The sequence below is a fragment of the Ursus maritimus genome, unplaced genomic scaffold, assembly GCF_017311325.1.
Source record: "Ursus maritimus isolate PB19 unplaced genomic scaffold, ASM1731132v1 scaffold_22, whole genome shotgun sequence".
Lineage (NCBI taxonomy): Eukaryota > Metazoa > Chordata > Mammalia > Carnivora > Ursidae > Ursus > Ursus maritimus.
In genome coordinates, this window is record NW_024424675.1 from 38,389,687 (window position 1) to 38,533,865 (window position 144,179).

Genomic DNA, 144,179 nt, shown 5'->3' on the forward strand with positions numbered 1-144,179 from the left:
GTTCATCAAGACCAATATCTAAGCAAACTGAAGAGTGATATGAATTGTTTAATATCGTGGAATGCTCCTTACCCAGTCCCGTGCCCTGGGTGAGCACATGGCACGACGTCTTGAGACAATGAGAAAGGGATGCCCTGGCGCTGCTGGGGAGAGCGGCTGCACCTGTCTCCGCGGTGTTTATGCTACAGGAGGCACCATAGTAGGTTCTGTGCCTTTTTTCTTTCCTGGCTGCTCTTAGTGCTCAGGTCCTCCCTGTACTGCAGGGAAAGGTCTGTCTTACGTTGGCAGTCACACAAGGATGCGTCTTCAAGCATTCGGAAGCAAGTGCTTTTTTTTTTTTTTTTTAAAGATTTTATTTATTTGATGGAGAGAGACAGCCAGCGAGAGAGAGAACACAGGCAGGGGGAGTGGGAGAGGAAGAAGCAGGCTCCCAGCGGAGAAGCCTGATGTGGGACTCGATCCCAGGACTCTGGGATCACGCCCTGAGCAGAAGGCAGATGCTTAACGGCTGAGCGACCCAGGCACCCCTGCAAGTGCCTTTTGTTTTGTAGACATGGGGCCAGAGATGTGCAGAAGTGCTTCCCTGAGGTCTGAATGGTGTTAGCCACAAGAGCGGATGTGTGGTGCCACAGATGGCACGGTGCCACCCTTGGGGAACCACGCTGAGAGGCAGATTGGCCCATGATGTTTAACAAATGTTTCGTGTGTGTATTTTATAGTCAGAGCCACCACGGTGAGGCACTCAGGGCAGGGGCCCCTCTTGCTCAAGTCTAATGGGAGACCGAAGGCTGGATTCAACAAACAACTCAAGTGGGAAGACACAGGGCTGCTGACACTTGGTGGTGGAATCCAGGAGATGACAGGAAGTGGACTGTGGGCATCTGGGAAGCCCACGCCCTGTCTCGAGAGAACTGCCGACATTCTGCCCTTACCAATTACTGACCTGGAGGAAAGGGGACCCGGGATTGCTGGGCTGTCCGATTTCTCAAGAGAATGCCAAATCTAGGGTTTTCATGTGAAAGAACTGATACTGATATGTAATCCAAAATGGGGAAAAAAAAACCCCACCAAAAAAGCATATTTGGGGGGGGATCATCTTTAAGCTAGGCTTGTTCCTGAAGCCGCTGTGACCAGCCCTCTAGTCTATTGTACTATGGTTTGTGCTTATTTTTGAAGCATTTATGACCATTAATTCCTCATTTTGGATAAATACTGAAGCAATGACAGAGTCAAAAGTGTGGAGGAGAAGGAGGTACAGGATGAGGTCAGGAAGGAAAGTGATGGACACATGGGGTCGTATGTATGCTGCCACTAGACTGGGCAGAATATGGACCCAGCAATACCTGCTTCTAAGCAGAGAAGCCACCACAGCCCAAAGAGTTCATCTGTTTTTGGCTCTGCCACTAAGTTCAGAGAACTTTTTAAAGAGAGCTTCATTGTACTTCCAACTTCTTTTCAGTAACGGGAGAGTGGTGCCAAATGTGAGCCTGGAGTGTGGAAGAATGAGGTCAGAGAGCTGAGAAGAGTATTTTCAGGAGGTGTGAAGATTCAGGATGTAGGGTTACATCCTGGGGCTCTGGAAGGGCAAACAGAAGACATCCGGCATGGGAGTTGGGGAGGGAGAGCAGAAAGGGGAAGGTAGCAAGTTATGTTTCAGGCATTTTGGAGCACAGGTGAGATGCCTAGCACAGTGATTAAGAGGTCAGACTGTCCTAAGTTCAAACCCAGGCTTTAGTATTTACAAGCTGGAAAAGTGGTTTTTCCCTCAGAGCTTCTGTTTCATTTTTGGTAAGAGGGTGATAATGATGGCCTACCTCAAAGGGCTGCTCTGGGCAATAAACGAGCGAATCAAAGTCAAGGTCTAGCACACGTTCCACGGCAGTACTCAGTACATGCTGGCTGTTGTTCGTAGGAGAGTGGGCAGGGTTAGCAATAAGAATTTGGGAGTCAGCTGCAGGAAGGTGGATGGTTGACATCTGGAGAGGACACCTTGGAAGAGACAGGGCATACATACTTGCGGAGCATATTTGGGGGAGTAGAGGAAGGATGTGGAGCCCTCAGAGGGGTCAAAGAAGGAATAGTCAGGTAGGACCAAGGCCAAGACAGGGTTAAGGGCAGGCCCCTGTGTGAAAATAAACTAGAGACCTTATTTCACATCAGTGCTGAGTGAGAATACAGTTGGGTTAGAAAACTTCATGAGCTTTGAGTTGCCTAAGAATCACCTGGGAGAGGGGAGAAGTTTTGAATGCGGATTCTCAGAAAGACTGGCTCAGTAGTTCTGGGCTGGGGCCCAGGGAGCTACAGGGATTCCAGATGCAGACAGGTGACTAGCCATACCTGGAAGGACACTGCATGAAGACTGAATGTGCAGCCAGGGAGAGGAGCAGAGTGGCCAACATCCTTTCGAGGCAGTTAGTTAGGGCATACGTGTGTCTCACCCTCCTCCACCCGTGCATTGAACAAAGTACAATCTCCAAGGAAAAATGGGTTGCTTGGTGAGTAAAGGAAGGGATGGTGGCTGGCAGTGTTTATTTCTTCCATATATGTATAATGGCCAAGGGGACTTGAACGTCTGTGGCCCTGGGTTGTCATGGGTGAATTAAATTGGTTGATCTTCACGTATTAAACCAGCCTTGCATTCCTGTAATGATCCAGCTTGGTCATAAGGGATAGTGGGAAAGAGACACATTGATGAGACCTCAGTCTCCGGTTCCACGCTCCCTTTCCTCTCTCCAGACTTCAGGCACACATGACCTTTTAGCCAACCAACCCAACAGCTCCCTAAAACTTGGAAATAAATACCAGGTCTTGTCTTCTGGAGCCGTGACCTTCAAACTGTTTTTCTCTTACCCCATCTAAAATAATTTTTTAAAAGTATACACTTCTGTAAATTTTGTAAAGTTGATATCTAAAATGTTTTCACATATTTAAATAGCTTAAAAGCATTCTGGGCCATTGTAATTATTTGTTACATGATTTACTTAAATACATTGCAAGTAGTCTGAATACCATGTATCCTGGATCTCCACAGTCTATCCATTTAAATAATATATGAATAAGCTGTTCTTTAAAAATTGAGATTTTATGTCATTACTGAAGGAGTTTTTCTCCTAAAACTTGTATTTCAATTCTACTTCCCCATGGAATTTTATAGTCATGCAATAATTATTTTTTGGCTTAGAAGTCTTGTATTGATCACCCCATCAAACTTCTTAGCAAGGAAATTTGTACATAAATTTAAAAAAGCTTTTTAACTTCCTTTGATCAGATCTGAGTTATGATTATAATGATTATCTTAACGTAATTGATAAACTGATTATTTTTATGCAATTGATAAAAACAAGGAAGGTGATGGTATTAGAAAATCAGAATGACAGAAGGTTGCTAATTGTGGAAGCTGGGTCATGGGTAAAGAGAGGAGCATTATGATCCCCACTGCTCAGTATGTGTTTGAAATTTTTCATAATAAAATGCTTAAAAACATGTTGGAGAATAAGTATGTCATAAATTCTTACATTTTATTGGCAATAATATTTTAACAGGATGGCTAGCGCTTGAATGGTCTTGCTGGTACCGGTCAAGTAGCCTCCACTATTACCAGGTTCTTGTTTGTCTTTGCAGTGACATTGGATGAACACATGAGTAAATACTCGTATACACTCCTTTGATATGTAAATGGGAGCATAGTGTAGGCACATTCTACACCCTATTTTTTTGCTTATGTATCTTTGCATGTGACCATGTCACATCAACATATATGTATATACACACATTCTTGCTCTATATTTTTAACTGTCTTCAGAGAATTCCACAGCACAGATGAACCATAGTTACTTAGCCAGACTCCCTACGTGGGGGCATTGAACTGGTTTCCGACCTCTTGCCTTTACAATCCGTGCTGCCATGAATAACCTCCACAAAATGTTGTTCTGCTCATCTCTGAGTTTATCTTAGGAAAAAAAAAAAACCAAATCACAAGTTTTTAAGACAGTCTTTTTTTTTGTTTTTTTTATTTTATTTATTTATTCGACAGAGATAGGGACAGCGAGCGAGAGAGGGAACACGAGCAGGGGGAGTGGGAGAGGAAGCAGCAGGCTCATAGCGGAGGAGCCTGACATGGGGCTCCATCCCATAACGCCGGGATCACGCCCTGAGCCGAAGGCAGACGCCCAACCGCTGTGCCACCCAGGCGCCCCATAAGACAGTCTTAATAGAAAAATGTCTCTTGGGGTGCCTGGGTGGCTCAGCTGTTAAGAGTCTGCCTTCGGCTCAGGTCATGATCCCAGAGTCCTGGGATCGAGTCCCACGTTGGGCTCCCTGCTCTGCTGGGAAGCCTGCTTCTTCCTCTCCCACTCCCCCTGCTTGTGTTCCCTCTCTTGCTGCCTCTCTCTGTCAAATAAATAAATAAAATCTTAAAAAAAAAGAAAAAAAAGGAAAAGTGCCTCCTTTCGATAGCTGCAAAATACCTTTCGTAGATTTAAAAACGGATCAAAAGTGATTCTCTTGGCTTTCAGGTGAGATCATTATTCCCCCTTCCTGCTTTTCTAATTCAAGTGAGCCAACTTCAATGACCTAATGCAAATCTCACGTCTCATTTATTGTTAAATACACAAGCACAGCTGACTGCTCGTTTTTCTGAAATGACAAAGGGAAGATAGCCTTTATTGAGACTTTATGATGTGCGGGTACCATGCTAGGAGCTGTGTTACATGAGATACAACAACCCCACTATGTAGACCCTGTTCAAATATAAGAAAACTGGGGTGCCTCGCAGCTCAGTCGGTTAAGCCTCTCACTCTTGGTTTCAGCTCAGGTCACAGTCTCAGGGTCATGTGATAGAGCTCCAAGTCCATCCAGGGCTCTGTGCTCAGCAGGGAGTCTGCTTAAGATTCACTCTCTCCCTCTGCCTCCTGCCCACCCCACCTCCCAGGGACGGGCTCTCTCTCTCACTCAAAAAAAAAAAAAAAAAAAAAAAAGAAAGAAAAGAAAAGAAAGAAAGAAAAAGAAAGGAAAGGAAAGGAAAAAGAAAATAAAACCGAGGCTCTGAGAGGTTAAGCCACTTACCCAAGGTCACACAGCTGGTAAACTGGTGGGGGGAGTGGGAGGGAGAAAGAGATTTGTCCCAGGTCTGTTTGATTTCAGGAATTCTTCCACTGCCTCTGGAGTCCTACAGTGTATACACATGCCATCCTAGCCAACACTTACACTTTTTTTTTGAAGTGTAGTTGGGATACAATATTATATTAGTTTCCGGGGTACAACACAGTGATTCAATGCTTATAGACATTACGAGGTGATCTCCATGATAAATCCAGCTACCATGTGTTGCCACACAAAGTTACCACATTATTATTTAGTTTTTAAAAATTTTTATTTATTTGAGAGAGAGAGAGAGAGAGAGAGAGAGAGAGAGATCTTGAGCAGTGGTAGGGGGGAGGGTCAGAGGGAGAGGGAGCAGCAGACTCCTGGCTGAGCAGGGAGCCCCACGTGGGGCTCCACCCCAGGACCCCGGGATCATAACCCCAAGCTGAAGGCAAATGCTTAACCAACTGAACCCCCCCAGACGCCCCTACAATATTATTAAGTATATTCCCTATGTTGTACGTTGCACCTCTGTGTCTTATAACTGGAAGTGTGTACTAATTTTAATTGTCTTACACACTTTTAAAACTGCCTTTGGATTTATGGGAAATTGCAAAGATAGTACAGAGCTGTATGTGTGCTTCACCCAGCTTCTCCTAATTAACAAGCCAAGAAATTAACATTGCTACAACACTACTAACTGAACTAGACATTTTATTTGTATCTTACCAGCGTGCCTACTAATATCCCCTTTTTTGTTTTGGGATCTAGAATACCGCATTACCTGTAGGATTTTCTGTTACTCATAGTTCTTTCTTTCTTGCATGTCTCAGCTCCCCCACTATTTCTTGAGAGGAGAAATACTGCTGGACATTTAAGTCCATCCCAGCGCCCTAGGGACAGTGCTCGACTCGCAACACGGAGTCAATCACGACGTGACATGATTTATCGGGTTTGGACTGATTTATGAAGGTTCTGGCTGTAGAAGAAAACAGAAGTTTCCAGGGCTCTGGGATATCAGGTGTGCTAATGAATGTCCTCTAAAGCCTGGGAGCACATCAGCACCTTGTCACCTTGTCTGCCAGGCGCTGGCGGAAGTGGGAGATTTGTTCATAACACCAGGTCATTTCCTCCCTTCCCTTCTGACCTCCTGGCACTTTCAGCACCAGCCCCCACGTGCCCAGTCACTTAGTGACATCTTAAGGTGAGGTCAAGAACTGACAGCGTGTGCTGTCCTTAAACTCAGAGGGGACCCTCCAAATCCAGAGATCTCCTCCATGGATAGTTTGCCACGTGGAAATATGAGGAATCGAGACATTAAATGGATTTTTGAATATACTTAATAAAGAAAAAAAATCGCTATGTAATTTTACCTGATTCCCAGGATTATCTAGTACTTAACTATCCATAATAAGGTTTTTTAAATGTGTGGGGGTTCATTCATTTGTTTAATAAATGTTTCCTGAATACCCACTATGTTCTAGGCACTATTTTAGGGGTTAGGTATAAGCAATAAATGATGGAGTCCTAACCCCTTCCCTGAAAGCACATATGTGGATATAGGAAGCAGATCAATAATGAAACAACAGTCAATAGGCAAGTGAAATGTTAGCCAACTGTGCTAAGTGCTACACTCATTTCGTAGGTATTTGAACATCTTTGTGTGATAGGCAGAGTTCTAAATCCTGAAGACGTGACAGGGAGCAAAATAGCCCTATAGCTTTGAAAAGACAGATTCTAACAAAAGGGGAGGGGACTTTAAATAAAGGGGTTGGGGAAGGTGTCTCCGAGAGAGTGCCCTTTACTCTGAGATCTAATAGATAGCAAGAGCTAGACTCGGGCAAAGGGAAGAAAGGGCATTCCATGCAAATGGGGCAGCATGTGCAAACATCCCAAAGTAGAAAAGAGGTCGGCAGATTTGAAGAACTGAGAGGAACAAGGTAGAGTGTATAGTGAGCAAGGAGAGGAGAAGGCAGCCATGGTATGGAGTGAATTTTAGCCCATAGGATATCGGAAGCCACTAGGCTAAATTGTCTGTTGCCCTTTGGACACTTTCCAGAATCCTCTTCCCTGTGGGTTCCAGGTTGGAGACGGCCAATGGGAGGCATTGTAAGTAATCTGGCCTTCAAGGAAGACAGGCTAGCTGGAGGCAGCTGCAGTCATGGGGTTGGGGTGAGGGTGGGGTGGGGAGGTTGACGCAGCTTCCTGGTGAACTTTGTATTAACTGTGGAGCTCCCTACGGAGAGCTTTCTAAGAGTTCATAGTGCCTTTGGACAAGGTTTTGAAACTACCTGCTGAGGCAGGCCAAGTCATCCTCATTGCCCATTTTGTTAATAAAGTTTTATGGGAACACAGCCACATTCATTTTTTTTTTTTGTATTGTGTTTATGTCTGCTTTTGTGCTATAATGGTAGGATTGAATGGTCTACAAAATCAAAAATATTGACTGTCTGGTCCTTTACAAAAAAAGTTTGTCAACCCTGCACCAAGATGTGGCAGGTCAATATTGTTGGTGGCTGGCCATGAGCAAGGCTTCAGTTCCCCATGCTCAAATATGTAGTGATTTCTGTTATCTCAACCTGACCTTGACACCCATCAAGGTTTTATGCAAAGGAATAATATGGTCCAAATAATATTCTAAGATTATTCTTGTTGCCTATGGAGGGTGAATGGGAGAAAAGCAAGGCTGGAAATAGGAGACCCAGAAAGAGGGGATTATCCAGATGAAATGTGATGGCTTACCAGGGAGATGGCCATAGGGTGGGGGGAGCGGGGAGGGGAGGGATGGAGGGAAGATGCAGGATACAGTTTGGAGACACCCAACAGCAATAGGTACACCTAGGGCCCAGACTGATTTCAAATACTCTTCTCCAATAAAAGAAACCTGCGTTCCTTTGAGAAATGGCTGATTCCATGGCTGGGGCAGGAAAGGTACAAGATGAGCCTGGAACATCTTGTGAGGCCAGGAAGAAAGCGCTTAAAAAATGATGGGGCGTTTTGAAAGTACACAGGAGCCAACATGAAGATCTCCCAATGGCCAAATCTAGACCAAATGAGCAACCAAATAAGTAATGAAAGTCATAAATGATTCAAGTCAACAACTGAATAAATAAATGGGGGGAAAAAGGACAGTGCTTCCTTACAGAAATTCCATATGATAAATGTGAAAGTAATGACAGAATTTGAAAAACTGTCATTTGGCAAATAACATAGGAATAATCATGGCGGCCATGGAGCATCAACTGGATGGTATCAAAGAATCTCCCCACAAGGTACTTATTAAGGACAAAGGGGAAGGAGGTAACCTTAGAGTGGACAAACCCTACGGTCATAGCCTTGAGACTGCAATGTAGCAAGTTTGTAGATTATGAAGACTGGATCCTCAAATCTCATATATTTTAGCCCTTGTCAACACGTGGTATCACCAACTGTGAAAGGTTTGCCAGTCTGATGGTTGGAAATGGTCTCACCATCCCATTTTCCTGAGTCAGGCTCAGTTCAGCCTCTTGCCTACAGTACTGACCACGTGTCTGTTCCTGTTGGTCATCTGTCCGCAGCCTTTGTCACCTTTTTCCCTATTGCCTTTTTCTTACGGATTTGAAAGAGTTCTTTGTGAATTCTGGCTCTGTCATTTGCCTAATACAGTTGGAAAATATTTCACCTGGTATCCTGCTTGTCTTTTAACTTTGCTATGTGCCTTATTACTACTACTACTTGGTATTTCAAATCTGGAGATGTCCAATGGCTTCGAAGGCTTTTGTCTTTTAAATATAAATATATTTTTTAGGCTTTGTAAGGTAATTTTTTTTTAGGAGAGGGGAGGGGCAGAGGAAGAGGGAGAGCAAGAATCTTAAGCAGGCTCCATGCTCAGCACGGAGCCCAACGGGGGAAGAGGGACTCGATCTCACAACCCTGAGATCATGACCTGAGCTGAAACCAAGAGTCAGACGTTAACTGACTGAGCCACTCAGGCGCCCCCAGGCTTTGTTATTTAATCAGTGGGGATTTATTTTTGTCACTAAAGTAGAGAATCCAACTTTACTTTTTTCCTCACTCAACAGTCAATTTTCCCAGCCTCATTTATTGAACGGTCCCCCATCTTTTTCAATTTATATGTAAGATTTAGATCTTCTACAAATTATATAGTAATTTGTATATAGTATATAGTAATAGTATATAGCATATAGTAATAAAATACAATTACTTGAAAGGAATAAAATCCTATATTGAGGTCTCTATTTCTCTCTCTCTCTCTCTCTCTCTCTCTCGTGTGTCTGCCTCACAAAGTGCTGGGCACACAGTAGGTGCTTAATAAATACTGCTGNNNACCGAAGGCATCAACTTCTGTTTTATACTTACCATTGCTACGAGTGGTACAATCTTCATGTTAGCTATGGCACCGTCATAGGCATTCTGGGGTACGACCAGAGTCTTGAAGGTTTTGTTTTCTTAGTTTTTCCGTGAGGTTATACAGAACCCCATTCTACGGATATAAAACCAGTACTGTTGGGTGCCAGGAGTCTCTATTTTAAAAATGACATCAACAAACCATATATAATCTTCATGTCCTCTCACGTCCTTTTTCGTTGATGGATTATTCATATCACACGTTTTCAGCTCTCCTGAAACTAAGCTACTTCGTAGTGGTCTTGACTCTCTACCCAAATAATTCAATGAAGTTATAGAAATGACTGCATGAGTAGCCCCTAAGAGCTACTAGAGAAGTGTTTCTCCTTCCTTCTTTTTAAAGATGTCAACTTCGAGGACTCGCTTGGAGGGAGAGTCCCCCCCCAAGGTTCCCATTCATTTTCTGACGTAAGGAGCTTTGTCAACTGCTGCACATTTCCGATTTTTAGGTTGCCCTCAGAGTTACTGAAAATCCGGCAAAGCTGTACATTTATTTTATTGTGGCCCCCACCCCCATACTCTTTCCTTGGTCAGTGCTTTGTTCAGCTATCAAGAGTCACATTTAAATACAGCAGCAGAAACCGTCTTTGGGGCTATGAGCAATGAGATAATCAATTGGAGATGACTCCCTGCTGGACAATTTTCAAGCGGAGTCATCACCAAAAACCCACTGTGCTTGCAGCTTGTGGCCATCATGAACATCACTGTCCAATTAGAGGTTATAGTCCTATGACTTAGATACATGCAATATTTCATATTGATTAAGCAAATCAAGACACATGGGATAAATTCCCAACATGGAGGCAAAAAGTCTATATTCTTAGTAATTTCCCCTTTTTGCTGGTGGCTAGAATCATTACGTGCTAAATAAGGTGGTGAAATTGCAAATGATTTTATGTCTCTACGGTGCTTATTCTGCTGTTGGATTAAGGGATTGGAAAATTTTCTATTTGTGTATTGATACCCGGTCATCAGGATACTCACGATCCTTGATTTTTTTTTTTTTGGGGGGCCATTCTTTTATTTACTATACTATATATCACTTAAACTACGCAAAAATATGACCATGTATGGATTTTTAAAAACTCCTCTACTAATGCCATTAAAAGTTACTAATGCAATAATGATAATCGGCTTATCTAAATTAGTATGTTACTTAGCAAATACCCAACTTTGGAGCAGGGGAAGTAAACTTGGCCTCTCAGTATTGTTGATGAGTATAAACCAGACCAACCTTTGTGGAAAGCAATTTGGCAACATTTAGCAAGTGCTTTAAAATGCTAATAACCTTTGACCCAGTAATTCAATTTCTGGGAATCTATCTGAAGAAAATAATCCTATATCGGAAAGAGCTTTATGCGTTAAGATGATAAATATGGCATTATTTTCAATTATAAAAAACTGGAAGAAGCCTGAATGTTCACTAAGGAAGTAATGGAAAGTAACTTATATTTATAAGCAGTATATGATAACATGGGAAAATTTCTTGTTACGTTTTAAAGAAGGGAAAAGAAACATTTCAAATTGTGCATATGGTAATATGTTAGACAAGGATGTAAAAACACACCAAGCACAGCGAAAGACTACGAAAATAGAGCAAAAATGTTAGAACTGTTGCCTGTGTGCTGTGATGAGCACTGGGTGTTATATGTAACTAATGAATCACTGAACGCTACGTCAAAAACTAGTGATGTACTATTAGTGGCTAACCGAACATTAAAAAAAAAAAAAAAAAAAGGAACTGTTGCCTGTGAATTTAGGACTAGAGTAAAGGTAATTCTACTTTTCTGTATTATTCTGCATTTTCTGAATTTTCTACGAGCATGAAATTAACTTAATGAAAAATGAACATTTTAAAATTTAAATATTTAAAATTTAACATTTAAATAATTAAATTTTAGCATTTCCTTCTGGTGTGAAATATCGATAATAAATCATGTTGTCCCCTAGCACAATACTCCCTGTTCTTAAGAGATAGGTAACATTCTTGAGATATATTTAATTAGAGGAAAGCACAAGAGTGGGAGGGAAGTTATAGACAGAATTAGTGAATAGATCCACTGTGCGACCGAAAATCTTCCTTTTCTTTCTTTTTTCTTTTTGGACAGAATCAAGGCCAGCAGCTGCTGAAATGACCACTGTACCGAGTTAACTCCTATTTTATCCTGAAACTGGAATCTCAGAGAATAACAAAGAAATCCACAAAGCTGATTGATTCTTCCAGGCTCATATTTGGAAAGAGGAAATTCTGTGCAATTCACAAACTGCCTTATAAAGAACTTTTTCCCTTTGTTGTCCAAGATTTTTCCTGAGACTGGCAGGAAAGGAGGTTAAAAATGTCTGCAAGTGGGTGGCGAGGGGTGGGGAACACAGGTGCAGAGGCAGAGCACAGAAGCAAAATACGAGAAGGGAGATGTTCATAGAACTTTTAAATTCCAAAGGATTTTACGTGTTTAAATTAATGTATCGTATATATTTACAATGTGGACATCAAAGTGAATAAGTGAGAATGTGAGAGATAAACTTAAAAGCTATTTTTATTATTTATGTAGTCCTTGCTTGTTGTAAAAAGCCCAACAGAAGGCTATTAAAGCAATAAAAGCTCCCCTCTCCTCACACCTGCTTCACTTACGGGACAACCACCATTAAAGTTATTTCGTATCCTTCAAGACAATAGGCACACACATAACTTCTTTTTTGAATGCCGGTGGGACTATACTGCACAGAGAGCTCTCCAACTTGCTTTTTGTTCACTTAGTAATTGACCTTCAACCATTATCCACATCAACACGCATGGGGTAACCACACCTTTTAAAAAGGGAAAAAACCCACAAAGGTTTGTGTGGTCATCCACTGTATGGCTGTATTATAATTCTGCCTGCGTTTCTGGAAATTTTGGCTGTATCCTGCTAACGGGGCCCATGGAGAACGCTGCTCTGAACACCTTTATACACATTCTCTTGCCTACGTAATCAAATTCGTTCCATGGGAGAACTCCTACAAGGAGCCTTGCTGGGTCAAGGATAGTCGATATTTTATATTTTGGTAAATATGGCTAAATTCCTCTTCTGGTGAGTCTCTCTCTCACAAGGCAAAAGAATCTCTCTCCCCCATCTTTGGCTGCAGAATTAAGTTTTGTTTGCAATAAATAGATGATTTCTATTCTATTGTGTCCACATATTTGCAAGGTACAGGCATTTTTTTATTTGGCCAAAGAGAAGATGATAAAGGGCAAGTAGTTTTGTTCAAGTATGAGCATTGGAAATTACTATTAACAAAATAAATCCAATACAAATGTTATAGAATTAATTTCAAAGGCACACATAAATGACTTAAGGAAATTCGTGCACAGCCTAGTAGGCTGGATAAAGAGCAATCTGCAGTTATTAACGACTCATTTACAAATACAAATTATAATTAGCTAGCTCTTGATCTGGGGCTTATTATATGCCAGACACTATTCTAGCTCTTTACACAGATTTATTTAATCTTTGTGACAATTCCGTGAGGTCGGCACTATGATTACCTTCATTTCATAGATTAAAAAAAGGAGGCACAGAGGTCTCAAGTGATATGACCAAGGTCATGCAGCTAATACAATGACAGAGCCAGAATTCAAAGCAGGCATCCTGACTGCTGCCTCTGGGCTCTTAACCACCATGCTGTATTTGAAGTTCACGTTTAAGAAACAAGGACGCACTTTACAGTTCTCTACAAAACTTTTCATCATAACACTTCCAACAGGGAAAGTTCCTTACCTGCCTTTGGGTTGCAGGTGCCCCAATATCAAGATATAGCAATGGCTGGATTATAGGCTTTTAATTTTTATTTTGCTTTTCAATATTTTCTCTGATGACCACATATTACTTTGGTCAGAAGAAAACAAAGTTGCTTAAGAATATCGACAGTTCTTGAGGACAGAACACTTTCTGTATCAGAAAGTGGCTCATCTTTCTAATGCCTCACCCACCCGTCCTACCAACAGCCATGCGGCATCAGGAGGGTTTCAAGACCCCAAACCACAAAACCTCATAGACACCAGAGGCAGAGTTTTAAAATTCCTGACAATAACAGGTCATATTGGTGTTTCACGTACTTCGCATACAAACCTGGGAGATGCTGCAGAGCCACAGAATTTAGAATTGACTGGAGCGCCCTAGTGTGTGTGTCCCCGGTGGAGGAGTATGACGTGGGCAAAACAACCATTCACACAAACCCTAAAAGCAGAACCTGACGAGAGCTATTGTCTGCTTTGGGAAGGAAAAAGGAACAGAAAGTCCTTCTGGTCGGGCAGGATTAGGAGGTGGCATTTGAAACAGGCTTCAAGGGATGGAAAGAATTCTAACAGAGAACGTGAAGACCCTGCTAAGTGCTGCTCAGGGCTTGTTCGAACTCTCCTCTGATGCTTTTTTGTTTTCATTCATCTGCTCAGCAGTACAGAGCACTAAAATCCACTGTCCCCACTGCCACTGGGATGGAGCAGAAAGACTGGGGACAGCTTGGTGGTTAACACTGCGGGACCTCAGGTTGGGCGGTCTGGGGTGGAATGACGGCTCCAACACTCATAACCTCTGTGTCCTCGGGCAGGGTCTCTCGGGTCCTGTTAATTCACGTGTAAAAGGGGGATAAAAGTCCCCCCCCCGCCCCATACAGTTCTTGTGATGATTCCATGACTTCAGGTAGGTTAGGCATGTATGAGAACCCCCCGGCACACAGGAATCCCAAAACAAAGGCAAGCTGTTGCCTGTACAGTGAATGCCGACTGTTGTGGGCTGGGGCAGGGTGGGCAAGCCCCTTCAGTAAAGACCACGGTCTCAGTTTAACCTTTGGAGGACACCTGGTCCCTGCCTCTCCTGGGCCACTGTAGCTCACAAGCAGCCATAGACAAGATAAACGAATCGAGGTGCTATGCTCGAATGCGGTGTTCTTTATGGACACACATTTGAATTTCACGTAGGTTTCCCACGTCACAATTTTTTTTTTTTTCAACCATTAAAAAAAAAAATCTGAAAACCATTCTTAGCTCAAGGGTTGCACAAAAACAGGTGGTGGGTCACCTTCGGGGGAAATGGGGTGAGCTGTCCAAGGGCTTGCTCTATATTTTCTCACGATTGCAGGTGACTCTATAACGATCTCACCCATACGTTGAGATTCCAGTAAAACTATTTACAAAAATAGGTGGCGGTCCAGAGTTAGCCCCTGGACTGGAGAATGCGGATCCCTGGATTAGCTTCTAGGTCCCCTACTCTTCTCTAACAGGATGATACGCCCACATCCTCGGCTGGAGAACGCTGCGGTCCTCCCAGTGCATGGGAAATGTATTTCCCCTCCCCTCAGGTATGGGGCTTGCTACAGCCAATGGGGTATCAGCCGATGTGATGAGAGCAGAGGCTTTATCCAGTTTTGCCACTTTTGCTTTGCCTTGTGCCTTGTTCCTGTGATCGGCCATGAGAAGCTCAGGACCATCACTGACTCAAGGAGAATGTGGAGATTCATGGAATAGACCAGAACCCAGCCTGAAACCCAGAGCCCGGTCCAGGGAACCTAAAACCGAGCTGCCAAGACAACCATAGGTGAGAAGGTAAGTGCCTGCTGAAAGCCCCTGTGTTTGGGGGCTGGTGGTGGTTTGCTATGCGACATTATCTCAGCAATGGTTGATTAATACACCATCTAACTCTCTGAGCCAAGCATCAGGGCATTGCTTTCTGGTTTGAGTGGCCCTTGTCAGGGTGTAGGTTTTGTGTGCTGCACTGTAGTCTCCGTTTTCCGGATGAAAGACTATGGATTTGTAGTTTATTAGTCTGACTAAACACATGTGGACTTATTTTAATGGTTGACCATGCCCACTGGATATAAAAACACAAGAAAGGTCAGGGGATGTGTGTCCTGTTAGTCTTTGCCTATTCAATAATAATTTTTTAAAACTTGCATACTTGTGGAGAAAAGGAGCTGACGTTTGGTCCCTAGATCCTTATTGGAATGGTCACAGGTAATGTGCCATGACTTGGAGGGAATGCATCTCCAAGGTGACCAGATGGCCCTTTGCAGTAGCCTAGGGCCTTTTGCAGTAGCCTAGTAACCCTTTGCAGTGCGTATCTGTCGCGGATGAGGTCCCCACATAGACGGGAGAAGCAGAATAGAAAGAATGGAGAGAGGTCATTCACAGGGTGGGAGGCAAGGATCACCACAGCTCGGTGTGTGAGGGTAGGCAGAGGGCCTTCGGTAACATGCCCAGGCACTTCCTGTGCAGGCAATAGGCAGAATCACAAGGAAAATGTGTGTGGGACTACCTGCTAGTGACTGAGGACTTTTCCAGGAGCTCCATCTGTCAAGTGGGGCCAGCATCACTGGTGCTGGAAAGTTGCTGTATGGAGTAGAGGTCTTTGAGCTCCAGTCGGCACTGGTAGCTACTATAATTACCTTCGGCAGCTAACCCAACACAAAAATAGCCAAGATGACAAATTTGAAATCAAAACTTTCATGGATACAAAGACACTGCTATGATGACTGCCTCTTGGAAGGGACCAAGAGGGACCTAGATGAGAGACTTGTCACAGCACATGCTGATACTATTTTTTTCCCCCTAAACCATGTGTACGTATTACTATTTTAAAATACAAACAAGACACTAAGAATGCAAGACTTTTTATAAATGACTTTCATAATTAGAAAGGTCGACGCATCATCCCTCCCAAATAAGTGAACATCTGACAAACATAAACGCATTTCATCTATCCCTTAGATGCTCGAGAAACACTAGAGTCTTTAATTACATGGACCCCTACACGGCAAAGGCTTTTGTATCTGAACTGTAACAGAAAGGCAATGTTTGGGAACAGCACAGGTCAGAAGAAATCATATTCAAGTGTGGTCTTCGTGTCAAAAACAATCTAAGAGATGAGAGCACTTTAAAATCAAATACCATATTTTCATAAGCTTTTCTGACTGGCGGGGGTTGTAAACTACAGCTCAGGGGCCAAATTCAGCCAACTACCCGTTACTTCATTAAAAAAAAAAACAAAAAAAAAAAACGACCTTTCTATTGAGAACTGTAGGTCCATATGCAGTTGTACAAATAGAGAGATTCCTTGTATACTCTGCTCAGTCTTTCCCATGGAAACCACCGCCCGTTTTTGCACAACCCATGAGCGAAGAGTGGCTTTCAGATTTTTCAAATGCTTGAAAAAAATATCGAAGTATTTCGTGCTGTGAAAAATTACATGAAACTCAATTCGCTGTCCATAAAGATTAACTGGAACACCACTACGCATGCCTCTACGTACTGTCTACGGCTGCCTTTCTGCTACGAGGTCAGAGTTGAGTTGTTGCAATGGAGACAGAATGGCTCACAAAGCCTAAGATATTTACTACCTGCTTTACAAAAAAGTTTGCCGACCCCTGGGCTCGAGACTGGGCTAGGATCATAGAAGGAATGAGTCCCATTTCTAAAGGGAATTTGCACCATGGATGCCCTCAGATACTAGTATTAGAAAGGTCTTCCTCAACCGGGGATGGACGGACAATTGAAGAGGCAAATGAATCTAGTTTTTCTCAAAATCCAGGGATGATTTGAAAGAGAGCACAAGAGCAGGGTAAGGGGCAGAGGGAGCAGATGCGGGACTCAATCCCGGGACTCCAGAATCATGGCCTGAGTTGGAAGGTAGACACTTAACTGACCAAGCCACCCAGGCCCCCCCCCCAGAGATGTCCGTTTTAAAAGAACTCTACACAGGGAATCAATCTCTCTTACCCATAAAGGGATCATTTATCAAAACTAAAAGAAATGAAGGTATGAATGAATGTTTCAAATCCAAAAGTAACCACCAATACAAATGAAACACCATCCCCCTCCCGGGACGCTTGTAACTAAGTACAAAGGACACTAGGCTGAGCACTGGCATTAACTGCTATTACTCACCTGTTACCTGCCCAGCTTTGGGCAAAAAGCCTACCCTTAGCGAGAGGCTGAAGCCAGTCTTTTGTAACCTTTCAAGAAATATATGGTACAATGTGAGTGGGTGCCGTGGCTTGAGAACTTCAGAATTGTTTGACAAACATACAATGTCTGTTTTCTATGGGTCAAAGTCCATTAAACTAACATGTGAGGATTGCATCTTAAAGAGCAGCTTATCAGAAAAAGACTATACTGTACCACAAAGAGCCCATTTGGTGAAGCCCTCCTACAGTAAGTGTTTTGGGCAGGGGTGGTAGGGGAAAGTTTTGTTTTTTGTTTTTAAGATTTCTTTTAGAGACAGCATGAGCGGGAGGGGGCAAAGGGAGAGGGAGAATCTCAAGCAGATTCCTCGCAGAGCCTGACGACGTGGGGCTTCATCCCAGGACCCTGAGACCATGACCTGTGCTGAAACCAAGAGTCGGACGCCCAACCAACTGCACCACCTAGGTGCCCCGGGGGGTATGTTTTCAAATGCTGGTGCTACTAGACCTGGTTATGATGGAAGCAAGTGCAAATTCAAATTTTACCACGGACACCAGATCCCAGAAACTGCATTAGCACTGAAGGTCTTCATATAGGGTCAAGGAGACCATGGATGGAAGTGAGAGAGTCCAGGGTCTCGGACAGGAAAGGAGAGGAACTTCCTGCACTAGCCTTCAACTGAAATCGAGCATTTCATCAATTCTGGCTATAGGTACCAAACCACAGTGGCATTAGCAAGTCAAAGCAAATCAGGTACATTCATAGAACGTGGGAAATACATCACTTTTCAGGCTCTAGTTATCTTGAAATACCATCACCACTTCAGAGTAAGAGTAGTTATTAGATCGGCTGCTAGAGCTTATTTAATGCACTGATAACTATACATAGTTCAAAACATATTTTGATAACTTTTTCAATATAATTGTTCCCCTTACAAACATATGCATTGTTTTCTTCTTGTAAACATCATTCAGGGGGCGCCTGGGTGGCTCGGTCAGGTAAGTGGCTGCCTTCGGCTTAGGTCATGATCCCAGCTTCCTGGGATGGAGCCCCACTTCAGGCTCCCTGCTCAGTGGGGAGTCTGCTTCTCCCTCCTCCTGCTCTTGTGCTCTTGCTTGCTCTTTCCCCTCCTCTCAAATAAATAAAATCTTTAAACATCACTCAGAAGGGACTCATAGACTTCACTGAACTGAAAGAGGTCCAGGCCTCAAAGCGAACTCAGGCCTTAAGGCAGGTCTCCCAAGCAGGCAGTACTGGGTATTAGAAGGACTTCCACCTGCAGGCCTCAGACATGGGTTCAAATCCTAACACTCTTGACTTTAGTCAGACACTACAATTAGGTAACCTGTCTGTGTTGGAAGAAAGTCATGTCGGTCATTCCTGCAATACTTGTCCCAGCATGTGGTCGGACAGCCTGAGGACGTTTCTGCAATCATCCAACGATACCCATAGCTCAAGATTTTTTTTTTTCCAATCCCACCATAGACCTCATCATTCTTGCAGCAAGAGCTTATCCTTTTTCTGTCTTAACACTCGGAACTCAAATGGTTTCATCTCTGATTCCCCCACCTCTGTTAGGGGAAGACGCCCTATCCGCTAGAGGAGAGCCAGACTGCAAATACCAGGCAGGGATGTGAGCCTGGCACACCTGGGTTTGTCTATCCTGCACTGGCTGTATTAACTTTTCCGAAGATAGGTTCCCTTTCAGGACAAATGCAAATGCCATTCATCGTGAGGTCTGAATGGAATCGTGCAGAGGAACACCACGGTTCCCCATGCTCGTTCCTTCTACGCAGAGGAGGATGGCTGGCTGGCCAACCACGGTTACGACAGTTTCTGTACCAGCGACGCAGACAGGTTTCCTTCTTAGGCAAATTTTTTTCTTCCTTCACAGGACCAGCTACATAATCTGCAGGGTCTGATGCCAGATGAAAACACAGGACTCTTTGTTTAAAAATTAAGAATTTCAGGATGGCAAGAGCAGAGCACGCAATCGAGTGTAGGGCCCTTTGTGACAGCACAGGGGGCAGGTCTATGAGGATAGCCCTGCTCCTTCAACGGGAGCAGCTGTGCCCCCGCTGCACATTAGAATCACTTGAATTCCAGAAAATACCCCTGTCCCGCACCGCTGCCTCCAAGATAGATTCCATATACCTAAGAGCTTCCCAGGGGACTGTGGCCACTGTTGAGACCCACTGGACTTAGACAAATACCATGGACCAACATCCATCAAGAGCAGGCAAAGACAGACCCAATAAAGTCCAGACAAAAGAGAAGTGTTCATGTACAGAACACCCTGGGTGTTCAGGGATGTGAGCCAGGTGTTTCCTAGGAAAGTCCTCTCCAACTTTCAGGAGGCTACATGACTGCTCAGGGGCAGAGAACACTCATGGCCTAGCAACTCTTTCCAGGTTTTAACTTGGCACAGTCTACTCCAGCGACACCATCTCCCAGCCCCCTTCACAATAGCAACGCTGTAGGACCAGCCAGGTAACCAGGGGAGGTGTGCAAAAGTTCACGTAAAACTTCCTGGCAGTGTTAAGGGGAAGGGGCATGGCCTTTTCCACCTGGTTGGAGCTTAAGGTGGTGCCATCTTGGACCACGTGTGGAAGATCCAGAGTGGGGAGAAGACAGAAGCCACGTTCCCCAACACCAGAAGGTCACAGTACTAGTTCTCGGTTATTTTCCAATCTGCCTTCCCCCAAACAAGAGAAACAGGCAAGCAGGTACACCAACCTTGGTTTTGTTTTACACCAGCTGATTTAATCATTAAGTCAAATGCCTGAAGTGGCACATTTAGAGAAGCAAATGGAGAATCTGAGTCTCCAGCTGGATATCAGCCAGACACTACTGCCAGAGGCTGGGGCTTCCTCACATCCTTCCTCCTCAACCCCATTAACTTATGTCAAAAGGCTTCTTTGGGATTGTCCACATCACCCTGCTCAATTTATTACTTTAAAAAAATTTTCTGAGACCCAGCCTAGCATTTTGTTAACATGGACTCCGGAGCTACCCTGCCAGGGGCTGAAACCCAAGTCTGTTCTAGAAGTTTCTTCACCTTTATGCTTCCAGTTTTTTCATTTGGACAAGAGGCAGGGATCAGGGTGAGGTGGGTAAGGCAGTCCCCTCAGGTGCCAACAGAAAGTGGTGCCCCAAATCTCACTGATCAAGGTCAATATTTTAATGCAATTTTACGTGAAGCTAGGATTCAACTCTGTCCCTGCACAGCTGGCCCTAATTCCCAGGTCACCTTTTTAAGATATTTTTATTTATTTGAGAGAGAGAGAAAGAGAACGAGCAGAGGAAGGGCAGAGGGAGAGGGAGAAGCAGACTCCCTGCAGAGATCCTTGATCCCAGGATCGAGCCCCACGTGGGGCTTGATCCCAGGATCCTGGGATCATGACCTGAGCCGAAGGCAGACGCTTAACTGACTGAGCCACCCAGGCGCCCCAAAGCACACGACTATGCCCATTTGCTTACCTATTATTTCCAGCTAGTTACAATGACAGAATTGAGAAACTGTGCTGCAACAGAAGAGATGAGCAGAGCTGAATAGCTTCATCAGAGACAAAGGCAAGCAAAGTCCAAAATATTTACAATCTGGCCCTTGACTGAAAAAGTCCACCTACACCTGTTTTGGGTGAATCAAACTGCAAACATACTCAATTTCCCCTTTCAGACACATATTGACCTTGCAAAGGGAGACACAGAAACTTGGCCTTTCCGGTCTGTACCAGGTCAGCAGCCCCTTAGCCATCATGGCTGTTTTTCACAGTTCTGTCATTATCTATGTATTTGAAGTCTCATCCTAGAAGAGTTTACTCTTCCACTTCCTGAGTTGTTCTATAAAGTTTTACTGGAACGCAGACACGTTCATTCTTTCTCTTATAGCCAACGGCTGCTTTTGTGCTAAAGCCAGAGTTTCCTCACAAGAGAGACCTTATGGCCCCACAATGCCTCCAATCTATCTGGTCTGGAACTCTGCGTGGACCTCTGCTCTATGGGGAACCCAAATTTGCTGGGTGATACCTAGGGTGGACCTCAGACCTCTGAAGTCCATACAACTGGGGGAAAAAAAAAACTTCTAAAAAGGCTTTCCTGTTGGGGTGCCTTGGTAGCTCAGTCATTAAGCGTCTGCCTTCCGCTCAGATCATGATTCCAGGGTCCTGGGATCGAGTCCCGCATCGGGCCCCCTGCTCGGTGGGAAGCCTGCTTCTCCCTCTCCCACTCCCTCTGCTTGTGCTCCCTCTCTCGTTGTATCTGTCAAAGAAATAAAATCTTAAAAAGGCTTTCCTGTTTATCTGAAGAGCTGAGATACGAAAAGTTCGAGGAACGTTTATATGATTTCGATCTATGGGTTCCCACTTGAAAGGTCAACAGCCCTCTTGCTACTAGAACAGAAACACAGATAAGGCTCGTGACAAACAGAGGTGACACAGAATCTGTACAACGCACGGGCATTCAGTCACCAGACACTCTTCCGGACAATCAAAACAGTTCCAAAGCAAAGATTAATTCTATGGTGGGTCTTAGACATCATTCTCTCCTCACAACAAAGAGATCCGACTGTGTATCGTCATTCACCTGCTGCCACACTTAAATCAGGTATGTGCAAACAACAGAATTCATAACAAAATAAGCTACATGCCTTCCATAAGTAAACTGTTTATTCCCTTGTGTACAATCTATAAAAGTGTTCCCGTCCTTTTTCTCCTAGTTTACCAAAAACAATGGATCTATTTAATCGGTTTTAAAAGCACAGATGTTTAACTTGATGAGGGCACATAATTTGTATTAAAGACTGCACCTGAAGAAAAGATGCCAAGCAACGACACAACTGTGGATAAGTTGTATATCCACTGGCATTCCAGAGCCTTCTAAGTTTTGGCCGAAGTAAAACGTCCATCTACAAAAAGTCGGGATTTCCATTTGTTGGTTCAGCAAACACCAAGTACTTATTGCGATGAAAGACCCTAAGCTCAGGCTGTCTCGTGCATCACATGTCCCAGAAGAACCAAGCCGGGGCCCAATGCGCCCCGAGCGTTTTCTGTAGGAAGCATGTAAATGCAGTTTCACAACGCACACGTGAGGGCTCACCTAGTGTTAGCTTGATCTTTGGCGCCACCTACAGGTCAAGCTGCATTTCGCTTCACTGCAGCACTAAACCTGGAGAAATCCTGTGTCTCCCTAGAAAGCACTACTGAATGGTGTGGGGATGGCGAACCCCACACCATAACCAGTCTGATGGGAGAGTGTAAAGAAAAATGGAGCGTTCCTCTTACATCATTCTACAGCGGAGTCTGCCTTTTTATTATAAGACAATGATAAAAGGAACCACACGAACGCATAAGGCAAACACTCATAACCACCACCTAGGTTAAGAAATAGAACTTTCCCAGATGCCCCCAGGTCCTCCACGGAACGCACCCCCGTCGCCGTCTTAACCTTCCCCACTATACACATCAGTTTAGTTTCCCACGTGGTATAAACAGTTTCATAATTCCATCGGAGATGGATCAGTTTTAGGACTGGAATCCATCGAGAAACTATTCCTATTGGATAGAGCGGAGCGCAACGGACCCCCCCACTTTGGAAGGACTGGGTCAACTTGCGGAGCCGATGTTTGGAGGGAAGACAGCAACGTGGAGAGGTGTCTCCACGGTGTTGCTCTGGTGTCAGTTCTCATGCCAGCGACGGCAGCCACGGCCTCGAGGGCCTATAAAGTTGGAGCATCAGTCCCCAGAGCTGGAGACTCAAGTCTGGCTTGACGGCCTGCACGCGGAGGGCTGGACCACAGCATGTCTGGAATTCGGACAGCCAACCACCCTCTTTGGGTGAACTAGAGGAACTGGCTGGGCTCTGGGGACGTCTCCAGCTGGCCTGCGGAGACCAGGGTGCCCAGCTGCCCTGAGCCACTGCTTTCGGGCGGGAAGGTGACCAAGTCTGAGTTCTTGTTCTCACTCTGGTCATTGTGCTGTTTCTTATGGCATCTCAGGGAGTCGTCCCTGACGAAGGAGGCGCCGCAGGTCTCACAGCGGAAGGCCCGCTGGGTCACTATTTTGGCCACGTGCTGAGAGCTGCTCCCTCGGGGCCCTTCCTTGCCCTGCGGGGCCTGGTTCTCCGTTTTGGTCTCATCCCTGTGCACCTTGTCAATGTGCTTGGCCAGGCTGCTGGGCCGCTTGGTGTCGAAGCTGCAGAAGTCGCACTTGAACGGGCGGTCCTTGCAGTGCACCCGGCTGTGCACGCGCAGGGCCGCCGCGCTAGAGCACGAGTAGCTGCACTCGGGGCACTTCTCGGGGTGGTCAGCCTGGTGCAGCCGGCTGTGCTCCAGGAGGTCGGCCCGGTCCCGGCCCTGGAAGGAGCAGTGCAGGCACTTGAACGTGTGCTTGATGCGGATGTGCGACTTGAGGTTTGCCTTCATGGTGCAGCGGACGTCGCAGAACTCGCACTTGAAAGGCTTCTCCCCCGAGTGCACGATCATGTGCCTTTTCAAGTCCGAGCTGATTTTGAACTTGGCGCTACAGAGCCAGCACTGGAAGGGGGTGTCCCCTAACAACGGAAGGTGTGTTTCCATTAGAGCAGGCAGGCAAATGAACTCCCCCCTCCCCGCCAAACATGCATCAGAACACCTGGTGCAGAGACAGTTGGGTCTTTGAGCTCCAACGACAGGGAGCTCCCTACCACCACCACTTACCATGTATGTTAACTTCTTTTATCCTCACGACAATCTCATGAGTGGGTATTATTACCCCCATTGAACAGATGGGGTAACGGAGACTTCAAGGTCAAATAGCAGGGATTTGAACTCAGGCACCATGGCATCCAAGTCCACACTCTTCACGAAGCCACTTTACTAGAATCTAGCTCGTTTAATCTAAGACCCCACACCAGACATGGAAGAGGCACAACTTATGTTACAACTGTTCCAAATCAAACCATGACTTATCGCTGACTCTAGCGTTTAAGCTATATTACATCAATTGGTTGGCTTGTATTACTAAAGTCTCAGTTACACAACGAGGCTGAATTTTATTTATAAGATTAATACAGGAATATGGCGGCAGGGGACAAATTCCTGAAGATCCATAGCCTGCTCTGTACTCTGGAGGCACTAAGGATTTTTAGTGCTTTTGGAGGTTGCTACTTTAATGATTCTCATCAGCTGAACATAAGCGAAGATGAGGATCTCACTTATTCTACACGTCCACCCTTTCCCCCAGCCGCCACCTCCATTGTGGGGTGTGTATCACACTCCTTGGGCATTACCTTCTACATTGGGGTAACAGTCTCCTAACTTTCAGCCCATCAGCTTGAGAGGGTTCTTGAGGGTTCCCTCGTCTTCACCATACTACCTCTTCCTAGTTCTCAGGGTGTTCACAATTGAAGTTCAAGAACATTTGCCTTCTGACCAGTGAATTCCCATGCTTTAACTAGTCGTTTTCAGGGTTAGAATCAAACTGTAATTTATGACCGGGTCTGTGTCATTCACCAGAGCCAGATCCTGCACCAGAATTCTGCCCACCTCCTTAGAGGGTCATTGTCACACCTGGGCCATTTGATAGTTGTTAGCATCAAGGTCAAATTGATTCTCTTTTCTTACATGCTCATTTGGGGTCACAGTTTAGCTTAATTCTTGACTGGACTGTGCATTGAGGAAAAAAGAATCTTGCCATAATCTCAAAAGTCCCCCAGTCTTTTAATTATGGAACATTTTAGATGAAATTTCTTGTGGATTTTGAGCTTCTGATTTATTGAATTTTCTTTTAAACCTTCAACATAGGAATCATCCTGATACTTCCCTTTACTGCAACCTGTTAGCTATATTCAGATATACATCAAATATGCCATGTTTTGTTTTCTCCCTGGAGAAGAGGTTATCTTCCAGTAACTTCCACTAGCATGATGGCTGGAAGTTTGATTTCTTGCCAGATTTTGTCTACTTTCTACTTGTATACTTCACAGAGTTTAGCTGGGTATAGAATTCATTTAAAATCATTTCCCAATTTTGAGGGCATTATTCCACTATCACCCTAGAAGCTAATACTACTGAAAAGGTTTTCTAGGTTTGACTCTGCCTATCCACTCCGTCTGTCCCACTTGGCATCTCGGGAATCCTTTCCACTCTCATGGCTCCTTAGAATTGAGAAATTTTTTCTCATTTGATTTTCTCATTTCTATTTTCTTTTTTTCCCCTAGACCTACCTAGTAACCAAACTTCCGGCTTCTTATTCTTTCTCAGTTATCCAAATCAGTTTTTTTTTTTTTTTCCTTCTAATCTCTGGAAAATTTCTTTGCCTTTGTAGCCAGCAACTCCAGTCTTAATTCATACTTTGTTCTACCTTTTCACAGAACTCTTCTTGGAGGAAACATTTCTGCTAGTGGGGAGATACCAATTAGAATTGAAGAATTCTTGCCTATGACCCAAGTACTCTGTTAACTCCAGGATTTGTTAGACTTGGGGCATTTTAGATCACTCATTTCCTGCCAATGACTCATAATCCATAGTTGACATTTAGATTTAGGAAGAACAGACTGGTTTAAGGATTAGATATAGGTGGCCATGGGTTTTTACCTGCAATTGGGCAGTGTGGGCCATGTTGCCAATAGGCTTTAGCTTCTCCTCTGAGCTCTGTGGCCTCGGCTGTCTACATGCCAGTTCCAAGTCCAGAGCTCTCAGGGCAGTAAGACATTGGTTAGAAAGACTGAGAGGCAGCCACAGAGTTGGGAGCCATTTGTCTGCTGGAAGAGTTTTTTTTTTTTTTTAAACAGTTTCAGATGTCAGCATATTCCATCCGCTTACCATCTTCTATGAATTCATTGAAAAGCCTCATTTTCTGAGCCTCCTTGTGAGCCCCCCAATTCCCATTTTTCTGTGCCATGATGAATTGGTTGATTCTATCTATTGCTATTCAGTGGGGTCTCACAAAGGGAAGATAAAGCTCTCTGCAAAGTCTAATTTCTAGCACTAGAAGTCTATGATTTGCAGTTCCGGTCAACTAATTTTGCTACGTTTCTGAATTTAGCCATGTGATCGGTTTATGTGAAGTGACTGAAACACCTAGTTTATCCATCAAGACTTTCGAGAGACATCCTTTGCTTCACTGCTGTATGGGGAACTCATCCCCAGCTGCGGCCTATGTCGCCAAGTCGGAAAACCCAGCTGTCAGACTTTCAGGTTTTACTGAAAATTGCCATCTTGGTGGAAAACACAGAAATTCCTTTCCTTTCAGCCACCAAGTCATCTTGGTCGCTTGTGTTCGCGCGCGATGAAGTTACGAAACTGGACAACAAGGCAGGCACGGGTTCCCAGGCCAGGGACCTACCTGTGTGCGAGCGCAGGTGCACGGTGAGCTGGCTGGAGTTGCGGCTGGCGTAGGGGCAGAGCTGGCACTTGTAGGGCCGCTCGTCCGAGTGGATGCGGAGGTGCTTCTTGAGGCTGCTGCTGTCCACGGCGGCGTAGTCACACAAGTGACACTTGTGGGGCTTCACGCTGGTGTGACAACGCATGTGCATGGTCAGGTTGTCCTTCCGGCTGAAGCACTTATCACAGAACTCACACTTGTGGGGCTTGTCTCCTTCAAACACATAAGGAAGATTCAAGGTTTTAAGGGTTTCTCTGTGAAGGTGACTGCAAAGAGAGCTGACCCAGATGGGAGCCTGGGCATGGGGGTCTGCCTCGTCCTTCTGTCCAGATGTCCCGACAGGAAGATACTGACGTACATGGTTCAGCACGTTGGGAAATGAGAAGGTGTGCTAGTCATGCATGGCTCACAAATTTTAAAGAATCCTAAGGAACAGGTAAGATTAGGTTGAAGGAGAAAATCAGAGGCCAAACCCTGTTTCGGGAAAAGGGAGTGGTTACAGAAGCATTCAAGATCAAGTGTAGAGATCTGGGAACAGCCTTCACGGCTCACAGAGAATGGCCAGGTTGACTCCTCCCTTACTTGTACCAAACTATAGCAGCAATGGTGTCTACCCCGGGCTGTCAGAAAATGAGGGTCTTACACCACAGAAACAGTGCATAAAACCTCACGTAGTTAGAGATACTCTAGAGAACTCTAGAGAACAGAACCCCAAGGCCAGAGCATTTCCTCTAGTGCTCCATTTCCTCCCCTACAACCACTCCAGACTGATCGCTTACAAATAAAAAAATCTACCCAATAACCAAATGCTTGGGGGAAAGCTAGACCCAGGAAGACACACCCAACTCAAGAAGTTGAGGTTCTAAAAGCAAACAATTGCCATAATTCCAATTCTCCTGGGGACTCTCCAGACTCCAAGGTGACAAGCAGAAAGGATGTCAGAAGAGGACTTTGAATATGGAGTTGAAGAATCCCCCAGAAGGCTGTCTGAAAGGACAAGAGGGAAAGGACAAGACATGAAAGCCAGGTCTAGATGGTCCAGGACGGAGCGGAGAAAATAGTTATTTCTCAACACTACCAACAGCTCCAGGTCTTAAATGGCTTATCTGGAGGCAGAGTGATACAGTTTCAGAAGCCCAAGAAGGAGCTCTTACAACTTTCAGAAAGAAATGCTCAGATCAGTGTGTAATTCCTCAGACAAGGGGAGTGGTGTCTGCAAAGTTCTATAGAAACTATTTAAATCGAGTTCTATACTTAATAGCATGCAGTGGTTAGAGAAAATAAAGCCAGCTGATGACTCAGAGCATCACACTTGAACTGTGTACATCACAAAAAAGGAAGTGGATAAGCTGTGGGATATAGTAAAATGGGAAGTATTGCTTCCAAACCACAAGAGAACCATACAGGAAGACAATAGAACACAAGTAAAAGTCAAACTATGTATAAGTAAAAACAGATTAAGTTTCCCTGTTAAGTTTTAACACATTTTAAAAATCAGCTTAAAGCCCCTAAGGTACATAAATATTTCAGGAAAATGCTAGGAGTATCAAATATGGGGCAAAACAGAAATCCTGGTGAAAGCCACTAAAAGAATTCATACCGAAAAGATAAAACCAAATAGATGTGACTTAAACTTACGAATCTGACACGGTTTCCCAAAAGGTTTTTCAAAAGTCAGGGGATATTTTAAGACAATTTTTGTTTAAGAACCAAAATCAGATTACAAACTCCCTAGAGATGGACAGGGAAAGCTCTGTGTGTCAAAACCTATAGCCTCACCCTGCTTTCAAAAGGATGTTTGTAGACTTAATTTCTAACAAACGGCTGGAAGTGAACTATGCGATTCAACGAACTAGAAAAATCAAGATACACAGCAGTTAATCCATATAAACAAAATACGGTCAAGAAGGGAGGTTTGCTCAAGATACCAATACCCCAGGGTCCTGGAGCTCAGCGTCATTGCCTTTTTGGCCAAGTAATCCTTTGCTGGAGGCTGTGACTACCTGGTTGAGAACCATTCCAACAGACACTGGAAAAGAAAAAGGGGACCTCAGATTAAGTCCATCATGGCTTAAGTAGAACCTTACCCCCAACCAAATAAGACTTGATAACACGGATAATGGTCTAGGAAGATACCACATTACAAAGTCTGAACCAGGAGAAAACCGATCAGTGACAAAGTTGCTAAGTCAGAGACGAACCCCAAGGTGAACTATGCACTGTTCAATTATTCACTAGTGGTCCCTTTCCCAGGAAAATTCTGCCTCCTAGTCCCACAGACCATAGGCTTGGGCACATGCCTTTTTCTGCCCAATGAGTTGGGATAGAAACGAAGGGATCACTCTCAGGCAGATGCTTTAAAGAGCCACTGTGTGGTTTACCACATTTCTCTTGCCCAGATGACCTGTAACATTCCAGATCAGAGTTTTTCAAATTTTTTTATTTGACAGAGTGAGCGTGCGGGCACAAAAGCAGGGGAAGCGGCAGGCAGAAGGAGAGGGAGAAGCAGGCTCCCCACTGAGCAGGGAGCCCCATGTGGGGCTCGATCCCAGGAGCCTGGGATCATCACCTGAGCTCAAGGCAGACGCTTAACTAGCTGAGCCACCCAGGCATGCACACACGCAGCCCCCCCCCCCCAAATCAGAGGGTTAATTTAGGGCTTGTGGATAAGATTTAGGGGGTACAAGACCTCATATAACAATTAGGTTTTTATTTCTACTACCTCTAACTGGAATTCAGCATTTCTACCCATTACGTAATCAACAAACCCAATAATGGTAACGGAGATCCTGGCCAAGAGACAGGAGCAGTGTTCATACCATGTCACACTTGCCGCAGCTCTGAGGGATTACTGACGCTCATCACTACTTCACAATTAAGAGGTAGTAGCTGGTCTGCTAACGCTCAACTCCGGGTTTTCTTAGTGTTCCTGCTGCACCTACCAATCATCTGGGGGCTGAGGAAGGGCTCATTAAAGTGGGTTTTCCCCCCAGCTTTGGGATATAATGGATGTGACATTAAGGTGTGTGATGATTTCATACAAGTATATGCTGAGAAAGGATTACCACCATAAGGTTAGTTAATACCTCCTTCACCTTCGATATTTACTGTCTTTGTGGTGAGAACATTGAAGATCTACTGTTAGTAGTACAGACTTGAAAGTTGCTAACAATCGCCACACTGTACATCAGCTTCCTAGAACTCACTCGTCTTAGAACTGGACCCTTTGACCAACATTTCCCATTTCTCAAGTCAAACTTACAGAGAGAGTAAAGTGTAGTTTGTGTCCGTGCATCTGGGTTGGCCCGGAGATTCGGGGTTTTGTTTTTTTGTTTTTTAAAGATTTTATTTGAGACAGTGAGAGAGGGAACACAAGCAGGGGGAGTGGGAGAGGAAGAAGCAGGCTCCCCGCTGAGCAGGGGGCCCAATGCGGGGCTCGATCCTAGGACCCTGGGATCATGACCTGAGCCGAAGGCAGATGCTTAACAACAGGGCTACCCAGGCACCCCAGATTCGGGGTTTCTCAAGCTCCCAGGTGAGGCTGACACAGCTGGTGTTTACCATACTGAAGGTAGCAGGGGTGTATGTATTAAAATACCACACGTTTAACACTGATAGAACTTGTACTGAAATATAGTTTAATGGGATTTAATTTAAAAACATTCTGGGAAGGGTCCATAAGGTTCACAAAATTGCCAGAAGTCCACGGCAGGGAAAAAAAAAAAAAGTCAAGACCGCCTTTTCTGGCATGTTCCAGCCAGAGGCCGTTCCACCGGCCAGGTCCAGACAGAAGGCTGCCCAAGGTGCAGAGTGGTGACTGACTCTGGGGGACACTGGGAGGAACTGAGCTGTGTTTATTTGTCCCAGAGATGGACACTGTCCTCACAGCCTAATCTACACTCTCTCCATCCGCTGAAAAAGTCAGAAGCAGAGAGCATTGTGGGTATGCTCTATCAAGTCTTCCAGGAACAGGGTTTCCACATTCACTTTACTGTCTACGGCACAGGGAAAGAAAAAACGGCCCCCACCCCCACTCACTTTGTGACCAATTAACCCGGATTCCAGTGCTACGTGAGGAAATAGGATAAAAAAAATAGCAATACTATAAGTCAACCTCCTTTACTAAGCTAAATAAATGTTGCATGAGCATCTTAAACATTTACAATTCAACTATTTTTGATTAAAAATTTTCATCCAGGATCCTGGCATTTGGGGTAGAAGAAATGGAACTTTAGAGGTAAAAAAACAAAAAACAAAAACAAAAAAACCCCCAAAACCCAAAATCAAGGCCTTGCTTTCCAAGAGGTCTCTAATGTCAGCACACCCAGCTTTCTAACCTACTCTCCCCCAAATAAGCCCACAGCAAGCCCCCATTCTGTGCACACAGGGGCTCCCTCTGAGCGTCCGCCCCGCCTCACTCCCTGCATTAGCCTGTCAGACTCCACCTCCACGGTCTCAAAGCGCAGTCTGTGAGCGCCTGGGGGTCCCGGAGTCTCCTCCTGTCGAGTCTGCTGTCAGAAGTTATCTTCATCCTACTACGAAGATGGGACTTGTCCTTTTTCATTGTTGCCATTCACCTGCTATGGGGGCACCTGGACAGAGCTGCAGGTGCCTGACTCGGATCACCAGCTCCCGCAGCAGAACGGGATTCTTCCCGGCCGGGCCCTCCCAGTGAACCCAGAGCCAGTTTCCCTTAGGAATAGGCTTTCCAGCAGCAAAACCTATTACCTATATTAAGTCTCTCCCCCAAAGCCTTTTTAACACCGTGTAATGAAATAAGAAGGCAGACCAAAGTACAGAGTCTTGAGAACAAGCCATTGTGTGTGTGTGTGTGGGGGGGGGGCGGGAAGCAGCATTTCGAGGGGGCAGATGTCAGTTTCACTTGAAAGAACAGACCCACTGTGGCTTTTTCAAATTTGGGATTTGGTGAATATTTTCTTCAGAATGAACTATGTGAGCCTGTCATTCCAAGGATGATCACCGACAATGTTGCAGTGGTTAACATCCCAGCTCTAACCCCAAAGTTAGGATTTCGGAACATCTATCCCCTACCCTGGGCATGCAGTTTCCTGGTATTTAGATTTTTCTGGAGAGATTGCGAATATTAACAACTGATTTTTTTTTTCTATTATAAAATGGGTCAATGTTTGGAAGGATTATATAAGTTGGTAAACCAGTATTTTCCAAGTGGCCAATGTAGGACAGGTCAAGAAAAATCAAGCACAGGTACGAGCCATTCAAAAAGTAAACAGAACAATGGGTTTTATTGGTTTGAAAAGTTTATGGATATGGCTCCAGATTCTATACATCAACTGATCCTTAAGAAACTACCCTTGGGGCACCTGGGTAGCTCAGTCCATTAAGCATCCGATTCTTGGTTTCAGCTCAGGTCATTTTCTCATGAGTCACGGGATCGAGTCCTGCTCTGTGTGAAGATTCTCTCTCCCTCTGCCCCTCCCACCACTCGCGCGCTCTATCTTGAAAAAAGTTGAAGAAACTTCCCTCTGTTGTGTTTTGGTAGAATATTAAAGATTATCTGAAAACGCTATCAACAGAATATTCCATTTCGGACCACAGGTGAGGCACCAGATTTTTCTTCAGATCCTTCAAAACACAGCAATGGATTATATGCAGGTGTGAGTATCCTGCCAACTTGAGATTTACAAAGGTACAGATAATACCACTGGTCACATTTTTTTGGGGAAAATAGTTACTTCTCATAAAAGTATTGCTATAAGGAGCTTACAGGGTTTTTTTGTTTTTGTTTTTAAATTCTGAGTAATCTCTCCACCCAATGTGGGGCTCAAACTCACGATCCCGAGATTAACAGTTGCATGTTCTCCTGCCCCGAGCTAGCCAGCCACTCTGGCTGTTATTTTTAAGTGGATACATATTTTAAATTTGGTTTTATTTTACTGCAGTAACTATAGATCAAACAAACTTGGGGGTGGGGGAGAGCTTTAATTTTTAGATGTAAAAGGATCACAACAGTGTTTTGAGAACCACGGTTGTATCCATTCGGCAAAGGTCCAGCCTACCCTTTAAAAGATCACCTGCACGTAGCGCCCTCCCCGCCTCTCCCAGCTTGCTCAGGAATGCCCCTCAGCCCACACGTCAGTTCTTTTTCTTGTAAGTAGAACCCTTGCTCTATAAGCTGGGAACGTGGCCAGAGTCAAGACTTTTCTCCCAGCCTTCATTTCCATAGCCTGGAAGGGCCATGTGACTATGTTCTGGCCTAACAGGCATGAACCCAAGTGATGGGTAACTTCTACTATATACCTTAAATCGGGGGGTGGAGGCAGTAAGCCAGCTCAGACCACACCAACATGGTCTACACACTTGGGATGTCAAAGCAGCAACATAGGAGTCTGAGTCCCCGAAACCACGGGGCTGTCTACCATACCTAACTTGGACTATTTTAACACAGAAATATCTTGGTTTTAAGCCACCATCAGTTGGGTCTCACTATTAATCATAAGGGATCCTGTTTCTGGGTCATGTCTTGAGGGAGAGATGATGTAAATCCCCCAGACCCCTCTCTTTTACAACAGTTAAGATATTCAGAGAACTACAGCATTCGCCTTGGACACAGAAATAGCCAAAATATCTGCTAGAGAAGCCATCTGTCTGCCCTTCTGTATCACTAAGTCTGAACCCCACCAGGGACAGGGCCTTACCTACTCTCTGCATCCCCATCATGCTCTCTATTATTCCAATAGAACATTAATCCAACCCCTGCCTATCTTTCTAGGTCCACCTTGGCACTGTTCACATTTGGGGGTCTGGGAATTCTTTGTCATAGGGACTGACCTGTGTATCCTAGGAATTTAGAGGCACCTCTAGCCCCACCCACAAGGTAGCAATAGTACCACCCCGGCAGAGAGACTGCTCAAGCGACCAACCAGCTTTGAAGTTGCCTTAACCAGTCATGGTTGGCGGGGTTTCCTTTGTTCAGATGGCTTCTGCAATCTGCATGCTCCTGCTGACCTCATCCTGGTAGCCCGGTCCTTTCAAGGACAGGATCAACAATCCCTTCACTAAGAGGCCTTTCATGACCTTTCCTGGCAAAGAGGACCCTTCTCTTATTTGCACAGCACGATGCCCATTTTTAGCAGAGACTACTAATTGCCCAGAAAGTGGTCCTCCTAATGGAGCTCCCGAGTTTTGTGGTTTCTAGAAGCCACTACCCAGTGCCCCCTGATGCCTGAGGTGGCTCATATCCCACTAGTCACCAGGGATGCTGCTGGGGGGTGGAGCGGGGCATGGACCAAGGGAGGGATGTTGTGAGCCCCTCCCCTGCTTCTGCTTTCCACTAGTTAACAGAGCAGTTGCCTTGTACCTGGAGATGAAGCTTTAATTTAAGGATGACAGAGCCATTCTACCAGCTGTAGAGTACTCCTTCAGTTGTACTTGAGAGGAACTTGATTATGTTTAAGCCACTTGGTTTGGTTTCTGTAAGAGCCAACAGACCAATAGCTTTTTAATTTTTAAAGATTTGACAGAGAGAGTATACAAGCAGGGGAAGCTGCAGGCTCCCACTGAGCAGACAGTCCAACATGGGGATCATGACCTGAACCGAAGGCAGACACTTAACCGACTGAGCCATGCAGGCGGTCCTAAATTTTTTTTTTTTTTTTTTACAAAGTGTGCACATGTGAGCACACATGAGCAGGGGGTAGGGCAGAGGGAGAGGGAGAAGCAGACTCCCCGCTGAGTACAGGGCTCCACACGGGGATCAATCCCAGGACCCCGAGATCACGACCTGAGCTGAAGGCAGACACTTAACCGAGTTACCCAGGTATCCCTTAATTTTTTAAAGTTTTAGTCCTCTCTACACCCAGTGTAGGGTCCAAACTCACAGCCCCCAGATCAATGGTTGCACGCTCTCCTAAGCCAGCCAGGCGCCCCACAGACCACTATCTTAACTTCCACAGGCTCCTACGGGGTCTACACCAGAGACCAAAAAGTGGGCAAAGTTTTTGTGAAGAGCCAGATAGTAAATGCCTTTAGCTTTGTGCATTGTGCAGTTTTTCTGGCAACGACTCACTAATGCCACTGTAGGGGCCGAAGCAGCCACAGATGACAAATGAGCTTCACAGGCCATAGTGTGCAGACCCTGAGTATAGATCATAGAAATTCCTTTGCTCCAGCATCTCTTATTTCTCCATATTCTCAGTAGCTGGCTGCTCTCAAGAAGGAACCGTTAAGAAGCAACCTTATTACTCTTTTTAAAGATTTGAGGGAGACGCGCGTGTGTGCGCACAGAGGGGAGAGAAGGCGAAGGGAAAGGGAGAAGCAGACTCCCCGCTGAGCGGGGAGCCTGACGTGGGGCTGGATCCCAGGACCCTGGGATCATGACCTGAACCGAAGGCAGGCGCTTAAACGACGGAGCCACCCAGGCGTCCACGACCTTATCTGAGGTTTACTAGGGCCATGAGGCCTCTTTGTAGCCCGTCCTCACCAACGTCTCCAACTAGCTCACACCTCCCAAGCCTTTGCACCTGCTGTTCCCTCTGCTGGAATGTTCCTTGTCTTGTCTGGTTACTTAGCCATCTCAGAGTTTAAGCAGAAAGCCTTTCAGGAACAGTCCGATCTCCTACAACCAGTTCTCCCAGGACGCACCCCCCAGCCGCTGTTTAGGTCCCGGCCCACCCCACCAGACCATTTCGTGAGGCAGAGACCATCTCTGTCCTGCCTACCACTATATGCCAGCGCTTAAACTCCTACCCACTTCCTTCAACATTAACGGTGCGAACAAATGGACACCTACCTGTGTGGATTCTCAGATGGCGGTCCAAATCTTTCATGCCGTGAACAGTTTTGAAGTGGCAACCTAGTAGAAAAAAAATCCAGCTTTTCTTAGAATAGAGCCTCAAGAAGGAAGCTACTATACACCCGAGGTTCTGGGAAGTCGCGCCGAGTCTGACGCCACCGGCGGCTTAGAACGCACCGAATGCGCCTGCGCGGTGGCTGCGCGGAGCAGGGCACGGACTCAGCAGGTGAAGGAGGCGGAGCTCGCCCGCCAGCGCCCCGCACGGAGAAGGGGCTCCGCGCGTTCAAGTTCATGTTTCACCTGGATAGCAACAGTTGAAGGTCCTTTCTCCGAGCGTCACCGTTTGTTCCTTGGACTCTGAGGGAAGCGCCAAGGCGGGGGCTTTCTGGTCGTCACTGCTGCCCGTGGAGGGACACGTTGGTTTGGGAACATTATCTTCTAATTCTGAAGCTGAAATGGAGACAGAAAGTGTTAATTTCTCAAAAACCACCACAGTAAGTCTTATAAGCAGGATTGTTTTACTTCCCTTCATCACCTCTCCAAAAAAAAAAAAAAAAAAAAAAAAAAAAATCATTAAAAATGGAAAGCCGCGTACACCCCAGCCTTACAGAAGTCCTTTCTTGAACTACCAACTTCCAGAAAATACAGAGGACAAGGAACATGGAAACAGGACAGACACAACTGGCAAGATCCAGGCTGCAAAACGTTGCAACCGGGCTTCTCGAACGACCTGGTGAAAACTTAGCTTGTAAAACATTTTCGGATCCATCACAGGCTGCTACTTTTATAAAATATAACACAAATTACTAGTGAAATACAACAACAACAACAAAAGGCCCAACATTAGGGATGGCAGAAGGCTGGTCCAGCAATGTCAAGCTATTTTTCAAAGCTTACTCGATTTCTGAATTTGTTTTGTCTCCATTCAGGAGACCGACCACACTTCAAGCACCACTGATCTCCTGGACAAAATAACACTGTTTCAGCAAATCACTTAAAGATGGAGGGGGGAAAAAACCAACGACTTGAAAGGAGGACTTGTGGTATCAGGAGGTTACTTGGATCCTGATTTAAACATATTGTAAGAGCCATTTAAGACCAGGACAAGCATGAACACTAAAGTGGTTTTTTTCTTTTGGGGTGTGTGTGTGAAGATGAAATTAAGAGTTTTTAAAGAGCATTCTACTAGTTTAGGGATGGATATTTACAAGTTGTTTAGATATGGGATAATCCAGGACAGGGGAATAGCGGGACAGAAGAAACAAGCCCAGCCATGCGTCATTAATTGTTGAAGCCCAGCCCCAGGTACATGGGAGTTCGTGGCATCATGTTCTTTACTATGGTAGAATCATGTGCAATTGACGTTTTTGTGGGCCAACATGGTCAGATAGTTTCATGTGGTTCAATCTAATATGGAGGTTTAAAAATTTCTGTAAAAACCCAAGCGTTCCTGCAAGATTATAAAGTGATTTCTTTCCAAACAGATTTAAATCCAGGGAATAAAGAGGTGCTGTCAATGTCTGAAGTTAAAAATAAATAAAGATACTGACTAGTATATAAATTAGAAGCCAAAGGCTGGGACCTTTTCTGCTCCACGTAGAGAAGGTGGATTCCATTTTCAGTGAGAGGTTTGTCAAGGTAAACCTCTTACCATGAGAAGCTAGTGAACTTGGTGTGGGCTTCAGCTCTTAGGCACAGGGCTTGCTTAGTTACTTGCTAACTGAAACGGAACCTTTCTGAACCTCAGTTTACTCCTTTGAAAAAGGGATCACGGACCTGCCGCAGAGCTGCAGGGTTAAGAGAACAATGTAAATTCTCAGGACATCACCCAGCCTGTGCCTTGTAAACACGATTCAGGAATAAAGGATTGCAGAGGTCCCATCTGAATAGTGGTGGTGCTCAAAGCCCCTTAACAGGGTCTAGAACAAGTGAGCTAATCTTGTGGCTCTCCACTAAGGGTCATTTTGCCCCCAGAGGACATTTGGGAATGCTTGGGGACATTTTTGATGGTCATATGTACACACGTATATAGGTGACCATGTGGGCATCTAGCAAGTAGAGGCCAGGGATGTTGCTAAACATACAGGAGAGCCCCCACACCTGTATCCGAGTCACTTCAGTTGTGGGTTTTCAATGTAGCTTCCCAGTGCTCACCCCAGATAACTTGGGGTGAGGGTGGTTAAGGGTAGATCCCAGGAACCTACATTTCGGAAGCCCTGCCCCATGATTCCATCATATACTCCAAGCCCTTGCTACTTGAAGGGTGGTCCCCAGAGCTCTAACATCAGCATAATGGGGAAGCTTGTTAGAAATGCAGAACCTTAGGTCCCAGCCAACAGAATCAATCAGCACTTTAACAAGATCCCCAGGTGATTCCTACGCACATTAAAAACAGGAGTAGCCCACTGCCAAGGCACTGCTTCTCCAACAGGTACATCAGGACTACATGGAGGGCTTGTTAAGGCTCAGGTGGCTTGGGCTCCTCCTTTAGAGAGTTCCTGATTCAGCAGATGTGGAGTAGAGCTGGTCATTTTTTCATTTCTAACAAGTGCCCACTGACGCTCATCTGGCAACCACACTTTTGAAAACTGCTCTGTGGGAAGGGGAACTGGTGCAGAGATGCTGAAAGCTGCAGGGCTAGAAGTTTTCAGCTGATCAGAACCCACACTGGCCAGATCTGAACGAAGCCCATCACTGTGCCCCTCAGAGGAAAACCCCAAACCTTGCATTACCTTAGCAATCTGTATTAAAGAAAACCATTCAGCTCTTGAGGATTTTTAATCCCAGAGAAACCAAGAAAGATTGAAAAGTGAAATCTAAGTGAGAGGTTTTAAGGCACAGTGGCTTGGGGAACGGACTGGAAAGCCAGCTGCTAAGTTTCAAATTTCAGTTCTATCATTTATTAGATGTGTGACCCCGGAGAAGTTTCTCAACTTCCCTGTACCTCAATTTCCACACCTAAAATGGGGATCATGGCCCTTCTCTCCTAGGTTTAGGTGAAGATTAATTCCTTTAGTATATGTAAGAGGACCTGGTACATAAGTCAACACTATATGAACATTGATTTTGTTCATTGATGGGTACCTGTGAGCCACCAGATTCTGCAATGGAGGGAAATGCATTGTGCCATGAAAACTTGGAAACCGGCAGAAGAGACTGATGGGTTAAAGCCATAAAAAAAGCTATCCAGGGGTGCCTGGGTGGCTCAGTCGGTTAAGCGTCTGCCTTCAGCTCAGGTCATGATCTCAGGGTCCTGGGATCCAGGCTCATGGCGGGCTCCCTGCTCAGCCGGGAGTCTGCTTCTCCCTCTCCCACTACCCACGGCTCGCGCTCGCTCTCGCTCTCACTTTCAAAAATCTTAAAACTATCCAATGCCAGAAAGGGTCATCCAAGTAGAATGCGGAGTGGCATGAAGGGCCTCCCAAAGAGAGACTTCTTTACTTTTAAACACCCAGGAAACCAGGCCAGTCTGGAAGCCCACGCTCTCCTGAAAACTGTACAGCTAGGGCATAGACCCTTCTAGTATGAAAGTGGGGGTGGGCCACATGATAGAATCTAGTTTAGTACAGTGGACATTTTTACCCTATGAAAAACCACTGTTCCTTTTCTAAGGTTACCCTGTTTTGTTTTGTTTTTTTTAAACTGAAGTTTATGAATTGACCTGCTCCATTTTATTTCTTCCAAAACCTACGTCAGTTGCAAAGCCATTTGCAAATTAACGGTGGCCCACCCCTGCTCACTTTGGGGTGTGTGTGTGGGGAAGCCTAAACAAACCTCAAAAAAGGAGGTGGGCCTTTGTTCAGCTGGACAGACCTAAAATGCAGAGGGAAAACCCACATCAGTTGGAAGGTTGCTTTTTCTCTACAGGGTGGCTGGTGCTTAATTCTGATTGTGCCCTGCTCCCACAGGGGGCACCCCAAATACCTCACAATGCAGCACACCCTAAGCCTTCTAAACAGGGCGTCTCCAGGAGGCGTCTTCACAGCAGTGTACGCAAGAACAAAAGGAGCCAAGGCACTGAGCAACAGCCAGGGGTCACTCAGGTTATTGTCTTGTAGAACTGCTTCCCCCCAAGATTCAACACCCCCAATAATACTCTCCAGTTCCTCTTTTATGGAGGATCAGCAGGGGCCCTGCCCGCTGCCGCCCCCCCCCTCCCGTTGCAGCCTGTGTCCATTATAGTCCTTAGGCACAAAGGTAGTTATGGTCTTTTGGTTAATGGTAGTTCCATCCAGCCAAATTTTAGTTTTAGGTACTATTATTTCCTAAGTAGTTTCATTACACTTCTCCCCTCCACTACCTCCTTGGGTGTGTGGTCATCAAAGCCCACCGGACCGACCTGCACTGCTGGAAGTCTGAGGCTTACTCACAGAGCCCCCCCGAGATCCCCCTGCTCCCTTTCTGGGCCGAAAGAACTTAGGGGAGGAGGAGAAAAAAGTTCACTCAGAACTAGGAGATTATCAGTTAACTGCGGGGGGATGGGGGGGGTGGAGAGGAGATCGAGTGGGAATTTAGGTTATCTTAATCTGAGGGCAAGATAGTCAGAAGGGAAGTGCCTTAGAGATGCAGATTCTCCAACCCCACCTCGCCCCAGAGATTCCAATGGGGGCGGTGCCTAAGGGTAGACTGAGGAATTCAGCGAGTTCGCAAAGCTGCCCACCTGCAGTCTCTTCAGAAACCGAGGCTCCACTGACCGCAGGGTGAGAAATACTGCCCTGAGGACTTAGGGTAGTCGAGGGCCTCTGCGCGTCACCCGGAGCCCCTCCACCAGCCACTTGTAGGCCAGGTCAACCCGCAAAGTCCGATCATGGCACTGTTTTGCTCAACACACCCCTCCCTCCATAGCCTTATTTCAAGTAAAAGGGAAAGTCCTTACTGGAGCCCTTAGGTGCCCCATCATCCGTCGGACCTCATGTGACACCCCCCCCCCAGGCACCTTCAAGCCTCTCCCTCACAACCTTAAGGTTTTTACTCGATGATGCCCACCTCCGCGAGGCCCTCCCTGGACAACGCATTTGAAGTACCCCTCCCCCTCACCACATCTCTCCCTTCTCAGCTTCGTGAGTTTGCCTCCGCCGCTCACACCTAACACACCTTACGCCTCCGGGTTCTGTCTCGAGGGCTGTCTTTCTCGACCCCACTCAACCATAAACTCGAGAAAGACCAGAATTCTGTCTGCACATTCATCGCTATTGCCCTCCCCAGCGCCTAGCTCCAGGGCCGGGCAGAAACTCAGACATCCCCCCCAACCCCGGACGCGGGTCTCAGAACACCCACTTTCCAGGCACGCCCCACCAGGCCACCACCAAGGAGATCGGGGACCCGGGCGCCGGCGCGCCCCGAAGAGGGCCCTTAGAAAGGGTCTTGGAGCATCCTCCCAGCGTATCTGGGAGAGGAACCGCGATTTACTAGCGCTTGGGGGGAGCGGCATAGTTTACCCGAAGAATTTACAAGGAGGTGTAACTTGCAAAGGCGCAGGGCCAGGGCGCCGAGGTCCCAGCCCCAGCACTCGGGCTGGAGGCTTCCCCCGCCCTTCCACGCCCGGAGCCCCGCACCCGCGCGGGTCCCGGGACCATCCGAGAAACTGCCGGCAGCCCCGAGGCGGGGCATCCGCAGCACTACTCACCCGGCACCGCCGCCACCCTGGGGCCAGCCTCGGCGAACTCCCGGCGCTCGGGCTGCGGCTCCTTGGAGTTGAGGTGCTGAGGCTTGGCCTGCTTGCGCCGCGACATGGCGAGAGGAGCGCGGCCCCCGGCGAGTCGCTGCGAGTGGCCTGCCTCCCACAACCGCTTCCCGGAGTTCGGAAATTACCCCCCCGCTCCCCCGGCTGGAGCGCGCATGTCCTGACAATTCTGCTCCTCAGCCGAGCAGGGCGATTTATCAAGAACCCTGACGGCTGATTGGCTCGGAGCCAAGACCTTGGGGGTCCCGGGTAAGCGTGGTCCGCGCCCCGGCAGTCCGCACCACCTGAGAGCTCGTTAGAAATGCAGACTCTCGGGCTCCACCCCAGACCCGCTGAATCAGAATCTGCATTTTAACAAGCTCCCCAGGTGATTCGCATGCACATTAAAGTTTGAGAAACCATGTCTGCATTTTAACGAGATCCCCGGGTGATTCGTTTGCCCATTAAAATTTCAGAAGCACAGCTCTCCTCCAACTTTCATGTGCGCTCGAATCACTGGGGATCTCGTTAAAATGCAGATTCTGACTCAGTGGGTCTGGGGTGGGGCCTGAGCTTCGGTATTTCTAACGAGCTCCCAGGTGATACCACTGCCGAGGCCGGGCACAGGCCGTGTTTTTAGATTCTGACTTAATTAGTCTGGGCGGAAACCTGGGCTTTGGTATTTTTTTTTAAGCTCCCCAGGTTATTCTGATGTGCAGCCAAGGTTGAGAAGAACGACCTCCAGCATCTTCGCATTTAAAATTTAAATGAGGCCAGAGAATCGCCATCTGCAGATGAACCACTTTATTGAGGAGCCCGTTAAAAATGCAGATTCTGAAAGTTTTGGCTTCAGGCGGCAGAGCCCAGTAGTCTGTTTCTATACGGCGTCCCCAAACCCCACCCCATCCCTCGCGCGGTGACTCCGGAGCTCCAGGTCTAAGACCACACGCGCGGGAAGCCTCTGGGCCAACAGGGGCGTGGGCCCGCCCAGCAGGTGACTGAGGCGTGGGGGGAGGGGTGGGTTGAGCTAATTGGCGTTCGTGCTCAGACTGGCTGGAACCTTGATGAGACCCGAGGGGGACCCCTCCTTGCACCAGGTGAACGACATCCTACATCCCTCAGGTGTTTAGTTCCTACAGGTAGGAAGCCACCTACATCCCTCAGGTGTTTACTTTCTACAAATTGGGGAGTTGCTTAAGGCGGGGCTATGCCCTAAACTTGCCCAAACCTGCGAATCACGTGGGGGCCCTTGCTAGAAAAAACCCAGGTTCGGCTCTGAATCCGTGGGGGCGGAGGCCTGGGAGTCCGTGTATTTAACAGCACCCCTGGGGACAGCTGGCGCTGTGGCCGGGGCGGCCCCTTGGGGTTCACCAGCCGCCTGTCACTCGCCTTTTGTGGGGTTACCGTTAGCAAATCCTAGGGCAGGGCCTGCGAGAAGACGATTTTTGCATTTCTCAAAAACTGAGCTGTTTTTCTCCAACTTCCCGCTGATTTTCACATGGTGAATGGATTTTAGGGATGGTTGTGTAATACCAGGTGATGTCACTCAAGGTTAAATTATTTATCTATATATTTATGTATTCATGTGTTTACTTACGACTTTTTAGAAAAGTAATCTCTGCCCCCAACCTGGGGGTTGAACTCACTGCCTGGAGATCAAGAGTCGCTGGCTGTACCCCCTGAACCAACCAAGTGCCTCAAGGTTAAATTTTAGAGCCTGTCCTTTTTTTTTTTTTTTTTCCCAAAGCAACTTTTAAACTTTTCTTTGGGATGTGCGTGTAGCTACACATATACAGAAAGCCATTTGAAAACATATGTCTGTGCTTATGTTCATCGTATCTCTTGGAACGTCTCAGGAGGATACTGGATAAGCGGGACAGTGGTTGCCTCTGGGGAAGCCTACCCAGTCAGAAGGATGGGAGTTATCTGATACCCTTTATACTGACCGAGGTGTGTACATGAGTTTATATATAACATTTAGATAGCATTTTTGTCAGCTCAGGTGCACACAATTGGATTAATCCTTGCTTGGTACATGGCACTTGGTCATTACTGATCCATTGCTGGCTTACGTTTGGCTGCTTGTTTGTTCCCAGGCTTCTTAGGATATAGGAAATACCAGGGAACCCACCACCCAAAACTGGGAGCACAACCATAACCTGCATCTCTCTCATGTGGCCCCCTTCTCCAATTTCATGGCCATCAACCTAAACCCTACATTACTCATGCCTTTGCTTTATCTTTTCAGCAAGCTCTTTTGCACTTACATGTAATCTTCAACACAATTTTAATCTTTAAAGAACTTAAAAAGGGTATGTAACTTTCTAGGAATCTCCCCTCATTTACAATACTGCTAAAATCATCCAAATTGCTGTCACTGTCATTCGTCTGACTGTATAATATTCTATGGTGTGAAAATAGCAGTTTATTCATCTTCCCTCCCGTTAATGGGCACTTGGGTTGTATCCCAGTCTTTCTGAATCGTGTGGGTATGATCTATGATCCTTCTAAAAAGCGTCAGGGGTTAAGTGAATGTACACATTTTTGGATTGTAGGTGACTGTTTAAGGGATTATGCCGAAGTGGAGGCACCAGTTTACATTTCTGTCACCAAAGTAAGAAATACTGTGGGCCGCATTCTTTCCCATACTCGGTATTATCAGATGTCTTAATTAATATACAGATGTCAAATTAATATACAATGATATTTTGCTGTGGTCCTGATTTGCATTTTCCCTGCATGTATGGTTTCAACAAAAAAACAAAGCAAAAATTGTTTTTGACAAAAGGATAGCAACTGATTAAATTTCCTCTTTTTGGAAGGCATTGTAAAACTTTTTAATACATCTCTTCAAAGTTATGGTTGCACAATTCATTACTATGTTTGGTTTTAATGGCTTGACTTCAAGGGTCGGTCATAACTGAAAAATTGAAAACAAATATAGGGGCACCTGGCAGGCTCAGTCGGTAGAGCATATGCCTCTTGATCTAGGGGCTGTGAGTTCAAGCCCCACGTTGGGCATGGAGCTTACTAAAAAAAATTTTTATATATATATAAAACTCATAGATTAGAGATCTAAGTGAAAGCAGGGTATCATTCATTGGCTATGGTAAGACTGGATTCTCCTCCAATCTCCTTCACCAATTATACAAGTTGACTACTTGTTTTTTGAAATCCAGCTCATAAATACTCATCTTCCCTGATAATCAACCTGGGGCTTTTGCCAATTAAACTGAAGAGGGCGCATCACTACATCGTTAACAGTTGAATTTCAAACCCACTGCGTTTGGACAATGTTTAAACAGATCAGAAAATTCTGTTGCTAAGTTTAAACACGCAGAATGAGGTGTTTCCAGGTGACACCTTTTCATTGTCCTTCAGCAACAAAATCACGGAACAAGGAAACCATGGCCACACATGCATTTCCAAAATATTTTCACCACAGGGTGTTTCTCTTGAAAATGAGTTACTTTCTCATTCTTTATATATCATCTTCACCCTGATATATATATATATATACATATATACATATATATAATTTTTAAAAAGATTTTATTTATTTGACAGAGAGAGATAGCCAGTGAGAGAGGGAACACAAGCAAGGGGAGTGGGAGAAGGAGAAGCAGGCTCCCAGCTGAGGAGCCTGATGTGGGGCTCGATCCCATAACGCCGGGATCACGCCCTGAGCCGAAGGCAGACGCTTAACTGCTGTGCCACCCAGGCGCCCCTATTTTTTTTTTTTTAAATGCTTGTTGGGTAGTCCCCTTCAAGAGAAAGTCAAATTTTCAACGCTTGTCACTTTTTAAAGTAAAAATGGAAAATCTCGGTAATTTTGGTACCTTAAGTCTTTTGCCAAGAGATAAACGGTGCCCCTCTGAATTATACAAGATTCTCCTCCTCCCTCTGGATCTCTTTATAAAGCATTACAAAGATTGAGAGGCAGTAAAATGTAAATAACATATACTCTTAGAGCCAGTGTGAGTTGGAATCCTGGCTTTGTGACCGTGTGGTCCTGGGAAACCCGCTGTGTGCGCCAGTTTTCTCATCAATAAAATGGCAGTGCTAATACAGCTAGGGCGGGTACGGGGACAAAGAGATTTCTCTATGCAAAGGACAAAGAACAATGTCTAGTGCCAAGGTCGTACTCCCTAATGTTAACCATGACTATTTATAATAATAGAGTAAATGTATTAGTTTACAAATAATAGTTATGTATAATAATAGCTCTCACTCATCCAGAATTGGTGGTTCCAATTAATTAGGCACAGATATTGTTGTCTGTGGCAATAAGTTGGAAGCAAACAAACCTGTGTAGACTTCACCCAGCCCTTCTGAGTTGCATATTTTCTACGCTTTCATACCGGTTTCAGTATATGTGTATTGTTATTTTTTGAGATAGAGCATGGGGCGGGGAGGGAGAGAGAGACAAAGAATCTTAAGCAGGCTCCACACGCAGCGCAGAGCCTGACACGGGGCTCGATCTCACAACCCTGAGATCATGACTTGAGCAGAAATCAAGAGTCGGAGGCTTAACCAACTGAGCCACCCAGGCGCCCCAATATATGTATGTTAAATGAGGAATTCAAAGTGACTCATTTAATATTGCTCAAGTAATTGCTTTCTTTTTTAAGAGAAAAAGGCATTGCTCATCTGACTTCTGTTCTTGCCGCTACCTCTCCCCACTATGGATATAGGAATGAGTGAATGAATAAATGTTTATCCAGGTACAAATGATTCCCAAAGAGGGTCTAAAGGCAGACAGGAGCAAATCTGACTTCTTTCTCTGCCAGGAATTTATTCGTTCAACTGATAATTTTTTGAGTTCACAGGGTTGCTTGGCTCTGTTCCAGGTGTGAGGTATGGAGCGAAATGCAAGACAAACAAGACCCAGAGAATGAAAGAATGAATGAGTGCATGAGTTCATTTCGGATAAGGATGGGTGCCACAATCAAGAGGACATGGGGTGGTGTGAACCGAGAGTGAGTGGGTGGTATGGGGGAGGGTGGCGGAGTTTGGCTAGAAGTGACCTTTGAGACAATACCCGATGTCATAGACAGCCACGGGAAGAACCAGAGTTAGGGAGATAACAAGCAAAGGCTCTAAGAAGATCAGCTTGGGCGTGTTTGAAGGAAAGTAAGAAGCATCAGTGACTACTTGGTTCCCAGAAAAAAAAATAGGGCTCGTAAAAAGTTGAAAAAAAAAAAAAAAGTCCGAGCTCACTTATGATGAAAGAAATGCAAGTTAAAAAAAATTGAAATACCGTTTTTATCTTGTCTGAACAGGGAAGATTAAACACACACGTATTAGCAAAGGTGCATATATGCTGTGATCCAGCTATCCTCCCCCACACTGCACTTCTCACACTTACTGCTCTTGAGAATCACCTGGGGACCTTGTTAAATGCAGATTCTGACTCCAGTGTGTCTCAAAATTTAACACGAGTGCAGATCACCTGGGGACCTTGTTAAGGAGCAGATTGTGGTTTCAGTGCTTCTCAGCCCTTAATGTGCAGAAGAATGACCTGGTGATGTTGTTAACAGCATATTCTGGGCAACCAACCTACGAAGAGGTATTCAGCCTCACTAATTATGAGGGAATGAATATTAGATAACCATAAAATCCTCTCTTTTTTCCCCCCTATCAGATCAATAAAAATTAAGAGTGCTGGTAACATCTACAGTTCGCAAGAGCTCAGGGAGTTTGGTCTTCTAATGCATTGCTGGTGGGAGCGTGAGTGTTTATAGCTACTTCAGAGGGCAATTTGGCAACACCTTTTTAAATGTGCCCTGCCAGTGATCTGTCAATTCTGCTTTCCATCTATTCTCCAGAGGAATGTTTGCCCATGCGCACAAGGGAAGCGTGTCCAAGGGATGTTTGTGGCAACACCACTGTGATAGTAGAAAAAAGAAAAAGCCATTAAGAAATACCCTAACTGCCCAACAACAGGGGACGGGCTAGGTTAAACTAAGGTTTAGCCATACCATGAACTACCAGGCAGCAAATAAAAGTAATCATCCAGATTTAGGTACACACGCATGGCTAGAGCTCCAGCTGCACTGCGCTGAAGAAAAAGCAAGTTCCACAATGATAGAATTAAACACCTAGTCACATCCATATATGCTTTCAATGGTGAAATATGAAAATCCAGAAAGTGAAAAGTACTGGAAGGGTACACCCTGGCTATGTGTCAAACAAGATGGCGGCCGGGTAGTAGCTTGAGGGAGGACGGATTGGAAAGCCAAGTGTTCCGTGTCTGTGTAAGAAGATGTGATCCTTAGTATCATCTCCTTTTTAAAAAAAATAAGAAATGGATTCCCATACTGCTTGAAAAAGTTAAAAAGTTAAATAGCTAAAAAGCAATAATTAAAATAATTAACTAAATTATGGTTCTGTCATACAATGGAATACATTCTGTATGACCATAGCAGAGAGTAATGTATTTCCTTGTGCACTGATATGGAATATTCTTCAAGATATGTTAAGTGAAATATTCGAAGGACAGAACAGTATACAAATTATGCTATTGTGTGTATGTATGTTTACACACAATAGCATAATAAAAACACATATATAATAGCATCTCTCTATTAAATTTAACACACACAGACACACAGGCACAAAACACAGACACACGTGAATGCAGAGGGGACGGGGAACTGGTAACATGAATTATTCCTGGGGACAGGACAGCAGTTGTCTGAATGACTGACATCTTGATATACACTTTTTGGCAATCTCTCAAGTTAAAAATCTCTTAAGTTAAAAAACTTTCAATCATAAAATTTGGCACACCCACAACAGTGCATAAAACACAAGTGTGCAATTTATGGACTAAAACAAACACCCTTGTAACCACCAACAACTTAAGGTCTAGAACATTCTAGAACATGTTCCCATCCATTAGCTTCTCCTGCCTTCTGTCACCTTCCACCAGCTCTAATTTTGTGTCATTATCTAAAAATAGTTTTGTCACGGTATGTCAATGAAACTTCAGTTAAAAAAAAACAGTAGTTTTGTCACCTAAATAATATTGCTTAGTGTTGCTGCTTTGGGAACTGCATGGCTAATATTCCTTCCATTGCTTCTTTAAGTCTCTGAGACGTGCCATGGTGTTGCAGGCAGCTGCAGTGGATTTTCACTCTTGCATAAGCTCCACACGAATTTACCACATTTTACACCTTCGCTGCCAAAGGGTGGTTTCCACTTTGGTCATTATGAGCAACGTCGCCGTGAACATTCTTACACAGCTTTCGTGGCTCTGCTGTGTAAGCTGCTCTACCCCCAGACCCTGCATTTTAATTAGATCCTCCCCTACCCCCCTCCACGACTCTCGTGTGCGCTAAATGTGAGACGTGCAGCGTGGGGGAGGGCTAGCTGCATAACACAGGCTCACCCTCTACTTTCCTACGAACTGCCAAATGGTCTTCCGACATGACCGTACCACTTTAGGTTCCCAGCATATGTAACTTTTAAAATGAAAATGAAAAAAAAAAAAAAGGGAACTAGTGAAAAAGTCACTAGGGCACAGTCTTTGTTGAAAATGTTCATAACCACTACACCGATCTTCACTTCCTCTTCTTTCCTTTCTGCTCCCTCGCCCCAGCCCCTGCCCTTCACGGATTAGAATATGAAACGATGAGATGAATTCCTGGAGGATACTGTGTGCGTGACACAGTGGATCGGGGCCCTTTACTTATACAGCAAACAGCCTCCAGTCCGCCTGCGGGCGCCTGTGGGTTTGGTAGTTCCTGAACTCTGAAGGAATGCAGTTCCAGAAGAAGAATTCTAAGCTTCTAGACCTGGGGCGGGGTGGGGCAGAACTGGGCTTGTCAGTTGTCTTACCTGGTCCTGGGAAACGTCAAGTTCCGATCCCTTTCGGGCAACATTGGGATCACCCGGACCAGCGGTCACCTGCAGATTCTTTGTTTCCGTGTCTTGGGCCGCGCAGTCTCCCTGACTCTGACACTGTCTACTAGCGCTTTTGCTCCGGAGCCATTCAGCTGTCTAGCAAACATTAATTGGGTTCCATCTGGTTGTGAGGTTGCTAACCTCTAGGAAGGCAACAGCAAGGCTTTAAGGAAGTCACAGAGTCATGAGGAGGGAACACAAGTCATCAGGCAGGTACAAGACACTGTGTGAGAAAGGTCCACACGGTGGTCAGGGAACGCTTCCTGCAACAGGCGGGGTCGTAACCCCGGATGTATAGGATGAGTAGGTCTTGGGCAGGTGGAGGAGGGAGGTGAAGAGGTTTCAGGCAGAAGGGACAGTCTGGGCCCAGCCCAGGAGGTAAAGAGATGGCCCTTTTGAGGAACCTCCATCTGGCTGGAGGTGGGTGGAATGCCAGCTGGGGGGCAGAGGAGGTGGGTGGGAAGGAGATGCAAGGGCCTCGTGTGGCAAGCCGCGCACATTCAACCCTTTCTGCTTCTCCTTTCCCCTCTCTTCCTGTTCAACCTCAGACACATCCAGAGGCCGAGTCCAGGCTTGGTTTGACGAAGGGGAAGGTTACTTCACCTCTCCTCACCTGAGAAGCGGCCATGCTGGCAGCGTGAATGACTCTGGCAATGAAAACAGTGGACACTCACAGACGCTCACCGCGTGCTGGGGCTGGGTTAGAACACATTCTGCATGGAGTACCTCACCAGAATCCCGCTCTCACAGATGTGTGCTTTGAGCAAGTCTCTTAACCTCTCGAGCCTCAGACTCCTCTGTAAAATGAGGATAATAATTCTACTGACCTCAAATGGTTTTCCTGAGTATTAAAACGGAATGTGGGGCACCTGGGTAGCTCAGTGGGTTAAGGGACTGACCAACTCTTGGTTTCTGCTGAGGTCTTGATCTCAGGGTTGTGAGACCGAGCCCTGTGTTGGGCTCCGTGCTGAGTGTGGGGCCTGCTTAAGATTCTCTCTCCCTCTCCCTTTGCCCGTCCAACCCCTGCTCGCAAACTCCTCCTCTCTAAAAAAAATAAAATAAAAAATAAAAAAAATAAAAAAATAAAAAAAATAAAAGGGAATGTATATGAAGGGATCAACAAACAGTAAATAATGAAGAATATTACTTACAATTACGATTGACAGTCATCTACCTACTCCCTTGACACTATACTAATTTTGAAAACTACTGCAAAATATAATAACAATTATTGTAAATGCAATCGACTTTAATACCTACATTGTGCCGGGCATGCTGGGGATACATTGGTGAAAGAGACAGAAGGGGGCTGTGTCTGAAACACTCAGTGTTTAGTTATACTATAAGGCAGGCCCTAATGTGATCCTGTGTTTAATTAGTGCTTTGAGTTTTTTTAACAGAGACCAAATAAAAGTGACAAACAAAACAGAAGATTAACTCTGGTGGACGAGGCTCCAAGAGATCACCCAGGGACCCATCTCCTACTTATTTCTGTACCGTCTGTGGATGGCATCTCTCAAGGTGAACATCCACACCTGTGATCCAGTCCATGGGAAGGAGCAGAGAGGAAGAGGAAGGCAAGCAGCTGCCTTTTATAGAGTGACCCAGAGCGTGTGTATCACTTCCTGGTTGTATCCCATTGGCTAGAATTTAGTCACATGGTCACACGTAGCTGCAAGGGAATGTAGCTGGGAATGTAGCTTCTAATAGGGTGGCCATTTGCCCAACTAACACTTGGAGGGCTTCTGGGAAAAGATCCTCCTGATACACAGACACACTCACAAAACAACCCGTCTATAAGACTACTCACTGCAGCACTGACAGTGCAAAAGCCAGGATACAACCCAAGTGAGTACGGGTCACTTGCTGAATAAACTGAGGTAAAGCCACACAATGGCATACTTTGCAGCCATAAAAAAAAGAACAAGGAATCTGTTTATGTACTCACCCGTAAGATTCTCTGAATATATTAAATGAAAAAAGCAAGGGAAGCAAAAGGGAAGGGGAAGAATGTATTCCTATTTGCTTATGTTTGTATACAGAGACACTGGAACGCTGTAGAGTGTAGCAATTGCGGCTGGCGCCCACCCATATCCCCTCGCCCTTGTCACCTTGGTGCCTGCTGGACTGACTGCCAGCTGTCAGTACCTGCATTATTTTCCTGAGGGTTTTCTCTGTTTGCCAGCGTCCCCTTTGCCCACCTGTGCAGCAGCCTGAAAGATGTGGGCTATTCATCTCTTCTTGCCACCTCCGGAGTGGCTCTCAACCAGCAAATGCTGGGAGCTGATGGATAAATACCTCAGCTCCCTTGCCCCACAAATGGATAACTCTGAGGCCTCAGCTCCTTCCTGCCTCCCAGGGGTTCCCAGCAGGAGCAACTGCCAGATGCCCACGGTGGCAACTATGCTGGTAACACACTCCATAGCAGCTCTTTCCCTCCTCTTTTGCACTTCTCCAGCCATCCCACTATCAGTGTTTCCTGGGATCACTTCCCAAATAAACTACTTGCTCTCTAATCCTTGTCTCAGGGTCTGCTACTGGGGAAACCCTGAAAAGACCAAAAAAAAAAAGAAGAAGAAGAAGAAGAAGAAGAAGAAGAAGAAGAAGAAGAAGAAGAAGAAGAAGAAGAAGAAGAAAAAGGAAATGAAGAAAAGCAGTTATCCATACAGACCAGGAAGGGAACACAGGCTGGGAAAGAGACATCTCAATGTACATCGTCCTATATTGTTTTGTTTTGCTATTTGGACACTGTGACTATATGAATTATTCATGAAAGAGCTCATAAAAACATTAGTGAGTCTAGTCCTAAAAAGAACACATTGGTTGTAGGGTTACAAGGAACAGTTTTTGACAAAGCCCTATTTCTGCTAGGCTCACTTCTGCTTGATGTCAAACCCTTTGCCATATTGCAAAGGTGTGAGTCCCCCCAACTCCTCTCTCCCTGTTAGGTGGGGGGCATGAGTCCCAGGTTGCAAATAGAATGGGAAAGTTGACTGTGAAGGTGAATCCTGGCATCACCTGTTCCGGCAGGTGCATTGTGGACTGGTGGTGAATCCACGACTTTTGGGCCTCAGTTTTATCACCTAAGAAGTGGACACAATAAATACCCATGCTACTTTCCTCTCAAAGTTGTAAGGAAAATACTGGATCTAGTAAAGTTCACCCACAAGAAGTGTGCATGCCTGACAAGCTTATGGACTGCTAAATCGATCAATCAGTCGATCAATCAATATGGTAAATGCATTTAACTTGAGGTGCTGGGCTTACAAAGAGTCTACAGAAAACTAAAATGTATGATATTTTCACCAGGGACGCTCATTGAAGAATAATGTAGCCTGAAGAATATTAAAAAATATAAATTTTTATATAAGACAGAACTGGTCAAGTCATAGCTCTATAACTTGGAACAAATGGTTTTATATATATATATATAAATATGTTTTTTATATTTTTTATATTTTATTTTTAAAATATTTTTAAATATTTTATTTATATTATATTTTTTATATTTTAAATTATATATATATAAATATATATGTATATATAAATATATATATACACATATATATATTTTTTAATTTATATGAGAGAGAGAGAGAGCACGTGCATGAGTCAGGGGAGGGGCAGAGGGAGAGGGACAAGCAGACTCCCTGCTGAGTGGGGAGCCCCACACAGGGCTTGATTCCAGGACCCCAAGATCACCACCTGGGCCGAAGTCAGATGCTTAACCGATTGAGCCAACCAGGTGCCCCCAAAAGATTTAATATTTCTGGGCCTTGGTTTTCTCATTTATAAAAAGAGCATTATTGCAATTGTCTACTGTTTAGGGCTGCTGTAAGGGTTGACGAGATAGTAGTTGTAATGTGCTCAGGGCATTACTGGGCACAGAGGGAGCAGTCAATGAAAAATGACTTTTTCTACCCATTACTAGAGATATCCAAGGCTTCCTTTGACTCAGTTTCTGTAATGGATGGTCTATTAATCAGGACTGTATGCTTGCAAGGAACAAAACACCCTTCCTTTTTTTCCTTAGGAAAAAACAATAATTTGTGCCAAAGAACTGAAGGTTGGGAGTACATTTTTTTTCAGCTCTGGCTCCATCCAAGGGCTCAAATATCATGCGGGCTTGGTCTTCCTCTGCTCCTCTCAGCACAGTTTTGCTGTGTGTGGTTTGCTCTTAGGCACTTCTCTCATGGGGCAAGTCGCTTCTGACAGGGTCCTAAAGAGCCCCACCTCCCAACGTGCTTGCTCTTGGCTAATCCCCTCTTCTTGGCTGGACCTAGAGACTCACTTCTAACAAACAGAATTTGGCAAAAGGATGACATGTCACTTCTGAGATTACATTACAAAAAGACTGTCTTCCTTCTTGCTTACCTTATCTTGTTCTCTCTGGCTTGCCTCCTTTGATGGAAGCCAGCCGCCATGCTGTGAGCTGCCCAATAGAGAGGCCCATGTGGCAAGACACTGATGATCGTCTCTGGCCAACAGCCAGTGAGGAAATGAGGCCTTCAAACCAGTGGCCCCCAAATAACTGAATCCTGCCCAGAACCATGTGAATGAGCTTGGAAACAGATCTGTCCCCCACACTGAGCCTTCAGATGAGACCCCCATCCCTGGCCAACAGCTTGATTACAGCCTTAGGAAGAAACTTGACACAGAAAACCCAGTTAAGACCCCTGACAAACAGAAACTCTGAAGTAATAAATTTTGTGTTAAGCCACTAAGTTTTGGGGTAATTTGTTACATAACAATAGATTAACAATACATCTTTACCTGGAGGTTGGGGGCAGTGCCAGTCTTATATCCCCATAGTTCCAAGGAAAAGAAAGGCAGAGAAAGTGCCCTTTTCCTGATCATTCCAACAGAAGTCCCAGGATTCAGCCCTGGTTAGGCTTGATGGGCTTGTCTTGGGTCATATGCCTGTCCTTTAGACCAGGAGATGACAAACTATGGTCTCTGGGCCAAATCAGGCCACTGCCTGTTTCTATAAATAGGTTTTGTGGGAACACAGGCTCATTTGTTGATGTTTATTGTCTAGGGCTGTTTCTGTGCCTGAAGTGTAACAGAGACTGAATGACCCCCTACATCCGAAATATTTACTATCAAAGATTTCTGTTGAAATCAGCAACCATTTCTGTTGCTTTAGAAAGAATTTGCTGACCCTTGCTTTAGCCCAGTATCTTTGACCAAGGTCATGGAGTACTTTGATTGGCCAAGCATGGGACCATGCCCTCCCCTCATGCAGGGGGTGTGTCACCCCATTTGGAGCATATGGGCTGGAGGTGGGGATGGAGTAGATCCCCAAGGATCATCTAGGAAATGCTCAGGGAAGGAGGTCGTTAGCAGAGGGAGCAGAGGCTCAAGGTCTCAGCAGTGAACCTATATGGTTTGTATAACCATACTACCCTCCTTATGTTGGGGAGCTAGTTGTGGTGGGACCGGCAGTGCTGGGGGAGGTCATCGAGAGGATATGACCACTGGTTGAACTGTGAGCTGGACCCCAGCAATTGGAGGCTCCTTACTCCCTCCCCAATCCTTGAAATATGGGTTCTGCTTGCCTTCCCGGCTCCCAGAAGCTGCCCCAAGGACATAGCCTTGAGATAGTGATGTGGTGCTTAGAACATCTGGATGGGACATGACTGAACCAGTTAAGGCCTCTGTGTAGATTTTTAAGGGGTGCCTGGGTGGTGCAGTCGGCTAAGTGTCCGGCTCTTGGTTTCATCTCAGGTTGTGATCTCAGGGTCGGGAGATCAAGCCCTGTGGCAGGCTCTTCGCTAAGTGCAGAGTTGGCTGAAGACTGTCTCTCCCTCTCCCTTTGCCCCTCACACAATAGATATATAAATCTTTAAAAAAATTTTAAAAATTAAGCCTTTAAGATTTGGCGGGAAGGTGCGGAGATCTATTCGTCTTGCAGCTGCCCAAGACAAGCGTCATGTGTAAGTTCCCTTGCTTATTAAACCTACCACCTACCAATCTGGAGTGGCCTGACTCTTTTTTCCAGTACGGAGCCAGTTTCAGATTACTCCCAGGAAGCTCCCCAAGAGGTCTTGACCTGACAGCTCGTTCTAGAAAGCTAGCGATGGCCAGTGAGCAGGATGGGCTCGTCCTAGCTCACTGTATCCCCCAGACCACACAGCTGTCCTAGCACTGGGCATGTGCCTCAGTGGAGAACCATTCCTGGGCTATTTATATACCAAAGCAAAGAGGGAGAGGGACTGCCCTCCGCATTTGCTGAATTGGGAAGGCGTTAAGCTGGAGTTACCTGTGACCATATCCTTCTGCCATGTACAGAAAGCCCTTTGCAGGAGGAAAGGATAAGGCCAAGCAAAGGCCTGCCGTGATGGGCATGATCATGAAAGAAGACACACACAAGATCACCTCCCTGGTACAGGTTCCCAGGTCCCCAGGTCCCTGGGAGCAGATCTGACCCCTGTGTTTCTTTCTTCTTAAGAAAGAAAAGAAAGAAAACCTATCCATACAAGCATGTGTAAGCACATAATTGCTTTTGCGGAAGGGAGTTGCGAATCTGGTGTGGGAAGGAGGATAGTTTTCCATTAGACCACATTGAGATGTTTGAATTTTTCCCCTCTGTGCATGTATTACTTTTTCAATGAAAAATTTACTATAATGGAACGAACTTTGATAAAGCAAATATAGTAACATGGTGATTGAATCTTCAGGCAAAGGATATGGGTGTTCACCAGAACATTCTTTTAATCTCACTGTATGTTTGAAACTTAAAAAAAAAATTATTGGGACGTGTTTATTTTAAAAAGCTCCCCTTCTATGATGAAATCAAAGCCCAGCCCTGACGCTGGTCCCCATGCAGCTCTCAGAAGGGAGGAGAGTTCCCATGGCAGTGGGGGGGGGCTCTTTCTGCATAAAAGTTCCAAGGTTTACACTGTTAAAGTGAAAACATCTGAACTGGCTTAGTGCAAGGGTTGAGTCTACAGCAAGGACTTCTATGTTGGTATGGCCTCAATTTCTGTCCAATGGAGCCCTCAGTTTTGGTCAAAGAGAACGTATCCCAAAGAGAACATATCAACTGGGGTTTGTTGATACGTAACAGAAACTGTTGGCCATTTGAACCAGAACAGGAACTTATGGGCAGCATGTGAGGCAGCTGAGTGCCTCGAGGGGTGCGGAGAGCCCGGCTCAGGGGACGGACAGAGAGGGAGGCCGGCCAGACAGGTGTATCCATGAAGGACATACCCTGTGAGAGACTATCTGCTTTGGATGCTGCAGGGAGACAACCCTGGTACTGATGCTGGGAACCCCTGAGCTGCACCCCACTGCCCCGAGCCCCCCTGCTGCCACCATCACACACTGTTCAGGCCTCTGCTGCAATGCCATCCCTGTGAAAGAACCAGATCCATCCCTGTGCTTTGGGCTGCTCGCTCAGGTTGGGCCGGAGCATCTGACTGGCCAAGCCTAGGTCACATGCTTGTCCTCCGGCTGCAAGGAAGTGGTGGGAGTAGCTGATGTTCACCAGCTTGTACAGGGCAGGTAGGACACTGCCTTCCACCCAGGTGAGCACAATGACATGTCCGCCGCACAGGAACGAGTTGGCTCCCGAGTAGCCTTACTGATGATGAGCGCGAGCTCTTGAGGGCTTCACCGAGGACACATACGCACTGAGAAAGCAGATCACTCGCATTGCCATTGCACACGGCTGCATCGATTAACTGCCTGCTATGTGCCAGGTACTTCACGTGTGTTATTTTATCTAATCCTACTTTACAAGACTCTAGGATACGTACTATTGTTCTCACGATACAGAAAAAGAAACAGGTTCAGAGAGGTAAGGTCACTTGCTGGGTCCTATCTCTGAGAAGACGCGAAACTGGGATTTGAACCCCATTCTTTCTGACTCCAGGGCCCTTGTTCTTAACCAGTACCCTCTACTGCCAACTGTTCTGGTCCTCCATGGGCTTGCAGTGCAAGCCAGGCAGGAGAGGTCTTTGAACGACTTCCTTACTCACCTGCTCATAGGTGGGTGTGTCTATGCTGTCAGCACTGGATTAGGTAGAAAGACACTCTGTAGAGAAGACTGCAGGTTTGCTACCTTGCAAGACATTTAATACTAAAAAAAATTTGAAATCTCATTGAGTCTCCAACATACCCATCTTTTACATTAATCTGAACTCTGTCTTTCTGAAGATACTGGTAACTGAGAGTCAGCTCAAAATGAACAAATGCTCTGTCTCCTAAGTGGGGACGGCTCCAGCACTCCTTCCTTTCGTGTATCTTCTCCTCGGAGGTGCTGAGTCTCAGACCCACCTGGGAAAATGCTGCCTCTAACAAAAGATGTCCTATGGAGACCAATAGGTCCTATGTAGATTGGGTGAGGAGTCCTATGGGCTGTCCTTTCCCATGAAAGGAAACTGACCAGAAATTAAAAAAAAAAAAAAAAAAGGAACGAAGGAAGGAAAAAGAGGCAAGACGAGATGGGAGGAGAGACCCGCTGTATTTGCATCCGAATTGGACTTTCTCAACACACTTGTGTTGAAGGTGATTTTTAAGTAGTAATGTAGGGAAAACATAATTTCATTCTTTCAAATAAATATCAAATATGGATATGGCAATTCCACAGTCAATCGTAAGCTGAAGTTTTCACTCATAGTCTCCTGTGTTAGTCAGCTTTTGCTGTGTAACAAGCAACCTCAAAGTCTCAGTGGCTTTCTACAACAAATATTTCTTTTCTTTTTTATAGGTCTGTGAGATCACTGTGGCTCTGCTGGGTTTGGCTCTAGGCTGAGGGTTGGCTTGAGGTCAGTTCCATTGGTCTGCTCATTTCTCCCTGGGCCATCAGCCACACGGGGCACGTTCTTCTCATGCCAGGTCTCTTGAGAACAAGAGGATAAGCCACACCGTACAGGCACACTGAAAGCCCCTCTTCCACGAGTATTCCATTAGCCAAAGAAAATCACATGGCTTTGCCCAGAATCAGTGGGGCAGAGAAGCAAGTTCCACCCACCATGATGCCAACGGGCAAGGGTGGATACCTATAATTCCGGACCAGGGAGGGAGTGTTGAGTTGGAAGCAACAATCTAGCACAGCTGTTAACATTGAAGATAGGAATACAGTCACAAGGTGTAGTATAAACAGATTGGTAAAGATTGACAGATACATTAATACTACTCATATCTAAAGCATTAGGCTGAACACCCAAACTTTGGTAAGCTGTGTGGCATGGGACTTGTTCTTTTTCTTGGAAAAGTAACCCGTGGGATGCGGTACTCTCATCTTTGCCTTGGGTTGTAATGCTGCATTCCACCGCTAGGGTGAAGCCCTACTCGTTATTTATAGCTTCTGGCTTCCATCCATCAGTAGTAACAGCAGGTTGGCAGCTGATTCACACCTGCTCTCCCAGCATTATTATCAGTAGTGCCTCCTCACTCCCAGAGGCGTCCTGGTTTGGATGAGGAACTATGTGACTGTCTTATATATATGGTATAAACAGGGCATTTTTTTTCTCCTGAAATAAACAATCTTCCCAGGAACCTAACACACCACGAGGAACACCAATCTTCCCCCCCCCCCCTTTTCCCTTCTGGAAAAATGCTCCAATTACAAATGACCTCTCTCCCCCCCAGACCTTCATATGTTCCCAGCCACCTGAGAATGCTCATCCCCCATTTCCGGGTTCCTGCATTTCAGCTGTGACTCCCATTCATCACTTTGACTTTCCACACGCAGCCTCCCCAGGGCGGTCCAAATCTGGGTCACATGGCTTCCTCGTTGCGCTTCTGTGTCCCCCGCTAGAGCACTTCTGTGCTGTGGCAAATGTGTATTTGCCTGTCTGCCTTGCTAGACTGTGAGCTCCCAGAGGGCAAGGACCCTGCCTGCCTCGCGACACCAACATTCTATGCCACCTCCGTGGTACCTGGTATTTGCTGAATGAATGCAACTGCTATTACTGTTTTAATGAGCATGAAAATATATGTCAGATAAGCACAAAACAGAGAATAATCTCTCATCAACCTCACGGTCTACCTGCTCCTCTTTCCTGCTCTCTCTTCTCCAGCCACATCAACCTCAAAGACCACAGGCACGTTTCTCTTTTAGGGTTTTTCCACTGGTGTTTCCCTCTGGAATTCTCTTTCTCTTGATATCCACGTGGCTCCCTTCCTTGGTCCCTCCCTCATTCCAGTCTTTGTTCCAATCTTAACTTCTCAGGGAGGCCTTCCCTGACCACCCTATTTAAAACCTCAAGCCCTCTCCCCATCCCAAATTCTCCCTACCCCCCATAGCACTCATGACCTCCTGACACCATATAACACACTTATGTATTCTGTTTACTGTGTATTGTCTCTTTCCCCACCCTGGAAGGTGGACTCCAAAAGGGTAAGGATCATTCTCTGCTCAGTGATAACCCCCAAGTTTCCAGAAATGCACCCGACACATAGCAGGTGCTCAAAAAACACTTATTGAATGAGCGAATGAGTTCAATGAACATTTACTGAGCACTTTCTTCTCAGGGGTTCGAGTGGTCAGAATCAGTCTCAGCCTCCAAGACCCACAATTTTGGTACAGGAAACAATGGTACGCTGGACAATAAATTGCTTCAAGGCAGGGCTTGATCATATGATCTGGTGTCCTCATAGCCCCTTGGTCCTGTTACTAGTTCCATACATGTACCCGGAACGATTCTACCAACGAGCTGCCAGTATCACAACAGTTGATGGTGTCCAGAATATTCGCTCTATAGTCTCCCTAATAACTAAATAACACCCAGTTCAACCTTCAGAAATCGGTGAAGTAACTCTCAGGGAAAGGATAGTACTGGAAACATATAGCCCAAGGGAAACGACCATCACCGTTGCTCAAGAACCACAAAATCAGCATTAAAAACGTAACTACTGGGGAGCCTGGTGGCCCAGGTGGTTGAGCATCTGACTCTTGGTTTTGGCTCAGGTCATGATCTCAGCGTCATGAGATCGAGCCCCGTGGCAGGCTCTGCCCTGCACTGATCAGTGCGGAGTCTGCCTCCATCTCCCTCTGCCCCTCCCCACACTCTTTTTCTCTCTCTAAAATAAACAAATCCTTAAAAACCAAAAACAACTTCCTAAATCAATTCTTCTACAATGTTATAGTTAGTTTTTAAAAGAAGAGATTGATTTAAGGAAGAAGAATCACAAGTACCATTTTGCTTATAATTTTTCTGTCCAGAAAGTCTTGACTCTCCTAAGAAACCATGTTTTAAAGATACAAATACACAGATTATTGTTAAAACAAGCAAATAGGATACGGGCACGGACAGATGCATTTCCTGGGGGCTAAGTGATGCCAGTGTTGGCTGGAAGAAACGTCAGGACTTTCCTCTGGTCCATTCTTGTTTTTTTGCAGGAGTTGGTTGTAGGAGGCAGCAGTTAAATGCTTAGCAAGTACCCGGCCCATGGTAAGTGCTCAAAGGACGGTAGCTTAGTAAAAGAATTGAGTAGCTCTTTGGCCAGGCATCTCTACCTTTCCTCCTCTCCTGAGACAAAAATGTGCCATTTCCCTGCCATGTCCTACTATTTTCATGTTGGCCACTGGACTAGAATTCACTGCTTCATCTTTGTGTTCATGCAGAGAGGGATGGATGTGTCCTGCTCTTTACCGGATTTCCAACATGGGATTCTGGCTCTGGACTAAGATCTTAATCACTGTATGATTCAAATCAAATCAAATCAAATCAAATCAAATCAAATCAACGAGCTGTGTGACCCAGGGTCAGCTGCTTACTCATTCCATTGCTCAGCCTCATCAGCTCTAAAATGGTGGTGGTTACAATAGCTCCTTTAGGGGGGCTGCTGGGGATGTTCAGTGAGTTAGTGTGACTGACACAGAGTAACTGCTGAATATGTAGCAGGTATTATCATAAAAATTCCCAAATGATTCTAAAAATTGGACTATATTGTAATATATTAATATCTTAAAAACTAGGGCAAACAGTAAAACAACCCAAATTCCCACCAACTCGTGAACAGAAAAATAAAATGTGGTCTGTTCATACAGTGAAATACTATACAGCCATGAAAAGGAACGAAGCACTGATAACACGCTACAAAGTAGATGACCCTTGAAAACATGTTCAGTAAGAGGAATCAGTCAAAAAAGATCCCATATGGTTTGATTCCAATTATGTGAAATGCTCAGAAGAGGCAAAAACATAAAGACAGAAAGCAGATTTGTGGTTGCCGGAGGCTGGGAAGAGGGAGAAATGGGGAGCGATTGCCAGTCCAGACAGGGTTTCTTCCTGGGGTGTCAACAATGTTCTGCAATCAGATGCTGGTAATGGTTGCACGACCTAGAGAATGTACTAAAAGTTATTGAATTACACAGTTTAAAGGGTGAATTTTTATGGTATATGAATGATACCTTATGAAAGCTTTTGTAAACAGATTACCTAAGCAGAAGATCAACAAGGAAGCAAGGGCTTTGACTGACACACTGGACCAGACGGAATTAACAGATATAATCAGAGCATTTCATCCTAAAGCAGCAGAATACACATTTTTCTCGACTGCACATGGAACGTTCTCCAGAATAGATCACATACTGGGTCACAAATCAGGTCTCAACAGATACAAAAAGACTGAGATTATACCCTGCATATTTTCAGACCACAATCCTTTAAAACTTGTAGTCAACTACAAGAAAAAATTTGGAAGGACCACAAATTCATGGAGGTTGAAGAGTGTCCTACTAAAGAATGAATGGGTAAACCAGGAAACTAAAGAAGAGTTAAAAAAATACATGAAAGCAAATGCAAATGAAAACACAACAGTTCAGAACCTTTGGGACGCAGCAAAGGCAGTCCTAAGAGGGAAGTATATAGCAATACAGGCCTTCCGCAAGAAGCAAGAAAAGTCTCAAATATACAACCTATCCTTACACCTCAAGGAGCTGGAAAAAGAACAGCAAATAAAACCTAAATCCAGAAGGATAAGAGAAATAATAAAGATCAGAGCAGAAATGAATGATATAGAAATAAAAAAAACCCAGTAGAACAGATCAACAAAACTAGGAGCTTGTTCTTTGAAAGAATTAACAAGATTGATAAGCCGCTAGCCAGACTTATCAAAAAGAAAAGCAAAAGGACCCAAATAAATAAAATCAAGAATGAAAGAGGAGAGATGACAACCAACACTAAGGAAACAGAAACAATTATAAGAGAATATTATGAGCAAGTATATGCCAACAAATTAGGCAACCTAGAAGAAATGGATGCATTCCTAGAAACATATAAACTACCAATACTGAAACAGAAGAAATAGAAAATGTAAACAGACCCATAACCAGCAAAGAAATTGAATCGGGATTCAAAAAACTCCCAACTTGGGTGCCTGGGTGGCTCAGTCAGTAAAGTGTCTACCTTCAGCTCAGGTCGTGATTTCAGGGTCCTGGGATCAAGTCCCGCATTGGGCTCCCTGCTCTATGCGGAGCCTGCTTCTCCCTCTGTCTTTGCCTCTCTCCCTGTCTCTCATGAATAAATAAATAAAATCTTTTAAAAAGAGTATCTCCTAACAAACAAGAGTCCTGGGCCAGATGACTTCCCATTGGAATTCAACCAAATATTTAAAAATATTTATTCTTCTGAAACTGTTTCAAAAAACAGAAATGGAAGGGAAACTTCCAGACCTATTCTGAGGCCAGCATTACCTTGATCCCAAACCAGACAAAGACCTCACTTAAACAGGAGAATTACAGACCAATATCCCCGATGAACATGGATGCAAAAATTCTAACCAAGATATTAGCTAATAGGATCCAACAGTACATTAAAAGGATTATTCACCATGACAAAGTGGGATTTATTCCTGGGCTGCAAGGGTGGTTTAACATCCTCAAATCAATCAATGTGATACACCACGTTAATAAAAGAAAGGACAAGAACCATATGATCCTCTCAACAGATGCAGAAAAAGCATTTGACAAAATATAGCATCCTTTCTTGATAAAAACTCTCTGCCACATAGGGATAGAGGGAACATACCTCAATATCATAAAAACCATATACAAAAAACCCACAGCAAATATGGGAGCTTTTCCCCTAAGGTCAGGAACACGACAGGGATGTCATTCTCACCACTGTTGTTTAACATAGCAACTGGAAGTCCTAGCCTCAGCAATCAGACAACAAAAAGAAAGAAAAGGCATCTGAATTGGCAAAGAAGTCAAACTTTCACTCTTCTCAGACGACATGATGCTCTAAAGTGTATCCAAACCCAAAAGACTACAGCAAAAAATTGTTAGAACTGATACAGGAATCCAGCAAAGTCTCAGGATATAAAACCAATGCACAGAAGTCAGTTGCATTCCTATACACTAACAATGAGGCAGAAGAAAGAGAAATCAAGGACTCACTCCCATTTACAATTGCACCAAAACCATAAGATACCTAGGAGTAAACCTAACCAAAGAGGTAAAAGATCTGTACTCTGAAAACTATAGACTGCTTATGAAAGGAACTGAGGAAGACAAAAAGAGATGGAAGAACATTCTATGCTCATGGATTGGAAGAAAAATTTTGTCAAAAAGTCTATGCTATATGCTACCTAAAGCAATCTACACATTCAATGCAATCCCTATCAAAATACCATCAACATTTTTCACAGAGCTGGAACAAACAATCCTAAAATTTGTATGGAATCAGAAAAGACCCCAAATAGCCAAAGTAGTGTTGAAAAAGAAAACCAAAACTGGTGGCATCACAATTCTGGACTTCAAGCTCTAATACAAAGCTATAATCATCAAGAAAGTATGGTACTGGCACAAAAACAGACACATAGATCAATGGAACAGAATAGAGAACCCAGAAATGGACCCTCAACTCTATGGTCAACTAATCTTTGACAAAGCAGGAAAGAATATCCAATGGAAAAAAAAGAGTCTCTTCAACAAATGGTGTTGGCAAAATTGGACAGCCACACGCGGAAGAATGAAACTGGACCACTTTCTTACACCATACAGAAAAATAGACCTCAAATGGATGAAAGACCTAAATGTGAGATAGGGATCCATCAAAATCCTAGAGAACCTAGACAGCAACCTCTCTGACTTCGGCCACAGCTACTTCCTGCTAGACACGTCTCCAAAGGCAAGGGAAACAAAGTCAAAAATGAACTATTGGGACTTCATCAAGATAAAAACCTTTTGCACAGCAAAGATTATAGTCGACAAAACCAGAAGACAGACGACAGAATGGGAGAAGTTATTTGCCAGTGTCCTATCAGATAAAGGGCTGGTATCCAAAATCTATAAAGATCTTATAAAACTCAACACCCCAAAAACAAAAAAATCCAGTCAAGAAATGGGCAGAAGACATGAACAGACATTTCTCCAAAGAAGACATACAAATGGCCAACAGACACATGAAAAAATGCTCAATATCACTTGGCATCAGGGAAATACACATCAAAACCACGGGACACAACCTCACACCGGTCAGAATGGCTCAAATTAGCGACTCAGGAAACAACAGATGTTGGCAAGGATGTGGAGAAAGGAGAACCCTCCTACACTGTCGGTGGGAATGCAAGCTGGTGCAGCCACTCTGGAAAACAGTATGGAGGGTCCTCAAAAAGCTAAAAATAGAGCTACCCTACAACCCAGCAACTGCACTACTAGGTATTTACCCAAAGGATTCAAACAGTGATTCGAAGGGGCACGTGCACCCCAATGTTTATAGCAGCAATGTCCACAATAGCCAAAGTATGGAAAGTGCCCAGACGTCCATTGACAGATGAAGGGATAAAGAAGGAAGTGGTACACACACACACACACACACACACACACACTGGAGTATTACTCAGCCATCAGAAAGAATGAAATCTTGCCATTTGCAACGATGTGGATGGAACTAGAGTGCATTATGCTAAGTGAAATCAGTCCAGTCAGAGAAAGACAAATACCGTATGATCTCACTCCTACGTGGAATTTAAGAAACAAATCAGATGAACCAAGGGGAAGGGAAGGAAAAATAAGATAAAAACAGAGAGGGAGGCAAACCGTAAGAGACTCTGAACTCTAAGAAACAAACTGAGGGTTCCTGGAGGGGAGGTGGGTACGGGGATGGGGTCACTGGGTGATGGGCATTAGGGAGACACTTGATGGAATGAGCACTGGGTGTTACAAGCAACTGATGGATCACTGAACTCTACCTCTGAAACTAATAATACAGTATATGTTAACTAAATTGTATTTAAATAAAGAATAAAAAAGTAAAAAAAGAAAGCTTTTGTAAAAAAAAAAAAAAAACTAGGGCAAAGAAAGATAAGTAAATATCTGTCTCCCAACCTATCTCTTCTCCCTGTAGAACCAATCTTCTCTTGCATTCCTCGTGTTGATTACAATCTCCCAGCCCCATTTTCCATTAGGCTCAGTGGGCATCATGCTCAGAGTCCATGAAAGTGCTTTCATTTCTTTTGAAATCAAAAGAAAAAAAATTTAATATCATCCAGTCTGGCTTACCCAACTTTGTACCCACACGGTTTTAAAATACAGTTTTAAATGCGTGTGTGTGTATGTGTGTGTGCCTGTACGTGTGTGTAGGAAGGGGGCTTACGCAGCCCAGGACAACAGCAATGTGACCCCGTTGGCTCCTAATAATTTAATACTAAACTGTAACCTTCCGTGAAGCTTGTGTTCTCTGGTTTGGGGACTTATGCAGGAGGGGGAGGGGGGTCCTGTTTTGCTCTCATAACAGGATGAAGTCAGAGGCACCAAGCAAAATTAGAAAGCTAAACCAAACAGAGTGCAAAAGGTACTGTTGCCTCTGTGTGTTACCCCCTCGTGAGATACTCAACGCTGGGGAAGGAAGTACCAAGGTACGGACGGTGCTAGCTGGGCTCAAGAGCCATCAGGCCAGTCACCGGCAGAGTGACCTTGCGTAGGTCCGTGACCTCTGTCTCCCCAGCCTGCTGAAAGCACAGAACTAGGTAGTGAAAGAGCATTTTAAAGAGTGAAGGGTCGGTTTAAACAAGCGTTCACCCTCTGCAGCCTGCACTCCTTGAGCCGGCAGCTCACGTGGTAAGATCAGGGAGTCCCACGGCGGAAAGCCCCCGGGGGCTGAATTTGGCTCCATGAACCGCCTCAGAGAGCCTCTGACCTAGAGAAAGGCCAGCAGCACAGCAGTGAAGGAACCAGGAGTGGTGGAGGAGAAAATGACTGTAGTTTTTATCCTCTACTGAGATCCTTCCAGAAGATCCAATGCTGGCTAATAAATCGAAGAGACATTTCAGTTGCAAGCATTTCATTGTTATGGCTCAGTGGAGAGTTCTTCTGAAGTCCAGACAAAAAAGGATGAATTAAAAAAAAAAAAAAGCGCAAGTAGCTAGGATCCAGCCAGTGACCATGTTTCAGGACACAACTCTTGGGTTCTTGGTCTCCTCAAGAGAATCCAGGTAAAAGTAAATGCGAGTCGGCTTGTACTCACCAGCTCTGCCAGATCGAGGATGGCAGGATAATGGTAAACGCAAAGCAGAAGCATTTTGGGGTGCCCAGGAAGGCTACCCAGAAAAGGCTACCCAGTCCCACTTAGTATCTCACAACCATGGGTAGAAGGGAAGCGAATTCCTGCAAACAATGTTTAGCAAGTTGGCCAAAGGTCATGACTCAAAAAAACACGCTGGTGAGAACAAGGGCAGGTCATTTGACGCTGGCTCTAGGATTAAGAAGATGTGGTCCATATATACAATGGAAATTACTCAACCATCAAAAAGAACGAGCTCACAACATTTGCAGCAACATGGACGGGACTGGAGGAGATTATGCTAAGCGAAATAGGTCAAGCAGAGAAAGACAATTATCATATGGTTTCACTCATTTATGGAACATAAGTAGGAAGATCGGTAGGAGAAGGAAGGGAAGAATGAAGGGGGGGTAAAAAGAAGGGGGAATGAACCATGAGAGACTATGGACTCTGGGAAACAAACTGAGGGCTTCAGCAGGGGTAGGGGGGGTGGGGGATGGGATAGGCTGGTGATGGGTAGTAAGGAGGGCACGTATTGCATGGTGCACTGGGTGTTATACGCAAGTAATGAATCATGGAACTTTACATCAAAAACTAGGGATGTACTGTATGGTGACATAATATAGTAAAAAATTTTTATAAAAAAATAAACCTCTTACAGCTAATAGCTGGGTGGCTTTGGGCAGGTCTCTCACCTTCTCTGAGCCTCTGGTTCTATACTTTAATACTTCTTAACTGCCTGGATCAGAAAACTCTCCAGAGGTGCCAGATTTCAAATACAGATGGTCAGCCCCCACCCAGATGCACTGTTTGGAATCCCCAGAGCGGTGCTGTGGCTTGTGGGCATTTTAACACAGTTTCCGCGTGCTTCTTACACCAGGCAAGTTGGGAAACACACCCTTCTCGGCACCATGGGAGTGATAACAGTACCTCCCTCACAGGCTGTTGGGAGCATTAATGAGTCAGCACTGTGCTGGCACATTGCGAGTCAATAAATACCAGCTTTTATCACTGAAAACCGTTACTGCCATTTATTTAATAAGTATTTACTGTGCACCTACTGTGTGCAGGGTCCAGATCAAGGGCCCGCAAACTATGGCCCAGCACCTGTTTTTGTATGATCTGTGAGCTAAGAATGGTTTTCTCATTTTTTTTGAATGGTTGAAAAGAAAAAAACAAAAGAAAATAATATTTCCTGACATGTGAAAATCTTCAGAGATTCAGATTTCAATGCCCATAACTAAAGTTTTATTGGAACACAGCCACACTCACTCCTTTACATACCGTCTACGGCTTCCATGCTCCATCGCGATTTGCACGGTTGCAGCAAAGACCATGTGGCCCACAGAGCGGAAAGTATTACTATCTGGCACTTGACACGCAAAGCTAAAGAAGCAAGGGTCTTCAATGAAGGTTCTTGGATTCTGGCCACATACAAAGATTTTTCAAGGGCATGATTAAAGAAATCAATTCTCAGAGTCTCAATTTTTGTGGGTACTTTTTCATTACGAACACACCAGAAGGTGGCTCCCCTTGAATCATCTGCACCGAATCAATGCAGGGACCTGTAAAATCTCTGGGACACCAAAAGAAAAAAAAAAAAAGAGGACAAAATGTTGGAAATCATGGTGTCAATGTTGACAAAGCGTTCCCTGCCTGGGAGAGAAATCCCAGGCGGCTTTCAGTTCTTTGCTTTTAACAAAATTGACCCACTTAGTTATGATTGATCATTATGTGATCTTTTAGCATATAATTCAGAAGGAATTAAAATAATTGAGATCGCTATAACAATACAATTTCCCTTCCCATATCCTTATTTATATGAAAGACTTCTCCACGTTTACATCAATAAAAAAAGAAAATAACTGAAAATTACCTGTATCTTTTTCCAGCAGTTGGTAAAAAAAATTTTTTAGAAACATAATATTCATCAAGGATATATAAGCTGATTAAAAAGTAGGCTTATCTATCTCATGAAGACATATACTGCCAATAAAATTTCCCTTATATATTTAATAATTATCAGAATGCATAATATATTTATGTTATTTACAGCATACCAACAAAAAATTGTTTCCTTCTTTTTTTAAAAGTTTATTTATTTAACTAATCTCTACACCCAAGGTGGGGCTCAAACTCATGACCCCAAGATGAAGAGTCACACGGTCCTCTGATTGAGCCAGCCAGGCGCCCCCAGAAGTTGTTTCTTAATGATGAACTGGTATGGAAAAAACGTTTAAAGCTTGGAGCTCTATATAAATTCTTGCAGCCGCTATGCAAAGCACTGAAGAGTTTCCTTAAAAAAACTGAAAATAGAACTACCATGTGATCTAGCAATTCCACTTTTGGGTATTTACCCAAAGAGAAGGAAAACACTAGTTCAAAAAGACATTGGCATCCCTGTGTTCACTGCAGCACTACTTACAACAGCCAAGACATGGACGCAACTAAGTGTCCATCAATAGATGAATGGATAAAGATTTGGTATAATAGATATGTAATGTATATATATTACTCAGCCATCAAAAAACGAAATCTTGCTTTTCGTGACACCATGGACGGACCTAGAGGGTATTATGCTAAATGAAATGAGTCAGAGAGGGAAAGACAAATATCATCTGATCTCACTTACACCTGAAGTCTGAAAAGCGAAACAAACGAACAAACAAAGTAGACCCATAAATACAGAGAACTAACTGATGGTTGCCAGATGGGAGCGGGGTGAGGGGCTGGACAAACTAGGTGGAGGGGATTAAGAAGTACACCCTTCCGGTTATAAAATAAATAAGACACGGGGATCTAATGGACAGCAGAGAGAATATAGTCAATAGTATTGTAAAAACTTTGTATAGTGACAGATGGTAATTAAACTTATAGTGGTGACCATTTTGTAATATAATAAACATAATGAATCATTACTAATATAATATTCTATGTCAATTACACTTTAATAAGAAACAAAGCTTGGAGCTGAATGGTCATAAGGAATAAAAAATGTACATTTCAAATTAGAGCCATAATTTTTTGCTGAGAAGTAGGAGGAGATGAGCAACAAAAAATTTTCTACACTGTAACGTTCAAACCCCACGTTCAAGACCTCCCCCTCTTCTGGAAGCTTCAGAGTCTGGTTGTCTCAATCTGACTGGCCGAGGTGAGTGAGGTGAGTCCCCACTTCTTATTCTAGCAACACTGATATTTTGTCTCAACTTGGCTGGTCACTGATCTAAGGCATCTGAGAACTGGGTGAGATTGGTATTAAACCTTTCATCTGCACTAGAACAGAATTTGAAGATTACTGAAGAGAAAAGAATCCTATGTCCAAAGGTTATCATTCATCTTCCAGGACAAAGGAAATGCCAACCGAGGTGCCTATTCTAAGGAATATATTCAAGAACACACTAACGGCATAAAGGCAAGATCAGAGTAAAGATGGGAAATAGGGCAGAGGAAGATTATATAAGAAATGATGGCAAACATTGACCATTGTCATCTTTGGCCAAATCTAAGTGGGTGATGGTAACACGGGAATTATGAGACAAACCACAGGACAAAACTTAGCAAAAGCTTGGAAATAAGCTCATGAAATAAGCCCTGTCTCAGCAAAACTCAGGACTTGGGGAGAGGGGGTTGCAGGAAGAGATGAGGTCCAAAGGCCTCCTGTCATGGGGGAGGAGACTTTCTAGTGGCAGGTGGGGGCATGGTTAATATTGATATTCGAGACAGCAATAGAGAAATGTAAATTTAAAAATAATTGGTAAAGCTTGGAAAGTAACTGTTAGCAGAATGGAGACAGAGGCAGGAACTTTCAAGAGAAGAGGGAAAAGCTAGAACGGAAAAGGGAGAAAAAAAATCACAAAGTTTAGTGAACAGTAAACATTCGGTAAGACAGAAGTGAGCGTACAAAGTCTATGTGACATAGATGCAAACAGTGTGACTTCTCCTACCAAAGACAAAGCGAAGCTGTTAAAGGAAAGATCTTAAATAACAGGGTAGGCAAAGGTGAGCCAGGCACACGTCAATAAATATGAAGCAGGACTTAGGATATTATTATGAGATAGAGCATAATTTAAGGTGGCTTTTGAACTACTGAATGGAAAGAACAGGTATAGAAAAAAGGAAGAAAGGTAAAATTGACAAAGAACATACAACAACCACGAACTCCTATGCCTCAAACAACATAAATAAAATAAATAAATAAATAATAAATAAAACAAAACACTCTAGTCATCGTAGGAAAAGCTTGGTTAAAAGAAAAATAACCATGCTGAGAGATTTACAAATACTTCTTTCAAAGTTTATCACATAGACAAAAACTGAGAGAGGATTAGAAGAACTGAATAATTAAGTCAATGTGCTCCTCTCTCTCTCTTTTTTAAAAAGATTTTATTTATTTATTTGAGAGAGTAAGTGTGTGCACATGAGTTGGGTGGGGGGGAAGGGCAGAGGGAGAAGGAGAAACAGACTCTCCCCTGAGCAGGGAGCTGGATGGATGATGCCGATGCCAGGCTCGATCCCAGGACCCTGAGATCATGACCTAAACCGAAGGCAGGTGCTTAACAGACTGAGCCATGCAGGCACCCCCACCCCCCGCCTTTTAAAAAATTTATTTATTTATTTATTTATTTATTAAATATTTAATTTATTTATTTGAGAGAGAGGGAGAGAGCGAGAGAACAAACAGAGGAGGAGCAGAGGGAGAGGGAGAAGCCCACTCTCTGCTGAGCAGGGAAGCCCAACATGGGGCTCAATCCCAGGACCCCGGGATCACCACAGGAGCTGAAGGCAGATGTTTAACCGACTGACCCACCCAGGTGCCCTTAAAGATTTTATTTGGAATGTTAATTTTTTTTCAATGTGCTTATTTCATAGATACTTGTCAATCATAGCAAAAATTGGTCAGGTGCATGGACATAAAAAGAGCTAATAAATTATAGGGATGCCTGGGTGGCTCAGTTGGTTAAGGGTCTGTCTTCGGCTCAGGTCATGATCTCGGGGTCCTAGGATCAAGCCCCGCACGGGGCTCCCTGCTCAGCTGGGAGTCTGCTTCTCCCTCTCCTTCTGCCCCTCCCCACCATGTGTTCTCTTTCTCTCAAATAAATAAAGTCTTAAAAAAAAAAAACACTAATAAATGACCAAAAGCCCGTATTTTCACAGATCACATCCTCAGGCCCACGGATATCAGAAACTACAATCTCAAATACAGTTTCCCAAATGGCAACTACTTGAAAAATAAGAAACGTTCCTTTCTATAACCCTTGGGATCTGTCCTAACCACCCACTGAACCAAGCCACCCACCCTGAAACTGAAATAACAAAGCATCTAGAAACTTATCAAAGAAGGATACTTCATATAAAAATCTACAGGGATATGGACATCCCGAACATTTTTGAAAGACCCCAAAATAGGCAAAAAAGATGAGACTGGGTGTCCTGTCTATTCTCTGCTCTGGGTTATCCAATTCTCTGGACGTTCGTGCCTTTCATTGTCTTTGAGATATTTTACAACTTTGTGAGGCACAGAAACATATAATAATACAAACTCATGCACAGGAACGCAAACGCACTTTATCTGGCGGGGGATGTTGCCGTGGAGACACTGCGCCACTCTGCATGTGTGTGAATTCAGGGTAGCATGTTTTAAAAAAGGTTTTATTTATTTATTTTTCAGAGAGAGAGAGAGCACAAGCAGGGGGAGCAGCAGGCAGAGAGGAGGGAGAAGCAGGCTCCCTGCTGAGCAAGGAGCTCGCGGTGGGATTTGATCCCAGGACCCTGGGATCACAACCGGAGCGGCAGGCAGTTGCTGAACCCACTGAGCCCAGCGTAGCATTTCTGACTGCCTGTGTAACTGTACACGCACTGAATTCTCCCGTGAGCCTGCTGGAGCCTGTTGAAGCCAATCCCCTCACTAATATTTTCATTATCATTCACCCATTAATATTTTACATTTGTAGGGCAGTCATGCTTTTAACTTTTAAAAAAATGATCTTTTAACAGAGGTGAGGTTACAATGGAAAATACATAGCTTTAAATGCTTTCATTATGGAAGGCTGAAAATAAGTGAATTTACAGCAAATTAGAATAACAAAACAAACCAAATGGAAAGAAAAGCAGGAAAAATAATTAATAAAAAGAGCAAAGCCAAAATGAATAAAATGGAGGAGGGCAAAGAAAGTAACAGCAAAAGCTTTCACACTAATATTTTTAATTTTACTTTAACACAAATGAAAAACAGATAAACCCTTTTGCAAGCAAAGAAGACTGAAAATACAAAAAAACAAAACCAGAAACCCTCCCCCCCTCCGAACCCAACAGCAATAAGAAAGCTGACAGATCCCCCAAAATGCCAAAGATTAAGAATCATTTTAAGAGGATGTTAAGTGAAATCCAGAGCAAACTGAATACTTTTTATTTTGCAAAAAATAAGTGACCAAAATTGAGCCACACGGGCTGTAAAACCCAGACTGGTCATTGTGGAAAAAGCAGGGACATTTCGTAAGGATGTGGCATGAGAAAGGGCAGCAGCCTACATCATAAACGGTCATTCCGACATAGCAAAACCATTGCCAAATCACCGAAAAAGAAGGAAAGAGCCCCGATTTATTTGCAGAGTAGCATCACGTACAACAAACAAGCAAAGATCAGACAGACCGTGAAAAAGAACCCCGGAGATCACCCGCACTTAGGGATAGAGCTGTGCAACTTTTAAGCGAAATATCTTAATTGCAACCCGGCAGTGTGTTTGTTAAAAGAATAAGCCAACATGATCGTGAGGGCTTGTTCAGGAATGCAAGGTGATTCAGTACCAGGCTACACGAATTCACTACATCAACAGACTTAAGTGCAAAACCCAAGGAGTTATGTCAAAAGATACTGAAAAGATATTGGATAAAATTCAGCAACCTACCCTGATACAAGCTCTCAGTGAAAACTGCAGCAGAAGAAAATGACCCACGTGCTAGAAAAACCACCACTTAAAGGAATAGTGTATATTATATTAATCCGGGAAATTCTGAAGCCATTCTCATTAAAATTGGAGACAACAAAAGGATGTCAGCTGTATCAGCTTTGCTTGGAGGCTGGGGCTAATTACAATGAGACGAGGAAACGAAGTAGTATAAATATTACAAGATAAAACAACCTGGAAATGAGATGACTGTCTCATAACCATCATAAATTATATTTATCAGAGACCAAGAGTTTCTAATAAATATTTATGGTTAATTAATAAGAATTTATTTATTTATTTATTTATTTGACAGAGAGAGACAGCCAGCGAGAGAGGGAACACAAGCAGGGGGAATGGGAGAGGAGGAAGCAGGCTCATAGCGGAGGAGCCTGATGTGGGGCTCGATCCTATAACGCTGGGATCACGCCCTGAGCGGAAGGCAGACGCTTAACCGCTGTGCCACCTAGGCGCCCCTAATAAGAATTTATTTTAAAGATTTTAAGTAATCGCTCCATCCAACATGGGGCTTGAACTTACAACCCCAAGATGAAGAGTTTCATGCTCTATCAACTGAACCAGCCAGGTGGCCCAATTAATAAGAATTTTTTAAGGGAGCTCAATATAGACAAACATACTAAATACAGCTATTCTTTGTATGTTTGCAACTATTATTTTAACAAGGAAAAATCCTATTGATAATTATAATAAAATTGTACACTAATAAGGAAATATATTCCTCTCCCACTCCCCCTGCTTGTGTTCCCTCTCTCACTGACTGTCTCTATCTCTGTCGAATAGATAAATAAAATCTTTAAAAAACAAAATAAAACATTAGAGATAGCTTGTATTCACCCACAGTCCTGTTAAGACATGGAATAGTAAGAGCAAATGCAGAGAAATATACATAGTATGATACAATTACTAGAAAAATAGGAAAAAACCTTTTCTACATTATTGTTTTGAGTCTGTGTATATCAGTATGAACACGGAGAAAACTTAACATTACTAACCTTAGGTAAGAGGAGAATAGGAAGGGCGCTGGAGATGACTGGCTTGGTTTTTGTACAATTCTGTATATAGTTTATTACAAGGAACACGTTTTGCCATTATGGCTTGTTAAAAAAAAATCCAATTATGCGTATATATACACACACGCATATATACGTATATATATATATATATATACGTATATATGCGTGTGTGTATATATATATATGCATGGAAAGCAGCAGCTAGCTGGAGATATAAATATATAAAAGGAAATATATAAACAGAAAATACTATGTTTGATTCAAACCCAACTCTATAACTGGAGTAGAAACCATACATACATAAACATAGAAACAAAGGAAGTCCATCAAAAAAGGAAGTCCATCAAAATGCTCACAATTTTTATGTCTAGGTAGTGAGATTACTAGTAACTATAATTTTTAATTTTTTTAATTTCTATTTTTAAAATATTTATTTATTTAGAGAGAGTGTGCACGAGAGGGGGGGTTGGCACAAAGGGCGAAGGGGAGAGAGAATCTGAAGCAGACTCGATGCTAAGTGCAGAGCCCGAGGTGGGCTTGATCCCATGACCCCAAGATCCTGACCTGAGCAGAAACCAAGAGTCAGATGCTTAACCGACTAAGCCACCCAAGTACCCCAACTTTAACTTTAAAAAGAATATAATGTGTTTTGCATATTTTCTACCTTGAATGCACATTACATTTCTAATCAGGGGAAAGGAATCCTTTAAAAGTTGAAGAAAGGGGCATTCTGGGAAAGAAAGATGTAGGAAACAGGTTCATGACGATAGAAGTTTCCCGGCTAAAACTGAATAAATAGTTTCTTAAAGAGCTGTAGGCGAGACACCTGGGTTGTACAGTCAGTTAAGCATCTGACTCTTGATTTCGTCTCAGGTCGTGATCTCAGGGTCCTGAGATAGAGCCTCGTGTCAGGCTCTGCGTGGTAGAGCCTGCCTGAGATTCTCTTTCTCCTCCTCTGTCCCTCCATGCCCCCCGCCACCTAGTGCTCTCCCCCTCAGTTAAAAAAAAAAAAAAGAGCTATAAGCAAATTCTAAAGCTGTGAAATTATGAAAATATTAACATAGCACACTGCAAGCTTTTTCATTTTCTTGCCAAACCATAGTTAATGACTCATTATAATGGTAATAAATAAATTGTGGCTACCCCTCCCCCCGGGTTCTCAGAATTGTGTTCAAATATTAAGGATCAAAGAAAGAAAAGAGACAACTCGAACTTTATAACTATTTCCTAAGGGAAGATGATTTTCCTATTCCAACAGGTAAACCCTGAAGGTTTCCACATCACCGTTTTGTGTATTTCCTTAGTTTGTTATTATTAAAGAAAAAGGGAGGGGGGGATGAGTACTATTTTATGTAAAAGTGAGTTGATCTGCATGAGAATTTTAATAAGTTTGTGTGCTAGGAAAGTGAAAGTGATGAGGGCTATGATAAAAATGTAAGGGTTCTCTGGGTACCTGGGCGGCTCAGTCAAACGACTGCCTTCGGCTCAGGTCATGATCCTAGGGTGCTGGGTTCGAGCCCCACATGGGGCTCCTTGCTCAGCCGGGAGTCTGCTATTCCCTCTCCCTCTGCCTTCCACTCCCCCTGCTTGTGCTCTCTCCTTGTGTCAAATAAATAAAATATTTTAAAAAAAGTAAAGGTTCTCGTAACATTTTAAATACGCTTTCCTCACCAATCCTTGCTGACACTCTGTGAGAGCATGTTTCAGTCATTCAATATGTATTAAGAGCCCACCATGAGCTGAAGATCATGCTAGAGGCTGGAAATCAGAGGTAACGAAGTTCAAGGCTTGGGGTACAAGCGTGGGTAATTCTAGCTTGCTCTCTGGCGCCACCTACTGATCAAACTGCATTTTAATTCTAAAACAATAACTGAATTTGCCTTTCCTCAGTAGAGCCTACGCTTCTGAAAAACCTAGGTGCTTTTCCAGTCCCACTCGTCTGGTCCCTGGGATTGCACAATACTGACATTTAAAACAATGGCATCCTTGAAAGCCATCCTAAATGTTATAGGAACTCACATCATATTTGCATCTAAACAGAAATGTCAGTTCGTCGATCTCAAGTTTCAAAATGGAAATGGTATTATGGGGTCACTTTAGGCACCAGGCATACTTAAGTTGACTGTGAAGGTGGTAAGGCATTTGTATAATATTAATTAGAGGACTAAAAGCCTTTGCTTCTTCAAATTCTCTTTAGTTATAGGATAATTCACACCCCATTATGCCCCAGTCATACTGACTGTAAAGAATCATTAACATTCAGTATATTTTACTCACATATCGATTTATTAGGAAACCATTCCTTTTTTTTCTCATTATCACTAAACATTTTTTTTTGGGGGGGGGTCAAGTATCCATGTAACATTATGTAGAAAATGGTCCTCATGCCAATAGATTTGTATCCATATACTAAAACAGTAATAGCCCAGACTTGGGGGGGGGGGTATTTCAGAATGGTGACTTCAGACAGGTTGGGAAGTCTCCATCTCCCACACAAATTTAATGAGACTGGAAAAAACCCTTCTCAGAATTGGTAATCAAGCTGGACAAAACAAATGTATTCACTACACTGAATTCCGGCCCCTAATTGGAATCATCTTGGCAACATTTACAACAGTTAGCACGCGGCGATTCTGAGGTGGTCTCAATGTTATCACAAGCACTAAAAAAATTATAGTAAGCAGTATAAAATTACAATTTATTACGAGGGGAGGGGTTTCACAGCAATCCTCAAAAACATTAGGAGCAAACCTCTTACAGAATTCTATTTAGGACTTCCTGTTTTTGTCACTCCTTTCCCCCCTTTCTTCTGGTTTTTAGGTACTAATCTGGTATGGAATCCGCCGGACAGAGCAAGGCTGGGTGGGCTCCCCCCTGAATGATGGAGTAAGTCTGCTTGGGCAATTCTTGTTGGGAGGAGGAGGAGAATATAGGCGGGGCCGTGGTGGCCATGGCGATGTTCTGACCTCTGTCGCTCACCACTGTCACTTCAGCCGTCCCCTCCTGAATCAAAGCATTAAGGCCTTCAAAGTCAGTGCATGTAATACCCGAACTGGTGATGAAAGTCTGGCTGCCGGAGCCTTCCTGGGGGCTGCCGGGGGTTGTGGGTATAAGAGTCTGGTGCAGAGTGGCCCCGTCGGCCTGGTCATGCGTGGTCAGCAGCACAGCTGGCTGGGTCATCGCGCCCGCCTCGCTGGGACACCCCGAGGGCTGAGGAGGGGCGATCAGATTGACCTGGCGCAAAATCTGAAGCCGGCTGTTCCCGGGCAGTTCCTCCGGGTTCTGCGCCACCAAGGCGGGGGGAACGATGTTCACCGCGGCGGCCGCCGCCTGGATGATGGTGTTGGCCTGTGGCACTTGGTGCCCGACGATGATTTTGACTCGCCCCTCGCTGAACTGGGGCATTTGGCTGGGCTGCAGGGGCACCTGCAGGTGGCCCACGGTGAGGGGCGCGGCCGGCTGCTTGCTGGGGTCTATCTGGAACTGCAGGACCGTCACATCCGAGTTCTTATTCTCATTGTACTCACTGTGCTGCCTTTTGTGGCTGCGGAGCGAGTCCTCGCGCATGAATGAGGCGTCGCATATATCACAGTGGAAAGTCTTCTTGGCGTCCAGCTTGGCCACCTGCCGGCTGCTCTGCCGGCCCGTGTCTTTCCTCTCCAGGGCCTCGGTCTTCACCATGTCCCCGTGGAACTTCTTCATGTGCTTGCTGAGGTTGCTGGGCTGCTTGGTGTCGAAGCTGCAGTAGTGACACTTGAAGGGGCGGTCGGTGCAGTGGATGCGCTCGTGGATGCGCAGCGCCGCCTTGCTGGAGCACGAGTAACTGCACTCGGAGCACTTCTCCGGATGCTCGGACTGGTGCACCCGGCTGTGCTTACGGAGGGTGGCTTTGCTGTCACCCAGGAAGTCGCAATGCGGACACTTGAAGTTATTCCCGCTGTGCTTGATGCGGATGTGCGACTTGAGGTTGCCCTTCATGGTGCAGCGGACATTGCAGAACTCGCACTTGAAAGGCTTCTCCCCCGAGTGCACACGCATGTGCCTTTTCAAGTCCGAGCTGATTTTGAACTTGGCGCTACAGAGCCAGCACTGGAAGGGGGCGTCCCCTGTCAACACAAGGTGAGTTTCGATAAGAACAGGCAGGCAACAACCACAGCGGATCCCCCCGAAGCACACACCAGAAAATCGCTTATACCAAGGCAGGTGGGTGGAGACCTTCCTACTGCAGCTGCTAGTAGCCCCTGGGAGAAAAAAAAAAGGGGTGTGGGGGGGGACTTCTTTTCTTTCCCCAAACCTAAACCACCAGCACCGTTATAAAAACCCACAAGAAAAAAAAAGGGAGATGGAAAAGAGCTATTCAATTGTCCCAAATAAAAGTATTTGTGAATATACTTATGTTCTTTAAAACGATCAAGCTATGGTTCATTTTGCTAATGTGCCCACGCTGCTAGTTAATGGTTCACAGTTGTGCACATTTTGCATAATCCGTTGATTTTGATTGAGTTACATGTTGTAACAGATTCGAGGACACATTTTGGAATCAGTCAGCTCCATGCTCACTCATCAGAATAGTCTTTACAAAGCGATTGCAATGCCCAGCTTACACTTCATGCAGATTTTTATTAATAAAGACGTGTTTATTGCACAAAATTTATTTATCCCACATTGCCAGCTGCGTTCTTGTGAAGTTACGAAATCCAGCTGCTTGATTTTTTTTTTTTTTTAATTCACGGTCGCTGAAAGATGAGCAGGGAAAGTGAAATTGCAAACATCTGAATGCACGCGATACTCCAAATTTGTTTCCTCAATGAATGGCAAGTCCGAATTATCTAAGGCACTGACAGTTCAAGCAAATTGGTGACCCCGCCCATTTCAATATTGTTGAAGCAAGCAAAGTAGCAGCTAACAGTCTTCGGTTGCTTCCAAGATGGCAGGCACTCTGCTGAGTACTCCACAAGAATGGTCTCATTTCAAGCTCCCAACATTCCCACGAGGTGGGTACTATTATCAGTATTATTTCTTAACACTACTGTACAAATGAGGCCTAGAGAGACTATGTTAACTTGTTCACGGTCACCCAGGAGTACGTAGCAGGGCTTGGATTCCAACCCAGGCTGGCTCCAAAGCTGGTGTTCTTAGGTGCTGGGTAATTATCTGGGCATATGACTGAGGTTCGCTTTCTTATTTCTTAGGCTATAAGCTCAAAGATGGGCTTGAGTTCCGGCTTTTTTGGTATAAGGCCTAAAACATCACCATTTAATAAATGCAAGTAAGTAAAGAGGGCAGGAAGCAAATTTAACAAGCTTCTGGAAAACTGAGAAGCTCAAACCTCAACAATGCTTTGTACGACTAAAAACCACCAAGACCATGCACACTAAACTCTAGAACGAGGAATGGTAAGCTATAGCCTGTGGGCCGAATGTGGCCCACAGCCTGTTTTTCTAAATAAAGTTTTATTGGAATTTAGCCACACCCATTCGATCATGTGTTGCTTATGGTTGCTTTATGCTACAAAAGAGGTGAGTAATTGTGACAGAGACTGTATGGCTTGCAAGGCCTAAAGCATTTCCTATTTGGCCTTTTACAGAAAGTTTGCTGACTCCTGCCTCGGAATCTTATTCTTAACCTCTTTTATGCCAGCAACGCCTTTTCGGCAATTTAGTGAAACCCACGGACCCTTTCTTAGAATAAAGTTTAAATACACAAAGTAAACTAAAATAAAAATCAATAGGAATGCAAAAGAAACCAAGTCTATTGAAATTGTTATATAGAAAATTAAAAGAAAAAATTCATGATATAACACTGTGTGTGCTTTATTAAAATCTTTTTTTTTTAAAGTAATCTCTACACCCAACATGGGGCTCAAACTCACAACCCCAAGATCAAGAGTTGTATGCCCCACTAACTGAGCCAGCCAGGTGCCCCACGTGTGCTTTATTAATGCATTAAATAAGAAGATTTAGTGGAGGATTTATAGCTACAATAATTTCTCAATAGAGAGGAGCATAAATGATATATTGATTGATCTACAACAACTGTTATGAAAAGATCTGTGATTTCCACTGGTGGCAAGTTCACAAGCACTATTCAAAGATCAGTTGCCGGGGCGCCTGGGTGGCACAGCAGTTAAGCCTCTGCCTTTGGCTCAGGGCGTGATCCCGGCGTTATGGGATCGAGCCCCACATCAGGCTCCTCCGCTGTGAGCCTGCTTCTTCCTCTCCCACTCCCCCTGCTTGTGTTCCCTCTCTCGCTGGCTATCTCTATCTCTGTCGAATAAATAAATAAAATCTAAAAAAAAAACAAAAAAACAAAGATCAGTTGCCAATTTTCCTAACTGAAGGGCACACCCAATTTTAATATAGGTTAGTGAAAATGAAGATGTAATTTTTTCCCCTATCCAAGTTCATGGACCATCTAAATTCTATCCATGGGTCCCTGAATGGAGGTATCTGTGGGTCCGGAGGAAGAATCCCTGCTCCAGAATATTCTAAGTTTTCCTGTTATACCCCTGCCTAAATTAGTGACAGCTTTTTTGCCTTTGTTTTTTTTAAGCCATCAGCAGAGGTGAAACCCAGAAACACCAGATAACCAAATCTCACAGCTGAGTTGCCGAGTGAATAACACTTTTTGATATGAAAGCAAAGGTTTCAAAGCCCTTTGTCATCTTTTTTTTTTTTTTTAAACCACAGACTTCTTAACTGAGGTACGCTGGTCCGTCAGAGTTCCATGGGACCATGAGCTCTCCAGAGCCAATGACTACGTTTGTTCCTGCCCCCAGTGTGACCCTCACAGTGTCTAGTACCTTCAGAGGACTTAATGAATGTTGTTGAATAAATAAGCAACTGATATATTTAAGCCAGCAGAACTTTCTTGAGTTTAGCTTGCCACGAAAACCACGGACGCTGAAGTCAATCTAAGCGATGACAGGATAAAAACAAAATCCTATTAACGTCACGATTCGTAAAATTGTCTAAATGCCACAGATTTACAAAAGGGAAACGAACAGTCTATGGAGACATTGCATAAACGGCACACATTTAAATTTTTAGAAAATTCACCTTTTCTAGACCAACTTGAAGATGCTACTATCAATGGTAAGTTTATCCTTACGAGTCAAAATGATTCAGAACCACTTTCGTGAGTCCTTCTGCTCCTCCAACACAGGCCGGGGAGGTTTCTGAAGAAAATCAGTTGGCCATCGGTCACGCCTATGTCTTAACTTGCTTTAGCAGATTACAAAGTCTCACCACCTCGCCTCCCTCCCCGTAGCCACGGCCTCTGCCATGTGTGCAATTATGTGTGGTCTCCGGACAGAGGCAGGATGACCTGCCATGACCCTCGACAATCATGTGATTGGATTTGGCTGATGGTATCTTCAGTAGACCTGATATGAGTAATGCCTTGAAACGGGCTTGTACACTGGGTTTTGCTTGCCTGCACCTGTCAGCCATCGCCATGAGAAGATCAAGGCTGGCTACGTGTGCTGGTCCCAGGAGGAGGGGGACAGAAAGGTGAAGCAGCGCTGGATTCCCGCAGCCAAGAGCAGTGGGCAGGTTGCTCACAGACAGCAGATTCCAGACACGTAAGTGAGTCCAGCCAAGATCAGAACTGCCGAGGTGATCCCCCGCTGATCCCCAGCATGCCAACAGAAAAGGGATGTCGTGGTGTCCACTGAGGTTTTGTGGGAGTATTTGTTACGCTGCATTAGTGTGACAATGGATAGCCAATACAGAGATTGGCATCTAGAAACAAGAGTGCTGTCATAACAGAAGATTAAAATAATGTAGCATTGGCTTTGGGACCGGGCGGCAAGGAAAGACTGGAGAAGTGGCAGGGCACACTGTTTAATGGCAAACATTTGGTCCAACTGTCACCTGTAGTAAGTTAGAAGACAGAGAATATAATACACCTATTGAATCTGGGACTTGAGCAAAGAGATTAATTTCGGGCAGAACAGTGAAAGTGCCTCACGAGCTGCATATGATGAGGTCCTATAAGGAAGAGACAGACTCACACAAGAACTGGCCATTTTCTAAATGGAATTTCGAGAGAATAGAGCAAACCAAAGATGTGCTGGGTTAGATAACATTTCTCATCTCCAACCAGCAAACGATTTTCAAAGAAAGACAGAAGCTGGGGGACAAAGGTCATATCCAGGGATGTGATCTCAAGGGGAAGACCGAACGAGAAATGAGGGGTGGGTTCTTCGTTAAAATCTCCAAAAGAATTAACTTGGTGCCAAGTACGTTCTCCAGCTGGACAAGGATTCCTAAGAACGTCAAGGGTTCAGCCACAGAAGGTTATATGCCAAAAGTGCCTACAGTTGGATTCAGAGGAAAGGAGAGTCTCTGAAGGAATTGTGACTTTCGGCACACAGACACATAGGAAACTCACAAAATTTTGCACATGGCTCTACCAGCAAACCTGTCACCATCATCAGCCGAAAAGAGCCCTAATTTTGGTAGGCAGGAAGCAGGCTGAGAAAGTTTCGCAAAGCTGCTTTTTCCACTATGTTTCGGAAGTGGCTCGGGCAGCTGAAGGGAAGGATGCTGCAGTGGGCGGAGTCAGGAATCAGGGAGCTGAGCCGAGGCCCCATCAGGGAACACGCCCAGTCCCCAGAGTGAGGAGACCTGGGGACATGTGCCCAGAGGGATTCTGGGAATCCGTGGAGCTGTGACTGCCGTTCTTCCCCTTTCCAATAGCAGGATTATTGGAGTTACCCTGACTCTGTGTCACCACTGTACACGGGGAATGTAGGACAGGCCACTTGTCTTTTTTACTTCAAAGGAACTCTAGTCAAGAGAAGCCATATCCAGACCCGGCAAAGATCATGGGATCCTGGTGTTTGAGCCTGATCCTGTGATGGGGTGTGACTTATGTGGGTCTTGGGAAGGCATGATTACCTCCACATGTCCAAGTTGTAGTGTGACAGCGTGGTGGACTGTGGTAGTTTGCAAAAATGGTTCCAGTTCTTTACCCTTCCTCCTACCTCTGGCCTTTGCCCTGTCATCTCGTGGTGACCTCCCATCGTGGGTGAGCCCAGCCCCAACCCTGATGCCAGGCCCCACCACATAGCCTGCTTCAGCCAATGGGAGGCAAGCAGAGGCTGGAAATGGGCTTACCCACTGGGACGTGTTGGCTTGTACCCCTGCCGCTGTCATGAGAAGGACAAGACTGGGGTGGCCCACTGGTCCAAAAGGAGGATGAGAGGCATGTGGGGCAGAGCCGGACCACCCAGCTAAGGCAAGGGGACAGCCAGCTAACCCACAGGCAGCCCATCTCCAGCCAAGGTCAGTGGACACCTAGCCTCTCCCCCAACATGTGACTGAGCCAGTCAAGATCAAGAGTGTCTAGCCAACTGGCTTGACCTGAAGTATGTGAGCAATAATTGCTTATTACAATCTGCCACCGAGGTTTTGTAGTGACTGTCACACAGCATCACTGTATCCACAGCTAACTAATACACTCGCCAAAAGGAAACGTCCATGATTGGTTAAGTGACCTACGCTGCTGAGTTTTTCCATGACACTGTCCCATGCTCAATTCATCTGAGTATACTTCCAAAATGACCGGAATGCAGAAACTATGCGGACATTCATTAAAAATGCATTGTTTGTATTTATATCTCGATTTCATTTAGCTCACCTCCTCCTTCCATACTTTCCTAGCGAGTAAGTTATCAAGTGGCGTAAAGATAGAGATGAGATTATCAACTCGATGTTTTTTCCCCTCATCGATGGAGAAAGGCACTCGTGGGTGGACGCCAAGGGACCCCGCAAACAGCGCAACGAGCAGACGTCCCCATTCGTTGACTTAGACCGCGAGCCGGTGCGTTAAGGCGCTTTTCCGCCGCGGGCGGCGAGGAGCCCGGCGAGAGAGCAGCGGGAGGGACCTACCTGTGTGCGAGCGCAGGTGCACGGTGAGCTGGCTGGAGTTGCGGCTGGCGTAGGGGCAGATCTGGCACTTGAAGGGCCGCTCGTCCGAGTGGATGCGGAGGTGCTTGTTGAGGCTGCTGCTGTCGGCCGCCGCGTAGTCACACGTCTTGCACTTGTACGGCTTCACGCCCGTGTGGCAACGCATGTGCGTCTTGAGCTTATCCTTCCGGCTGAAGCACTTGCCGCAGACTTCGCACTTGTGGGGCTTGTCTCCTTCAAACACACACACAGGTGGCATCAGAAAACAACAGGGAAGAAGAAAAAGGCTTCCGTCCCCCCTCCTGCCTTAGGATAAGAGGAACACGCGGTCACCGAAGAATAGTCCGGAAAGCCCCAAAGCTAGAGAGAACGTTTGCCAAGGGCTAACATCTTGGGAGAGGGGGGGAGTTTCTTCTCTTTTGCCTCTTGCCATTTTCTAGTTTTTCCTACATCGAATATGGATTCCTTATTAATTAAAAACAGAAGGCGACTCCACTGTCTAAAGGAGAGCTAAGTAAAATGAGGAACTGTTCATGGTCTCGTTCCCTTCTGTCCTTCTCCCTTTTTTTCAGAGACACACCCTAAAGCTCAGAGGCTCTAAGTTTTCGGAGAGCTCCAGACTGAGCAGCTCAAGGCCACCTTCCCCAGCCCCCCCGCAGCCAGGAACCATTCTGCGGCGGGTCCCTGCCAATGAAAGGGCAGAGAGGGTCAATGTGTCCCTTTTGCAAAGGGACATTGCTTGCCTTTTACTTTCCTCTTTCTGCCCTTCCTGCCAGCCCTTTCCAAGACATGGGGTGAACTGGCAGGTGAGGGCAGCTTGCCTGCAGACGGAGGATCTCGTGACATGATGCATTTTAATGACCCAGAAGGAACTTAAGTCCCCGGCTGATCTTGTAGGACAGAGCCGCCTACTTGCTCCTGACCACCTGCTCACCTCCCGACAGTCAGAAACCCCTACGTGTGTGAGCTGGGTGGGGTCTCTGTCACAGCAGTTCCATCTGTACTCACTAATGTACTTACTACCTGTGAATGACCGCTGATTTTTTGATGGGTATCTCTCCGATTATTTGTGTGTGTGTGTGTGTGTGTGTGTTGGGTACAAAAAACTTCTTGGCTAACATCAATTTAAATACTTTCTGAAAGACTCTGTGCCTCTCAATGATTTTCCTCAGTCCTCTCAACAACTGGGATTAGACCCCATGACAGTCTTGCTTTCTGAGCCAAACACAACAGTGCCTCCCCAATGACTGCTTTCTTGCACTTAAAATAATTCGATCGTCTTGTCACATCGTTACATTGCTACAACATGATTTTTAAAAGCTGAAGTATGGATGGACGTACCATAAATTATTGAACCAGTTTCCTACTTGGCCACTGAAAAGAATGAAGCAGGTATGTACCAGTGAGGTGGAAAGATGACCAATATTGAGCGGAAAACAGTACTATGCAGTGATAGTATATATACCATTAACTTAATAAGAGATGGAAAAAGTAGATTCTGTACGTTTTTTAGGCCCAGGATAGGCATGCTAAAATTTAAGAATGAGACACAGTAGACTTTGAAGACTGGTGACTTTGGGCTTATACAGAATACGGAAATGGGCTGTGAGTCAGGATTTCCCCTGTTTACTGTATATATTAAAAACATCTTTTGGCTAAATCCTAAATAGCTAAGTGCTAAAATCAGTTGTCAGCCAACGCTGATCCCTGCTGTCCTAGAGTAAACATCTGGGATTTAAGAATATACCTAAAAGGGTATGAAAGATTATAATTTTATTAATAAAAATGTTAGTTAATGTTGACAATTTAAAAATCCACAAACAGGAATTTCTCATGATTGTCAGCGGCCCATTAGCTCCTGTGGTCGCCAGGCGGTGTATCTGCCACACCGGCCGGCCGCCAGATGCTGGAGAAGGAGGATGGTTTCCGGTGAGCAGGGAGCCCGACGCGGGGCTCCATCCCAGGACCCTGGGATCATGACCTGACCTGAAGGCAGACGCTTAACTGACTGAGCCACCCAGATGCCCCTTACCCTCTCCTTTAAAAAAAAAGTATTTATTAAATTTCACTTTCAAAATGGCAAAAATAACACACACACACTCTGTGTCCAGTGATGCAGTAAAGATTCATAAAAAAATGGACAATTCTTCCCCCTTATTCCTTTCTTTAGCAATCATTACACATACACACATTTATAGGACCATCTCTTCAAAATAAGAATATGTACACTTAAGTTTTAATTAATTCTGGCAGATTGTCAAAATGGTTGGAGCCGTTCACACTTCCACTAGCTAAGTTTGCTCATATCTGTTCCAGCACTGGATTTTATTGCTTTCCACATTTTCTGCCAAAATCATGTACAGAAACAGCACCTTATTTTTACTGAATTTGTGTTTATAATCCCGTGACAACCAGTGAGGTTCCATGTCCTATCACATGTCTGACTTGTCCGGACGCCCGGCTCCTAGCACAGAGCACATGCTCTGGGATCATGTGCCACAGAAATGTTACTTACCAGTGTGAATTTTTAAATGACGCTCCATGTCCTTCATGCCATAGGCAGTCTTGAATTGGCAACCTTAAAAAGCCAAGAAAAGATTAATTATAAAGGGAAACATAGTAACCTAAGGATGGAGAAACCTGGCAGAAACTTCCTTAACCAAGTGATGAGAGTAAACCCCAGTAAGCAGGACAAACAGGTATCAAGTGTCTCCTGATACGATGCCCCCGGAAGGACACACACCCCGTCTGTGCTTCCTGCCCAAACTGCCGAGCCTCAATCTCATCTTGGGGGAACATCAGCCAAACCCACACTAAGGAACACTTTACAAAATAACTGGCGTACTTTGCAAAAATGTCTGTAGGTCATGAAAGACCAAAGTTTAGGATTCAAGGAAACTAGAGAGACAGGAAAAGTCAAAGCAATGTGTGATTGTGAACTGGGTCCCAAACCAGGGAAAATGTGTTTCTTTTGCTACAGAGAACATGAGTGAGACATTAGTAAAATCTTAATAAGGTCAGTGGTTTGGTAAGAGTGCGTATAAATGCCAACTTGCTTTTTTTTACAGTAAACTCTGCCCAACGTGGGGCTTGAACTCACGACCCCAAGACTGAGTCACATGCTCCTCTGACTGAGCCAGCCAGATGCCCTTAAATATTAATTTCCTGATTTTGATAATTGTGCTGTGGTTTATAAAAGAACTTCCTTGGTTCTAGGAAATACACATCGAGGTATTTAGGGGTAAAGGGATATCCTGTCTGCAACTTACTCTAAAATGGCTTTTGGGGAAAAGTATGTATATACAGAAAGAATGATAAAGCAAATACAATATGTTAACATTCGGGAAATCTGGATGAAGGGCATACATAAATTTTTGTGCTATTTTTGCAGCTTTTCTGTGAGTCTGAAATTATTTCCAAATAAAAAGTTATTATTATTATTATTTTTAAAGGAAACTGCAATCTTTCTGGATATCTTCCCAAGCCATAGCAGGGAAAGAAATATTCACAGTAACCTGGATCTTTGCAAGGCTCATTTCAAAGGCCCGTGTCTGTAAAAGTATTAGAGTCCACGTGCGCAGTGACCAGGGACAGCGAGACAGGTCGTATGTGATGATGTAAATGCTGGGGGGGGGATGCTGATTTTAAAAGCCAGCCAGTTTAGAGCACATCTAATTCCAGTTCAGGAATTCATGACCTACAGCCCTGGAATCTGTTCCACGTCGCGTCCTCTCCACAAGCAGGACACAATGCCGCCTTTACCTGGATAGCAACAGTTGAGCCTTTTCTGAGCAGGTGGTGCTGTGGGCTTTTTGGCACGGGACTTGGCAGGGAGAGAGATGACCGTGGCTGTCTGGTTTTCATTGCTTTCCGTGGGCAGATAAGTTTGATAGCCATGTTCAAAAACAAATTCTGGAGCTGAAACTAAAAGGATGATTATTAGATTTCATAAAATGAATACCCAAAAGCTTTATTCCCTTTGCCTACCTTCCTTTCTAGAGAACAAACAGGCTAAATTGCTTCCCCAGTCTCTTTTGCTGCTTAAGGGTAATCCTGTGACCCCATTCTAGTCAGTGAGACACTAGAGAACATATGTTGGGGGGCTTCTCCAGGGAAAAGATTTTCTCCCTGATTTAAAAAAAAAAAAAAAAGAGGCAGTTGAGGAAAAGCTCATTTGCCATCCTGGTCGCCCATTTCCTGTCTTTGTTGGAGTGAAGACGTGATGCCTGGATCTGTGGCAGCCATTGTGTAACCATAAGGGGAGAGAAAGAAAATCTGATGTTGAGCCAGAGCTCTGAACTATCCAAATCTAGACTTATTAAATAAACAAGAAATGCCCCTGTCGTCTATACCAGGCAAGCTTTCTACTATCTCCAGCCAAATGCATTTGGTACTTTCATAAGCTTTATCACAAAATCCTACCAAACAGCTGGAAAGAAACTGATCAAAGGAATTCTGGCCCAAACTACAAGTACTCTCTAAAAACACACGTTTTCCTAAAAGAAATTCTTGCGTTCTTACTGAAGTTTTCAGAGGGGAAAAAAGGAGAGCTCAAACAACTTTATCACCTTTAGCTTTATATTTGTCGTTACAAAAGATAAAGTAGACAGCCTCTAGATTTCTCTTTCTGCTAATAAAAATTTTCGTGACTACTTTGTTGACTAAATTTATGGTTTGGGTTTGGAAATATTTTCTTCCTTTATTACACGTCATTTGTCCCACGCAGATCTGGTTTCACAGGAGGAGTCGATATGACCAGTGGGGGTCTGTGCGTTGGGTGAGTTTGTCAGGCTGAGAGGCCCTAATGATGACTCTGAGAGCCACTGTCATAATCTGAGTCACCGAGGCACCACTTTCGGCATTTCTGCCACTGTATTTACAGCAGATCCTTACTGAAATCGGCGCAGGCCTAACGTCACTACCTATTTCGGCTTTGCCTCGAGCAGTAATATCCACGTCACAGGTCTGCGGTGCTAGTTATATTTTCTCGTAAAACAAACATCATCTTTCTTTGAATCTCAGATCTCATAGATTGTGAGATGCACCGTTACTATATGTACAATAAATTAAAAAGCTGCCGATTATTAGGAAGCAATGCTTTCATATTCCTTATGTTTAATGAAATTCCTTAGAAATTGTGTATTTATTGAATGAATTATTTTCGATTTCTTTGAGCATCTGCCAGGAAACCCAGGTTCCTTATCTCCCCCTCCTGAGCACCTCTGGCAACGACAGCATCACTGATGTCGGTCCAACAGCACCTGGGTTCTACCAGCATTTGCTATTCGAGTAAATGGTTTCAGGGTTTCTATTGCCACGTACACGGGGATGTTAAGTGGCTTTTGTTTAAAGTTGGCTGGAAGATTCTGACAAACGGATGTTCTGTCTTCACGCCAAGTCCCTTAGACGTCTGGATCAACCACACCAGCCTCTTGTTGAAACGGTTCATCTCCTCTGTGGGGTTTGGCTGTTGCTCCTGCCTCCACTGCTCTGCTCGGTTCTCAAAGTGGGGTTCCCAGCCAGCAGCATGGGACCTAGGGAGGAACCTGCTACGAAGGCAGGTCCTCAGGCCCTGCCCCAGGGCAATGAATCGGAACCTCTGGGGTGGACCCAGCCTGGCAACCTGTGTTCTGACAAGCCACCCAGGCTGTTCTGATACGCGGTCAAGTTTGAGAACCACCGGCGTACACCGTCCTTTTCCATGTACGTCATGAGTGAAACTTCACCCAACTTTGTCTAAGGGAGGGAATCCCTCTTTCCTGGTTGTTGCTTTGCAAGAACTGCTGTTATTCCTCCAAAAACAACCATTCGCTTTGTTCATATCAAGTGGACCCCCGCTACTGTCTGCAAGTATTTCTAGGTACACAGTTACTTCTCATCCGTAACCGGAATCATCGCCCAGTGTCTTGGAAGATGTTTCGACGACGAGGCTCAATACACGAGAGTTCCAAACAATGCAAACCACCTGCCGAAGCGACAGAACACGTCCGATGATGTTCAAGCTCGTTCACAGGCTCCCAAAGACTTTTTTCTTTTCTCTTTTTTTTGGTGACTGCGTCTTGGTTGACAGCAATCTCGTTGACTCTGACATGCACCTCCATTTCAGATATGTTAAAATCTATCTTTGAATTGATATGAGTCCAGGTCCAGCCACTTACTCTGTGTGTGACCTTAGGCCAGGTACATAACCTCGCTCTTAAAAAAAAAAAAAGATGTATTTATTTTGGAGCGAGAGCAAGAAAGAAGGTATGAGTGAGCAGGGGGAGGGGCAGAGGAAGGGGGGGAACAGAAAGAGAGAGAGACAGAATCTCAAGCAGACTCTGCACTGAGCACAGAGCCCGACGTGGGGCTTGACCTCACGACCCTGACCATGACCTGAGCCAAAGCCAAGAGTCAGATGCCTAACCAACTGAGCCACCCAGGTGTCCCTACGTAACCTCTCTGAGCCTCACTTTCCTCACCTGGGGAATGGGGACAGTTTCTATCCCTATCTCCTAGGGCTGCTGTGAAGACTGTAAATCAGGCACGTAAAACTGTTAGTGCTGTTGTCATTATTCGCAGATTTATCCAGCAAATATTGATGAAGGACCTACTACGTGTACACCTACTGTATGCACTGTTCTAGGCACTAGAAACACATCAGTGAGCCAAAGGGACAAGAATCCCTGCGTTCATGGAGCTGACACGGGAGTGGTGCAGGCAATAAGTAATGTAAACATATGCTATCTAGCGAATACAGACACAGAGCTAAATGCTATGGAGAAAAATGCAGCAGCGAAGGGGTCCAGGGAGTGCTGGGGCGCATGCAGTTTTAAGTAGGGTGATCCACAAAGGCCTCAGACAGAAGGTGACACTTCGGAATGTGGAAGCACAAAATTATTAACAGTTTCTGTTGCAGGTGGCTGGAAATCAACAGCCAACCAAGGGGCCTTGGGGCATCTGGTTACCAAGTCTTGCTGGAGCCTCTTAACTGGCTTTCTAGAGGGTCACCCTTTCCCATCTATCCCCCACACCCGGCTTCTTTCCGGGATGCCCAGGAAGAGCAGGGCCTACAGATACCCCAGGGAAAGGCTTCAAGTGGCCTTGGTCACTGGGGGGCTGCGTCAGGCCCTTTAGGTGTTTGAGCGTGATCTGATGTTGGAGTCGCACGCATTCCCAGATGTGTAGGGTCCCACTGACCGGAGGCCAACTCTTTGCAAGAGCTCAGAGCCTCATCTTCTCTGGCGTGGCTGTCAAAGTCAAGCCCCATGTTTACTGAGATCAGCCCCCCATACCTTCCAGGAGCTCACAGCCTCACACACCTGCTGCGGGCTTTCGCTTTGTTTTTTTGCCTCCCGGGGATTTCCCTTGCTGTGCTGTGTGTCCGGGTGTGCACCCGAGAGCCTGTTCGTTGCAGTTAGCCCTGGTGTGTAGCGGGAGCCCCTCAGGTATCCAGTGACGTAGTTACGATGCTACTTAAAATGTAAGACTGTTGTATGAACCAAAATCTTTCTCCCTGAGGTCGTACCCATCAGCGTCTGAACCCGCTGGGCTCACGTGGAATAGCTCCTTTTCCACAAAGCTGTCCTTCAGCTTTTGGCAGTCTTCCGACCCATTTTGCTTCTCGCTTTTCTTTTTCAATTTAAAAACTCCGCTTTGTTTTCTTTTCTTTTTAAATTAAAAACTATATGTGTATATATATATATATCTTTAAAGATTTTAGTTTTAAGTCATCTCTACATCCAACGTGGGGCTCGAACTCACAACCCCGAGATCAAAAGTCACATGTTCCACCAATTGAGTATTCCAGGCACCCCTGTATTGTTTTTTATTTTTTTAAATAAAAGTAAACACTAATTGTAGAAAGTCTAGGGAGTACAGAATAAGCGTAGAGAAGAAAACAAAACTGCCCAAGGTGGCCATGGCAATATCCTGCGTGACAATATACACCCCTTCATTATATGCTCATTATATACTGTACGTTTTCTCTAAGGCATTTATCTCTACTGTGATTAAATAATTACTCGGGAAATTATTTAATGGCCACCCTCCTTCCTTTGGTTGGATAAACCACCTGAGAACATACCTGTCCTCTCCATCACTGTCTCCCTTCACCTAATGCAGAACTTGACAAAGGACAGGGGCTTAAAGGACATTTGTGAATTAAGGATCCACCTAATGGCTAAGACATTTCTTTGTATAAAGATTTCAAAAGTATAAAACTGGCATTGTGGCTTAAATCATTTAGTCTCCTTCTTTGTTAAAAAATTTCGCCATTTGAAGATGTATGCCACCCTATCATTCATCCAAAACACAATTTCGAATGGCTACATACTATTACTTCATTTTGGTTGTGGCATGGCTCAATGATCTATTCTCATCTTTGACACTGAGTTGGTTTCTAGGTATTATTTTTTATAAATAACACCTACCCCAAATTTTTAACTGACCTCTAGCTTCTTTGGATACATTCCTCTAAAAGTTGAAGAACTGGTCTGAATGGTATGGTCATTTAATTGCTTGCTGATACATAATTATAAGATCCTTCCCAAAAATCTAAATCCATTTACATTCTCCCCTTTACTTTCCCTAGCTTGCTGGCTATTAGGACAAAATACAGTCAGTTTAGTGTCATGTGTATTTCTTTTGTAATTGGTGAGGATGAAACCCTTTCAACGTTTTTTATCCATTCCCATACCTTCTGTACCGAACTCCGTTTATGCTATTAGCTCTTTTTTTTTTCCTATTGAATTTCACTTTTTTTTCTCATCGACATGTACATGAGCTTTACAGATGAAGGATATTACTACATTGTCATATATTCGAATCGATTGCTTTTTTCTTCCTACGTTGACCAGGCCAATGATTCACATTTAGGTTTTTGGATCCAATTGCAAACTCAGAATTCGTTTCCTGAGAGAAAAGGGTTTTCACACACGTGATGCACAGGGACCCCACCAGCCAAGAGCCCCCCGGTGAGCCCTCCTCCAGGCTCCCATTCCTGACTCCACCCCCTCCCTCTGCCGCAGCTGATTGGTCCAGCAGCAGATACCTGACAGGGACCGAGCCAATCAGACCCGCTTGCCCTGAAGGTAGGGATTGGGACCGAGATACCTCGGTTTGGTGTGAACTTTCCTTGGGGGGTGGGGTGGGGAAGACGGCATTAAGCTTGGGGGCAGTAAGGCAGACAAGCTTCTTGGGATCTTGGGATCCATCTGGGGATCTCTTTATAACACAGATTCGATTCAGTTCTTAAAACAAGCCCTCATTGGCTGATTTAAATTCCCAGGACCCCACTCAGAGCCACAGAGATGTTACCCCAAGGGGAAGGGGGTTTGGGTATCTGCATGGTTCACCTGAGCTTCAGGGGGTTCTGAGGCACGAACAAGTTTGAGAAATACTGTCATGAGAACTCTTCCAAGGGGTGGTCAAGAGCACAGATTCTGGGGGGTTCTGGGTGGCTCAGTCGGTTGGGTGTCTGCCTTCCAATCGGGTCATGATCCGGGGGTCCTCGGATCGAGCCCCGCGTGGAGCTCCTTGCTGGGCAGGGAGCCTGCTTCTCCCTTTCTGTCTTTAAAATGGGAATAATTCTTCGCAACTGATTTGTGGTTCATATGGAGTGCTTAGAAAAGAGACGGCAACTAAGCACTACATTAGAATTCGCTGTTATTATTGTCAGATCCTCCCAGCAAATCATTACATGGCTTATCTTACTGAACTGCTCACCTGATCAACAACCTTCAATGGCTCCCCAGCTCTGTCAGAATAAAAGCCAGAGCTGAAGCACGGCTCCTACCGCATATGCTCTTTGTCATCTCTAGCCACGGCTACCAGATCTTGCCTGGAGCATCCCCACTTCTCAACCACCATCAGGAAATGCCCCTTCCCACCATCTTCCTCCCAAAGGCGAGTGAGTCTTTCAAGGCCTATTATACCTTTGCTCTCACCCATGATCTTCCCTCCGGCTTTCCCCATTGGCACCAATCTACTCCATTAACTCTCTGCACAGGCTATGCTTGTCACAGACGGCTGCGCTTGTATGTCTTATGACTAAATTCTCCCCCATGGGCTCGGAATTCTCCAACGGCAAGCTTCTCCACTATCTTGGCTCCGGCATCTGGCACAAAACAGTCCCAATGCTGCCCTCACGGGACCCTCCCAATGGGACAGACGCTGTGCCCCAGGCCATATGCACACTCATTTAAGGCTCACAGCTGCCCTTTCCTGTCTTCATTCCGTTAACTGGTTTATTGAGTGCCTATGATGTCCCAGGCCTGGTGTGGGGGGAGGGGTGCAGGAAAACAAGATGGATTAGGTGTCTGCTGGCAGGGAGATTTACAATCCAGTAAACTAGAAGGTAAACCACTCATTTGGGGCCCACAGGCCAAACTAAGCCTTCAGATTCTCTTTCGAGGCTTTCAAAATCAACTAGGTGGGCTGGATCTTCCCCATGTCAACGTCCTCTGATCAGAGACCACCAGGGACATGGCTGTGGTGGAAGAAGTCTGTCGCTCAGTGCGACAAGGGAAATCTCATACCACGGGAGCCATGGGGTAGCTCAGTAACAGGGCTGCTACGAAGGACTCATTCCTGGTTGGGGGCTCACGTTAGGTGAGGTGTGGGGAGGCTGGAGGAAGCCTGCCCGGGAGCTGTCAGGAAGTGGGGAGAAGCCTAGGATTTGGTATCTTAATAATACTGAGCAGAGAAGGCTCGTCTGGCATAGACAGAGAAGCAACTGTCACTCAGATTAGTAGGGGAGGGGATGTTTGGTACCTTGTGCCTCAGACAGGAGGAGGGAGGGGTCCTGTTTTGGTCTTGTTCCATCACGGTCCCAGAGTGGCCCAGCTCATGCTGATGTCCTGTGAACTGTTTATGTTCACCAGGAGAACAGCACGGCCTACCTGTGAGAGCCAGCCCAGCTCCTAGTCCCACCAAGACATAGCTGGTGATGGTTGTCGGGCTGCTTTCCTTTCCCAGCGGGTTGTCCACAGGCCCTCCCACTCCCCATCGTGGCATATCTGCTGCTGCCTGGCCTCTGGGAGCATCTGAATCCACTTCTCTAGTGAACTACAGACTGTGTGTCACACAATTACTAGTTAATTGCAACTGAGATAAATAAGTGTTGGGTGGGGAAGCCGTGAAACACCTGACCTGGGGGGGAGGGGGAGAGGGAGAAATCATGGCTAGCTTCTAGGTGGAGGTGACTTTTAGCCTGGGACCAAAAGAGTAGGAATTCACCAGAAGGGGAAAGACCCTTCCAGGTCAAGAAATCAATTCAACTACTATTGGCTGGGGGCTTATCATGAGCCAGGTTCTGCACTATCATTTTCCCTGTGCTGTTTCCTTTTGTTTTCACAGCCCCCCGATTTGGTAAAGTCAGGAGAGCTAACCCTGACAGCTCTAAGTGTCTTGTATTTAGAAGCCCTGGCTAGAACCCTCAGAGGTGAGTACTGGCATGTTACAGTTGGGGCAACAGGCAATGAGATCCTGTTACATGCCCAAGGCTACCAGGTCAGCAAGTGCTGCCACTGGGAATCGAACTCAGACAATCTGGTCCAGACCCTTTAACTATTAAGCCCTGTGGTCTTTCTATTTATTCTTGTCCCCATCTGAAAAATGAGACATCAGGAGCTCTTGTAATTCACCATGGTCAGGAGGCCCCTATGTTCCTATGTGGCCAAGATGCCAACTCAGGGGCCTAACTTCTAAGCCCCAAGATTTTCAGAACTTAGAAAATGCACGTGGGATGCTAATTGTTTTCACCGGCATCAATATCTCATGTTACCGCACCTGTAGGCAAGTTCTTAAACCAAATGCCAAACAAGAGGCAGCTTTCAAAGCTAGCAGGCAGAGAATACATTTTACTTTACACCCAACAATTATTAGACAGAGAAGGGGCAGAGATGAGCTGAGTGAGGAAGGGTTTGGCTTTAATCACAGCATGAGAGGCACAAACAAGTTGGGGCAATGTCTGGGTGAGAATATCTGGAGAAATCTGCCAGGGTCGGGGGGTCAGACTCTGGCCTTGAGCAGTGAGTGACTCCCCACGCTGGCTGAGACCTGGAATCCCCCAGGGGCTTGTTAGAAATACGGATGCCTCAGCCCCAGAGCTTCAAATTCAGAGGTGGAGCCCAGGCACCAGTATCTTTAACAAGCTCCCTGGGTATCCTGGTCCACAGGTGGGTGGGGAAACGGCCACTAAGTGGAACACCGAAGCCCGTGCAGGTGGAGAGTTGGGCCCAGAAGACCAAATGAAAGTGTGAAAGGAGGGGGGAAAAGCAGGCTACTGCATGTTTTGTGGCAGAGAAGCAGGAACGATGAGGAAGAGCCGCTGAGTCAGCCAGAGACGGAACATACTGCAAATCTCGCCACCTGTTCATTAATCTCTATGTTAATAAAAGCAGTTGTTTACTGAGCCCAATTATTCTATCCCAGACCATTTATGTGGATTATTACAGAGTCCTCCAATAACACAATGATTACTAGGTAATAGGCACCTAATTCTATTACCTAATAGTATTAGGTGCCACTCGAACCCCTTTTTTACAGATGAGAACTATTAAGGAGAGAGCAGAGGGTGACTTGCCCGCAGTCTAGGGCTGGTGGGTGGCAGACAGGCCCAGCAGTCTGTCCCTGGAATGGGTGGCTCCCCGAAACACCGAGCGGTGGGTGCCACCGTGAGCTGGGTCTCCAGGCCCTGCCTGAGCATACAGGATGACTGGCAAAACCCAGGCATGCCCCCAGTGAGTGGTCACAGGGCAGTGGAAATGCCGAGGGGAGGGGGAACGTCTTTGAGCAAAGACTAGGACAGAAGAAGCTGCAGGTATGTGGCTGCGGGGTCAGCTTTACTGACGGATGGGAGACTGGGGCAGCTGCTCGTTCCCTCAACAAAGACCGGTGCTGGGGGTCCAGTGGCGGACATGAGGGGTGCAGCTCCTGACCTCACAGTGCTTACGGCTCAGTGATGGTTTAATGACGGGGACCTGACCTGGTCCGGGGGAACAGCGTGTGTGTGGTGTCAGGGAAGGGGTCTCCGAGGAGACGCCTTTAAGCTCAGCTCGGACGTACGCATCAGGGCCAGTGCCAGGCAGATGGTACAAGACACACTCAGGCTCTGAGGCAAAGAAACGTGGCTCAGTTTGGAAAACAGAAGACTTCATCTTACAGAATGAAGGGGAGTGTCCTGAGATGAAACAAGGTCCCCTGTCGGGAAAAGTATTTCAGGAGAGGGAACAGCACAAGCAAAGCCTCAGAACCCAGAAAGGTATAACGGCCACACTGTGGGCCTTGAAGCCCCTGACGTGTTATAGGTTTCACACCCAGTGTGCGGGGTTACTGGGAGTTTGATTTTGAAGATGGTGAACAGGGAGAAGACCACTCAGGTAAAGGCCAAACCTAAGTCCCAGGACTGTCCTGAACTTGTGGTGGCCTGTTGGCCGTGTCTTCTCCCCACTTGCAGCTTCCCTTTGTCCAGGGTAAAATAAGAAGGTTGTACTCAGGCCCCTGCTAAGGTGGTTTTTAGTTTTAACACTTTCTTGGTGACTTCCTCGGGGATGATAATTAAGATAAACTCAGGAGAAAGTAGGAGAACCTCAATGTGCCTTTCTTAAGGCTTGTGAGGTGATCAGGTAATTATATATTAGTGTTTTAAAAACTCAGCAGAAACATTATTTTGGATGCATTAAGGAGACAACCCCAAAACTTCGCTTATTGCTAAAAAAATTCAAACACCACACCAATACAAAATCAAGGGGTGAAAGTTGGTGCCCCTACTTTAGATGTTCTTTTCACCCCTCAGCTCCAAATTAACGCTCAATAAACACTGTCGGAGAAAAGCCTAGAAAAAACTTGTGGGCTCAATAAGGCTAATCAATGTATTTCATTTGGCTGAAAAGGTTTTAGCATTTGGGCAATTTTACATTTTTCTGCTTCTCTGAAAAACCCAAATATCTCACTGACCGGATCCAAAGGGCAGCTATGCCTTTGGACGAGTCATGTATACTTACTCTACTTAACCGCAGTCCCCACCAGTCCCCATTACCTTACGCACAGCTTACTTCTTTCATTAACATTGCCTGGCTCATTCCTGTTCTAGAAGCTTGCCTTGAATATAATACTATGTATGCATGCATATGTGTGTGTGTGTGTTTTCACACTTCCCCTGAGAATCTCTGAGTCTCTACAAAGCTCTAGCTCCCCTTTTCAAGGCTAAGTCATATTTCATTGTCCGAATCTCCGATGTTTATTTATCTCATTCTCTCTTGATGTGTATAACAAAGGTTCCACTTTCTTTATAGCATATACTGTAAATGAATACTCTTATACGTCTGTTTATAAAATTTTATGGGATAAAGGGATAAGTGGACTTACTAGATAAATGTGTTTATGTACATTTTAAAATTTGAAAGATTTTAAATTTAAAAGATATCACAGAATTGCCCAGGTTACATAAATTTACATCCCCAGAAAATGAAAGCTGTGTCCTGTCCCAGGCCTTCTTTTGACTTGCATTAATTTAATTACTAAGGTGACAAAGCTTCCGTTTATGTTCAGTGGCCTATTATATATCATCTGCTGTCCCCTGCTGACTTTTTCATTTGGTTCTTTTTCTCCACTTTTATTGATTTTAGGAGTTCTTTATATATGAAGGACATTAAGCCTTAGTCATCTGTGCTGCAGTTTTTTTCCCCCAGTGTTGGTCTTCAGTTTTGTACATTGTTTTTACTTTGGGAAAATTGTAACTTTATTTGTAGCCGCATACAGGATGCTTTTTCTTTTGCCAGAGGGGGCAGCCTGTCTTCTTTGGTAGGCATAGTATTGATATATGTACGTATCTATCTATATATAATTATTAGTATTACATATATAATGATATATATATTATATATATTATTTTTTTTTAAGATTTTTATTTATTTATTTGACAGAGAGACAGCCAGAGAAAGAGGGAACACAGTAGGGGAAGTGGGAGAGGAAGAAGCAGGCTCCCAGCGGAGGAGCCCAATGTGGGACTCGGTCCCGGAACGCTGGGATCACGCCCCGAGCCAAAGGCAGATGCTTAACGACTGCGCTACCCAGGCGCCCCTATATAATTATTTTTTAAAGACTTTATTTTTAAGTAATCTCTACACCCAACGTGGGGCTCGAACTCACAACCCCAAGATCAAGAGTCACATGTTCCACCAACTGAGTCAGCCAGGAGCCCCATATATTTTAATTTAAAAATCTGAATGCCTTTAGCTAGGAATACATTGTTTCTCCACAGGATCAAGCAGCGTCTGAGCGATCTAGTTCATAAATGGGTGACTTCACATTTTTAAAGTTGTCTAGTCCCTTGAGACAGATCATACAGGTGTAAGTATAGGTACATGTTAGTGAGTGTGTGTGTTCGTGTGTCTGTGTATGTGTATACTATTTACTCTAAAACTTTTATGGTTTCCCTGTGTACATTTAAATTTTGGATCTATCTGCAATTTATTTTTGGTGGAGTAAATGAACACAACCAAGAAGTAGGATGAACTTTTCTATTTTCCCAGCTGGCAGCACGGGGCGGGGGTGTGTGTGTGTGTGGGGGGGTGGTGGGGAGGCATTAATGCCTATTGGTAAATTAAAAAAACCAAACAGAACACCCATGTTTTCTGTCTCTTTATAAAAATCATGCAAATTCTGGGATCATACCCATACTCCCACCACCCAAAATAACTACTTTTTTCCCCCATGCAATGTATTTCCTACAAGTATTTTTTTTTCTTAGTACATATAGGTTTTTGTTTTAGAAATCTGCTTTTTGTCCGTTTGAACATGTGACAACATCTCTAACTGCTAACAGTTAATGCTTCCATCCAGCAGTTCCCAAACCTGGCTGGGCAGCTGGCTTCCCAGTGGAGCTTGTTAAAAATAATGAATCAGCAGCCTTACAGGGTGGACCCTGGGAATCTATATTTTTAATAAGTTCCACGGAGGTGTCTGGGATATAACCAGGCCAACTCTAACAGTCGCTCCCCCCCTCCCGGCCGTACCTGTGATCGTCTGGGTCTCTGAGGTGATCGTTCTGGTGGCGGTCTGTGTTTGGGTGGCGGGCACTGTTTCTTCAGATACAAATTGGACCGTGCTGGGGGCCGCCCCGGGCGTGCTGGTCAGCTGGCAGCCACTCTGCTTGTGAGCTACAAAGGCGTCCAGGTTGTTAAACTGCTGCTTGCAGATGCCACAGATGTGGATGTCCGGGGTGAGCTCAACCAGCACCGTGGTGCCACCTGGAACTCCATGGGACAAAGGGAAAGCCATGGGTTAATTAATTAATTAATTTCAAACAGCTTGCAATCACAACACAAACCAGATTCACAGTAGGAAAAAGGGCACAGTGGCAGAGATGGCTAGCTGCTGGCCCGATGTCCATTCTACCCCCCTCTTCTCCCTCAGCAGCAATGTTCCCAGACCCAAGTGACTGTTGCTCACCGGGGGACTAGTGGCATTTTATGCAAGAAAGCTCACTGAGGGGCGCCTGGGTGGCTCAGTCGGTTAAATGTCTGCCTTCGGTTCCGGTCATGATCCCGGGGTCCTGGGATCAAATCCCTGCTCAGCAGGGAACCTGCTTTTCCCTCTGCCTGCCGCTCCCCCTGCTTGTGCTCTCTCTCTCTGACAAATAAATAAATAAAATCTTAAAAAAAAAAAAAAAAGAAAGAAAGAAAGTTCTTTGATGTGCAGGGCTGCTTGCACTTTGAAGGACCAGTAGTTGTGTCCTATCCTAAGGAAAGGTAGTTTTACTCCCCAGTCATTATGAAAGCCAATCCCTCCACTTTTACACCCCTCCTCTGCCCCTGCCATGAGAACTACTCAATCATCTTGGTCTCTTACATGCTTGGGAAGTTCTGGGAAGTTTGGCTTTCATGATAAAAAGGGATCAGACATGATTGGCACAGGTTCCCTCTTCTTTTGGCCTTGAATGCAGATGTGATGCCAGGAGTTTCTGCAACCATGTTGTTACTATGAGGAAAATGCTAAGATCGCTACAGATGCTGATCCCTACTTCACTGATCCCCTGAATCAACTAATTCCAGACTTCTCATTAGGCTGGTATAGTTCAGTTACTTGTAGCCAAAATTCATTCCTAACTGATAGGGGCATTGTTTCTCAAGAGTAATGATGCCAAGAGTTAATACTGTGTTAACATTTACAAAGAACTCACCACAATATCTGGCACTATATTAGAAAGTGCTATGTAAATGTTGGTTAAATGAAGAAATACAATCAATTAATAAGTCTCTAATATGACTACCTTCATCTTTATTTTTAAAATTTTCTTTGCCTTATTGTAAGGAAACTCATGTTTATAACAGAAAATTTGGAAGAGAAGAAGCAGGGGGAAAATCACTCACCATCTTTCCACCTATGTGTATCATGAACCTTACAAAATATCTTCTTCCATTTATTTTCTTTATGCTTAAAAATTAAGATCATAATGTACTGTAAAATTAGTCTTTTCCCCACATAGTATCACATAAGCACTGTGGCTAGATCACTAAAATTTTTATAATTATTTAAAGGGTGGCTCAGTAGGTTAAGCACCCAAGTCTTGGTTTCAGCTCAGGTCATGATGTCATGGGTGTTGGGATGGAGCCCTGTGGCGGGCTCTGTGCGCACGGGGGCGTCTGCCTGAGATTCTCTCCTTCTGCCCCTCTCCCTACTCTCTCTCTCAAATAAATCAATCTTTAAAAATATATATGATTATCTAATAACACACTATTCTATGTTATCTATGCATCATAATCTAAGTACTTCTAAGGTCTTTATATTATTTCTAATTATCCTCAAATCTAAATCATATGAGAACCACCTTTGTGCATATACAGTTGGTATACATGAATCACAACTTTCTGAAAAGTTGTAAATATTTATATTTATGTTCAATTTTCTCCAAGTCAAGCTAAGACAAAAAAATCTCTGTGTGGAAACACAATTTGGTTGACTTGCTAAGGAGAGCTAGTCTGGGCTGTGTTGTAATGTTTTACAAGCCGTTCTGCAGAGCGCCCCGTGCACTTAAGTACATCGAAATCAATGGATGGAAGGAACGAAGGCGTTTCCATTCCCCTGGAACACTACCTCCCTGCAGCTGAGGCGCCCATGAGATTAACAGGAAAACAAGGAACCGGAGGTGACTGACATTGATGAGGATTCCTTAATGATCCAACAAGATTGATACCCAGTAGGAAAGGGTTTTAATGACAATATCTCCAGTATGTGGCAAGCACACTAATAATGACCTAGGCTTTCCTGAGAATCCTGACACTACGATTTACAAACCGTGACTTGGGCTTGATCTCTCTCATCTGTAAAATGGGTAGAAATTCCTGTTCCATAGGATGGTTAAGAGGATTAAATAACATGGTGCTTGTAAAGGGCCAGCACAGGGGTCCCCATGCCCCTGCACGATGCCTGGTGGGGTTATGACAGAGATACCCTATTTGAATGCGACAGTATTCCCCTCTGAAAATTTGGAATGATAAAAGATACCTAACCTCCTGCGTTTGTAGTGAGAATGAAAAGACCAAATAGAAAACACTGGGTACAGGTATGAGCTCAACAGCAACAATAAAGAATTCCTTTATCTTCACTATGTTCTCCAAACCTGTAACAGCATCAGAACAATTGGTGTGTGGTTGTGTGTGTGTGTGTGTGTGTGTGTGTGTGTTAAACATGGACATATCTGAGCTCCACTTCAAAGATACTGAGTGCTAACGGAGGTAGGGTGCAGGAGGGGCTGGTGTTTAGAGAAATCTGTGCTTTTCACAAGTTATGCAAGGAATACCCAGCCAAGTTTGGGAGGCAATGTCTACACAACAGCTAACAAGCTAAGCGCTTACTATGTGCCAGATGTCCTCAAACCCCTGTGCCAGGGGGTCGTTCTCAAACTGTGCGCAACCGAACCGCTCAGGGTCTGGCCACAGATCCCCTCCCCCACGTCCCCCATCTAATGGGTGCGGCCCAGGGAGCTTTTTTCTTTTTTCTTTTTTTTTAAATAAGTGCTCACGCTCCCAGGTGGCTGGTTTGCGCTCAGTCTCTGGACCACACTTTGGGAAACAATGCAGCGGGCGAAATCAAGTACTTGAATAAGGCTGCTGTCTCATCAGGAAAATTAAAATGCATCCCCAACTCAAAGAAAGCCACCACCGCCCCATTCCCCATTCAGATGTCCACCTTTAATGTGTAAAGGGCTTTCCAGTGCGCCGGCAAGCCCAGCGCGCCAGACTTCATGCAGCCCTCGGATCCCCAGACTTCAAGGATTTTGAGCCACCGAGCAGAAGTTTTCCCATCAGCTTAATCGCAGTTACCCCCAAATCCCCCCAAACTCCGCCGGGGGGGGGGCGGGGAATGCCCCGAGGGGGTGGCGATTGTCTGAACGGCATGCCCTCCCCCACCGTTCCCTTACAAGGGGTCTTGCGAGGCTGGAGAGCGCCCCCCGCCTTGCACTGTGTTGGGTGCCCCCATCCTAAGCCTACTCCGGCGCCCCCTGCACAGCGCGCCCGCCGTGGTGCCCGAGACGCCGGCTCGGGGCCGTCACCCCGATTTCGGGGCCCCGGGCCTGCTCGCTGCGTCGCAGACGTGCTTGGGCCCGGGCCCCGGAGCGCGCACTGGGCCCCGGAGCGCGCACTGCGCCGGGAAAAGCACTTACTTTGCACCGAGCCCGGGAAGCTCTCGCCCTCGCTGCTCGCGTTCATGGCCACAGACTGGGAGGTCCCCTGCCGGCCGGGGTGCCAGGGTGGGGGGCGCTGATCTACATGGTGCAAGGACTTTTCCTTTTATTTTTCCACACCCCCCAGCCTTCCTTCTCCCAACTCCACCAGGCGGGGAGGACGGATGTAAAGCAAGCTCCACTTCCGCTGCCTAGAGGGCGCTGCCCGGGCCCGGCCGCCCCAGCCTGGCTTTGCATCAGCGGCTCCCGGGGGAAGCTGCGGGCCAATCCCGATGCCCGGGCCGCGCCGCCCGGGACCGCGGACTCCCCCGGGATCTGGACCGCGCACAAACGTCCCGGCGGGTTGGGCAACCGCTGGCGGCTCGGGATGCGCCCCCACCCCCGGCCGCGGCAGCCGGCGCCCGGCCCGCACCCCTGTGGTCGTGGCCCACGCGTTTGGCCTCCCCGGCTCCGGCGCCTTTGCACCTGCCGCCTTGGGCGTCTCGTCCCCAAGGCGTCGCTCCCGGGTCGCCGGGATGTTCTGCAGAGGGGACCGCGTCGAGCTGCGGTGGGGGTGGGGGTGGGGGGAGAGGTGCGCCCGGCGCGGCAAGCTAGGGAGAAATCCCAGCTGAGCGTCAGCGGCGGGCAAATCAGCAGAGCGCTGGGCGGGTCCCCTGCCCAGCTAGTGAAATAAAGAGGACAGTGATCACGTGGATCCTAAGAGTAACAACTAGGATCTATCGCCAAAGGCCCCCTGCTCCAGGGTTCTGCCCACTTTCTCGTGCACTGTCACCTGGAGGGCTGGCCAGAACACAGACCGCTGGGTCCGCCCCAGAGTTTCTCACTCATTAAGTCTGGGTCGAGGCCCGAGAACGAGCATTTCCAAGTTTCCAGCTGTTGGAAGACCCAGCTGTTGAAAGACACTGTCCTCTCTGATCTGTGTCGGCTTGGCCGACCGCATCTCCTACAACTCTCTCCTTTACTCAGGCTTCCGCGCCAAGCACTCGCCAGCCTCAGGTTTCCTGCGCTACGGTTCCCTCTGTATCCGCCTGCCGCCCTCCCTACTATCTTCGGATCTGGATTCAAACTCACATTCTTGGAGAGGCCAGTCTTGGCTAGCGCATTCTAATATTGAAGCTCCCTCTTACCCCACCCAACCGCTTCCTGTCTCTCTCTGGTCTGCTTTTTCTTTCTTCTTAGAACTTATGACGTTTAACATTATGTATCTGGAATATATCTATCGATCAGTGGATCAAATAATCTATCTATGAGATAGATAACTTGCTTGTGTATTACCTGTCTCCTCTTACACATTCAAAAGTTCTCAAGAAAGTGGGATTTTAAAATCTCTTTGCTTCATTGATCCATCCATCCCCAGCGATTTGGCCTCGTGCCCGGCACATAAGTAGGATCTCACTAAATATGACTGTATAACTAATGGAATTGTCCTCCACCCGTTATTTATATATCGGTGTTGTAAAGTGCCAGACACTGTGCTCGCCCCTGGAGGTTCAGGGGTGATCCGAATGACTTGGTACCTTCTCTAATAGAACATGGCTAGTAGCTAGTGAGTCAGTTAACATGAAATAGTCAAATCAGCAGTGTGATTCTCTTTCTTCTTCTTTTTTTTTTTTTTTAAGATTTTATTTATTTGAGAGAGAGAGAGAGAGAACGCGTGTACAAGCAGGGGGAGGGACAGAGGGAGAGAGAGAAGCAGACTCCCTGCTGAGCCAGGAGCCTAAAGGGGGGCTCCATCCCAGGACCCTGAGATCATGACCTGAGTGAAGTCAGACTCTTAACTCACTGAGTGGCCCAGGTGCCCCGCAGTGTGATTTCTTAGTAGTGAGAAGGTCTCAGAAGACAGAAAACAATGTTGTGTTAAAGACTGCGGGAATGGTCAAGGAAGGCCTCTTTGAGTAGGTAATAACCAGAGAGCAGGCAGGTGGTGGGTGGGGGTGGCAATTCCAACCTGAGGGATAGGCAGAAGCAAGAGCCGTAGGGCAGGAATGAGCTAGACGTGAACTGGCTGTTACCTACCAGACCCACGGCACATCTTACAGTTCCCCTCTTGCTTCGCTCAGGCCAGTGCGACCTGCCTTCTTGCTGTGGCCTCAGGGGCTCTGCATCTTCTCCTCCTTCTGCCTGATTGCTTTTCCCTGGTCTTCTGCAGGCCTGGCTTCTTTTGGGACCATGTTTATTTTGAATGCTTCATAAATGTTTACATATGTGCACACCTGGGTAAGCCCCACCTGGATCAAGGTACAGAACGTTTCCAGCCTCACGACCCTTCCCAGTCAGTGCTACTCCAGCTCCCCAAGGCCAAAGAGGCAAGCCCCACTCTGACTTCCTTGTGTTGAGAGCAGAATTTTTCATATTAGCCTAAAGAGAAGAAACATCTGGAAGGCTTGGGAAGGACCAAATTCTCAAGTCCCAATCTAGACCTACTGCAGGTCTATTTCCCAAGTGCCTCAGGTAATTCTTATTGAGGTAGAAGCCTGGACCTTACCAATTGGTGGTTAAGTCTATAGGTTCCGGAGTCAGCCTATCCCACCGCCATATAAATCCTGGCGCCACTACCCTGTAACTCGTTGGGTGACCTTGGGCAACTGCCCTGTGTCTCAATTTTCTGTAAGTCGAGATAACGGCAGTACCTACTTCATTAAACTGTTTTTCAGAGGAAGCCGTCAATATGTATAACGTGCTTAGCTCGTACAGCTGGGCAACAAATCCCTGCTATTCTTATTTTTTATTTATCCTTGGTTACTATCTATTTTCCCACCAGACTGTGAGCTCCGGGAGAGCATAGATCTGGCTGATTTTATTAATCCTGCATCCCCAGAGCCTAGGGCAGGGTCTCGTACACAGGGGTCTCAATACAGTTTTTGTTGTTGAATGAATTTCTGTATGTTTTCATCAGCTCCATTTTAACCATTTGCTACGATGCCCAGCCATACTTTCTCATGTATGTGTAGATCGCTGCAGGGTTTCGTTTTGTTTTTTCTGGTCTTAAAATTTCCTCTTTTCTTGTTTTTATTTTCTTCCTGTATTTGTTTTTCTTATTGTATGAGTATTACAAGTTCACTGTTAGAAATTTGGAAAAAAAATACAGAAAAATATAAGGAAGAAAATATGACCATTTATAATCCCCTACCGAGAAAGAACATTTTTAAAAAAAGTAAGCTCTACCCCCAACGTGCGGCTTGAACTTACAACACAAGATCAAGAATTGCATGCTCTACTCACCGAGCCAGACAGGGACGCCCAGAAATAATATTTTGATTGATATATATACTGAAACTCTTTTTTTTCTTTGTGTCTGTGTATGTATATATATATGCATAGATAAACACACAAGTTGTATTCATATATTTTATAAAATATGATTTTAATTTACATGCTGTTTTTAAACCCCCTTTTTGTGTATATATTATGATCCTTATTTTTAAAGATTACACAAATAATTCATGGCTACCTGAGATCCCACCATCCAGAGATAACTAGTATTCACATATGTACTGTATATCTTTTTAGATTTTTCCATAGAAATATAACAGAATGAATCAAATGAATTTCTGATATTTATCTATTATAACTTAGAAATGTTAATTTCATATGGTTCAAATCAACGTGACTCACCATATTAATATTATACTTCTGGTAGAGATTGCTGTTGGTCTACCCAACGTTGGTTATCTCAAATTCTCTTAGTAGCAGCATTTCTGTTTTGCAGCTGAGTGCCTGGCCTCCTGGAAGAAGGATTTTTCCAGCCTCCTTTGTTGCTAGACATGGCTGTATGACTACATTCTCGTGATGTAGATGAAATGTTGTGATGTAACTTCTGGGAAATCTCCTAAACATAACAGTTGACATAGTCATTTGCCCCTTCTTCTTTTTCACTCCCTCCCTTCCTTGCTTGGAAAGAAGATGTGATGGGTGGAGCTCTAGCTACCATTTTGGACTATGAGAATGAAATTATATTCAGGGTGTGGTCAGGTGGTGAGTTGGAAGTAGCCCAGGTCCCTAACTTCTTTGTGGACCTGTCAACTGGACTGCTTACTTCTGGGATTCATTTACATGAGAAATGCACTTTTATTTCATTTCGGCTAGAGCGTTACTTGTGTGTATGTTCATGCATGGGGCGGGGGGGTCGTGGTGTTTCTTTCACGCAGTGGAGCCAGATCCTCATCCGAACACGATACTATGCATCCTGTTTGATAATTGGCTTTGATTTTGAAGAGTTTTTCCAGTTTGGTTGATGCACTAGAATCACCTGCAATGTTGTCCCAACCCCACGTGTGGACACTCTGTTTCAGGTGCACTGGTATGAAGCCTGGGCATCTGTACATTTGACAAGCTCCCTGGGTGATTGTGATGCTCTTGGGGTTTGCAAGCTTCTGCTCCTCACTGTTAGTTTTAATGGTTGCATGATATTTTATTATAGGATTGCGTTGTAATTTATTTGATATGCGACTGGCTGTTGTTAATTATTTTTTGATATCATAAGTAATATACTTAGTGGCTTTTTTAAATTGGCCCATATGAACCCACTATCTCTCTATGCCAGCCCTCCTGAATAGAGCTGCTAGGATAACTTATTTCAACACCATTTGGAAGGGCTTTTCCTCCCCTTTTCTATTCAGATCATTTTTTCAATATGGGTCCTTCCAGATGAAGTTCTCAGTAAGAATTACGTTTCTTCTTCTTCTTTTTTTTTTTTAAAGATTTTATTTATTTATTTGACAGAGATAGAGACAGCCAGCGAGAGAGGGGAACACAAGCAGGGGGAGTGGGAGAGGAAGAAGCAGGCTCATAGCGGAGGAGCCTGATGTGGGGCTCGATCCCATAACGCCGGGTTCACGCCCTGAGCCGAAGGCAGACGCTTAACCGCTGTGCCACCCAGGCGCCCCAAGAATTACATTTCTTAAAAAGCCTTTGCCTGACTAGAATGCTCGTGGTTCCTTCTGTTCTTAAGGTTTTGACTACTTCTCATTTAATAGATAGAATACAATTTAGCAAAGGCCAACTTCCTGTAGGTTATAGGTATAATCCTGCTACATGTTAGAAATCTAGAATGTAGAATAAATTTAAATCTGTTGCCAATGCTTAAAAGACGGTAAATTTCTCATAAAACATCATCATATTTTAATATTATTGTTAACAGTTTACAATCCCAAACTAAGTCTTCGGATCTGGTGTGTACCTGGTATAAGACATCATCCCTGAGACCAGCTGCATTTTAGGGGCTGAGGCGTCACATGTGAATGAGTTGCTACTGTCTTGGGCAGCACAGTTTTATACCAGGGTTGGGACATTATTCCAAAAAAGCTCTATTTCAGTGAGTAACTCACTTCTGCATCTCTATATTTGATAAAAATTGGAATTTAAGCCTTTTTTTTTTTTTAATGGAAAAATCTGGCAAATCCAGGCCTGGAGTATCATATGTGTATGGTAGCACTTACTTGGATCTGAGAAACTTCTCCTTCAGATCTGATGAATCTTCTCCCAGCCTCTCTAGTTTACCCCAGTCCCCACTCCTCCCTGTTGCTTCTTGGTATCAAGATTGAGTTTTGGGGCGCCTGGGTGAAGTTTTGGGGCGCAGTCGGGGAAGCATCTGCCTTGAGCTCAGGTCATGATCCCAGGGTCCTGGAATCAAGCCCCATGTCGGGCTCCCTGCTCAGTGGGGAGTCTGCTTCTCCCTCTCCCCCTACCACTCCCCCGCTCTCTCAAATAAAGAAATAAAATCTTAGGGGAAAAAAAAGATTGAGTCAGTTCCTTAGATCATTGCCCTTTTGCTGCATGTATTTGAATTTATCCAAAATTTCCAATATCTTTCTGATAGAAAAAGGGACTTGTCCTTTCCTATGGTTTAAATATTTCTTTTGACTAAAAATTTCTCTCAAGGAATTACCTGCCTTACCTGTACCTTGCCATTCAAACCCAGAACAACAGAAGGGTAGGCACTAGAATCACTATTTTATAGCTGTAGAAACGGAGTCTCATAAAGGTTAAAGAGATTTCCTCCAGTCAGAAGACCAAGGCATCTTAGAAGACTAAGATTCCTTAGAATCTTCTAATCCTTAGAAGACGAAGGATGACCTCAGGTAAGCATCTTTGAGGGCAGGTAGCGTAAACTGTAGAACAGAGATTTACATAGTGCTTCAAGATTAGTCTATCAGAATTATTTTCTTACTTAAATAATTTCTGGAAGGAGATTTTCAGATACTTTCTTAAATTATTAAGAGAACGCATATTTTTAAATTCTGGTACTATTAATCATAACAAGAATCACAAGGTCATAATTACTGGATTATGTGTCATAAGTTGTGTGTGCAAAGATGCCCTTCTCTTAACGAGATGGTTCATAATTTCAAGTAATTGATTTTTTTCCATAGTAAATATTTTTTTTAAAGTAGGCTCCATGCCCAGGGTGGAGCCCAATGTGGGGCTCAAACTCACGACCCTGAGATCACGACCTGAGCCAAAATCAGAAGTCAAACACTTAACCAACTGAGCCACCCACACACCCCTTCCATGCTGAACATTTTAACAAATGTAGTTTCCTATAGCAGTCATGCACAGTGCACGAAAAAGTAAATTCTCAGGGCCAGACTTTTGTTTACTCCCTCCCTTGTTGTACACCAGCATGTATGATGAGGCCTGGTATATAAAAAGTGATGGATGGATAGATTGTATCAAAGTTCCTTTGGAAGATCACCGTTAAAGCAAACCTTTGGCTATTCCAAGAAAGCACTTCTCCGTTTTTACTTAAACATACAGACAAAAGTGTGATTTGATGACGGAATCCAGAAAAATTATACCTTCCTTTGAAATTGTATGGTAACGTATGCAAATATTTTTTAAACCTCTCTTAGTTTTCAAGACAAAAGCTAACAAGAAGGCCACCCCAGAGCTTTGCACTTTCAAAGGCACTCCTATCAACCACCTCTCCACTCAAAGTTTGTCAAAATTACACAGAAAATTGCAGCACAAGGCTCCTACTATATATTTAACCAAAGCAGGGGGGCCGGGCCCTGAGCCTGTTGGTCTCTGATCCATTCTCTGCTTCCCCTGTTCAGCTCTCCTTGTAGGGGCAGCTGACCCCCACCTGTGTTTTCCAGGCTTTGGGAGCTTTTGGCTTCCTGCCACGTTTGGTTAACGGGTGGAAGGGAAAAGCCAGAGCATTTCTTCCCCTCCCTCTCTCCCTCGGTGGCTGTGGCTATGTCTGCTCTATGGCCCCAGATCCCAGCCGGACCACAGTGGCCTCATTTCATCCAGATGACACCAGTCCCTTGTCTCTGAAAACACCCCTTCTCCCTTTGGTCCCAGCCTCACCCCTGGGGAGAAGGGGGTAGTGCCTTCCAGCTGTTATTAATCTCTTGGTTGCCTAGCCACTCCCATTTGGCTTTTCAGCCCTATTATGTGGCGTGTATCAAATTCCCTGCATTAAATTTACGGTTAAATCCTCAGAGTTGCTTCTCTTTTTCTGATTGGGCCCTGGCTGACATAGTTGTAATAGGTTTTCGGGGCTTACAGTTGTATCCTCGCTTTTCTGGACACTGCAGGTGATTCTTAGCTGGAGAGCACCTCGGACTCGCCACGGGCACTTGCTGGGAACACACATGCTCGGGCACCACCCAGATGCACTGGAACGGAATCTCAGGGCGTGTGGTCCCAGCACACAGCATGGAGACCTGCCTTGGGTGACTTTAGAGGGCAACTGCTGAGTTCCTCAGTGAAAGCTGATCCAGAATCTTTGAAGGGGACCGGGGAAAAACTGATTCCAAAGTTGATTCACTAACGATATTCAACAACTACCTGCAGTCCTTGCATAAACATAAAAGTCAACAAAGAAAAACCTGAAAGCTAAAAGAAGCGCAAAACCCTCTCTAATTGGATATGATCAAGACTCAACCCGTTGTGCGTTAAGTGGTGATTACACAACCAATTATTTTGATGAGAGTTGGCTCTGAGTCTTGCCTGGCACCTAACCGAGGGTGACACACCTGTGTTTTAATAGTTACATTGACTTAGATAATTTCATAGGAGCAAGCAGACACAGGCCTTGCTTTTTGCACTCTTTTATATAGTTAATGCATGAGCATGGAAACACTCCAATAGTATAAAAGGGTATACAGGGAAAAGTGGGTACCCTTCAACTTCCCCCAGGCACCCCAGGTTCCTTTTTAGGAAGCAGCATGCGATTACCAGTTTCTTGGGCGTTCTTCAGAAGTTTCGTACATCTGTAAAACAAAAGGAATATGTACACTCAGACATTTGTCCAAATTACACTGTGATGCCAACAACGTCCTTACCCCACTTTTCCTGCATAACAATGCAAAATACTTGGAAAATACTGGTTAGAGGTGGTCTAGCTCTGCCTCCTCGCTTTAGGAAGAGTTCAGTTTTCCATTGTACGCACACGTATACTAAAATGTACTTAAACAATTCCTGTTTATGGACATTTAGTTTGTTTCCAGTTTTTTGTTACTATATACAGAGTTGTAACAAAGATCGATGTCTGTTTTTATATCCGTAAGGGAGAAAGTGTGTCTGTAGAGTAATTTCCAAAAATAGCACTGCTAGGTCAGAAGGCATTGAAGGTTTTGATGCATTCCGATGGGGTCCTGCCACTTAGAGCCTCCGTTAGTCAATTGTTAGAGCCCCGGTTTCATCCTCACTCCCATGGTGTTATCCCATTTCTGATCGTTGTCAATCTGATGGGTAAAATAAGTGTTAAGGTTTGGACTTAATTTGCATTTCTCTAATTATGATACATGCCTAAATTTGAGCAAACTAAAGCAAATTCTTTTTTTTAATTTTTTTTTTTTATTATATTATGTTAGTCACCATACAGTACACCCCCGGTTTCCGATGTAAAGTTCGATGATTCATTAGTTGCGTATAACACCCAGTGTAAAGCAAATTCTTAATGTCCACGTCCAAGAAACCAGAATAATGTAGTTACAATCTATGTAATTCCTGACTCAGAGGAGGCTCAAATATAATGCACAGATGCTGAAGGAGACACTTCGTTCCAAAGCTTGAATGTCAAAGAGGAAACGTGAAAGTGAACCTCCTGGGGTCCTCAGTGTGTTAAAGGTTAACATGTAACACTTTTGGGTGTGTATTTTCAAATGGTGTTAATTATATATTAAAGATGAAATTCGAATCAGATATTTGCTGAGCTGTTGGAACACCCTTAGTGACACTATGCTTTGAACACTACTGATCTAGTTCTTTTTTTACAAAAGGGGAAACTGAGATCCTTCCCTTCTTGTGGGAATCCAGAGCTATTGGCAGAAGTTTGAAAAAAAATTTTTTTAAACCTTTTTTGGATATCTTTTTTTACCCTTTTATTTTGATATAGTTTGACCCACAAGAAGTTGCAAAAATAGTACAGAGAGTTCTCATGTACCCTGCACCCAGATCCTTCCAAAGATAACATATACTCTTTCTGAGTTGCAAAAAATCTTGAAATGTGGATTACTTTTAAATGCTCTTTACGCATCCACATTTACGGCCAATTCAAAAGGTAGTCATATCACAATTGTATTGATAATCCAGATTTCATTATAGTGTCCTGGAAAGTATTTTAGTTAGGGTCCTGAAATCAATAATCCCCCAGACACAAAGCTTCAAAGCCATAGAAACTGACTGCTTATTCTCAAGTCTGAGACGGAAGGTCTCCTTCAAGGGCCGGACCCCCTCCATCTTGTGGCTCCATCATCCCTCACAGCTGCACCCGGAGAAGGTCCACTCATGTCCTAAAATCCTTTGGTCTGAAAGACACACACCTGCTTCCGGCTTATGTGCCATTGTCAGAGCCTAGTCACAGGGCCTCGAGGGGCTGCGAGGGGCCAGCCTGGGAAGTGTAGTCCCCGGATGGGCAGCCCCATCTAACCTATAACCCTAGGCTGGAGGTGGGGAAAATCTTGATGGACAGACAGCTGTCTGCCACAGAAAGTTCTATACTTTGGCTCAGATGACACATCACCAAGGAGATCTATGAACCTAGGCTTTACTTCAGTTTATTATTATTTAGCTAATTCTGGTGGACTTTGATGGTTTCGTTTTGGAGTCGGCCTGGTATCCCTTTCTCACATCTGATAACAGGATGACTTCTTTCCATGTCTTCCTTTCGGCAAAGGCTCCCCCTACTCCATATAATGTTAATCACAGCCCCCAGTCCCAGGGGTCACAAAGGCGTCCTGTGACCCAGACACAGCCGATATCTTACCTGCAGCGCCTCCAAATTTCTGTACCATGTACATTCTGTTCTGTTCCCCATTTGAAATTCTGTTTCCCACCGTATGTTCAGGAGTTGACTGGTTTCTGGAGCTAGCAGAGTCACCTTGTGGACCTGAGCTGGCGAGCTTGGGTGTGGAAGCCAGGGTGCTAAGAGCAAAAATAAAAGGAACCTGGGTTCTTGCTGATATTACGGAGCCGTTGAAACTTCTTTGACACTGCCTGCTTTCTGACTTTTCGTTAATATAATAATAAATGTCCTTCTGACTTCAGCCAGTTCTTACCAACTTTTTTTCACATCGGAGCACATGACTGAAATGCTAATAATTATCTAGCACGCTGGGGTAAACTGGTGGAAATTTTGAGGCATTGATATGGAAGCTGGGGGAAAATGAATCATATTTTTTTTCGAAGATTTTATTTATTTATTTGAGATAGAGAGAGAGCAGACACAAGCGGGGGGGGGCAGGGGCAGAGGGAGAGGGAGAGGGAGAGGGAGAAATAGACTCCCCACTGAGTAGGGAGCCTGATGGAGGCCTTGATCCCAGGACCCCGGGATCATGACCTGAGCTGAAGGCAGATGCTTAACGAACTGAGCCACCCAGGCGCCCCTGAAAATGAATCATATTTCTTTATGTTATTTCCTTATAATGTAAAAAATAAAACAGGAAGTTTTCGGAAGTAATTAAGTATTATAATTTTACCAAAGTTCTTGTTGTAAAGTGTCAGATTTTTATTTTTTATGTTTTTAAAGGTTTTATTTATTTATTTGAGATAGAGAGAGAGAGAGCACAAGCAGGGGAGATGCAGAGGGAGAGGAAGAGGGAGAAGCAGACTGCCTGCTGAGCAGGGAGCCCGATGTGGGGCTCGATCCCAGGACCCCAGGATCATGACCTGAGCCGAAGGCAGATGCTCAGCTGACTGAGCCACCCAGGCGCCCCAAGTGTCCAACTTTTACACAAGAAACTTGAATTTGTTCCACAGACACGACATTTGTGTGTCAGACTTTAGGATTCAAGTGGGTATATGCAATTCCTGCTCAAATATTTTTTTAAAAGATTTTATTTATTTATTTGACAGCGACAGACAGCCAGGGAGAGAGAGAACACAGGCAGGGGGAGTGGGAGAGGAAGAAGCAGGCTCCTAGCAGAGGAGCCTGATGTGGGGCTCGATCCCAGAATGCTGGGATCACACCCTGAGCCGAAGGCAGACGCTTAACGACTGCGCCACCCAGGCGCCCCCTTGCCCAAATATTTTTAATGATGATCTTGTCACGTATTTGATAGGTACTGTCAATGAAAAGTGCTGTTAGTACAAGGAAGTTATATAAAAATATGAAACTATTTTTTTTAAAACATCCTTTCAGAAATTTCCAATACTAATATGTTTTTTCATAGGCTCTCACAGTAATCATCTTCTTTCCCGTCATTGATAAATGTTGGTGTTTCTTATGATAATGCAAATGGCCTTCCAGTCCAATCAGACCTATGTTTCACAATAGTGGGGAAGCTTCCACATGCAGACCCGACAGGCATGGTTTGAGCAATCCCCCGTGGCTCGCCTAAATTCACCAAAAAGGAACAGCTTGGGAAAGCAGAGCAGCAACCAAGTTCTACAAAGATAGAAATCGGAACCACTACCTGGAAATGGACCAACTGACGTTCTGCCCGGACCACCCCCCACCCCGCTAACCAACTCCATGGGGGTTGGCTCGTCCAACCTGTTCCTTGGGCATCTGGAACACGAACTCCTCCAGGAGCTCCATGGCGCCCTGGCTGGCTGCTGGAGTGGATGTCCAGCTCCTGGACAACCTTCCTGGCCACCTTCAGCACGTCAAGGACCATCAGCGCTGTTCAAGGGAGGACCTAAATGAAGACTGATGGCGCTTTCAGGTGTGGATGGGCCACAGCTTTGGTAGTTGTCAGTTTTCTGTTGGTTGCTAATGACAGAAATCCAAATTTGAATTGGCTTCAAACAGAGAAGAGAATTTATGACTCTAGCTTCAAGGCTGATATTACCAGGCACGGCTGACTTTCTCTTTCTCTTGGCCCTGATTGAGAAAAAAAAAAATAGATTTCTTCATGTGAGGTTTTAAAATTTTATTTTACTTTTTATCTATGTGATGCAGGATGCAGTTTAAAGAGTTAAATCATTCTCCAAGGCTCGTTATGGAGAAGAGTGATCTCCCTGCCACTATTTCCCAGGCCCCAAAGGAATCACAGTGTAATTATGTTTAGACAAATATTCAATGTTTACATTGTGTAAATACTAGTTGCAACCGAGTCATAGTATATTCTGATTACTTCCTGTTCTGCACAACGTTTTGTTTTCATTAGAGTTAAAAAAAATGTCCTTTACTGTTTGTCTGCTTACTTTTTGGTGTATTAACGCATCGGAATTAATCCCTACCCATTGTGTAAATCTCTTCTCAAGGTATTCAAACACATGCCAATTTCTATGGATTTCATCTTTTGAAGAAGATTCTTCAATCTGGAGAAGAGCAGCTGTGCACCGATGGTCTTGAGATGGGGTCTTCCTCATCCTCCGGAGGTTTCTTGTGCTTCTTCCTCCTGGCGGACCATCTTGTTCTGTATCACTTCCATCTTCACCTTCTTGGTTTTTCCCTTTTTTGGTGTGCTAGATTCCTGCGATGAAGCCCCAGGGAGGTACACTTTAAGATTTAACACATATGTCCTCCCCCTTTATTGATGGTTTGCATTGAAAATTCCAGGCTAGGTAGAATATTACTCGGCAATAAAAAGAAATAAACTAATAGACGTAAAAACTTAGAGGACTCCCAAAGACATGTTGAGTGAGGGAAGTCAGTATCAAAATGTTACATCCTGTAATCCCATTTATGTGGCATTCTTTAAAAGAAAAAAATGATAGTGATAGAGAATAGATCAGTGCTTACCAGGGTTTAAAAGGAGAGGGGAGGGTTTGACTACATGGGGGTCACATGGTGGGTCATTTTAGGGTGCTGGAAATGTTTTGTATCCTGATTGTGCTGGTGGTCACCCAAGTCTATACATGTGTTAAAATTCATGGAACTATACACCGCAAGAAAAACAAATCTCCTTATATTGTAATATTAAAAAACCGATTCTAGGGGCGCCTGGGCAGCTCAGTCTGTTAAGTATCTGACTCTGGATTTTGGCTCAGGTGATAATCTCAGGGTCCTGGGATTGAGCCCCACGTCGGACTCCCTGCTCAGCAGAAATCTGCTTCTCTTCCTCTCCCTCTGCTCTTCCCCCTGCTCTCTTTGTCTCTGAGATAAATAAAATAAGTCTTTAAAAAAAACCCCATTGTATATTAAAATTATGGTTGCTTTTTATTATTTGCTCTCATTGTGTCCTACGGTTACCATGACTGCTGAGTTAGGGAACAGTGTTCCCAGGCAAAATACAGGGTTGGGGCCCTTTGAGCCTCTGGTCATGACGTTTTCATCCATGCATCAGTGCATAGCCTTGTGCATGTTTCTGTTTAAAGACAATTTACTTAGTACATACTGTCGATTCATTAGGACTGAATTCTGCCAGTAGCGCTGTTACTTATGCCTGAACAAACCTGATCTAACGCATTAACATTTTCTGTAAGCACATCCCAGCCTTCCTGCATGTAGGAGCACCAGGCAGCACTTCATCACTATGCTTGGGGCCATTTTATTATTATTATTGTTATTGTTATTATTATTAATTTAATTAAGTAATCTCTATGCTCACCAAGGGGCTCGAATTCATGACCCCAAGACCGAGAGTCACATGCTCCACCGACTGAGCCAGCCAGGTGCCCCTGCTTGGGGCCATTTTAAACAGTTTGAAATCATGAACAAAACCCACAAAAAATGTGTAAAATGTGGCACCAAGCAGACTGAACAAGACACTGGCTCAGTTGACATGTGGAGGCAGAACGTCACCTGGGTTGACCTCAGCTGGGTGTCCCTTTTGCCCCTCTCTGCACATGTCCCTGAACAACCAGGAAAACATCTCCACGATTGATTTCAGTGTTAAAAGAAATTTGAGCCAGTTGGTAAATTCCAAATACTGAATCGGGGCACAATGAGGATCAACTGGAATTGTCGCTGAGAAATTTGAAGGCTTTGTTCCATTATTTCTGTGTTTCCTGAGTCCCGGATGACCTACGTCAGATGCCATCCTGATCGTTGTGATTTTAGATGAAAACTTGTTTTTTTGCTTGCTTTTAGCTGCATTTCCTTGTCCCTTCGTAACCTGGAATTTCATGACGATGTTTACCGGTGGGGCCGATTTCCGCCTTTGGCACGGGGGTACCCAGAGGAGCCCTGTCATCTAATATCTAGTGTCCTCTGTCGTAAGTTCTGGGACATCATATCGAGTATTTTTTTTCTTCCCTTATTTTCTCTGTCCTCTTGCTAGAACTCCTGGATTTGGAATTGGAGCTCCTGCCCTAGTCCTATCATCACATATTATTTCTCTCTAATTTCATGTCTTGGTCTTTTTGCTCTGTCTTCTGGGGCGTTTTCTCTACTGTAGGTCTCTGGCTTTCTATGTAGTTTCCTGTTCTTGCTCTCATGTTTTTAATTTCCCAGAACTCTTTTCTTGTTATCTGAATTTAAAAAAAAATGGCACCTGATTCTTGTTTTGTGGGTGTGGTATTTTCTCTTGTCTCTCTGACAGTGTGGATATTTTGGGGAGGGGCTTTTTCCTCCCTCACACTTGTGGTTTCCTCCAAGTGGCCTGACGTTTCTCTGCTTCCTTGTTTTTGCCTTTGTCTTTTGGGTTTCCCCCAAGGTCTTATGCTCCTTGGCTATCCAATCTCATTCTCTAGAAAGAGGCACTGAAGTGCCGATTGGCAGCTCTGAGGGCGGGGGCAGGGTGGGCTGCTTGTCAAGCCTGAGCATCAGTGTGGGGTGGCCTGACTGGGCTGTGTCATTGCCCACGCCTGCGGGTTTCCTTTTTCTACACCTGGCAAGTTTCCCAGAGAATACCTGCCACTCAGCTGCCTGGAGGGTATCAGCCTTCTTGCCTGTGGTCTTGGAAGGGGGGTGCAGCGGGGAAGGAAGATCACGGGGTTTCACCCTTCTCTTGTCCTTTCTGTTTTCAGTTTAGTTCCTGCGTCTGAAGCTCTCTGTCCAGAGACCTTACATATCAAAAGGCACTTTGCAGCTGTGATTAAATGAAGGATCTTGAACTGGGGAGAAGATCCTGGATTGTCTGGGTGAGCCCAACGCAATGACAAGTGTCCTCACAAAGGGGAGGCAGGAGGGTCAGAGTCACGGAAGACGTGGTAGTGGAAGAAGAGGTCAGAGAAGGAGAGATTTGGAGGTGTTAAACGGCTGGCTTTGAAGATGGAGGAAGGGGCCGCGAGCCAAGGAATATGGGCGGCAACTTCTAGAAGCTGGGGTAGCTAGGAAATGGGTTCTCCCCTAGAGCCTCCAGAAGGAGCCAGTCCTGCCAACACTTTGGTTTTCAGACTTCTGACCTCCAGAACTGTAAGACAGCAAGCCACTTAGTGTTTGAAGCCACTCCTCGTGCAGTAATTTGTTACGGTAGCTGCAGGAAACTGCTACACTTCTATTTGCATTCATTTCAATAGTCATGCAATATTCGCTATTCAACATTTCAATATTCTGGAAATGTGTCTATTCTTTGGATTCTCCTTTGAATGGGTTCTAACACCTCCAAAAGGGAACCAGCCCTGCTAACCCCTCGAATTTAGCCCAGTAAGGCTGAGTTTGGACTTCTGGGCACCTGGGCTGTAAGATAACGAATCGGTATTGTTTCCAGCCACTAAGTTTGCGGCAATGTGGTAGAGCCACGAGAGGACCCTGAGACACTTCCCTCAGCTCTGGCACCCAGAGGGCTGCTTGGAAGCGGTGCCCGAGATGGAAATGTTGGTGTGCGGAAGGGCCTGAATAGCTCGCTGACTTAATAAATCACTTAAAAGGAAGCCTGCAGCCTAAAATAAAGTTGGCTGCTGTGGCATCAGAATCACATGGTGTTTGAAAGGCGTGCCAGTTCCCAAACTCCTATTCTAGTAGCAGAAATTGAACTAAAAGTGTGAGAAACAGAGATCCTGTTGGGTCAGCATGAATGTCTGCCCGCAGGACACGGAAGGTTCCCGAGACGTCCCGTCGTCCTAGGACAGAAAGTCGGTGTTAACAGGCGCGTCCGGGAGGTGTCAACGGTAGAGGGAGGGTGTGCAGTGATAGTCACTGACTTTAATCTCCTTGCCCACATCGCCAAGATGACTTCATGGTCGAAACATCACAACTGACTTCCTTTTTGATTTTTACCAGAGCCTTCCCCGTTCCCTTCACTTTTTTTTCTTTTTTGTTGGCAGATGGGTGACATATTTTGTTCTGAAAAAACTTACTCAGCACTTCAAAGTGTCATTACTCTTTAGTCCTGTGTCCTAGCATATTTGGCTCAAGTTAAAAAGAAAAAGAAAAAAAGGTCGGCTTTGGTCTGTGCACTTGGCTGACCAGGCCTAGAACGAAGAAGGAAAAAAAATGAACAGAATCGACTCAGAAAATTCAGGCAGGTTTCATAGCGGCTCATTTTTGGCGTAAGTTCCACATATTTAATCCTTGTTTTTTTTTCTTAGTGGCCTCCTACCTGGGAACTGCTTAAAAGACCCATGAATAACTTAGTTTAGGCCCTGGCTTCTGTTGTGGGTTGAATTGAATTCCCTCCCCCCAAATACGTTGAAGACCTTACCCCTGGTACTTGTGAGTCTAACCGTTGTATTTGGAAACAGGGTCCTTGAGGATATAAATAAGGGTGAGATCCTGTGGGAGGAGGGTGGGCCCTTAATCCAATAGGACTGGCGTCCTCATAAGAAGGGAAGAGACACAGACAGACAGACAGACAGACAAAACAAGAGAATGCCACGTGAGGCAGAGATTGGAGAGAAGCAGTTATAAGCCAAGGCATGCCAAGGATGGCCAGCAGCACCAGCGGCCAAGAAAAAGACATGGGACAGATGCTCCCCCTACAGTCTTCAGAGGGAACATGGCCATGCTGCCATCTTGATTTTGGACTTCTGGCCTCCAGAGTCATGAGACATACATTTTTGTTGTTTAAAGCCACCCAGTTGGTGGGGTTTTGTTACAGAAGCCACAGAAAATGAGTATAGCTTATTAATCACGGCACTACTGACAACTGGGGCTGGATAATTCTGTCACGGGGGCTGCCCTGTGTATTGTAGGATGTTTAACGGAATCCCTGGCCTCCATGCACTAGATGCCAATGGGACCTGCCCACTTGTGACAACCCAAAGTATCTGCAGATACTGTCAAATGTCCCCCGGGGACCAAATCGCCCCTGTGATTGTGGTTGAGAGCCACTGGTTTATAGTTTAGGAATCTTCTGTCCATTGCAACTAGAGGGGTGTAACCAGAAGCATTGATCATAATGAACCTTGTTCATTCTTTTGACCAATAAATCACTTCCAGTGGCTGGCTACTGTTGGTGGAATGTTCTTTCCCAAACAGCACCCTCAAGTTCTGCACTCGCTCCTGGCGTGTTTCTCCTCTCTGGGCAGTTGGTGGACTTGGGTTTTCTGTGTTTCCCTCCCTGGGCCACGCTTGAATGCTGAGAATAACACCCAGCTCCTCGTGGTAGCAGACGGCCAGGCTCACACCCTCTCAGAGGGCACAGTTTGGTACAAATGCAGATTTCTGGGCAGAGAATATTGACTCTGGATACATGAGGGTGGGACCCCAGAACGGGTATTTTCACCAGCATCCTCAGGTGAGTGCCCTGGGAGCTAGACTAAGTTCGTGAACTACTGGTGTAAGAAACAGAAAACACCATGAATTGTAATGTGCTTGTTTCTGCCCCTTAGGTACATTAGAGAGGAGCTTCTGGGTCCTAATTATACTGTAAAGTCCCTTCAAACAGACTGTGTGTAAACATTTGGTCAGGATTTATGTCGAGGGAGGCTCAGGGCTGGAGGGGAGGAATGCTGAGGAGAGCAGTCGGTCCCTCTGAAAGGATTCAAAGCCGCATGCTCCCTTGGATCGCACAGGCTACATGAGCCATGGTGGACGGAAGTGTGAAGGTAGCTGTGGCTGATTACAAACAAGTCTGGGTGCAGGGATCCTGTTTTAGGCATCTGCTGCTTCCTGTGTCCCCGGAGACCGGGCTGGGCCCATCCTTTGGCCCCAGCTCGCTCAGCACATGGCTATTGTTGGTAGGTTTGACGTGTCATTCTTTTCCAAATGGCTTGAGCTCCCCTCTTCACTTGCTGGTAGGACTGTATCCACAGATGAGAAGCAGAGAAATGTCCTAATGGGGCTCTCTGCTCTGATGTGGCAGAGGGGTGCCCTTTCTTAGAAAGTTCTCAGCTGACCCCTCCTGACATTACTGCATGGGGCCCGCTGGCCCCTACTAGCTGGAGGGCAGGTGGGGGGAAGTATTTGCTTTCCCAGTCTCTTTAGTGGGAGGTGATCAGTGGAGGAGAGGGAAGGTACAGACTAGGAGGCGACCCAACGAGTCTACCATAGGTCTCTGCTTCCCTCCTGGTCAGTAACCACAGCATCCCTTCCGGGAGACAACATGGCTTCTCCTCTCCTCACATTTCCCGTGACGCCTGGGCTCCCATTACAGATGGGCACCAAGGTACTTGCTCCTCTAGCCAATCCCACGTGGAGTGTTTCTGGTGAAATACGAGATAAAAAAGATGTAAGAGCAAAGAAATAATTTTGAACTTCTTGGTAAAAAAATTTTTGGACAAGTCTAGATTTTATGCTCGTGAAGAGTTATCTACTATTTATTTTCCATCTTCCAATAGTGTCTAACATTGTGTTCTGAGCTGAAACGGAATGGAAACGGAGGCCTGACTGAAACAAGGCAAAACAAAACAAAATCCACCAACTAATACCAACTAATACCCTAAAAATGCCACAGTAACTAAGGACATAAATATAAAAACCACTGAGTAATTATAACGCTTAAAGGAACCTTAGGGTTCCTTTTATTATTTTCTTGTATTTATTTATTTTTAAAGATTTATTCATTTTAGAGAGAGAGCGCGTGCAGGAGTCGGGGGGAGGGGGAGAGGAAGCAGGAGAGAGAATCTCAGGCAGACTCCGCACTGAGCTTGGAGCCCCATGCTGGGCTCAATACAGGGCTGGATCTCACGACTCTGAGATCATGACCAGAGCTACAATCAAGAGTCAGTTGCGTAACTGACCCAGCCACCGAGGCGTCCCTTAGGGACCCTTTTAAAAAGGGATTTTTAACTCTCTCTGTGTGTGTGTGTGTGTGCGTGTGTGTGTGCACTTTTGGAAAAGGTTTATCGATATATTGGAGAAGAAGGCATATATTGGTGGAGAGTATTTATGATTTTCTTGCTGCCCAGAATATATACCCATTTTAATGGTATAAACATTCATTTTTTCTTTTGGAGAAATTGAATCTCTCATGTTGCAGGAAGTCTTGGTACGATCATCAACAAAGATACCCTTCCCTCGCATGCCGAGGGACTGATCAGATGCCCACTTCCTCCCTGTCCTGGTGGAGACCAAGGATAGAATTCCTTCCGTCCAGGGACTGGACTCTCAGCAGTCTGTCAAGTCATTTCTGTGACCTAGCCTGTCAGTCAGGTGAGAGCCCTCTTCCTGGTTTGCAAACAGCTGCCTCTTGCTGTATTTTCACATGGTGCAAAAAGAGAGAGAGACAGAGACAGAGACAGAGAGAAAATGCCCCAGGACTAGAGACATCCAGAGACAGAGAGGCAGAGAGGACAGAGGGAGAGAGAAAGAGAGATTGAAAGAGAGAGAATTTCTCCTGTGTCTTTTCCTGTAAGGGCACTAATCCCATTCATGAGAGTGCCCCCTCATAAACTAATGACCTCCCGAAGACCCCATCTTCAAACACTATCATACTGGGAAATAGGATTTCAACATGTACGTTTTGGTGGTGGTGGTGGTGGCGGCGGGGAGACACAAACATTCAGTCCGTAGCAGCTGTCTAGAACTGCTGTGTTTAAGATGGCAGCCCCTAGCCATGTGTGGCCACTGAGTCCTTGAAATGTGGCTAGTCCAAACTGAGATATTCTGGGAAGAGGGAAATACACAGCACGTTTTGAAAGCTCAGTACAAACAAAACAAAACAAAACAAAACAAAAGAATGTGAAAGATCTCACTAGTAATTTTTAATATGGATTACATATCAAAATGGTATATTTTGACTGTAACCAGTTAAATAAAATGTAAATCAAAATTATTTCGTGTGTTTATTTTTGCTTTTATAGAAATATAGCTACTAGAAAACTTCAAATGACACAGCGGGATGGCATTCCATTTCGATTGGACAGAACTGGTTTATACCCTTGCACTCATGAGTTTAGGACATCGGTTAAAGCATTTCTAGATGTGACCCCAGGCAAAACTGGCATCAGAAGCTTGAGGCGGACAAAGAACCCAAGGGCTTGGCTGTCGGGAGTAGGAGCGTCCTGGGAGTCTGTGTGCAGGGTAATGGGAAAGTTATCCACAAAGGTACAGAAGTATACTGATGTCTTCTGCTATAATCCATGTAATACTTGTCCTATGAGTTAGTTATATTCTCATTTATGAAAACTTTGTTTATTTGTTTATTTGCTTGTTTATTTATTTATTAAGTAGGCTCCACGGCCAGCATGGAGCCCAATGCAGGGCTTGAACTCATGACCCAAAATCAAGAGTCCGATGCTTAACTGATAGAGCCCCCCCCCCCCAGGCACTTCTGTATAAGCTTCTTTAAAAATGAAAGTTCATTGTAAGCAATAATATTGTGGCATCTCAGGCTTGGAACACTAGTAATATTTGTTTCTAAGACACATTAAAATAAACACAAAACCATTAAAATAGAATCATATTTGTCTCCTAACCCACCTATAGTGCACATTTTGGAACATTCTGGCAACAATCAATGTTTGTTAATCTTCAGCAAAGGAATTCTCTCAAAAGAATAGTCAATCATTCTCTGATATGTGTAATTATGACTTTCCTTCTTTTCGATTTTATGAAGCCATTTGAACTCCTCCAATGTGTTACTTTGACACTAAATGCAATGTTTATGCAACAATCATAAAAATTAATTGTCTTCCTTCTTGAAACTATTTAAAATCCTCATCGTTGGCCTGCCTTATTGACATGTGCACATTAAAGTATGACTATGTGACAATAATAATTTTACAACACGAATAAATGTCAAATTAATTATGTTAAAATAGTAATTTGTCTGCTTCCCTTCAAATATATATAATTATTAACTTGAGGGAAGTGTGCAGAAAATGTTAAGTATATTATCAGAGCTGAGGTTCAATCTCTGAAGTGATGTTTATTTTTTCTTCTGAAATGTATTATTTGGGAGTTTCCTTTTTGTCAGAATCTGTGACTTGGTGGTCAGTAAGTTTTAGGGAAATTCCGCACTATGCTTTACTTTTCAAACCAGTGGCTAGGAGGTGTTAATGGCCAGATTACCAGAACTTTCTGTTCATGAAAAGTTTGTGGATTTTCTTTGGCAGGGGGAGCAGATTTTTCTTGTCAGGATAAGGATTGTACCAACTTCCAGTTTTGTTTGCCAGAATATCTGGGCAGCTAAAAATAGAAAGCATGTACTCTTTTTGTTCTTTAAATATTGTCTTAAATATACATCCTTAGAGAATCCTTCCCAATTTAGGCGTAACGTTTTTGGTAGTGTCCTCTGTCTTCGTCTCAGATGGTATAAAGAGATGAACTGACCCTCTGTTTTTTATTTTTGTAATTATCCTCAGCTTGTACCTTTTACCCAAATACTGTTTCATGTGTGCATTCTCACAGTACTCGGCAAATGGATTTGGGGAAAAGCACTGTGGATATTGCGGGGTTTGTGGACATAAATTGGGGCTCTGGCGGGTTGAGGTTTAGCTCCCAAACACCTCTCTACTGTAATATGGTCATAGTGCGATATTTCTTACTAGAAATGATAGGGTGCAGCGTTCCGCATGATTTTCCTAAAGGCCTGGGAAACACGAGAGACCATTAGAGCTGTTAAATGTGGCTGTCGGCAGAGCCTAGAGACCCAAGCCTGCTTTCAGGGCCCCTCACTAATCCCCGGATAGCTGGCAGCCTGCCTCTCTCCTGCGGGACCAGCTCACCTCCAATCTTCTGGGTGTGTTTGGGGCGAACCACTCCTCTCTCTCCTAGGCTAGGACTTGCCTCTGAGCCATGAGCTCTCCCTCTCTCCCTCCCTTCTCCCTTCTTTTCTTCTGCACACAATTCCCCTTTTAGAAGGCAGGCTTGGGACTAGGGTGAGTCCTGCAAGTGGGGAGGGGAGGGATCCTGTCCTTCCTTAAGTTTTTGATAGGTGTTCATTATGAAATTTTTGCATTAATTTTGATTTAAAAATATTGCATTAAAATATAACTTATCTTGATGCTGGAGCTTTTTGGTGCCACCTTAATTTTCCACCGAGGGGAGGGTCTCACTTGCCTCCCCTTCATCCCCTGCCCTGCCTCTGAACTCTCTCCTGAGAAACTGAGGTACTTGCCTCCCGAAAATCCTTGATAATTACTGAATCTGGGTAATGAGTATCTGGGGTGTCATACTGTCTGTGTATGTTTGTATTTTTCCAATAAAAAATACAACTTTACATATACAATACAAATACATATATATTTATATATAGTAGAGAAAGCTTTGTTGTATTGCATTACCTATATATTATGCGTAAATATAAGTATTAATAATAACATTTTTTTTCTTCTATTGAAAGTTTCACATTTACATTGTAAAAATTTGGAAAACATTTTTCCAGGTATAATGAAAAAGATTAAAGTCACTCTTAAATCCCACATTCAAAGGATTATTGATAATATTTTTATATATCTCTGTCTTACCTTTTTTTTTTTTTAAAGATTTTATTTATTTATTTGACAGAGACAGAGACAGCCAGCAAGGGAGGGAAACACAAGCAGAGGGAGTGGGAGAGGAAGAAGCAGGCTCATAGCGGAGGAGCCTGATGTGGGGCTCGATCCCATAATGCCGGGATCACGCCCTGAGCCGAAGGCAGACACTTAACCGCTGTGCCACCCAGGCGCCCCCCTGTCTTACCTTTTGCTTTTGTGTGTCTTTGTGTCTGTCTGTGAGACAACATCAACTGGGGCCCGGGGAGGACATCAGTTGGAAAGGCCCTTTAGCATGGTGATTTAGGACTCCAAAATTTGAGATCACTATTTTATAATATATGCAATTGGCATCTTTCACTCTTGCTTACTGTATTAGGTCATCAGCCATTCATAAGAGGATTAAAAATTAGTTCTTTTTTGTCTAATTCTTTTTTTTTAAAGATCTTCTTTATTAATTTGACAGACGCAGAGAGAGCACAAGCAGGGGGAGCGGCAGACAGAGGGAGAAACAGGCTCCCCACTGAGTAAGGAACCTGATGTGGGGCTCGATCCCAAGACCCCAGGATCATGACCTGAGCCGAAGGCAGGTGCTCAACCAACTGAGCCACCCAGGTGCCCCATTTTACGTCTAATTCTGATTACAAAAGGAATATATGTTAATTTTAGAAAATTCTGTTTTTATATGAACGTGCACTGCCAAAGTATCATTATACTATACATACTATGTGGCATTATGTATTTTTATGCAACAAGAAATCACAAGTATTTTTCCATTTCAGTAATATTCCATGATATTTAACGGCTGTCTTATATGCCATCATACTAATATAGATTAGTGTGTTGGTTAAGATTGTGGGCTTTATCTTCCTTTTTAAAAAATATTTTTTAAGGCTTTATTTATTTATTTGTCAGAGAGAGAGAACGGCAGGCAGAGGGAGAAGCAGACTCCATGCTGAGCCGGGAGCCTGATGTGGGACTTGATCCCAGAACCCTGGGATCATGACCCGAGCCAAAGGCAGACACTTCACCCACTGAGGCACCCAGGCGTCCTGTGGACTTTTATCTTCTTGACTGTCTGGGTCTGTTGCCTGTTCTTCTCCTTACTGGCTGTGGATCTGGGACAAGTTATTGGAATGACCCGTCTCTCTGTCTCCTTACCCTTAAAGGTAGAAAGTACATACCTCATGGGTTGTTGAGAAAAGTACTTGAACCAATGTCCATTAAGCCCTTGGAACAACGCCTAGCATGTTGCACGTAATCAAACAATGAGGGTTTAAAAATAATTAATTACCTAATCCTCTCTAACTAGATGTTTAGGTTGTTTCCCACTCTTTGTTTTTTAAGGTAGTGCTGTGAGCATTATCTTTTTCTTAGGCTAAGTTCTCAGAAGTGGAAATCCGGACTACAGAGCACAGATATTTGTAAGCCCGTGATAGATAATACAGAAGTGCCCCCTGGAGTGATCTGTTCCTGCCGCCAACTGGAATATTTTCTATACCCTTTTTGCCCAGTTAGGTATTATTATTATTATTATTATTATTATTATTATTATTATTATTATTTTACATTTCTTTCACTAGATAATTTGTCTTTCTCCTTTCCTAGTCCCTGATATGCACACCTGTTTCAGAATTGTCCTCCTATACCTCAAGCAAATGACATTTTTTCACTCATTGCTGAACAGTGTATAGACTAAGTGAGTATTGCTAAAAGTGATAGCGTCTTTTGTTTAAGTAGACACGGGTAAGAGTAAGTGTTCCTTCCCTCATCTCCTGCTCATTACAATAACCATTAACAGGTTGTTTGGTATTCTTCTGGACCCTTCAAATAATCATTTAAAAATAATACAGTGACACGGGTGCCTGGGTGGCTCATTTGGTTAAGCGTCTGCCTTTGGCTCAGGTCATGATCCCGGGTTCCTGGGATCAGAGCCCTGCGCCGGGCTCCCTGCTCGGCGGGGAGTCTGCTTCTCCCTCTGTCAGCGGCTCCCCCTGCTTGTGCTTGTTCTCTCTCCCTCTCTCAAATAAATAAATAAAATCCTTGAAAACATAATAATACAGTGACTCATATATTCTTGTTGTAAAAATGCAAACAATGTTCCAATATATCTATGAGTACTTATTTCTAGATGACATCTTAGGATTCTTACTGAACGCAGAGCGCTTTCTGCGTTTATCGCCATGTCCTGGATATGTCCACACGCGTATACGTGGTCTGCTCAATTTTTCAAAATATCTGCAGAGCATTCTATATTCTGCTTCTCTGACTCTAATAAAAATGATCAGCCATTCCCATCGATAGACGACTGCCTCCACTTTGTTAATACTATAATTTGGTTTATTTGACACCTTACCTGTATGTGTGCTTACTTGTACGTGGGTAAATATCTCAGCCTTCACTTGGTGGGGTGATTCTTTTAAAAATACTAACGCAGTCGGTAAACAAAGACAGATAAACTTAAGATTTGAGACAATACAGTCGTAATCTCCCTTCTTCCCCCAGTGGTTGTGTGAGGCAAACCAGCATCAATAATAAATGTGCTTAATTAAAAATGAAAATTAACCAAACAAAAGAAGCCGGATTTCAGTTTTAAATTCCTATTTACAAACATTAATTATGTTGTTTTTTTCCTGCCTTTGCCGTGAACTTTAATTTTTAACTGTAACCTAAACCACCTTTAAAACAAATCATTTATCCCAAAGGTTTGCGATGTCATAACTGCCTGGTTATTTGGATGATGGATCTGTCGTATCTGAAAACAAACTAGTTATCTTGTGAAATTTATTTCAACATGCATTATCGGAACCACCAAAGATGAGAACCCTGCATGGATAAATATGATAAAAACTATGATGGATTTAGAAGCCTGGCGCTCAGGTTTGCTATTTCGTCATTTTTATTATATTGTCGGGTCAAAAATGTAAAAAAGGGCCAGCAAAGGAACTGTTAATGTGCCTTGTGGAGGGTTGTTTTTTTTTTTCTTTTTTCTTGGGAAGCAGGTAATTCTAGCCTAGAAGCTCTTGAATGCTTTACAAGTAATAGGAACCAAGTGGGAAAAGCATGTTTTATATTTTAATGCTGACATCCTCATAGAAAAAAAAAATTAAAGATTCAGAATACTTGGCTGTGATTCAGCACCTAAACACTTCCTGGTGTTTTTCAGAATCCCCTGGAGACCCGCAAATGCTTCTGTGCTGGAAGTACCCATTGTCGCCGCACACTTAGGCCAGTTTATCAAACTAACGAGCTCGGGAGTGATGCCATTTCAGGCTCAACTCCATGAGGGAGGGACAGAGAGAAAACAAAACCAAAATTCAGACAGGAGAGTAATCCTAAGGGCCAACCTGACAAAAAATTTATGAACTCATACACACCAAATCTTACCCAGAGTGATACTCTTTGCAGAGATTTGACAAATCTTATGCTCGTTCCTCATCAAAGTCTCATAGATGAAGCACGAGGGTTTTCACACTGGGTGACGCTTATGGGTCTAGACTTAAAGAACAGTACTGTATGGCTTTCTCCATGAACAGAATGCTTGCAAATCACTGGCGAAGAGATAGAATGTATTTTTCTCTGGTTAGGTGCCTAAGGCTTATTTCTCAATTAACAGAAGGGGAGGAGGTTCTAAAATTCATTTAGAGGAACTTTCCCTTTACTTTGGAATTTGAATGACGGGCCAGGTTCGGGGGAAAGAGTGAATTTCTGTGTTATGTGTGTCATCGAAACAACCATTATATTAGAACATGAGATAATCCATAGATAATGAGAAAAGAAAACGTAGGTTATATAATAGTGTATTTCTGGGGCGCCTGGGTGGCTCAGTCGGTTAAGCGTCTGCCTCCAGCTCAGGTTGTGATTCTAGGGTCCTGGGATCGAGTCCCTCATCGGGCTCCCTATGCAGGGGGGGAGCCTGCTTCTCCCTCTCCCTTTGCCTGCTGCTCCCCCTGCTTGTGCTCTCTCTCTCTGTCAAATACATTTTTAAAAATGTGTATTTCCTAAAAGCTTTGTGACCTATTACTTTCCAGGTGAAACGAGGCATGTGTTGGGTACACTTGTGTTGATAGAAACATATCGTGTGATCTGAAACGGAAGGGCGATCTTAACAGGCTTGCCTCATGCAATGCGGAATCATTTTGAAATTCAACTGGTATTTAAATGGATTCTTCCAACATTGTCAAATGAACGTGGAAACATTTTCTCAGAGGTGACTTACTACAGTTTGGTTTTACCACTGACAGCATAACCATATTAGAATTTTTGAGTTGTAAATGTGTTATGTTAGCGCTACAAATTTGGGCTCTTTTTCCTTTGTCTTCATGTTTCTTCTTCTTCTCCTCTCCCTTCCCCCTCCCCCTCTTCCTCCAGCAAATTCATGGAAGTAGGAGGCCTTCCGTATTAGTTACATTATCTGCTTATTTTTAAACTTTTCTTTGGGACACATTTTCCACATAGAATTAGAATGAGGCCTGAAACAATTTTAACTAGTCCTCTACTTTTTTCTTGTTTGATGGTAGAAAAACTAAAGAAACATAAACAAATAAAATCTGCTAATATTTCTTACCCTTTATATCTATGCGCAAGAGAAGACATTTTTCCTGGAATGGCATTAAAAAAAAAAGAAAGTCAAGTATATGTACATAACTCTTGCTTTCTTGGCTACATTTCTTTAAACTTTAAGACATTATTATTTACATTAATGTTCGAAGTCTTTCCCCTTGAAGGACTCCCTATGTGGGTTGTTTGTTTGTTTGTTTTGGTTTTGGTTTTTTTGCATACTGGCCTCGGCTTCAATTGTCATATTTTGTACATGACGATGGCAAAATTTATGTTCTTAGAACTTCAGGCCGCGATTCATTCTATTTTGAACCTAAGCAAGAACATTTCCTTCCCAGTGGCACAGCCATGCCTCACATGTATCCCAGCCGCATGATTGACGATTTTTGCCTTAAAAAGGCATGATTGATCATGCTTTTATCATCAGTAATTTCATACACAGGTCACGAAGCCCACGGATTTCCTCACACTCAGCACACACTTACTTATTTATCTTTTCGCTGTATGTGCTTGATACTTTTGGGAAGAAGACTTCGGATTTAGGATGAACTTAAAGCCTAGGTTTTTTCGCTGTAATTCTGGAAACCAAAAGAGTGTGGAAAGGCCCTTCAGGGAAGCAAAGGCTGCTCCCTTGAAATGTGTAGAGCTGGGCTTCTTGCTAAAGGATGAGAAAAATGATAATATTACCACCACTTTACTTCGTGTGACCCTTTATATCGTAGTCAACATTTGTCTCCCTTCTCTACCCCTCAACACTTGCCTTCCCCCTCCTCTCACTCTTTCCTAATTTCTTTTTTGAAATGATCTTTCCTCCACCAGCATGGTCAGAGTGTTTTGACTTCCCACTATAGAGGCCAAGGAGGTCCCTTCTTGGAATTTCTTATTCCAGTGCGGCCAAGGGTGGACAGGTGGCTCAAGGCCAGCCAATTGGCATCTCTCTCCCAGGACTTTGAATTGTGAGTGTGACTCACAGATGGAAAGATGGTTGGAGGGCAATGGCCCCGATGGGTGTGCTGCGTTAGGTCTGCCTTGTTCCTGATCTTTGTTCATGCCTGATTTTGCAGTTTTCCCATAAATTCTGGAGGCTTCTAAATAGCCTTCTGCTGAATTTATGTTTTGCCTTTGCTAGCCAAACTAGAGTGGCCAGTTTCTGTTTCTTGCCACCAAAGAACTCCAAGAGATAGAGCATGGGTCTCTCATTCACCAGACGGGAGTGGTGAGCAGCTGTCACCAGCCCCATTTTATATACTGGGATCTGTGGGTTCAGAGGGGCTGAATGACTTGCCCTAAATCTCACAGCGAGTCAGTGACAGAGCCGTGATCTGGTCTCACAGTTTCTACCTCCGCTTTGGAGGTATACCTGCAAAGGTAATTTCGATTTCTTTCAGTGGAAAGCATGACTTCACTACCGAACAGCCTCATGTGGGCATCCTGGCCAATGACTGAAACTCTGTGCTTTATGAATGGGGGATGATAATATCTATGAATGGGAGACAATAATACCCATGAATGGGGGACAATAATATCTACTCCAAAGGACTATTGGGAGGACCATGTAAGATAATGATCTCGGGAAGCATGTAGTGGAGGGCTTGGCGTGCAATAGACGCTCATTAACCATAATTCCCAAGTGAGTAGTTACAACGTTAAGGTTCAGGCTCTCTAGATGTTGTATGGGCAAGTCTAGTAGAAATAAAGTTCCTTAGTAGTAGGAAAGCTTGTATGATGGAGAAGAATCCTCAGTAACAATGGCGCTAGCTGGGTTTAACCGGGATGCATGGCCCAATCTTTCTGGGCCTTTCCTGTATCAGGTGCCCGCTTCTCCTGACCCCTTCGGGAGCCACTGGGTGTACACATCTCTCCCTCCTTACTGTGGGGACCAAGGACAAATTGGCGCAGCTGTTCCTCCCTGAAGATTTTTGCAAGACTTTGTTGAGTCATGCCGGGAGATTTATTGCCCTGCCAAGCACACGAGGCAATACAATGGGGTGGACAGAGGTCTCAGATTTGAATCCTGAGTCCACCCCTCACTGGCTCTGTGACTTTAGGCCGGCAGCTTCAACTTCTGAGCAACAATTTCCTCTAGTGCCGGGGTGTGTGGGTGTCCAGCTTCCCCTTCAATACTTTTGTGAATCTCTGGGAGACTTTGATCCACACACCATCTGCTGGACGAGGAGTGAGGAGAAGTCTTGAAAAATGAAGTTCACTCAAGAGATTCTTTCGAATGGCAAGAGATTATCTTAAACTAGAAGAGATTAAGATACCTTAATGGACGAGTTTATTTGCTTTTCCCTGCTGTGGGCTCCAGACCTGGGCTGTCCAGTGGAACCATCTGTGAGGATGGACAGGGTCCAATATGGTGGCCACTAGCCACATGGGCTGTTGGGTCCTTGAAATGTGAATAAGTGTGACTGAGAAACTGAATTTGTAATTTTACTTAAATTCGATTAAGTACAATTAAACTGAATTAGTCACATGTGGCTCATGGCTATTGTATTGGAAAGCTAAGCTCTGGAGGAAAAATGAGGCAGTTATAGAAAACAAGCACGCTCTGCTGACTTCGAGTGGGAGAGTTTGCATTAGTGACCCTGCAACATATGGGTATGACCTCATTTTTGAGACTCAGGCATATTTATCTGTGTAATTATTCAATTCCTGTCTATCTTACCTTCTTGACTATAAGTCCCCCAAGGGCAGGGGTTGTGTTTGCGTTTCTCACTGTTGGATTAAGCCCCGGGTAGTGCACTTGGCACAATTCTCTGATTGTTCAGTGGCTCGCATCCAGCAGTTACACGGGAACTTAATATTTTCATCCCTAAGGGCCTCCCAAATAGGGTAGTTGCAATGGGCTTTTTGTTATATGCCACCTAACGGAGATTCTTGGATCTACTTGTCTGCTGTCCCGACAAATAAGAATTTGTCTCTTTAATAGGTTAAGAAGAATAGTTACTGAAGAACAGTTGGTTAGAGATCTATTTAAAAGAGATCTATTTAAAAGATTAAATCATTGCATTAATTTACCTAAAAAACTAGAAATATATGATTTCCAGTGTTGTCCGTCTAGCTCGGTTTCCCCGAAGTTATGAGACATTGCCACGGGTAGGTAAAATGTGTACTATTATTTATTTATTTTTATTAAATGAACTCATTTAAGAAAATAAACCAAAATGTCCTGGCATCCTCTTGGACTTGAACGTCTATAAAAGCACAGGTTTGTTGTGCTGAATTTTCCCTAATACTCAGTAGAGTAAATGTGTAACTAGTGGAGTAGAGAATCGTCCTTTGCGCCCCTTGACCACGTAGCACCATTCGGGGAACTCCAGATGCCTCAGTATTGAAGTGATGTCTTGTAGAGTGTACCTTTTTACACATGGGAGGTCGGGGTCTCTGTGCTCAGAGCTGTGTGGCCCCCTCCCCAGAGGAAAGATGGTGGCTGGCTTGGATGGCCAACCGGTCCCCCTTTACTCAAGACTTTTCACTGCAAGTACCACCTCCTGGGAATCCCCTCAGTCCTGGGCAAACCAGAATGACTGGTCATCCTCTAGCTGGCACACTCATAACTTCAAGCCACCATCTTTTTAGAGACAGCTGCAGCTCCGTTAGTCCTAAGACCTTGGGACTAGGTAAACTTGAGGAGGAGGAGACAAATGAAAACCATCCGAGATGTGGAGGCAGGAAAATTGGGTTTGAGAAACTGACTCAATGGCTCATTTGCCACTTAATTGTCTTTACTTGGGTTTCTCCAAGTACCAGTTCCTTAGACATAGGTTTGAGTACAGGTAGATTATTTGGGAGGTGACCCCAGGAAATATCCCAAAAGGAAAGGAGCACTGAGATTAGGATTGAGAACAGTCAACCAAAGATGTGCCATCAAGCAAGTTACCATTGTGTGCAACTGGAGTCTCATCCCTTGTGGGAACCCTGGGACCCAGGATGGCCGTGAGCCGCCTCCACGGGATAGGGGAGAGGGAACTGAGGTATTTATACACCAATTCCCATCTGTCATTTGTTGAGAACTGCTCCCGGGGATGTAAATTCTCCAGGATCTGGCCTGCTCTCAGTGCATGAGTTGAGTGGGGTCCCACCACCAGAAAGAGCCTTCAGGCCAAGAGATGGGAGCTGCCCTGGAGAGCACAGCAGTGGAAGCACCTGAGGGGCTGAAAGCAGGCACCAACCAGGTCAGCAACAACAGCCCTGGGCAAGGCACTTTCCCTTCTTGGGTTTTATTTTCTCCAATCCTGTGAGAAGCTGGGTTTTGGTGAGGACTTCCTAAACTGTGAACACGGACCACTAGCACTATGGGAGGTGATTTTGTTGCTACATGGACACTAGAGTCTTTCTTTCTTTCTTTCTTTCTTTCTTTCTTTCTTTCTTTCAAGAAAGCATCTTTTTTAAAAAAATTTTTATTTAAATTCAGTTTAGTTAACATGTAGTGTATTATTAGTTCCAGGGGTAGAATTTAGTGACTCATCAGTTGCAATATAACACCCAGTGTTCATTACACCAAGTGCCCTCCTTAATGCCCATCACCCAGTTACCCCATCCCCCCACCCACCTCCCTCCCCTCCAGCTACCCTCACTTTTTCCCCTAGCGTTAAGAGTCTGTTATAGTTTGCCTCCCTCTCTGTTTTTATCTTAGTATATTTTTCCTTCCCTTCCCTTACGTTCATCTGATTTGTTTCTTAATTTCCACATATGAGTGAAATCATATGGTATTTGTCTTTCTCTCACTGACTTATTTCGCTTAACATAATACCCTCTAGTTCCATCCACATTGTTGCAAATGAAATATTTCATTCTTTTTGGTGGCTGAGTAATATTCCATTATAAATATATATACCACATCTTCTTTATCCATTCATCTGTCAATGGACATCCGGCCTCTTTCCATAGTTTGGCTATTGTGGACACTGCTGCTAGAAACATTGGAGTGCAGGGGCCCCTTCGAATCTCTAAGTTTGTATCCTTTGTGTAAATATGTAATAGTGCAATTGCTGGGTCATAGGGTAGCTCAGTCTTTAACTTTTTGAGGAACCTCCATACTGTTTTCCAGAGTGACTGCACCAGCCTGCATTTCCACCAACAGTGTAAAAGAGATCCCCTTTCTCTGCATCCTCGCCAACATCTGTTGTTTCCCAAGTTGTTAATTTTAGCCATTCTGACCAGTTAGACACTAATTTCAAATGATACCGAATCACAGTGAGAAAGTGATTCCTGATTTTTGTCCAGTCCTTCCATAAACATGGACACTAAAGTCTCCCCTGGGTGCAGTTTTCTCCTGAACACCTCTGATACCCTGCAACCTTTCCTTTTTAAACAAAATTGATCAGGTCTCAGCCTGAGTACAAACCCCAGTTCCTATTGTTTTTTAATTTTTATTTATTTTAAAAGATTTTATTTATTTATTTGAGAGGTAGAGAGTGACGTGGGGCTCGATCCCAGGACTCTGGGATCATGACCTGAGCTGAAGGCAGACACTTAACCGACTGAGCCACGCGGGTGCCCCAATAATACTCTTTAAAAATTTTATTTATTTTTGTGGTTAGTTTCTAACTGTAAAATCCTCCTTTAAACAAAAGTCAAGCTTCTAAAAGACAAACCTTAAGTAAAGGACAGATGGGATGTTACGATGGTAAAAGTGAAGGTGAGATGTTGTGTAAAATGACCTTGAAACTCTCTCTTGCGTCACAAGTTCATTGTTTCTGTATTTCTTTGTGAACCTTGTTGTTTGAAGGCAAACTCCTATTGTAGACCTTTTTGATTGTTAGAGCGCTTAGTGTGTTAGGTTTTTAAAGTCTTTCCCCTTTCCCTTGAGTGGCACCAAATAGGGATAACCCACGATTAATGGGTGAATAGAGATCACTGGTCCCGGGCACTTTTCTGAAATATGCTGCGGCAGGTTTCCTCAGCGCCTCTCGCTTCTGCCTTAAGAGGGATTTAATTTGGTCTTTCTCATTGTCTCCACCAGACCACAAGGAGGCATCAGTGGATTTGTGCTGGAGGCCAAAGAAGTTTTTAAAAGGGACAGGTGTGTCCCCATCTCAGATTCATTTGCAGTCATGTTTGCATTCAAAGATTCCTAAACAAAGAAGGGTATTTTAATAAGAAAAATTGATTGAGGTTTCAAGGCTTGATGTGCTGCGAGAAGAAAAAGCTATAGTCAAGACTAACCAACGGCGTTTAATTTAATAGCTGAAAAGGAGAAACATAAAAAAACGCAGTGGCTTTAACAAAGAATGCGTGATTCAAAGCCATATATTCCAAGCAGAGTCTGTTTTATCCATAGCAACTCTGAGAGGCAACATTTTCTGGAAATAGGTCAAATTCTGAATCTTTTGTAGAAACACTGCCTCCCACTAGAGGGCGCTCTTTAGTCGTGTATTTAACATTGTCCTCCTTTTTGTAAAAATAATAAAAAAATGACTATAGGGCTATGAATTCTGATACAATTCTTGTTGAGCATGTTATGAAATTTTCTCCCAGACATTGTTTTATTTTCGGCTTATATGTGTGAAATTCCACTTTAAGAAGTATAACATGATTCTGAATCTTTCAATATGTATAAAATCCCCACGGTATTATTGTACAATAGAAGCAAAAGACATAAGTTTAAATTATTGTAATCCCATAGGTCTTTTGCCTATTGTTTCTCTATATATGTTACTGCACAAAGAAAATTTATTGTAAATATTAATACCGTCTGCTTAGATCTTTTGTGGAATGACTAAGGGAGGCAGTGTGGTCTAGGNTGGGGGGGGGGGGGGGGGGGAGTGGATTCTGCTGGCTTTTCCAGAGTGATTTTTGTTATCTACCAGGACGTTCTTTTAATTCGTTTTTTAGGATTTCAGTCTGTTCAGATTGTATTGTCTTAGATCTATGAAAATGATGGCCCGCTTTTCTTTGATTCCTGTTCTTACAGATTCTTTACCTTTCTCTTTAGATTTGGGCTTCTCCCACTACATTGTATGAAATGCTGGTGTTCTTGAAATGAAGAGATGCCACTTTAAAAGTAAATTACGTTTAAAAATAAAATACCACAACCCCCCCTTCCGTTTTCAGAAAAGAAAAATAAATCAATCAATAGAGTTTCTCAATTTATTTCACTGCATTACATTTTCCTTAAACTGCTGCAGTTTAAGGCTATAGTTTAATAAGATATTGACATAAAGGAGACGTGCAAAATTTCGTTATTTAAAGTTTAATAAATGGATTTCCATGGTGTTCTACAAAAGCCTTCATCTAAACATGTTTGTGAATTCTAATGTTGCCCTGAAATTACAATTCTTTTAAAAAAATGTTGATAATGACACATGTAACATAGGAATGTACGCTTTGATAAGAATTCAAGCAAAAAATTTTCATAATTTAATTTGTAACATAGAGGTAAACATTATAGTCTGTCTTTTAATCCTTCCAGAAAATCCTCTTCCTTCTCCAGAAGTCATCGGTGTTCACAAAGTAAATGTGTATACTTTCGACATTTCCTGTGTCCATGTGAAATTTAAAAAGAAACTGTTAGTTTTTATTACTTTTACCTAATGGAATCATAGCCTACGTATTGATATATTGCTTTTTCTAGTTAGCAATTGCCTTGGTGATCTTTCCATTTCAATAACTATAGATCTACCTCATTCTTTATAACCACTGGAGAATGTTCCATTGTCTATAGGGATGTATTTTCATTTATTTATCCAGAGAATGAGGTTGTATCCAGTTTTTAAAGTATTTGAAACAACCCGGCAGAAGACACCTTTGGTGCCCATGTGGGCGGGTCGGTAGAATGGATCTCTAGGGGGTCTCTGGGTCACAGAGTAAGTCTGCTTTTTTATCGCCAGCATTTCTACTGTCAGAATCGTATTCTCCCTCTTCTCACCCTCAGGAATCACCTAATAAAACTCTGATCTGGAAGAGGGGCACAGAAGTTTCTGCGAAGTTCCCCTGAAGCTTGTGACAATGGGGGCCTCCAGGTGCGGATCTCATGAAAAATTTCAGCCTCCGGTTCCTCAATGATATGCCAACTCCAAACTGATTTAATTTCTTAGAGATAAGTGGCATTTAGGACCATTATTCTGATAAGGTAAACCTTCCTTGGTTAAAGAAAAAAATGAGAATTCAATTCTGGGAACATTGGTTGAATACCCAATCTGTGTAAGCTACTGGCCGGTCATGGCTTGAAATAAAAGGTAGATAGAGGATGTACTCACAGCGATGGGTGGTGGTAGCAGGGCAGAAAAAGACAAGACATTAACTAAATGTAATCCCAGGTGAGACAAGTGAGGGACAGAAACAATTTAAAAACACAAAACACAAAATCCCATGAATCCAACCTCCCAATGGCAACCACTGCTCTAATTTTGACATATTTCTTTTGGGTATTTTTTCCAATGCATATTTTATAATGGAGGGGTCCACTTGCTCCCACTTTGGGAGTTCTTCGTGTGATTGGCTCAACTGAAAAGAGGGGACGCAGAAGGCCCTCCCCACCCGCCTAGAGAGCTGTCTAGGAGGGGCCTGACTGCCTGTTAGAAGGAGTTCCAATTGCTAAGGCTATGAAATTACATCATCCTCCCTCAAGCTCACTTCTGGGATACACAGCCGGCAGATCACCTTTTCTGGGAGGCACCATCCAGTGCAGCAAAGACAAAGTCAAACAAGTTGAGTGTAACCTATCAAAACACGTTCACATCCTTCTACACTTGTCAAGACATCCATCGGCACCATTAGGCGATTTTTCTCCACAGGGCTCCATCATTCAGGTGCAGGAAAAGTAGTGAGGGATGGCTGGAAGAATTCTAGGTTAAGGAAGAAGTTTCTATTCATTCATTAAGCAAACATTTTCTTAAGAGTCTAAGCACCAGGAAGACAGCGATCGTGTCTGTTTTAGGATGTTTTTCTTCCATCCTGGAGAAAGTCATCCTTCCTAGAGGAATGGGCCAAATGTCTCCTTCTAAATCTAGCAAGAAAGAAGCAGAAGGCAAGTTGATGTTTTCTTATCAAAGACAGTTTGAAACCTCAGATTTCTGCAATATATTTTAAGCATGACTTTTAATGGGGTGTAGCCTGGACCAGCAGGGTTTTGACAGGCAGAAGAGAGAGAGCATCCCAGAGGGGAATATTGCATGTAGAACAATGGGATAATAGGTGTAGTGGGGGATGAGGAGGGACTCAATTGCCGGCGTTGGATGGAACAGATGAAAGTTTCAGAAGGTCCAAAGGTACCATAATATGTTCTGGTCCCCAAGTGTCATGGTGGACACTTGCCATTTCTTCTGGCTGCTCAAACCCCTTACCCATCCTTTCTAGCCATGAGAGATTCTCCATGTTGCAAGTCCTGTCATCTACCATAGAAGGTTCCTCCTCTCAGCCTCTCTGGCTGCTCGAGGACAGCCGCAGTCCAGCATCTGCAGCAGATCCCGAGATTCCTCCTGGTGAGGTGAGCTGGGATGGCATGAGTCCCTCCGGTGAGTGGAGTGGCGGCCCCATCCAGGCTCTGGAGGCAGCAGCTGCAGGGGCTTTAGGACAGGGTCCAGAGCCCACATGGCAATGCCCCCAGGGTCTGGGTCTAGAAGGGAACACTGGTGGTCCCCCCGAGCGGTTCTGCTGTACCACTGTGGGCATTCTTCCTGGCCGACCTGCCTCCAAGTCTAAGTTCTCTGTCCCTCATGAGGATTCTCTGACTATGAAATGCCCTTTGTTAAATTCCTTTTCTACCTCAAATAGCCAGAGAGAGTTTCTATTGCAACTCCGAGTCCTGATATTAGGAGGAGTCCAGCTGAGGAATGCTGGAAGAAGAGGCGGGGTGAGGTATTTGTGATGTAACTTGATACATTGAACATGTATCCATCAGAACATTGGCCATAATACAATTTAATTTCTCAGACAATTCATAGAAGAATATATGAAGCATCTGAAACATGATATAGCTTTAGGAATAACAAAATTGCAAATAAAATCAGATATTTTTATTTCAGAGAGAGATGGAAAGCAGTAAAAAGGAAATGTTCCGTGCTGATAAACATGTGGGAAAGTGGATACTTGAGGCACCATGACATAGACTTTCTGGAATAATGGCTGACATTAAATATATATATATAAAATATATATGTTATATATATATGTATATATATAACTTTATAAATCCATGTGCCTTGATCTAACAGTTTCAGGTCTAGGAATTTATCTGGGGAAATAATTGGAGAGGTAGAAAGTCAGACAGATGGAGATAAAAACAGCTTTATTGCTGATGAAACCTTTTTGGAGGATGTAGCTTAGAATGTGTCCACCTGGGTACAGCCTACCCAGGGAAAAGTTTACACTTATCCAAGATTGCTGACTCAGAGATTGCGTGGTTCTGAGGCAGAGAAGAAAGGGAGCAAATTGCAAGTAGCTTTTTAATATGTTACCTCATCCATTTGAGAAATGTGGACCAATGGCTACCACCCATCCATCAAAGAATGCGCTCCTCTGCGGGTGGGAGTGAGAGTGTTACACTGATAGTGGCTCGTCTACAGGGAAACATGGCAAGTAGAGAATAAATGTTCCCCGGCCCTAACATTATCATGCGATTCCAAGTTTGTTTTAAAAATGTGTGTATGCTTGCGTAAATAGATACAAAAATAAGCCTGAAATGGATGTGTGATAAGTAGTTTTCCCTGTAGGTTGAGCCTGTGAGAGAGATTTTCAGTTTTTCCTTGTTATTTGACTTTTGAAAATAAACCATAATTATTTTTAGTGAGACAAAAACCTGAAATATATTTCTATTAGAAAATGAAGTTTCTGTTCATATCGTGTGTAATTCATACTTTATGTAAATGACATTTAATCACACAGCAAGTGTCTTTTCTAGTTAGCTAAACACTGACAATCAATAGACACAGGTTTCATGATAGAGTAATTACTGAGATTCTTCATGAGTTCCCTGTGTCCTTTCAATGCTCCGATGTGAACCGAGTGCCTTTCTTCTCTCCCTCGGATCCCCTTTCAAACCCTGTTTATTAAAACCCATTTCTCATGTTTTCATTGTACCTTGAGTGAGAAGTCATTCTCAGCGCGTTAATTTACTGGCAAACACATGAATTACAGGTCGGTATCAAGATGGAAAAATAAAGCCGTTTACAAATAATTATCCTTTGGGGGGGACTTGAAGGCAATAAATCTGGAATCTGGTAAGCCTGAATCCCAGATTTTGCTAGCGTAAGGGGCTGTTTCAGATGCAGTCCAGCTACATTAAAATGAAAACTAAAAAACAAAACAAACAAAACAAAACAAAACCAAACCAAACCAAAACAAAACCCTGAAAAGATAAAAAAAAAAAAAAGCAAAAAAGCAAGTGATTGTCGTAAGAAGATTACTGGTCTTTTTCACTTATTTTTTTATTCCTCCGCTGTTGAATCGCTTTGCATTTAAGACTAAAACCAAACCGATTTAAACCCACACCTGAAACATCAGTGAGCTTTAGGGTGTAAGGACAAGGAGGGCTGTATCTTCTGTTTTCAGAATTTCAACATCAAAATCTGCTCCTTCTACCCCCACTGCCATCCGTCGCCGTCCTCCCGAGGGCACAAGGGAGACAGTGCTGATTGTTCGTCTAATACCTGCTCTCTTTTCTTCTGTGCTAGCAGAACCCGAAATCCATGTGATCTGAGTAGTGTCACACCGTGTGTGGCTTCATCATGGGTGTGTGACCAACCATCACTGATTTAGGGACGGGCACCTGATGCAGTTTTTGCCATTGCTTTCAAGGCTGGGGAGGGGTGTTCCAGTTTTCATTAGAAAAATACATAAGGCAAGAACAGGCCACCATCCCGCCATCATATGGAGCTGGTCATCCTGAGAGTGCAGCCGGTGTAGAGGGGGTCGGAGCCAAGAAACACAGCTACCGGATTCTGATGTTTTTGAGCCCCCAAATCAGGCTGGGTTAGAAGCCAGTTTGATCGTCAATATTTTCAAGTATTTGAGTCAATTAATGTCTTTTTTCTTTCTTAGGTCTCTTTGAATTAAATTTTCTTTCATCTACAGTCAAAAGAGTACTACCTCTCATAGTAGTAATAGTATCTTGTCCCCAGTTTATAGGTGTGGGATCTGAGCTCCAGGATGATGTGATTTCCCCAAGCCCTCCAGCTTTAAACTTAGGTCAGTATCCCTCCAAGGCTGGTCAGTATTACCACTAAGAAATCACTTACCTGTTTCTATTCCACGCTGACCATGTCCAAAGGTGGGAGCTAAGCTCCGCCATCTTGGTACTGAAGGTGAATCGCAATTCTCTTGGCTCCCAGGCCGAAAACACTGGTTGAATGGAGGCAAGAAGAAAAGGAACATTTCCTCGAACAGCTTAATTTTTGGACTTGGTATTTACAATTAGCTATTTCTGAGTTAGTTACGGCAACCTCTGTGG

General features: G+C 44.4%; 1 protein-coding gene across 3 annotated transcripts; it reads right to left on the reverse strand.

Annotated features, from left to right (window-relative positions):
* Positions 1-22,105: 22,105 nt before the first annotated feature.
* Positions 22,106-104,351, reverse strand: ZFP64 (ZFP64 zinc finger protein). Of its 3 annotated transcripts, XM_040638487.1 has the most exons (9): positions 104,129-104,351; positions 100,479-100,718; positions 88,243-88,404; positions 86,996-87,058; positions 84,463-84,714; positions 35,861-36,010; positions 35,558-35,620; positions 26,749-27,000; positions 22,106-23,974 (listed from the first exon to the last, which is right to left on the reverse strand). In XM_040638487.1, the coding sequence occupies exons 1-9, from the start codon at positions 104,172-104,174 to the stop codon at positions 23,265-23,267; spliced, it is 1,938 nt and encodes a 645-aa protein (XP_040494421.1). In that variant the 5' UTR covers positions 104,175-104,351; the 3' UTR covers positions 22,106-23,264. The 3 variants fall into 3 exon arrangements, with proteins under 3 accessions (XP_040494421.1, XP_040494420.1, XP_040494419.1); XM_040638486.1 differs by lacking the exons at positions 22,106-23,974; positions 26,749-27,000; positions 35,558-35,620; positions 35,861-36,010 and adding an exon at positions 76,830-78,672 and having other exon boundaries at positions 100,479-100,712; positions 104,129-104,341; XM_040638485.1 differs by lacking the exons at positions 22,106-23,974; positions 26,749-27,000; positions 35,558-35,620; positions 35,861-36,010 and adding an exon at positions 76,830-78,672 and having other exon boundaries at positions 104,129-104,341.
* Between the last annotated feature and the right edge of the window lie 39,828 nt (positions 104,352-144,179).

What these genes read in the sequence shown, in the direction of transcription:
- ZFP64 (XM_040638485.1), bottom strand. Translation starts at nt 104,174, where the DNA reads ATGAACGCGAGCAGCGAGGGCGAGAGCTTCCCGGGCTCGGTGCAAA. An exon ending in CTTCCCGGGCTCGGTGCAAA is followed by an intron (nt 100,719 to 104,128) that starts GTAAGTGCTTTT and finishes TGTCCCATGGAG; the next exon opens with TTCCAGGTGGCACCACGGTG. An exon ending in AGAGACCCAGACGATCACAG is followed by an intron (nt 88,405 to 100,478) that starts GTACGGCCGGGA and finishes TCATCCTTTTAG; the next exon opens with TTTCAGCTCCAGAATTTGTT.